The sequence below is a fragment of the Schistocerca nitens genome, chromosome 8 (genome assembly GCF_023898315.1).
Source record: "Schistocerca nitens isolate TAMUIC-IGC-003100 chromosome 8, iqSchNite1.1, whole genome shotgun sequence".
Classification (NCBI taxonomy): Eukaryota; Metazoa; Arthropoda; class Insecta; order Orthoptera; family Acrididae; genus Schistocerca; species Schistocerca nitens.
Window position 1 is genome coordinate 312360135 of NC_064621.1, and position 144179 is coordinate 312504313.

Here is a 144179-nt window from a genome sequence, read left to right on the forward strand (position 1 = left end):
TACAGGGTGGTCCCGAATTCATGGTACAAACTTTAATGGTAGGTACAGGACATTGTAACAAGGATTTATTGTATAGGAATGTATAGTCGCAGGTGACGCGGTGAGGCGTAAACAGGGGAAAGAGAAATGGAGTGATCGGTTGGTGTCACTGCCGGTAGAGGGCAGTAGATGAACATGATGTATCGCAGTAGGGACAAGCGCCATTCACAATTGTGCTGCCGTAGACGATGGGTGACTTTACGTATGCAGAAAAAGCAGACATGCATTACATGTACGGCCGTGCAAATGGTAACGCCAGAGCTGCGTTACGAATGTATCGCGCGGAGTATCCTAATCGACGAATGCCGGATCATAGAATTTTTCATCGGTTACATCGTCAACTTTGTGAAACAGGTACGTTCGACGTCAACAGACATGACGCTGGTCGATTAAGAGCTGTACGCACTCCAAGACTGGAAGAACGCATCTTGAACATAGTGGCTGATAGACCCGAGTCAAGCACAAGAACTGTTGCGCGTGACGTACATGTGAGTCATCAGACTGTATGCAGAGTGTTAAATGAAAATCGCTTACACCCCTTCCATTTTCAAAAAGTACAAGCATTGAATCCGGCAGATTATCCTCTTCGCGTGAACTTCTGCCAGTGGTTGTTGCAGCAATGTGCGTTGCAGCCGGATTTCGTAGGTCATGTGCTATTTACAGATGAAGCGACATTTTCACGCGAGGGTGTCTTTAATGCGCACAATTCCCATGTGTGGGCAACAGATAATCCACATGCAACGCGTCCACATGCGTATCAACAACGTTTCGGTATTAATGTGTGGGCTGGTATTGTGAACGACTTTTTGATTGGGCCATACTTACTACCCACGCGACTCTGTGGCGAAAGCTATCTTATTTTTCTGCAAGAAGTGTTACCAGAACTGCTGCAAGATGTTCCGCTCGCCATTCGTAACCGCATGTGGTTTCAGCACGATGGAGCGCCAGCACACTTCAGCACTGCTGTACGGAATTACCTGAATGCCACGTTTGGTGCTAGATGGATTGGGCGTGGTGGACCAGTCCCTTGGCCACCCCGATCTCCTGATTTCTCTTGCCTCGATTACTTTTTATGGGGACATCTTAAGAGCCTTGTTTATGAGGATCTCGTTGCTCGCATATCTGTAGCTGCTGCAGGTGTGCGTGAAATACCAGGCATCTTTGAACGTGTACGCCAATCGCTGCACCGACGCTGTCAAGCATGTATCGCTCATGGTGGACGCAATTTTGAACACTTACTGTAAACATGACACTTGTCAACAACGATTTCAATAAAATCTTTCGTTTTCCTTTCGGCCGTTATTTCCCCTGTTTACGCCTCACCGCGTCACCTGGGACTATACATTCCTATACAATATATCCTTGTTACAATGTCCTGCACCTACCATTAAAGTTTGTACCATGAATTCGGGACCACCCTGTATAGCTCATAGCCATCAGTCACACTTAGTTTTGACACAGTTGGTATTACAGCAACTGACACTTTCGTTTTATAAATTTCAGATGTGATGCAAGGCCGAGCACAATTTCGTAGCCTGCCATTATTTAATGCTTCATTTATGTTGTGTCATGCTTTCTACAATTTGACTAAATTCCAGGACATACGATATTTTTCGTGCATTGATAAGAGTAAGATATCGATTTAGGATGTGTATATACAGGGTGGTTCATTGATAGTGACCGGGCCAAATATCTCACGAAATAAGCATCAAATTAAAAAACTACAAAGAACGAAACTCGTCTAGCTTGAAGGGGGAAACAAGATGGCGCTATGGTTGGCCCGCTACATGGCGCTGCCATAGGTCAAACGGATATCACCTGGGTTTTTGAAAAAGGAACCCACATTTTTTATTGGTTCAAATGGCTCTGAGCACTATGGGACTTAACATCTATGGTCATCAGTCCCCTAGAACTTATAACTACTTAAACCTAACTAACCTAAGGACATCACACAACACCCAGTCATCACGAGGCAGAGAAAATCCCTGACCCCGCCGGGAATCGAACCCGGAAACCACCGAGCGAGGTGGCGCAGTGGTTAGACACTGGACTCGCATTCGGGAGGACGACGGTTCAATCCCGCGTCCGGCCATCCTGATTTAGGTTTTCCGTGATTTCCCTAAATCACTCCAGGCAAATGCCGGGATGGTTCCTATGAAAGGGCACGGCCGACTTCCTTCCCCGTCCTTACCTAATCCGACGAGACCGATGACCACGCTGTCTGGTCTCCTTCCCCAAACCAACCAACCAACCAACCCGGAAACCCGGGCGCGGGAAGCGAGAACGCTACCGCACGACCACGAGCTGCGGACCCATTTTTTGTTACATATTCCTGTAGTGCGTAAAGAAATGTGAATGTTTTAGTTGGACAATTTTTTTCGCTTTGTGATAGATGGCGCTGTAATAATCACAAACGTATAAGTGCGTGGTATCTTGTAACATTCCGCCAGTGCGGACGGTATTTGCTTCGTGATACGTTACCCGTGTTAAAATGGACCGTTTACCAATTGCGGAAAAGGTCGATACCGTGTTGATGTATGGCTATTGTGATCAAAATGCACAACGGGCCTGTGTTATGTATGCTGCTCAGTATTATGGACAACTTCATCCATGTGTCCGGACCGTTCGCCGGACAGTTAACATTATTTAAGGAAACAGGAAGTGTTCAGCCACATGTGAAACGTCAACCACGACCTGCAACAAATGATGATGCCCAAGTAAGTGTTTTAGCTGCTGTTGCAGCTAATCCGCACGTCAGTAGCAGACAAATTGTGCGAGAATCGGGAATCTCAAAAACGTCGGTGTTGAGAATGCTACATCAACATCGATTGCATCCGTACCATATTTCTATGCACCAGGAACTGCATGGCGACGACTTTGAACGTCGTGTACAGTTCTGCCACTGGACACAAGAGAAATTACGGGACGATGACAGATTTTTTGCACGCGTTCTATTTAGCGACGAAGCGTCATTCACCAACAGCAGAAACGTAAACCGGCATAATATGCACTACTGGGCAACGGAAAATCCACGATGGATGCGACAAGTGGAACATCAGCGACCTTGACGGGTTAATGTATGGTGCGGCATTATTGAAGGAAGGGTAATTGGCCCCCATTTTATCGATGGCAATCTAAATGGTGCACGGTATGCTTATTTCCTACGTAATTTTCTACCGATATTACTATAAGATGTTTCACTGCATGACAGAATGGCGATGTACTTCCAACATGATGGATGTCCGGCACATAGCTCGCGTGCGGTTGAAGCGGTGTTGAATAGCATATTTCATGACAGGTGGATTGGTCGTCAAAGCACCATAAAATGGCCCGCACATTCACCGGTCCTGACGTCCCCCGATTTCCTTCTGTGGGGAAAGTTAAAGGATATTTGCTATCGTGATCCACCGACAACGCCTGACAACTTGCGTCAGCGCATTACAGAAGGCGAACTACTCGCTAATGATAGGAATGTCGTTACACGTATTGTCAAGTGCATTGAGGTTGACGGACATCATTTTGAGCATTTATTGCATTAATGTGGTATTTAGGTTGACGGACATCATTTTGAGCATTTATTGCATTAATGTGGTATTTACAGGTGCTCACGCTGTAACAATATGCGTTCTCAGAAATGATAAGTTCACAAAGGTACATGTATCACATTGGAACAACCAAAATAAAATGTTCAAACGTACCTACGTTCTGTATTTTAATTTAAAAAACCTACCTGTTACCAGCTGTTCGTCTAAAATTGTGAGCCATATGTTTGTGACTATTACAGCGCCATCTACCACAAAGCGAAAAAAGTGGTCCAACTAAAACAATCATATTTCTTTACGTACTACACGAATATGTAATAAAAAATGGCGGTTCCTATTAAAAAAAAAGTAATTGATATCCGTTTGACTTATGGCAGCGCCATCTAGCGGGGCAACCATAGCGCCATCTGGCTCCCACTTTCAAGATAGACAAGTTTCGTTCTTTGTAGTTTTTTCGTTTGACGCTTATTTCGTGAGATATTTGGCTCGGTCACGGTCAATGGACCATTTATGTGTGTGTGTGTGTGTGTGTGTGTGTGTCTGTGTGTGTGGGGGTGAGTGTGGTGTATGTGTGCGTGAATGAGAAAGAGAGAGAGAGAGAGAGATAGAGAGAGAGAGAGAAAGAGAGGGGGGGGGGAGGGAGAGAGAGAGAGAGAGAGAGAGAGAGAAACAGAGAAGAATAACGCAGATAATGAAGGAACAGGAGAGAACTACTTCCTGTGTGCTTGCCTCTGCATATGCGTTCTGGCAAATGCAAGGCGTATATTTGTTCACATCATTCCTCATTAAATTCCATGTCCATTTGGGAGATTGCTGTGTTAGCCGACGCAAGTATTACCTTGAATTATTAATGCGGATGTGCAATATGAGTCCGACGAAAAAAAAAGTGAAAAGTGGTGAAAACAGCGATGGCTTCCTGTGAGAGCTAACACAAATCGATGTTTCATTATGTTGTTGTCGATAAGGAGGTAACTATTTTCCTTAACCATGTTCGGAAGTTCTCTGCACTGCGTCTTCTTAGGTTTCTCTGAAACGTTTGATATCACATGATTCATTTCCACGCTGAAAGATGTTACTGGTTTTTATTTTGGGAGACTATGAATCTGATGTTAGGCATCATTATTCTAATACTGATGGTTATTAAGATAACAGAAATGCTTCTTTTCCGGATTACTACACTATTATGAAGCACTGATTAGCCGTACACTCTGACTCTCATTTCCTCATTTCGTCACGGATATTTGTCTGTAGTGTTTCACTGTATGAGTTACTCGTCCATGATACTGTCCAGAAGAAGTATAAGTAAAATTGATAAACTCCCTGAATTTAATGGTATCCAGAAAATTCTGGACGGAGCCAAAGCAAAAAAGATGTCAGATATCACTACCGAAGAACAAAACAAGACAAAAATCCAGCCGTAGAGGCTAAGGCTGCAGAACATATAGGCGAAATAAGTTTTTTGTCCGTTCAAAGAAAATTTGCCTGTGCCGACAAGCGGCATCAAAAATATCAACTGATTGGTAGTCACGAGATGGACTTTTGTTGTTTTTAATCAAAAGGGCTGTTGCTAACAGCAGTCACACTGGTGAGAAGAACATTACTCCCTAACATAGATGATCACTAAAATATTAGGTACGTATAAGACGAGAACATACTGATCTTTAGTGCCAGCAGTGAAAAATTAATCTAACATCTAGAAAGGTGCAATTTATTGCAGTGCATTTGTAACTGATTAAGAATGCGTGTGAGCAGGCACCTGACTAATGAGTGGTTATAGAAGCACATTTAAGTGATACTGCCTACAAAATTACACCTTACTTTTATTACGGAAGCACATGTGACTAATGTTTAATATACAAATGCAACGGATTGATAATGAATATGGCTCTGACTATAATGAACAGCCCTTTGACTATAATGAATAGTTAAAAGCATGGGAATCAATTTAATGCTATGTAAACAAAAATCAACACGCAGATAACGTTTCTGACGGTATAAGACCACTCTACAATCTGCCCTATTGTATTGTATATAACAACGCTTTAAATATTCAATCAGCGCTGTTGTGTTAGTGCACAAGTAGCACGTAACTGTGATCTTGATCACAACGTGGTTCATAGCGGAACAGAAGGCTGAAAGAAAGCGATGGTGTACTATGACTTGGAACCAGCAATCGAGCAATGGACTAACTCGGTTCTGATCTCGTGGTTACAAGCGAAGCTGCGGACTTACGCAGCGAGTGATGAACTGGTATGAAACAGACCTACAAAGCAGATTAATAAAACAGAAAAGGATAATACTAGTGAATTATTTACACAGAGCAAAATATAATGTCGAAATACTTTAAACGAAAGGAACGTATGTTCATCACAACTTGCATATTATTCAAGCTAAGACAAAGAATATAACTAAGTATACTTTTATTTAGATTCTTTATCCAAAAATCCAATGTACCACAGAAATTATATCAAACGTAATGTACCCTTCAGTCACCGCCAAACGCTACAAATAATCGCCACGTAGGTTTCTGTTTCCTACAGTTAATAAAATGAAAACACCTGTAAATTGACTGAAACTTCCAATATCATATTGCATTCTTATCTCGAGCAAGGCGCACAGATTCTGGTGTCATTAATCACTACCTGAACAGACAAAAGAGTTTGGGCTCAGTAACCACCACTTGTCATGCAAAATCTTCAGTTTACCTCTCCAGGAAATTACTAGCACACACATATTCCGTCGTAGCAAATTCCCAAATAATTACAAAATATATGGGCGAGAAGGGATCACAATAACAGCAAGCGAACTGATACAAATGAACATGGCAAGAAAACTCCAAGGAACGTCTGGCATGTTAATTTGACGAAACATTACATGTATGGAAACACATAAAAACACCACGACAAAGTATTTATGAAATAAACGAGAAAGGTAACACTGGAAATGACTAGTGGCTAAGGGCCATGTGAGCTTTGAATAAACTTCACTCAGAAGGTTTTAATTGTCAACCCAGCGGAGATCTATCACGGACAGCATCTGCCTACGGTGTCGTCGGCTGCCGTACACTGAGCTTTTCGACCCGCGACGTCAGTGTGTTTCCGACCACAAATGTTCTAGCCGTCGGTTTTCCGAACGTCAAATGAAGCCGCAGCAGTGGAGGAGGCTCTACACACCATTTTCCAATAAGAACACCCGTTCATGTTTTACTCAGGCTGAGGACTTGCTAAGCGCAAAGCATTTTTCATTTTGTTTATTTTTGCCTTCCTATGTTTTATTTTTCCTTTCATCTTTTTACAGTATTACTACAGCAATTGATTGAAGTTTTTTCTTATTTTATGGAATTTAATTTCTCATTCAGTTTTTTGTAAGAATACTAGGGATTTTAAACATCGCCTTAAATCAGCCGAGTCTTCACGTGTTCTTATAATCCCGTTTAACATTTTGTCAAGATCTACGTAACTTTTTCTTCTTTTTCGAAGGGGCAGGTCAATGGAATCTTTTTTAATTTCAAATGTATCATTTATTGCTTCATTCTTCAGCTTATTCATCAGGAAGTGTATGCTCGGATGTATTTTTAGTATACTACGCCAAGCTTCGACAACATGCATCCTCCTGTACCGCTGGTTAAAAGCATTAAATATTTCAGCTAGCACACTACGATTTTCCATCCATTAATTGACTATATAGTGTGCGAATTTCATGACCTTTTCTCTAGTAGGCATTTCCTCCATTGTTACCACGCATGGCTCCTCAACACTATTTAGTGAAAGATACACCACTGCAGCACACACACGACAAAACCATTAGGCTTCTTCTTTATTCCTGTGCTCCTCGCTTAATCCCAGTTCTGGTATTTTCTTCCACAAACATTATTTGAAGTGAAACTTGCAACCGCAAAGGAATTTTCTGGGGAACAGGTTTCTCATAGTTTTAATTGCAGCCATTTCAAAGCTTGGTATTGCCCTTTTCGGTGACCACCCAGAAATCTTACATTTCAGTCCAAAGAAAAATGTCTTATGTATTTTGATTTTTGTCTGGGACCAAAGCAAATAAAACAAGAAATATCTTAGTCTTCTCTTCTTTGCTTCTGAAGTATAAGTCTCTTCTTCTTTGCTTCTGATACCAAAGTGTATGTTGTATAGCTGTTTGAACTGTTCTGAACAAGTGTAAAATGTCCTGTACATAAAAAGTGTTTCATTTTTGCACAGGATTTTGTCCACTTCTTCACAACTGAACAGCAGTGTTTTTTTTCTTTTTTTTTTGTCAAGAGCAGACAAATCGTCAATTTTCTAAAGACTTCTACCTTCCGTTAATTTCAAAATGTCTTCCCTCAGACGACTATCCGAATTAGTGCCAGGACTCTGGGTCGTCCCAGTAGCTTCCGTTTTCGTTTAGACAATGCAGTCTTGGAGTTCTAATAATTTGGCAAATTTGAGACGAAAATTTTTCAACTCTTGAAATTATCCTCGACAAATTCGCAAAACAGACACTGCCTTTTCTTCGTGGACTCTTCTCCTGCAGTTATGCATTCATTTCTTAATCCGCACATACACTCCTGGAAATTGAAATAAGAACACCGTGAATTCATTGTCCCAGGAAGGGGAAACTTTATTGACACATTCCTGGGGTCAGATACATCACATGATCACACTGACAGAACCACAGGCACATAGACACAGGCAACAGAGCATGCACAATGTCGGCACTAGTACAGTGTATATCCACCTTTCGCAGCAATGCAGGCTGCTATTCTCCCATGGAGACGATCGTAGAGATGCTGGATGTAGTCCTGTGGAACGGCTTGCCATGCCATTTCCACCTGGCGCCTCAGTTGGACCAGCGTTCGTGCTGGACGTGCAGACCGCGTGAGACGACGCTTCATCCAGTCCCAAACATGCTCAATGGGGGACAGATCCGGAAATCTTGCTGGCCAGGGTAGTTGACTTACACCTTCTAGAGCACGTTGGGTGGCACGGGATACATGCGGACGTGCATTGTCCTGTTGGAACAGCAAGTTCCTTGCCGGTCTAGGAATGGTAGAACGATGGGTTCGATGACGGTTTGGATGTACCGTGCACTATTCAGTGTCCCCTCGACGATCACCAGTGGTGTACGGCCAGTGTAGGAGATCGCTCCCCACACCATGATGCCGGGTGTTGGCCCTGTGTGCCTCGGTCGTATGCAGTCCTGATTGTGGCGCTCACCTGCACGGCGCCAAACACGCATACGACCATCATTGGCAACAAGGCAGAAGCGACTCTCATCGCTGAAGACGACACGTCTCCATTCGTCCCTCCATTCACGCCTGTCGCGACACCACTGGAGGCGGGCTGCACGATGTTGGGGCGTGAGCGGAAGACGGCCTAACGGTGTGCGGGACCGTAGCCCAGCTTCATGGAGACGGTTGCGAATGGTCCTCGCCGATACCCCAGGAGCAACAGTGTCCCTAATTTGCTGGGAAGTGGCGGTGCGGTCCCCTACGGCACTGCGTAGGATCCTACAGTCTTGGCGTGCATCCGTGCGTCGCTGCGGTCCGGTCCCAGGTCGACGGGCACGTGCACCTTCCGCCGACCACTGGCGACAACATCGATGTACTGTGGAGACCTCACGCCCCACGTGTTGAGCAATTCGGCGGTACGTCCACCCGGCCTCCCGCATGCCCACTATACGCCCTCGCTCAAAGTCCCTCAACTGCACATACGGTTCACGTCCACGCTGTCGCGGCATGCTACCAGTGTTAAAGACTGCGATGGAGCTCCGTATGCCACGGCAAACTGGCTGACACTGACGGCGGCGGTGCACAAATGCTGCGCAGCTAGCGCCATTCGACGGCCAACACCGCGGTTCCTGGTGTGTCCGCTGTGCCGTGCGTGTGATCATTGCTTGTACAGCCCTCTCGCAGTGTCCGGAGCAAGTATGGTGTTCTTTTTTCCATTTCCAGGAGTGTATTTTGCTTCAGGTGGGCAAGAATGTTACTGCTCAGCTGGGATTCTGCTATTTGCAGTCTTTAAAGGTATGGACACTTACTCAGTAGGGAATGTAGACACAACTAGTTTTTATACGTGTCTCAGTTTCTGTGCACTATTTAACAATGGCCAATCTTGAGAAGACGCAGCTAACATTTCGCTGTTATATTTATTTCCGTTACTCACAGTACATAGAACTAAGATAACTTAGGCCTACGAAACTATACAGAAATGAGAGCTGTCGGCGAAGGCGTTACGTGACTGATGGTGATAACGCATCCACTGCTGGCGGACGACAGGCGTAAATCAGATTTGGTCGGAAAACCCTTGCTGCAAAATATGCTGGTCGGAAGTCCCTGGTAACAGAGGAATTTGCAACACGGTCGGAAACACCAGTCGGAAAACCGGCGTAGTTTTATTTATTTGTTATTTAAACGTCAAGTTCTGTGGGACCAAATTTAGGAGCAAATCTCCAAGGTCATGGAACGTGTCAGTATATGAAATTACAACATAAAATTAATAACAGATAAAAATAAAGTGTTTACAAACCCGAAAAAAGTCAAGCCATAAGTTTAAGTAAACGCGATCAACTATACAACAAGAATGAGCTTAATTTTTCAAGGAACTCTTCGACAGAATGGAATGAGTGATCCATGAGGAAACTCCTTAGTTCCGATTTGAAAGCGCTTGGATTACTGCTAAAATTTGTGAGTTCTAGTGGTAGCTTATGAAAATGGATGCAGCAGTATACTGCACACCTTTCTGCACAAGAGTTAAGGAAGTCCGACCCAAATGCCGGTTTGATTTTTACCGAGTATTAACTGAGTGAAAGCTGCTTGTTCTTGGGAATAAGCTGATATTGTTAACAAGAAACGACAGTGAAGAATACGTATATTGAGAGACTAATGTCAAAATACTCAGACTAGTGAACAGGGGTCGACAAGAGGTTCGTGAACTTACACCACTTACTGCCCGAACCGCCCGTTTCTGAGCCGAAAATGTCCTTTTACAATGGGAAGAGTTACCCCAAAATATAATACCATACGACATAAGCGAATGAAAATAAGAAAAGTAGACTAATTTTCGTGTTGAACGGTCACTCAAAAATGGCTCTGAGCACTATGGGACTCAACTTCTAAGGTCATCAGTCCCCTAGAACTTAGAACTACTTAAACCTAACTAACCTAAGGACATCACACACATCCATGCCCGAGGCAGGATTCGAACCTGCGACCGTAGCGGCCGCGCGGTTCCAGACTGTAGCGCCTTTAACCGCTTGGCCACCACGGCCGGCTGAACGGTCACTCACTTCAGATAGCGTTCGAATAGTAAAAATGGCAGCATTAAGTCTTTGAACAAGATCCTGAACGTGAGCTTTACACGACAGTTTACTATCCATCTGAACACCTAGAAATTTGAACTGTTTAGCTTCACTAATCGTATGCCCATTCTGTGAAATTATACCGTCACGTTTTGTTGAATTGTGTGTTAGAAACTGTAAAAATTGAGTGTTACTGTGATTCAGCATTAGTTTATTTTCTACAAGTCATTAACTTATGTCATGAACTGCACTATTTGAACACAACATCATTTACTACCAAGCTAGTGTCATCAGCAGACAGAAGTATTTTAGAGTTACCCGTAATACTAGAGGGAATATGATTCGCCGGCCGCGGTGGTCTCGCGGTTCTAGGCGCGCAGTCCGGAACCGTGCGACTACCACGGTCGCAGGTTCAAATCCTGCCTCGGGCATGGATGTGTGTGATGTCCTTAGGTTAGTTAGGTTTAAGTAGTTCTAAGTTCTAGGGGACTGATAACCACAGCAGTTGAGTCCCATAGTGCTCAGAGCCATTTTTTGAGTATCATTCACATAAATAAGGAACAGGAGTGGCCCCAACACTGATCTCTGTGGCACCCCCCATTTAGCGGTACCCCACTTAGACCCCACATCACAGAAATTCTCAACACTGTGAATAATGACCTTTTGCTGACTGTTATTAAAGTAAAAGGTGAACCAATTGTGAACTACTCCCTGTATTCCATAATGGTCCAACTTCTGGAGCAATATTTTGTGACCAACACAATCAAACGCCTTAGTTAAATTAAAAAGTTTGTCTAACGTTCGAAAACCCTTTGTTTAACCCATCCAGTACCTCACAGATAAAATACAATATAGCATTTTCAGTTGTTAATCGACTTCTAAATTTTATAGCAAATCGTGTGATATAAACTGATCAATTATCTTTACATACACAGCCTTTTCAATACCTGTAGCAAACAATGATGGCATAGAGATAGTTCTAAAATTGTCTACATTATCCCTTTCTAAATGTTCTGCTAGGCACTCCATCATTCCATGAGAGTCCTTAGTCTTCTATGATTTAATTATTGACTCAATTTCGCCCTTGTCTGTATCACAGAGGAGTATTTCAGACACCAATCTCGGAAAGGCATTTGCCAAGAGAGTTATATGATTTCCTGTAGGAACTAATTTTTTTTTAATTCACCAGCAATGCTCAGAAAATGGTTGTTAAATACTGTACACACATCTGATTTATCAGTAACATAAATATTTTTACTGCGAACTGACTTTACATCGTCGACCTTGTGCTGCTGACTAGATACGTCTTTCGCAACTGACCATATTGTTCTTGTTGTGATCTTCAGTCCTGAGACTGGTTTGATGCAGCTCTCCATGCTACTCTATCCTGTGCAAGCTTCTTCATCTCTCAGTACTTACTGCAACCGGCATCCTTCTGAATCTGCTTAGTGTATTCTTCTGTTGGTCTCTCTCTATGATTTTTACCCTCCACACTGCCCTCCAATGCTAATTTTGTGATCCCTTGATGCCTCAGAACATGTCCAACCAACCGGTACCTTCTTCTTGTCAAGTTGTGCCACAAACTCCTCTTCTCCCCAAATCTGTTCAATACCTCCTCGTTAGTTATGTGATCTACCCATCTAATCTTCAGCAATCTTCTGTAGCACCACATTTCGAAAGCTTCTATTCTCTTCTTGTCAAAACTATTTATCGTCCACGTTTCACTTCCATACATGGCTAAACTCCATAAAAATACTTTCAGAAACGGCTTCCTGACACTTAAATCTATACTCGATGTTAACAAATTTCTCTTCTTCAGAAACACTTTCCTGGACATTGCCAGCCTACATTTTATATCCTCTCTACTCCTACCATCAGTTATGTTGCTCCCCAAATAGCAAAACTCATTTACTACTTTAAGTGTCTCATTTACTAATCTAATTCCCTCAGCATCACCCGATCTCATTCGATTATATTATATTCCATTATCCTCGTTTTCCTATGTCTATTCTATTCAACTGCTCTTCCAGGTCCTTTGCTGTCTCTGAGAGAATTACAATATCATCGACGAACCTCAAAGTTTTTATTTCTTCTCCATGGTTTTTAATTGCTACTCCGAATTTTTCTTTTGTTTCCTTTACTGCTTGCTCAATATACAGATTGAATAACATCGGGTGTAGGCTGTAACCCTGTCTCACTCCCTTCCCAACCACTGCTCCCCTTTCATGCCCCTCGACTCTTATAACTGCTATCTGGTTTCTGTACAAATTGTAAGTAGCCTTTCGCTCCCTGTATTTTATCCCTGCCACCTTGAGAATCTAAAACAGAGTATTCCAGTCAACATTGTCAAAATCTTTATCTAAGTCTACAGATGCTAGAAACGTAGGTTTTCCTTTCCTTAACCTATCTTCTGAGGTGAGTCGTAGCGTCAGTATTGCCTCACATGTTCCAACATTTCTACGGAATCCAAACTGATCTTCCCTGAGGTCGGCTTTTACCAGTTTTTCCATTCGTCCGTGACTTAGTAAACTGATAGTTCGGTAAATTTCACGTCTATAAACGCCTGCTTTCTTTGGGATTGGAATTACAGTGGGGAAAATGTTTGTCCCATGCAGTCTTGCCTTGCACAGATTTTACAAATCTCGTTACCTACTGTCTACGGCACAGTCTACATTTACATCTACGTTTATACTACGCAAGCCACCCAACGGTGTGTGGCAGAGGGCACTTTACGTGCCAATGTTATTACCTCCCTTTCCTGTTCCAGACGCGTAAGGTTCGCGGGAAGAAAGACTGCCGGAAAGCTTCCGTGCGCACTCGAATCTCTCTAATTTCATATTCGTGATCTCCACGGGCGGTATAAGTAGGGGGAAGCAATATATTCAATACCTCATCCAGAAACGCACCCTCTAGAAACCTGGACGGCAAGCTACACCGCGATGCAGAGCGCCTCTCTTGCAGAGTCTGCCACTTGAGTTTGCTAAACATCTCCGTAACGGTATCAAGCATACCAAATAACCCTCTGACGAAACACGCCGCTCTTCTTTGGATCTTCTCTATCTCCTCTGTCAACCCGACCTGGTACGGATCCCACACTGATGAGCAATACTCAAGTATAGGTCGAACGAGTGTTTTGTAAGCCACCTCCTTTGTTGATGGACTACACTTTCTAAGGACTCTCCCAATGAATCTCAATCTGGCACCCGCCTTACTAACAATTAATTTTATATGATCATTCCACTTCAAATCGTTCCGTACGCATACTCCCAGATATTTTACAGAAGTAACTGCTACCAGTGTTTGTTCCGCTATCATGTAATCATACAATGAAGGATCCTTCTTTCTATGTACTCTCAATACATTACATTTGTCTATGTTGAGGGTCAGTTGCCACTCCCTGCACCAAGTGCCTATCCGCTGCAGATCTTCCTGCATTTCGCTGCAATTTTCTAATGGTGTAACTTCTCTGTATACTACAGCATCATCCGCAAAAAGCCTCATGGAACTTCCGACACTATGTACTAGGCCATTTATATGTATTGTGAAAAGCAATGGTCCCATATCATTACCCTGTGGCACGCCAGAGGTTACTTTAACGTCTGTAGTCGTCTCTCCATTGAGAATAACATGCTGTGTTCTGTTTGCTAAAAACAATCCAGCTTCACAGCTGGTCTGATATTCCGTAGGCTTTTATTTTGTTTATCAGGCGGCAGTGCGGAACTGTATCGACCGCCGTCTGGAAGTCAAGGAAAATGGCATCTACCTGGGAGCCTGTATTTAATATTATCTGGGTCTCAGGAACAAATAAAGCGAGTTGGGTCTCACACGATAGCTGTTTCCGGAATCCATGTTGATTCCTACAGAGTAGATTCTGGGTTTCCAGATGTCAGAGATATAGGTCTACAGTTTTGCGCATCTGCTCGCCGACCCTTCTTTAAAACTGGAACTACCTGTGCTCTTTTCCAATCATTTGGAACCTTCCGTTCCTCTAGAGACTTGCGGTACACGGCTGTTAGCGGCTGTTAGAAGGAGGCAAGTTCTTTCGTGTACTCTGTGTAGAATCGAACTGGTATCCCGTCAGGTCCAGTGGACTTTCCTCTGTTCAGTGATTTCAGTTGCTTTTCTATTCCTCGGACACTTATTTCGATGTCAGCCATTTTTTTCGTTCGTGCGAGGATTTAGAGAAGGAACTGCAGTGCGGTCTTCCTCTGTGAAACAGCTTTGGATAACGGTGTTAAGTATTTCAGCTTTATCCATGTCATCCTCTGTTTCAGTGCCATTATCATCCCAGAGTGTCTGGATATGCTGTTTCGATCCCCTTACTGATTTAACGTAAGACTAGAACTTCCTAGGATTTTCTCTCAAGTCGGTACATAGAATTTTACTTTCGAATTCACTGAACGCTTCAGGCATAGCCCTCCTTCCGCAAACTTTGGCATCGTTTAGCTTCTGTTTGTCTGATAGGTTTTGTCTGCGTTTAAATTTGCTTTCGCAGTAGTTTCCTAACTTTGTTGTTGAACCAAGGTAGGTTTTTCCCGTCCCTCACAGTTTTACTCGGCACGTACCTGTCTAAAACGCATTTTACGATTGCCTTGAAAATTTTCCATAAACACTCAACATTGTCAGTGTCGGAACAGAAATTTTCGTTTTGATTTGTTAGGTAGTCTGAAATCTGCCTCCTATTACTCTTGCTAAACAGATTAACCTTCCTCCCTTTTTTTATATCCCTATATACTTCCATATTCAGGGATGCTGCAACGGCCTTATGATCACTAATTCCCTGTTCTGCGCTTACAGAGTCGAAACGTTCGGGTCTGTTTGTTATCAGTAGGTCCAAGATGTTATCTCCACGAGTCGGTTCTCTGTTTAATTGCTCGAGGTAATTTTCGGATAGTGCACTCAGTATGTCACTCGATGCTCTGTCCCCACCACCCGTCCTAAACATCTGAGTGTCCCAGTCTACATCTGGTAAATTGAAATCTCCATCTAAGACTATAACATGCTGAGGAAATTTGTGTGAAGTGTATTCCAGATTCTCTCTCAGTTGTTCTGCCACTAATGCTGCTGAGTCGGGAGGTCGGTAAAAGGAGCAAAGTATTAACTTAGATCGGTTGTTGAGTATAACCTCCGCCCGTAGTAATTCACAGGAACTATCCACTTCTATTTCATTACAGGATAAACTACTACTAACAGCGACAAACACGCCATCACCGGTTGCATGCAATTTATCCTTTCTAAACACCGTCTGTGCCTTTGTAAAAATTTCGGCAGAATTTATCTCTGGCTTCAGCCACCTTTCCGCACCTATAACGATTTCAGCTTCGGTGCTTTCTATCAGCGCTTGAAGTTCCGGTACTTCACCAACGCAGCTTCGACAGTTTACAATTACAATACCGACTGCTGCTTGGTCCCCACTTGTACTGACTTTGCCCCACACCCTTTGAGGCTGTTGCCCTTTCTGTACTTGCCTGAGGCCATCTAACCTAAAAAAACCGCCCGGTCCACGCCACACAACCCCTGCCACCCGTGTAGCCGCCTGCTGTGTGTAGTGGACTCCTGACCTATCCAGCAGAACCCGAAACCCCACCACCCTATGGTGCAAGTCGAGGAATCTGCAGCCGACACGGTCGCAGAACCGTCTCAGCCTCTGGTTCAGACCCTCCACTCTGCTCTGTACCAAAGGTCCGCAGTCAGTCCTGTCGACAATGCTGCAGATGGTGAGCTCTGCTTTCATCCCGCTACCGAGACTGGCAATCTTCACCAAATCAGATAGTCGCTGGAAGACAGAGAGGATTCCTCCGATCCATAGCGACACACGTCATTGGTGCCGATATGTGCGACCACCTACGGATGGGTGCACCCTGTACACTTCATGGCATCCGGAATGACCCTTTCCAAATCTGGAATGACTCCCCCTGGCTTGCACTCGGAGCGCACATTGGTTTTCTTCCCCTTCCTTGCAGCCATATCCCTAAGGGGCCCCATTACGCGCCTGACATTGTAGCTCCCAACTACCAGTAAACCCACCCTCTGCGACCACCCAGATCTTGCAGACTGAGGGGCAACTCTGGAACAGGACAAGCAGCCATGTGTGGCTGAAGATCAGTATCAGTCGGAGACAGAGCCTGAAACCGGTTCGTCAGACAAACTGGAGAGGCCTTCCGTTCAGCCCTCCGAAATGTATTTCGCCCCCTGCCACACATCGAGACGACCTCCCACTCTACCATGGCCGTGGGGTCAGCCTCAATGTGGGCAGTATCCCGGACAGCCACAGCCGTAGTCCGATCGGGGGAAGTATGGGACGAGCTGGCTGTCCCTGACAAACCCCCATCCGGACCCCCACAGTGATGCCCATTGGCAACAGCATCAAGCTGTGTGGCCGAAGCCAACACTGCCTGAAGCTGGAAGCGAAGGGATGCCGATTCAGCCTGCATCCGTACACAGCATTCGCAGTTAAGGTGCAGCTCCCTGGCGTCTGTTATAGCGACCTTGCGCTTGCAGGCAGCCATGGTGGTGGTCTTTTCTCTTGTGACATGGAGTAGTGCGGACCTCGCTAGCAGTATGGCCAACCTCTGGCAGTCGTAGTGATTAGGAATCAGCAGCGATCTCCGTTTACTCTTTTTAAACTCGCCAGAGAGTCTTGTGATGTCATCTCTGAATCCATCAACTCTGTGAGCACGTTGACTGGACTCGTAAGTCTCCGCCACTGCCCACTGTTGTCTGGTACAAGTTGACTGGAGTCACTCTGAAAGGAGAGTGAATACACGAGATCGCAAGTATAACCGCGGACTCGCAGCATTTCCGCAATGAATGCAACTGTTTGAAGAAAATTTTCGCCATTAATCTATAAATTACATTTAATTTATTTCACACAGTCATGATTTTGGCTTTGTAGCCAATCTCAGGTGCAATTTAAAATGTCACAAAATATCCAAATTGCCAAAATAAAAGAAGCAAGTTTTTTACCAATAAAACGACGCATCATTCAGCAATTAATATTGTTCTGTTCATACATATACTTAAGTAGATAAAACTTTTTCGAAGACTGTTATACATTTACTGAAATATTTAATACCTATTCTGAGAATGTCTAACAATTACGTTGACATACGTATTTTCGAGGCGTTACCATGTAATGACAGTACCAGGGCACATGATATGACGATGAAGTGCAGTCTATAAATGATATTTATTAAATTAAATTACAGAAATGAATGACTCGCTCCTAGTCCATAAACGCAAATTGCTATGACCAAACGAACACAGAAATATCGTACATTTTTGTATCAGGAATACAACAGTGACGTCGCTCTGTGCCTAGTTTTCGTTTGGCGCAGCACGTATTACGCTTCTCTTGGTGAAGATATAAACTAGAAAACACTCATTTTGTTTGCACTGGACGAAATTTTCATCTTTTTCGTCTGAAGTGTGGACTATATGGTGAAACTTTTTCCGGATATTACGTCTCTTCTAATGTAATACATTTGCAATTGTGTACTTTGCATCAATTAATTTTCACCTTACACCCTCCACAGTCTCACAGAACACAGACATTTTATCCCGACAGTCGGTAATTTCACCTTGCAGTGCTATTTTACAGCAGCGAGATCATACACTCATCTTCACGACTAGCCTTGCATTCCTGCATGCTTCAGTAAGAGAGAACGAATCGACGAGTATGAAGCGGCTGTAGCGCCACAGTTCCCAGACTCGTCATAAGACGTGGAACAGCAGCGGGAATAAAGGAAGCCCGTTAGCGCTGATGGAAGAACGGCGCCTTGAGTTTTAAGATATGCAACCAGAACGTTAAACTCGTACTCTCTCCTTTCCTGATCTCTGATGGTAACAGGTTTTCTTCGTCTTATCGGCGAAGTGTGAGGTCACGAGCCAACGGTCTCGTCGCAGTGATAACCCCGAAAGTGGCACGAGTCGAACTGGCGCTGTACGCTGATGATACAGCCCTTTTCACTCGCAGCATGAACGCCCAAAAGCTGAGAAACCGCCTCCAACGCGGGTGCGACGCCTTGGGCTCATGGGCAACAAAGTGGCGGCTGAAATTAAACGTCCCAAAGAGCCAGGCAGTCGTCTTCACCCGAAGACTTCTGCCGCCAGGGCTTACGTCTGTCGAAATCCTGGGAGAACCTATCCCATGGAGTGGGACGGCGAAATGCCTAGGGGTTACCCTAGACCGCAGGCTCACCTGGAAGCATCACATCCGTGATGTGAAAGGGAGAGCAATAGGACGCCTTCGCGCCCTGTATCCGCTGCTAAAGCCGCAGTCGTCATTGCCACCGCAACACGGCATCACGCTTTACCTAACATTGGTTCGACCACTGTTAGAGTATGCGACCGTGGTCTGGGGGAAAGTCGCAGATGCTCGCATTGTGACTCTGCAGCGGATACAGAACCACGCCCTGAAGACTGCTATGTATCTTCCGAGGCGCTTCTCGACGCGCCAACTCCACGAGGACACCGGGATCCTGCCTCGCCGAGATAGGTTTCGCGCCATTGCCAGGAAGTTCTACGAGAAGACGGGACGCTCCTGCAACCGGCTCATCCGTGGACTGGGCCAACAACCTCATCACAGGCCAACCACGCGTTGGCTTGACCTACTGAGGGATTAGGTTTTACTAATCCCTCAACAGAGTGTGTCTTTCTCTTTTCAGGTTACACCAGCTAGGACCAATCAACAAGAGTGGTAATATATCTTTCTCTCTTTTACAGGAACCTCAGAAATGCAAATTTTATCTAAACTGTACCACCTCGAGTCAAGGATAGGCTCGTCTTTTCAGCGTCAGCGTCAGTGCTAACCCCGCTTCCCGTCAGATCTCCGAAGTTAAGCATTGTTGGGAATCGGTAGCACTTGGATGAGTCACCGTCCAGGTCGGCCGAGTGCTATTGGTACGCGGGGTGAGCACAGCCCTTGTGAGCCCAATTGAGTTGCTGCCTGATTGGGAAGTAACGACGCCGGTCAGGAAAACTGACAATGCTGGGAGAGCAGTGTGCTGATCACTTACCCTCCGTAACCGCATCCGGTGACACATAAGGGCTGAGGTTGACACGGCTGCCGGCTGCCGGTCGGTACTGTTGAGCCCTCAAGGCTTGTTTGGACGGTGCTTGTTTTTTGTGAGGTCGTGAATTTAGATACTGATGTGACAGTTTTTCCATTGCACTGTCATGGGCAGTACAGAGGAGATAAGTACTATTTACATTCATGCTCATAAATTAAGGATAATTGCAGAATGTGGTGCCACACAACGTGGCACTACACAAAACTGGTGCTAATAGCATAGGCACTTAGGGAACACACACGACACAGTTCTGATAGTCCACGGTATTGGTGATAAGTTGAGAAATCCGTCTCAAAACGCATGTGCTACTGCGGACACTGATGGTTAGATATCGTCCTTCTTGTGGTGTTGTACACTATGGATGTTCCGTACTGTAGCGCCTGGTCACGTTTCCTGTCAGCTGGAATCGTTGCCATAATCTTATCACACTTTGTGTCATACGGAGGGCCCGTGGTACGACCTGCTGTGTTTGACCAGCCTCCAGTCGCCCTAGTATTCTACCCTTCATAACGTAGTCAATATGTGTTCTTTGAGTCATTTTTAACACACAGTCACCATTAGCACGTCTGGAAACGTCTGCATACTTACTCGCAGCACCATACTCTGACATGAACCAACACACCTCTGCGTATGTGGACTGCTGCCAGCGCCACCGTGCGACGACGCACGTCAAATGCACCGCATGGTCATACCCTGAGGTGATTTAAACCCACAAACCTCCCACCAGAGCGTTGTTTCACCATGTATCAGCATATCGTTACTTTATGATCATGAGTGTAGTGCCCGCATCTCGTGGTCGTGCGGTAGCGTTCTCGCTTCCCACGCCCGGGTTCCCGGGTTCGATTCCCGGCGGGGTCAGGGATTTTTCTCTGCCTCGTGATGACTGGGTGTTGTGTGCTGTCCTTAGGTTAGTTAGGTTTAAGTCGTTCTAAGTTCTAGGGGACTTATGACCACAGCAGTTGAGTCCCATAGTGCTCAGAGCCATGAGTGTAGTATTCTTCCGAGTAGCTGAAGTGCTTCAAGTACTTTGCCCAGGCGTTCCATCCTGATTACTTGTTTGTCGATTATTGGAAGCACCAGATATAATTCTTACTTTCTGCGAGCTGTAGTAGTTGCTGTTTCTTGTAGTGACCGGCGAGCTAACGTCTCCGTGGTTTCACGGTGAGTTTTGTGGGTGTTTGTATTCCTAAGAAACCGGCATCACCTGTTCTGAAAAACGTTGGCTCCATTGTGAGTGCTTTAGCAAACGACGTGTGGTTAGTGGATGGAAATACATGTTGTGTTTGATTGGTGTGCGAAATGCTTGCAGGAATAGTTATTAATATTAGTCGGTCTCATGTTTTGCACCTGTGAGCGTGTATGTTGTCGTCAGTCTTAGGCACCACGTCTAGAGAAATTATTTTGGATCGATTTACGTGGTTACCAGCGTGACGTGCCGTTCCTGATGGGTTATTTACGTTTGCCATGATTGTGAAACGTTTGGAAGTTTGGTCCTAGAAAGTTTGTTCCCGATGCTTGGTACTGTACACTGTATTTTGAGATCTGAGTTGGGCAGTCTGATTGAAATCCTGTATTTGATTTCTGAAACAGTCCCGTAGTAAGTTCATTCGATACCATGTTGTGTACCTCTGGAAGTTGAAGTGTTTTTGAATTACAGCAAGTAATGAACCACCATCGGACGTCAATGAAAATTTGTGCCAGGCCGGGGCTCGAACCCGTGTTTCCCGCTTCTCGTGATTTGTCACCTTAACCCCACGCCCAGACCCAAACTTACAATTTGCCGCCGTCCATGTATCACAACCTACATTCCTACGTTACGTATATTCCTGTCCAGGAAGGACTGTTTATAGTCTAGGGCCTCGTATCGGCAGATAAATACGAAACTGCAGTACCTGTGTTATTAAAAAGTAAGATGTAACGTTCTTTCGGACATGCATGCATGTGAATAACATTGCTTCGTCCTTATCAATAATACAGGCGCTGCAATTTTGTATTCATGTTTCTGAATTGTCTTCTCCGAAGTCACATGGCTTACTTACTTGAGTATGAAGTGAGGAAGTTTCAGTTGGCTTCGATCATGTGCTCTCAGCAGCAGGTTATGATTTGTTCCTGCGGCAAATATCGATAAGCTGCTGTCAGAGTGGGTTTGTAGTGAGTTTGCTAGGCGCATGTGTTCCTGGTCTATCATGTATCACGTATTTGGCAATTGATTTTTTCTCCATGATGTGTGGTTCCGCTATGACGTGTGATCGGTCATTAGGCACACATGTGTCGCATGTATTTTTGATACTCCAACTACGTGAAAGATAAGTTATATATAGTTTGTCTGTCTGCTGTTTTGAGATTTTTGTGGCATCTATTTGAAAACTGATTCCGCATCTCGCAGGTAGTGAGTTTATTGACGAGGAAGTAAGTTTCGCATGTCATTTGAGAGGAATGACTGGAAAGTCTCTAGTGTTTTCTGTGCCGAATCTTGAGGAACTAAATTAAAACTGGAGGCATCACTGTGCGTTAGATGGTCACACAGTGTTGTTCCAAGACATTTGGTTTTTCGAGAGCCGTGTCCTACAGAGTATTAAAATATCCTACAGAGTATTAAAATAAACTGCCTGGTTTCATTAATTTTATTTCTATTGAGCGCTCCCTTCGTCGTTTTGATGTTACTTGTCTGTTGATTAGCATGTGGGCCATGAATTGCTTTTGTGTGATTTGGCTGGTTCTATGGAGCGAGATCATTGTTGCTTGTTCGGGGGACATTGCGTATACTTGTCTGCGTTTTTTACTTTACGGACATGTCCATAACGATTAAGTTTAGCCTTTGTGTTTCGTAAGGAACAACGGACGTGCGTTCGTTGTGGAGGTGCTCTTCTTTCCTCAAGGGCGGTCTTAATCTTCCATCTGCTAAGCGCTACACCGAGGAGTTTTTCTTTAGTCATAGATTAGCTTATGGCACTGGTCACTGTTAGGATTAGCGATGTATACTGGGCTTTACTTTAAGTCAAGCTAGTGTCTGTCCAGTTATAAGGGGTTAGCTCCCGCTTTAGACAGAAAACCTAGTTTAAGCTACAACAAGTCCCGATTAGCTGAGTCGTAGTTTATAATAAGGGCATACTGACATGAGTAACGTCAAGGTCATTAAAGTTAACACATTGTGAATAGCTTAAGTAGCTTTGGTTGTAGCTTAGAGTGGCCGCTACTCGGTCTTCTAATATCTAGCAACCTTTATTTCTAATTGGGTACATGGAAAAATGTTATGTAACTGCTTCATTGTGAATCCGTGTTTCCTATCTATTGTATATGTTGATTTGACGTATAATATTTATAGAGGCCAGAAGTTTTATTCAGTCCATTTCTAATTAAGTAGTAGGGCAATGCTCAACTGAATGTCGTCAACTAGTGGAGGTGTTGTGCGAAAAATGAACAAGTTGCATTCTCAGATCTCTGTTTTAGAATAAGAGTCAAGGGGTGCGCGCCGACGCCGCATTAGTCCAAGTGGGAAAGGTACTGAGCCTGACACATGGTTCACTCTAAGGAAGTCAGGCGCTCCTGGTTGGCCTCGCATCTGCGGACTCATTGATGAATTTCGAGGAAAAAGAAAAAAGAATAGAAAAATTAAAAAAAGAAGTTTGTGAGCCCAACTGACCCTTAGCCGCAAAAACCCAACGCCCAACTCGCCTCACCCCCCCCCCTCCCTCACTCCCTAGCTCCTTGTCATTTTAGCGTTATTTGACCAACTTCTATTGACTATGAATTTTCTCGGATGAGTCTGAGACGGTAGAAGGGATATTCTTGGAACTGGAAGTTACAAACAGCTGGATATCATCAGCGTAGAAGAAGTTAACAGAGATTGTTAGTGCTCAACTGTTGCCCTGAATTCGATTTGCTGTAGTTGTAAAAAATCACTTGAAAAAAATTAGCAATGCTTTCTCTATGCCATTCTCTTTTCTCTAGCTGTCTGGAAAAGGTCATGTCCGATATCCTTTCCCTCCCCTTCCCAATCTCAGCTTGTGCTACGCCTCTAGTGACCTCGTGCATGACGTGTCGTTAAATCCCAGTCTTTCTGTCTTTCTTCGTTTCTTCACACGAATCTGTTGTTGGGTATATTCATTCGCTTCGAATGTGCTCTTCAGGTATCATCCTTTAAGTATTCCTTGTCTGGGACACAGTGTGGTCTAGTTTGTAAGGGAAAGGCAACTGTTTTGCAAACGATGTTGTCACCACCGATGACGCATCGAGTAAGGACTAGGATATTTGGAAACTGGAAATTTGTAGTAAGATCTTAGGGACCAAACTGCTGAGGTCATCGGTCCCCAAGCTTACACGCCATTTAATCTAACTGAAACTGACTTATGCTAAGGACAACACACACATCCATGCCCGAGGGAGGACTCGAAGCTCCGACGGGGAGGGGGGGGGGGGGGGAGCCGAGCGAACCGTGACAGGAGGCCAAGACCGCGCGGCTACCCCGCACGGCGAGTAGGATATGTTAGCGCTCTCTACCTAGTGGCGCGTGTCCTCAACGCATAACTCTTTCTCTCAGATTAAGATCTGAGGCTCCTACTCTCATGCGAAGTGATGTCACTGAGATGCGTGTAATGCATGCCGCTCTTGGCACTCTACTGTCAGTCTCCTAGTTCACTCCGAGGATGGTAGGAAGATAGGGCTCCGAAATATCAGTGGAAGAGATGTGATTCGACCAGTTTTATATTCTAAATTTAAAGGATTAATTATCTGTATATCTTTAGAAATTGTGAAACAACAAACGGAACAAATTGTTGGAAATATTTTAATGACTGCGTCGGAAACTGTGAGTGCACAGTGACAGATTGTGGTAGAAGACGTATCCTACACCAACGTCGCAAGGTTGTTTGCTGACTATGTCAAATGTGACCGGACACCTATCAGTGGACATTAATATGAGGTATCTCGAACTTGCACCTTTATGACGGCTTGAGTTCACTTCCATTCATGTGGCAGAATGACTTCGGATGTGTGGCAGCCCATCCTTCCACAAGAGCCAATACCACCGAAGGTAGTTAGGTAGTTCGATAAGCACAGGAGCAAAGTCAAAGACATAACTAACTCCAAAGATGTTCCATTGGGTTCATGTCGGACTCTAAGTATTTTGTTGTGTATAAGACGGTGCTTCATGACAGGGTGCACTGTCATGTTGATATAATCGTATTCGAATTGTCCTTCTACCGTATGCAGTACACAGTGCTGTAAAATGGATTCACATCCTTCTAAACTTAGTGTTTTCTTAAGCACTATCAGGGGACCACTCGCTTAACACGAAAAATGCCCGCCACATCGTGACACCACATCTCCGCATTTCACCGATCATAATACATATGCTGACAAGTGACGTTCTCCAGGTATTCTCAAATGCAAACCCTTTCATCGAAGTGCCACAGGGCACAGCGTTTCATCCATTGTGCAGTGGCGTCACTCTTTACAACACAAGTGTCACTTAGCATTACCTACAGAAATGTGTCGTTCGTGAGAAGCTGGTCGACCATGGTATGCCATTCGTTTTGACTCCCTACTCACAATCATTCTGCCGTTGAACTTCTGGTAACACTTGGAACTCACGAATGATTGCTTCCGCTCATTTAATGAGGTTTTATACAACCACCTTCTGCGATGCTAGACAGTCTCTGTCCGTCATTACAGGAAACATGTCTGTTCTTGGTCTGGTTGTAGGTGTTCCTTTGGGATTCCACTTCAAATGACGAACAATCGATTTAGCAGCTTTAGAAGGATCGGAATGCTCCTGAAGGATTTGACACTCACGTGACATGCAATAATAGGTCCACGTCAGAAATCACTGAATTCCACCCCATCGAACCATTGTGCTGCTACTTCGCGACTGGAAACACACTAATCCTCACAAATAAAGAATTAGTGCTGTCCGCGATTCTTAGCTCTATTTTATAACTCTATACATCTAGTAACCAACAAACGAATTCAAAAACGTCAATTAAGATGAAGAGCTTCTGAACACTGTAGTGTCCTTCTCACAACGGAAACTCCCCATCGCACCCCTCTCAGATTTAGTGGTAAAATGGTGCAATGGACAGCGTGTCAGAAACTGAACACAGATCAAGCATGAAAACAGGAAAAAGGTGTACCGAACTGCGACAAGATAAGCAAAATAGAAACAGTGAACCGTTGAAGCACAAGATGTGCGACGTCAAGCAAACTTGAACAACCATGGCGTTGTGGTCACGTGGTCACAGTGCTGGACTGCAAAGTGGGAGACCCGTGTTCAAATCTTCGTCGTGATATATTGCACAAAATTATGAACTTTCCGTACGGTTACTGACGTGTGCGTTCTTCGTCTATAGTCTTGGAAATTATCATGCTATACATTGTTTTAAGAGTATGAGTCAGGCGGTAAGAATGTATTACTGTGACAAGTGCATGTGATGCCGCATAGATCTCTCATAGGAATGAAAACAACAAATAAACGGGTGTGAACTATCTTACAATAAAGGATTTCATGAGGCTAAACTTAAAAAAACGGGATGCAAGAGTCATAACATGTGGTAGTTGTGTAGAACAAATATGACGTACGTCTGGAGGCTCAAATGGCTCTGAGCACTATGGGACTTAACATCTGAGGTCATCAGTCCCCTAGAACTTAGAACTACTTAAACCTAACTAACCTAAGGACAACACACACATCCATGCCCGAGGCAGGATTCGAACGTGCGACCGTAGGGGTCGCTGGGTTCCAGACTGAAGCGCCTAGAACCGCTCGGCCACACTGGCCGGCACGTCTGGAGGTCCCGTCCTTCCACCATGCTGTTGCAAATGGACTTTACACCAGGCACAGACAAAAGTTTGAATACAGCTAACAGACACTTCAATTACCGGACGGAAGGTTCACAATTAAAAAAAAAAAAAAGAATGGAACACGATGGAGATTTGAACACGGAGCTCCCCCTGTGCAGTTCAATACCGGGACCACATGATCAAGAAGCCATGGTTCTTCAAGCTCGCTGGATGTCGCACTTCTTAAGCTTGGACCGTTCACTGTTTCAGTGTTATTTCTTTTTTCACAGTAAAGTACACTTTCTTCCTGTTTTCGTGCTTGATCTGTGCTCAGTGTTTGAATGACTATCCATTTACCACTAAATCTGTGAGCGGTCACAAACTTACCGCTTGAGGGATCTGCCGCAGCAATATGCGACGTAGCGCTATTCCGACACTGGTATAAAAGCACCGACATGTAGGCAAGAGATTAGTGTTGCATTTGCACCTTTCCGAAGCACGTGCAGTAAATGTGGAAACGTGAACCACGGTGACGTGATTACCAAATGCGTACAAACATGACCAATGTGCTGTTATTCTTTCCTTGGCTGTCGAAGGACACTGGTAGACATCCATCGGAAAATGAAAAATGTGTAAGGGGCAGTACATCTATCGAAAATGATGTGAGGCCTTTGCGGCCGAGCGGTTCTAGGCGCTTCAGTCGGGAACCGTGCTGCTAGTTCGAATCCTGCCTCGGGCATGGAAGTGTGTGATGTCCTTAGGTTAGTTAGGTTTAAGTAGTTCCAAGTCTAGGTCACTGATGACCTCAGATGTTAAGTCCCATAGTGCTCAGAGCCATTTGAACCGTTTGGAATAGTGCGACAGGTGATGCTGGTGCTTCAGGATAAGGCAAGTTTACATAATCCAAAAGTCGTAACGAACGAACAGGTTACGGCAAATCAAGTGGAAGACACTGGACCACCAGCCTCACAGTCCTGATTTTTTCCCATGCGATTATCACGCCTTCGTCCGCCCCCGGTAGCTGAGTGGTCAGCGCGACAGACTGTCAATCCTAAGGGCCCAGGTTCGATTCCCGGCTGGGTCGGAGATTTTCCCCGCTCAGAGACTGGGTGTTGTGTTGTCCTAATCATCATCATTTCATACCCATCGACGCGCAAGTCACCGAAGTGGCGTCAAATCGAAAGACTTGCAACAGGCGAGTAGTCTACCTGACGGGAGGCCCTCGTCACACGACATTTCATTTCATCACGCCTTCGATCCCTTAAAAACAGAGTCTTAGAGGGTCGACGATTCCTGTCGGACTAGCAATTACAGATTTTTTTCAAGCAGCAGGACCAAACGGGTTTCTTCACTTGTTGCGTCGGTAGATGACTGTATCGGTGGTCACGGTAATTTTTTCTGATTGCCTCACCGTTTCTGGACTGTACGGGTTTCGAACCGAAACTTTTTCATCGCCCCTTGTACTTGCAGAGATAATAATGTTTTAAAGTATGCTTAATTCTAATTGACGTTGTTGAATTCGTTCGTGAGCTGAGTAAAGCTGACGGCTTACCACAGCGACAAAGATGTAAGTAGCGCAGCCGCTGTGGGATTAGAGGATGTGATAGGGGGAACATTTTACTGTTTGTCTTTTAGTACGGAAAATTGAAGGGTCTGCAGAACTAGTACCGATCAGTTGCTATGGTAGGTTTTGAAACGGTATAACGTGGATTAGTAACTGCGCATTATAGAGACGGTCATCTTGAAATGCGGTACATTTTTGTGGAAAGGAATATGAAATTAATTCAATGCTGCAATACAACAGAGTGAGTAGAATAAAAATAACATTCCAAACATTTGCGGGGTAGCCGCGCGCTCTTGGGCGCCTTGTAACGGTCCGTGCGGCTCCTCCCGTCGGAGGTTGGAGTCCTCCCTCGGGGATGAGTGTGTGTGTTGTCCGTAGCGTGAATTAGTTTAAGTTAGATTAAGTAGTGTGTAGGCTTAGGGACCGATGGCCTAAGTAGCTTGGTCCCATAAGACCTTCAAAAAATTCCATATCTGATCGTGCACCAACAGAAGTACAACTTCAAACAGCCAAGACCGCTATTGTCATGCCTTTCTTGTGACGACTGGTTTCAACAAGCTACGTTGCCATCATGAGATCTTCTGCACTACATTTCATTGTAACCAGACGAAATGCATCTTATATCGTATCACATCATGGCGACGTAGTTCAAATTCAAATGGCTCTGAGCACTATGGGACTTAATATCCGTGGTCATCAGTCCCCTAGAACTTAGAACTACTTAAACCTAACTAACCTAAGGACATCACACACATCCATGCCCGAGGCAGGATTCGAACCTGCGACCGTAGCAGTCGCGCGGTTCCGGACTGAGCGCCTAGAACCGCGAGACCACCGCGGCCGGCGGCGACGTCGTTTGCTGAAACCGGTCATCTCAATAAAGCATGTATATTAGCGATCGTGGCTGCTTGAAACTGTACTTCTCATTCTGCTTTAATCTAAATCGCCCCCCTAGCTTCACAGTGTCAACCATATGTTATATGATACGATATAAGATACATTTGGTCAAGATTCAGTGAAACGCAATGCAGAAGAACTGATGACGACAACCTAGTTTGCTGAAACTGGTCGTGACAATAAAGGATGTACAACAGCGTTCCTCGCTGTTTGAAGTTATGCTTCTGTTCCTGCGTTAATTTAAATTGCTCCCTATCTTGTCAGTGTCAGGCATATATGATACGCGATCGTGTTACATGTTGCGTAATGCATCTGAATATAAGTACAATTACTGTTATTAACCATTAATCATCCGCTGACATTCAACATTACAAAGAAAAATATTTCAATGGCGTTGAGCCACAGCCCTGCAATACTTTTTAAACGAGTAAATGGCCATCGATCTGAGTATTATTACATTTATCTTTTGTACTATCCAGATTTCGGCTTTTATGCCGTTATCAAGTATAATGCCAAAACTTGTTAGACCACTGTTAAGCCGAAATCTGTACAGTACAAATGATAAATGTAATAACACACAGTGAAATGGTGGTTTACTCACTTAAAGAGTGATAGTTGTTCAATAAAATTCAAATTAGTCGCGCGACTGCAAGTTTTAAACGCGTAATTTTGTCAGTTAAATGCTCGTTGGTTCAACTTTCCTGTAAATAATGAAAAAAGATGGCAGCACTCTCCTACAGAAAACACTCGCATGAGGTGTTCCTGCCGATTTTAACGATCAGTACTTGCGGCCGGCGGCCAACTCATCGTACCATTAACATAGCTAGTCTGTTGGGGGCGCATAACTTACTAATTGATGTAGGTTTCTAATTAATAATAAGCTCGGTACATACACTGAGAGTCAAAGAAACTGGTACACCTGCTTAATATCGTGTAGAACCGCCGATAGAACGCACATGGGCCGCAACACAGCGTGGCAAGGACTCGACTAATGTCTGAAATTGTGCTGGAGGGAACTGACACCACGAATCCCGCAGGACTGTCCATAAATCGGTAAGAATACGAGATGATGGAGATCATGTCCATTATAATTATCCGGGCTGTTATGCCGTGGTCGGTTGATGAATTCTGTGGTGATTCCCAACGTTTTGTCTCCGACTGCGGGAGACAAGGGGGTCCGTAGCTCGATGGAAGGTCCAACACACCCACTGGCTCGCGGCTGACTGCCGCTAAATTCCGTGTCCGCGCGCTCCCGCGCCGCAGCGTGACGTCACGTGTTTTGAAAACGTCAGTGCAATTGGCCGCTGTCCGTCGCCGTCGATCGCCGTTGCCATCACCCAGTAGTGGACGGGTGGTACACATCTTCATTAACACCGGCATCCATATACCGTTTAATTTCACGCCCTCCTCCTTTCGGTTGAAATTATTTGGGTTTTTAGCGATTTCGATTGCCTCCCTGTAGAGCCTTTCGTAAAATCCGCTTATGGCCGCTAGTACTTGCGTCTTCTCGAAACGAATATTGTGGTTCCCTGGCTGGAAAGCATGCTCCGCAACAGCTGATCGTTCTGTTTCTCCTCTTCCCTTGTGCTCTTCCAAACGTTTAGAAGCGGGATATTACCGTAATTTACAAGCCCACCAGGAAGATACAGGAATACCTGAAGCCTGCCAAGGACGCTCGCAAACCATTGGAAAAAGCTGGAGTGTATAGGGTCCCATTCAGCTGTGGAGATGTTTATGTGGGTACCACTAAAAGAACTGTTTCTAAACGTTTGCGATCGACGGCGACGGACAGCGGCCAATTGCACTGACGTTTCCAAAACACATGACGTCACGCCGCGGCGCGGGAGCGCACGGACACGGAATTTAGCGGCAGTCAGTAGCGATCCAGTGGGTGTGTTGGACCTTCCATCGAGCTACGGACCCCCTTGAAGATGTCTCCCGCAGTCGGAGACGAAACGTTGGGAATTGAAACAGAATTCATCAACCGACCACGGCATAACAGCCCGGATAATTATAATGGACATGATATTTCCGGCCGTGAAAGTCTACATTTTAGTATGATGGAGATCTCTTTTGAACAGCACGATGCAAAGCATCCCAGATGTGCTCAAGAATGTTCATGTCTAGGGAGTTTGGTGGCTAGCGAAAGTGTTTAAACTCAGAAGAGTGTTCCTGAAGCCACTCTGTAGCAATTCGGGACGTGTGGGGTGTTGCATTGTCCTGTTGGAATTGGATGTACTTGGGAATGGATAATGGAGACGAATGGATACCAGTGATGAGACAGGATACTCACGTACGTGTCACCTGTCAGAGTCGCATCTAGAGGTATGAGGGCTCCCATATTCCAACTTCACGCCCCCATTACAGACCCTCCACCAGCTTGAAAAGTACCCAGCTGACATGCAGGGTCCATGGATTCATGAGGTTGTCTCCATACTCGTACACGTCCATCCGGTAGATAGAATTAGAAACGAGACTCGTCCGACCAGGCAACAAGTTTCCAGTCATGAACAGCCCAATGTCGGTGTTGAAGGGCTTAGGCGAGGCGTAAAGCTTTGTGTCGTGCAGTCATCAAGGGTACACGAGTGGGACCTTTGCTTTGAAAGTCCGTATCGATGATGTTTCGTTGACTGGCTCGCACGCTGACACTTGTTGATGGCCCGATACTGAGATCTGCAGCAATTTGCTACAGGATTGCACCTCTGTCAAGTTGAAAGATTCTTTTGAACAGTCGTTGGTCCCTTTCTTGCAGATCTTTTTCCGGTCACAGCGATTGCGGAGATTTGGTTTTACCGTATTCCTTACATTCACGGTACATTCGTGAAATGGTAGTACGGGGAAATCGCCACTTCATTACTGCCTCAGAGATGCTGTGTCCTATCGCTCGTGCGCCGACTATAACACCGCATTCAGACTCAATTCAGTCTTGACAACCTGCCATTGTGTGTGGTCTGGCGTGAGGTCGGTCGCTTGACGGCGCGTTCGGCGCGGCCCTACCCGTTGCCGGCGCGCCGTAAGGCACGGAGGCTCGCACTGGGGCGTATCGCTTCCAGTCGGGCGTGCCGCGGCAGTCCTCACAGGGGGAGTGATGCGTCTCTTAAAGCCTCTCCTTCCCAAGTGGCTCTCTCCGCCTTCCCGTGGTGCCAGATTAAGCTCTGAATTCTGCCTTGCGACAAAAGGGAGAGCTGCGACCCAACCCGATGCGAAAGCGAAGGGTGCGTGGCACAGGGGGAGCTGTGTCGAGGGACCGAACATCAGTTCCTTTCTGTTCGCAGGGCACAGACCAGCAGGTGCTCTGCATGCCGGCGACCTCGTTTGTCGGCGTGGGACCTCGGCGCGAGTCGGCAAGGGTGCTTCGCCGCGCCCCTGGGTAACCGGGGCGTGTTCTGCCAAACCCAGGAGGTGGTGACATCGCCTGGGCTAGGTTAGATGGGCCCAGACCGCCGAACGACTGGGGGACCGACCCACCACCTGAGTAGGAGTGGGTCCTTGGCCTTCAGGTGGAAGCTCGGGCAAGTAGGCGGCGAAGGGCGAGGGGTGCATCCGCCTCTCCGAAGTGCGGGGTGTACTTGCCGAGGAGCGTCGTGTGAAATCGTCGACGACGAGGCCATCGATAGGGACCAGTGCGCTGGCGACGGCGCGCTGAACCCGGCAGCTCTGGAGTGCCCTTGACCTAGGGGCGAGGTCGGTCGGTGGGCGAGCTGCAGAAGTCCTCCCCCCCCCCCCCCCCCCCATGCCAGAGGAGCCGGTCCGGGGCAAGAGACGGGCTCCCATCCTTTTTCACTCGTCTACAAACATGGCTGACTTAGAGACGAGTGACTCTAGTGCGACCTCGAGGGCGTCGATAGCGACTGTTCCTCCCTCACAGGAGGAAGCGGATCAGAATGAGCAAAACACTCTTGAAAGACACACTAAAATAAATCAAATTTTGGACTCAAGTGTGAAAAATGGAAAAATCTGCCAGGCTGCAGTCCTGGCAATCAAAAACGAGCTCGCAGCCTGGGCTATTGCCAGTGCAAAGCTTGAGGGGCGACTCGAAGAATTAGAGAAAGAGAACAATAGCTTAAGGCAGCAACCAACCAAAACCTGGGCTGCAGTGGCTGCGCAAGCAGTCACAAAATCTCAAACCACAAATGAAACAATCGCAAAGGTCTCAAAAAGGCGGGACACGGCGGTCTTCTTGAGACCCCTGCCCAGACAGACAGTCAAAAAAGTGCAAGAAATATTCACCACTACCATTGACCCCGCTAAAGACAAAATAAAAATAAACAAAGTTAAGGCAACCAAAAACGTAGTAGTAGTTGATGTGGCAACTGAGGAGGACAGAGACAAGATTTTAAACAACACCAAACTTAACACAGCAGCCAAATGTGAACCACCAAAAAAGCGGAATCCGCTGGTGATCCTTTACGATGTACTGGCAGCACTAACTGAAGTAGACATATACGAAACCCTATACAATCAAAATTTTGAGGACGTGGAATGGGAAACATTCAAAACCGATTTTAAATTACGTTTCAGAACAGGGCCCCGGGAGCGTGACGTTGTATATCACGTTGCCGAGGTCTCTGGAAAGATGTGGCGCAAAATCACCACTATGGGGAGAGTCTACATAGGTTTCCATGCGATAAATATAAGAGATTACCTAGTGGTTCCCAGATGCCACAACTGTGGCGACTTAGATCACGTACACAAGCATTGTGAGAGGAAGCCGGCCTGCTCCAGGTGCGGGGCAGAGGATCATACGAGAAAGGACTGCAGCAAAGCTGGAATCTGCATACCCTGCATGAAGAGAGGCAAAAAGTCATGCAACACCACAGGCAGAAATTGCCCTACCTACAGGATGCTTGAGCAGGAACTCCGGAAAGTGGTGGAGGAGAAGAGTCTAGATGTACTCTGTATGCAGGAGCCATACTCCCTGGCTGGACGGATCCCGTTCACCGCAGTCAACTGGCAACAGATCTAAAGCGGAGCGGAACCAAGAGCCGCGGTCATAATCACAAACAAAGCACTGAGAGTCACAGTATTAGCACAATTTTCAGATGACCACTGCAACGCCGTGGAGCTTCATTCACCAACGGGAGTACTATATGTGGTTAACATGTACTTCCAGTACGGAAGACAAATAGACGAATTGCTGGACAAGCTCGTCCAAATAGCCACGGCGTTGTGGGGACGAAAAATTCTCGTGACAGCAGACATTAACGCAAAATCCCCCCTGTGGTTCAGTGGTACTCAGGACGACCGAGGAGAAAAAGCAGTCGACACAATCATGGCACTACAATTATTGGTCGCTAACAAACAGGGAAACCCTCCCACCTACACTGGTGGTGGAGGACAGGGCACAAACATTGACGTTACTCTGGTAACGCCAAACCTCGCAGCAAAAATATCGCACTGGACAGTATGGGACCAAATCACCACTAGTAACCATAACGTAATAACATTCACAATTGGAGACAGCGAGTGGCACTGGGACATGGAGTGGGAAACACAGCTCAACTACAATAAAACCGACTGGGACCGCCTGGCGAGGGAATGTGACATTCCTGCATTGCTGGAGGGTGATGTCAACGTAGAAGAGTATGCCAGAGATCTAACAAGTGCGATAACTAGGGCAGTGAAGGCAGCTGTACCAACCTGGAGGAGGGCCGTCGCGGCCTCCCCCTCACCATGGTCAGCCAAACTGGGGCAAATGCGCCAGGCAGTAAGGAGGGCGAGGAGGTATTACCAGCGGTGTGTCGTCTGGCATGAAAAAGCAGCGCTGGCTGCAGGTATACAGAGAAGCCAGAGAACAGTTCCAACAGGAACTCAAGGCTGTCAGGATGAGGAGCTGGGAGAAGTATGTACAAAGCCATTTGGCTACAGACCCCTGGGGACTACCATGCAAAATAGTACGGGAACAAATCAAATCACCTATGGTGCTATCTACGTCAGGGATGGGGACCGGATGACGGAGACCTGGCAGGAAACTGCGGGTGTCCTACTCCGTGCCCTGCTACCTGACGATAGAGAGGATGATGACTCTGATGAACAACAGAGAATAAGAAGAGAGAACCAACGGGTCTACGAAAACAACCGAGTGGTTTACCCCTTCTCTGAAGAAGAGGTAAGCTCCCAAATAAAAGCTCTTAAAAAAGGCAAAGCTCCTGGCCCAGACGGCATTACTGCGGAAGTGATACAATACCTCGCCCCCCAGCTGGTGGCACCTCTCACTCAGCTGTACAATGAGTGTTTACGGCTTCAGACGTTCCTCTCAATATGGAAGAAGGCGAATGTAGTTATAATCAACAAAGGCCCAGACAAAGACCCCAAAGAAGCCAAGTCTTACAGACCTGTATGTCTACTGGACTTGTTGGGCAAGCTTTTTGAGAGGTTGCTGGCAGACAGGCTGGCTGCACACCGAGTCCTGTGCGGCATGAGTGACAGACAATTCGGTTTTCGGACAGGACGATCGGCGTCTGACGCAATCGCCCTGGCTGCGGATGTCTGTGACTCTGCCCCGCACAGGTACATATTCGGCATCATGGTGGACATCAGTGGCGCCTTTGATCATCTGTGGTGGCCTTCGCTCTTCTCCTGCTTGCGGGAGAAAGAATGCCCAGGGCCACTGTATGGCTGTCTCAGGAGCTATTGTGAAGAAAGGGAGGTCTGGCTATCGGCCCCTAGCGGCAAAGTCAGCAAGAAAATCACCAAGGGGTGTCCTCAGGGACCCGTCCTGGGGCCACTCTTTTGGGACATAAACATGGAACCACTCTTAGAAGAACTAATGGGCAGTGAAGATGAGCTAGAGGTCATAGCCTACGCAGACGACCTCCTCCTGCTGGTCGGCAGTCGTAGCCGCGAAGATTTAGAACCGAAAGTAGAAAGAGCCATTACAATATTGACCACATGGTGTCACAAAACAAAAATGACCATCGCACCTAACAAGTCAACTTACCTGTTGCTCAAAGGTCAACTTATAAGAAACCCCACAGTCAGAATAAATGGCCTACCGGTCCTCAGGCGCCGAGAAGCCCGGTATCTTGGTGTCATCGTCGACGAGAGGTGGAACTATGCATCACACATTGACACGGTAACACAAAGATCACTAACAGTACTAAACAACTTAATCGGAATAGGACACAAAAGATTCCATCTCCCACCTGATCTAATCAAATTGTATCATAACAGGATCCTTACATCCATGGTAGGCTACGGGTCAGCGGTCTGGGCACACGAGGGTCATGACTGCCGTGGCCGTAAGAAGAGTGCAGCGAAATATGCTCCTACGTTCAGTAGGCACATATAGAACAAATCCAGGAGGGGCACTTTTAGTACTGATGGGGTTATGTCCACTGGACATAAAAATTAGGGAACAGGCCACATGGTATTAGATAAAGAAGAATAGAAGAGAAAAAATTGAAGAAATCATGGGGGTATATGTAGGGGATAAACAAAGTATTAAAAGAAGGGGAATTGAATTATGGCAGGAACTTTGGGATAATGATGAGACAGGTCGAAGAACACACGAGCTACTTCCAAACATACAGGAACGCCTAAAACTCACTTACATCAAACCCACTAGAGGCTTGCTGCACTTTCTTACTGGGCACGGACCCTACCCGACATATCTGTGTCGGTTTTGGAAAAGGGCAACATCAGCGTGTGACTGTGGAGCAGTGCAGGGCACTCCAGACCACGTGGTGTACGAGTGTCCCCTCTTCGACGATGTTGCACAACTTAGGGAACAACTGCCGAATAACGATATGCACCACTTGCTCAGACACGAAAACACTTTTAACGTCTTGAATCACCTAGCAGACGCAATCTCAGGCAAAGTCCTCAAAGAATATCTAAGAAATAAGCAATAAATAAATACCAGACTTGACACGTACACCCTTCCTGTTCCGCCGGGACTTGGACTTGGAAAGCCGCCTCACGGCTGGAACCCGCCAGGTCTTCGGAATAGGTTGGGGGGGGGGGGAGGGGGGCAGTACATCACCACCGGACTTGACAACGCACCAATTACGACATTAGATATAAGGCTAGTTATAGGTTCAAATTAGGATAATAGAAATAGTATAGAACTGCAGCGACCATGTCACCGGCCAGCCCAGTGCCAGGGGCACTCCCACTGGGATTAGCTCTGTGGGAAAGGCCAACAATTAGGTTTGTATCTTATTCTGGCATACCTGTAACGCTGTAGGTAGAGTAGTCATAGTAACCAATTACAAGTAGTATCCCAATTAACAGTAGCTAAAATCAAGGTAACACTAAAACAATAGCATAGTACATTATAGTAGAATAACCCCCATAGTGGTGAAGGATCACAGTAGAAACCTGTAGTGTTAAAAATAACAATAGCTGCAGATTGAATATTGCAATAGTTAAAAATAGGACCTACTAATGTATTTAGGTAGTAGGTTAAATTGTATCATAATAATGATCGAATAAAGATTAAAAAAAAAACCTGCCATTGTAGCAGCAGTAACCGATCTAACAGAGCCAGACACTCGTTGTCTTACGTAGGCGTTGCCGATCGCAGAGCCGTATTCTGCCTGTTTACATATCCCTGTATTTGAATATCCATGCCTATACCAATTTCTTTGGCTCTTGAGTGTATATGGCCCGAGGTGCCGTCCCACTATGTCCGTTTTGGTGTTTGAGCAAAAAAGTTTGCCCTCTGTTGGTGTAGACACAGAGGAAGTTACAGTTGATGGACCGACTGGATATTTGCTCGAGAGTTTGTAAATCCAATATATCAAGAAATTTGTACGGATTTTTATATCTGTAACTGGAACAAAGAAGACAATGATGCCCCCAGCAGTTTTATGGCTCACCAGTTTGCCATTTGATCGACGGCTTCTGCGACGGCCTTCGATTCGGCAGCGTTCGCCAAGGAGGGGGAAGTGGCTAGGAAAGCCCCTCTCGCCGACTTCTTCCGGGGCAGGGCAGGAGGAGAGCGCACTAAGCGGGCCGTTAAATATTGACTGTGCCCTCGAGGACCAGGAGAGTGGGCGGGCGCCCGCGGCGATTACTGCGCGGCCCGCGCCGCTCGCGCCACGGGCTCAGGCCCGCCCGGTCCGCGCCCGAACGGCACGAGACGGGAAGGACCTAATTAAAAACTTCGCCCGCCGCCCCCGGCCGGCTGGCGCCACTGCTGTCGAGTAGTCCTGCTTCGAGGACTGGCATCCCGTTTCTTTAAAAATGCAGGCTTACTGTCAGAGGACGTTTCTCTCACGACGTACAGAGAGTTATGGGAATACCAATGAGGGCGATTTGGAACTTTGCCACTGTCTGGACGCTGTTCAACAGGAACGTAATGCCCAAAGTTTTTCTCTTGACGAATTAGTCAGGTCTGAAGTGGGACAGCGGGACATGGGGTTTCTTTAAATGGAAACCACTGCGCTCATGAGATTTTGTTTCAAATACTTAACGATGCACTCTACTAGCAACAGACAACCGATTCTTTCACGAACAATTGGAACCATATTTAAAATAAGATAGAACTGGATGAAAACTTTACTGCTAACGAGTAAAAGAGACACAACAGTAACGCAGAAATTATAAAAACTGATTAAAAGTTGTTTCGGTCTTTTTTAATTATTTACAACAAAGTTGAACCAACGAGCATTCAACTGACAAAATTACGCGTTTAAAACTTGTAGTGTACGCCACTAACTTGAGTTGTATTGAATAACTATCACACTTTAATGCTGTAAGATTCTAGTAACAGCACTATGCTAAACTACCGGTGCACATCGTTACTCACACATTGTGAACAAATTTTCCAAAATAAATGTATACAACCAACGCTCACACCCATTCAACAAACAATAAAACTGTGACACAATCGATGTACATCATTAAACACACAGCGTGTATAAATTTTCCAAAATAAATACACTGAAGTGCCAAAGACTCTGGTATAGGTATGCCGTTCAAACAAAGAGATATGTAAACAGGCAGAATACGGCGCAGCGGTCGGCAACGCCTATATAAAACAAGAAGTGTCTTGTGCAGTTGTTAGATCGATTACTGCTGCTACAATGACAGGTCATCAAGATTTAAGTGAGTTTCAGTGTGGTGTTACAGTCGGTGCACTAGCAATGGAACACATCATCTCCGAGGTAGCGATAAAGTAGGAATTTTCCCGTACGACCATTTCACGAGTGTATTGTGAATATCAGAAATCCTGTAAATCATCAAATCTCCGACATGGCTGTGGCCGGAAAATGATCTGCAAGAAGCGGACTAGCGACGACTGAAGAGAATCGTCCAACGTGACAGAAGTGTAACCCTTCCTCAAATTGCTGCAGATTTCAATGCTGGGTGATCAATAAATGTCAGCGTGCGAATCGTTCAACGAAACATCATCCATACGGCCTTTCGCAGCCCTGTATCCTTGATGACTGCACGATAAAATGCCTTACGGCTGGCCTGGGCCCGTCAACACCGACATTAGACTGTTGTCAACTGGAAACTTGTGGCTCGTCGGACGAGTCTCGTTTCAAACTGTATAGAGCGAATGGAGGTGTACGCGTATGGAGACAACCTCATGAATTCATCGACCCTGCATGTCAGCAGGGGATTGTTCAAGCTGACGCACGCTCTGTAATGGTGTGGGACGTGTACAGTTGGAGTGATATGGAATCCCTGATACTAGTAGACACGACTCTGACAGGTGGCATGTACGTATGCATACTGTCTGATTACCAGTATCCATTCATGTCCATTGTGCATTCCGACGCACTTCGACAATTCCAGCAGACAATGTGACATCCCACACGTTCAGAATTCCTACAGTGTGGCTCCAGTAATACTCTTCTGAACTTAAACACTTCCGTTGCCCACTAAACTCCCCATAGAAGAATATTATTGAGCATATCTGAGACGCCTTGCAACGTGCTGTTCAGAAGAGATCTCCGCCCCTTCGTACTGTTACGGATTTATGGACAGCCCTGCAGCATTCATGGTGTCAGTTCCCTCCAGCACTACTCCAGACATTGCTCGAGTCCACGCCATGTCGTGCTGCGGCAGTTCTGCGTGCTCGCGGGGGCCCTACGCGATATTAGACAGGTTTATCAGTTTCTTTGGCTCTTCAATGTAGGTATACAACCAACGCCCATACCCTTTTAACTAACAAGAAAACAGTTTTTCAACAGAAACCTGTTGAAAGGTAACATGCAATTCCCAGCCGCGGTAGTGTTTCACCCCAGCAACCAGGATCACTGTCGCCCGTAACTGCCCACTTGCGGAGCCCTAGTCACATCGCTGTGCGTAACCAAACAGAACACACCAGGCGGCTGCTTAGAAGTATATCAGACTAAATCTACAGTGACAATAAACGAAATAAGCAGCAAAACTGGGCGAATCCACAAGACGGTAAAATACTGAAAAAGGCCCACTGAGATATGAAAGACACCTTTGTCTAAACTATTTAAATGAGATGTCAACCAGGAAGGCAAGAGATTTGCTTGGTTTGTACTATTATTAAGCTTTATCAGTAACGTTTGGTACAAGCTGATCAGTGTGACTAAATCTAACGTTTTGAGACTGGATAGTGATTTGGTTAAAGTCAATTCCCCAACGAAATTGTTCCAAGATAAGACTCAAATTCAAGCAGCTCACCACGGGGTACTGAAGTTCGTTCTTCGGCAATTAACTGTGCGGCAGCAATCAAGTGCAGGAAACGACTGGAGAGAGGACAACCCCGATGAAAATTTTGTACATAACTACTGCTCATATCGTCAAGACGGAACCCAGATCTGACACTCACCCTGCCGCACGCTTCCACCTTACTACATACGTCAGACTGCCGTAAACGCCCGTTTACTAGCCGTGACTCACTGGTCACGCCCAGCGGTACCAGAGAGATTTGTAGTAAGCGACATTCTCACCTCAGCAATTGTCCTCTTCGTATCCTTTCTCCTCTCACACGCATGTGCCCCGCCTTCTAAAACCCTACCATTCCAAAGACCTTCCCACCATCAGCACTCACCTGGTGTAGTAAGAATATTGAGACGGTAACAACCGCATCTAAATAGAAAACCACATACAAATGTTATTTAAACAAAGGAAACTAACAATCAAAGTAAAGAAATACAGGGTAGGCCACAAGACAGATGTCAAAAAATGTTTGATGCAATAATATTAAACAATTGAGAACACAAATTTATCTCGACACAGAAATACATACGGAGTCAGTGAACCTACGAAAGATGTTCAAAGATGTTATGATGTTCTGATCAAACATTGTATCTTTCAGTCCCTGATTTACGGATTTTGTTGCAAATCTTCTGGGACTGCGGCCTTTAAATACTGATTGGATTCGTCTCTAAAATCTCAGCACCACGAATTTTGACAGTAAAGACTTCATATTTTTATATATGCCAGATTGAAAACATCCATGGATGTGATACCTCAGATCCATGGTGGTCCATTCAATAGTAGCCCGTTTTTCAACCCATTCATCGAAGTTTTCAGTTAGGAAGTCTCTATAATAACTCCTTAACGCAGGGGTGGCCCAACTTGTTGCCGTCTGCAGATACTCAAAAAGTGGACTGATTTCCAGTTCTAACACCGCTTCTTCAAGCAAATATAGGTAATTTATAGAACTGACAGTACCATTAAAAAAATAAGGATCAATTAGCCCATCGCTGAAAATCCCTGCCTGTACACTCATGCCAGAAGAGTTTAACTCTGTCTCCATCGCCATATGGTGATTTTTAGAAGCCCAGTAGATAAAGATGTGTTTCTTAATTCTGTCATTCACCTTAAAAGCAATTTTATCACATCAAAGAATGCTTTCATATAACTATGCAGTCGGTTTCTGAGCGGATTGTGCACAACGCGTAAAATTCCATACTGTTGTCATCACCAACTTTGGTTAGGCCTTCAAATACAATGGTTCCATGAAGTCTCTGTTTCAGCTCTTTCCGAAACCTCCATAAGATTTCTATTGTAATTCCATATACCTTGGCCCATGACGGTACTAATGACGTGTTCAAATGGTTCAAATGGCTCTGAGCACTATGGGACTTAACATCTATGGTCATCAGTCCCCTAGAACTTAAAACTACTTAAACCTAACTAACCTAAGGACATCACACAACACCCAGTCATCACGAGGCAGAGAAAATCCCTGACCCCGCCGGGAATCGAACCCGGGAACCCGGGCGCGGGAAGCGAGAACGCTACGGCACGACCACGAGCTGCGGACTAATGACGTGTGTCGCTTTGGATCGGAGCAGGTTCTCTTTGGTTTCGGGCGGCTAGAGGAAATTGTAAAGACTGCCAGTCTTGCTTCCGAGATTAAGGCGGAGCTCACCATCTGCAGCATCGTCGACAGAACCGACTGTGGTCCTTTGGTGCAGAGCCGAGTGGAGGGCCTGAATCAGAAGCACAGGCGGTTCTGTGACCCTGTAGGTTGCAGATTCCTTGACTTGCGCCATCGGGTTGTAGGATCCCGTGTTCTGCTTTATAGGTCAGGAGTCCACTACACACAGGAAGCGGCTACATGGGTAGCGGGGCTGTGTGAAAGGGACTGGGCACCTTTTTTATATTAGCGGGTCTCAGGAAACCACAGAAAGGGCGTCCATCTAAAAGGGTACATGTAGAACACAGTAAGGTAGTTGTAGAAACGATCGGTATTGTAGTTGTAAATTGTCGTAGCTGTGCTGGGAAAGAACCAGAGCTCCAAGCCCTAATAGAAAACATTGAAGCTCAAATAGTTATAGGTACAGAAAGCTGGCAAAAGCCGGAAATAAGTTCAGATGAAACTTTTTTAAACAATCTAACAGTGTTCAGAAAGGATAGATTAAATACAGTTGGTATTGGATTATTTACTGCTGTCAGTAATAGTTAGCCTTTGCACTACACAAAGGAAGCGGCTACTCGGGTAGCAGAGTACTTGTGCACATGGTTTTTTTTTTTTAGGTTAGGCAGTAGTGCGAGGTGTCCCGATGAACACTCACTAGTCGACGTGCAGGCAGGGAAATCAGGACGCGCTCAGTGTAAAGACACTTCAGCTATCAAGATATTAGCAGTAAATTTTCAGAGTGTTCGGAATAAAGTTCCTGAATTTACTGCCTTCCAGGAAGCAGGTGGCGCGCAAATTATTCTCGCGACTGAGACCTGGCTGAACCTTGAGATAGGGAGTTCTGAAATATTTAGTGAGGGCTGGAACGTGTATCGGAAAGACAGATTAGACACCGTAGGAGGTGGTGTCTTCATAGCAGTTGACAAAAATATTGTGTCTACTGAGGTCGAGGTAGAGGGTGATTGTGAAATTATCTGGACACGTTTAACAGGGCTAGGGGAAATAAAGTTAATTGTTGGGTGTTATTACCGGCCACCAGGTTACCCTGACAGTTCTAGAATCAAAGGCAGTCTAAATTCTGTATCGCAGAAGTACCCGGATCATGCCATATTAGTCAGAGGCGACTTCAACCCCCCTAGTATAGAATGGGATGTCTATGGATTCATTACAGGTGGTACAGACAAGCCGTCGTGTGAATTACTTTTGAACACATTATACGAAAACTGTCTTGAGCAGCTAAATCGACAGCCAACGCGTAATGGAAATATTTTAGATCTGGTAGCCACGAACAGACCAGACCTAATCGACGGTGTCAGTGTTGAGGCAGGGATTAGTGATCATGACGTTGTCATTACGACTATGCTTACGAAAGTTAAAAAGTCGGTCAAGAAGGCTAGGAAAGTATTCTTACTAGAAAGAGCAGATAAGCAGTTGTTAGCATCCCACTTAGTAAATGAATCGACTTCATTTGCTTCCTGTACGATGGACGTGGAAGAATTATGGGCAAATTTTAAATACATTGTAAATAACGTATTGGACAAGTATGTGCCGAAAAAGTGGGTTACGGACGGAGAAGACCCACCGTGGTTTAACAGCGCAATTCGGAGAATACTCAGGAAGCAAAGGCAGTTGCACTCGCGGTACAAGAAAGATCGGGAGAATGAGGACAGGCAAAGGTAGTAGAGATTCGTGCTGCTGTAAAAAGAGGGATGCTCGAAGCATTCAACCACTACCACCGTCATACCTTAGCAAAAGATCTTGCTGAAAACCCAAGGAAATTCTGGTCTTAGGTAAAATCGGTAAGCGGGTCGAAGGCTTCCATCCAGTCACTCACTGATCAGTCTGGCCTGGCAACGGAAGACAGCAAAACGAAAGCTGAAATTTTAAATTTAGCATTTGAGAAATCTTTCACGCAGGAGGATCGTACAAACATACCGCCGTTTAAGACTGGTTCAGATTCCCGTATGGAGGACATAGTGATAGACACCCCTGGGGTTGTGAAGCAGCTGAATGGGTTGAACATAAATAAATCGCCAGGTCCTGATGGGATTTACTGAGAGTACTCTACTGCATTGGTTCCTTACTTAGCTTGCATTTATCGCGAATCTCTTGCCCAACGTAAAGTCCCGAGCGACTAGAAAAAAGCGCAGGTGACGCCTGTATACAAGAAGGGTAGAAGGACGGATCCTCAAAATTACAGACCAATATCCTTAACATCGGTTTGTTGCAGGATTCTCGAATATATTCTCAGTTCGAATTTCCTTGAGACAGAGAAGCTGCTGTCCATGCATCAGCACGGCTTTAGAAAGCATCGCTTCTCCGAAACGCAATTCGCCCTTTTTTCACATGATATCTTGCGAACCATGGATGAAGGGTATCAGACGGATGCCATATTCCTTGACTTCCGGAAAGCGTTTGACTCGGTGCCCCACTGCAGACTCTTAACTAAGGTACGAACATACGGGATTGCTTCCCAAGTATGAGAGTAACTCAAAGACTTCTTAAGTAATAGAACCCAGTACGTTGTCCTCGATGGTGAGTGTTCATCGGAGGTGAGGGTATCATCTGGAGTGCCCCAGGGAAGTCTGGTAGGTCCGCTGTTGTTTTCTATCTACACAAATGATCTTTTGGATAGGGTGGATAGCAATGTGCGACTGTTTGCTGATGATGCTGTGGTGTACGGGAAGGTATCATCGTTGAGTGACTGTAGGACGATACTAGATGACTTGGACAGGATTTCTGGTTGGCGTAAAGAATGGCAGCTAACTCTAAATATAGATAAATGTAAATTGATGCAGATGAATAGAAAAAAGAATACTCCATTAGTAGTGTAGCGCTTGACACAGTCACGTCGATTAAATATTTGGGCGTAACATTGCAGAGCGATATGAAGAGGGACAAGCATGTAATGACAGTTGTGGGGAAGGCGGATAGTCGTCTTCGGTTCGTGGTAGAATTTTGGGAAGATGTGGTTCATCTGTAAAGGAGACCGCCTATAAAACACTAATACGACCTATTCTTGAGTACTGCTCGAGCGTTTGGTATCCCTATCAGGTCGGATTGAGGGAGGACATAGAAGCAATTCAGAGGCGGGCTGCTACATTTGTTACTGGTAGGTTTGATCATCAAGCGAGTGTTACGGAAATGCTTCAGGAACTCGGGTGGGAGTCTCTAGAGGAAAGGAGGAGTTCTTTTCGTGAATCGCTATTGAGGAAATTTAGAGAACCAGCATTTGAGGCTGACTGCAGTACAATTTTACTGCCGCTAACTTACATTTCGCGGAAAGACCACAAAGATAAGATGAGAGAGATTAGGGCTCGTGCAGAGGCATATAGGCAGTTATTTTTCCATCGTTCTGTTTGGGAGTGGAAGATGCTAGTTGTGGTACGATGTACCCTCCGCCACGCACCGTATGGTGGATTGCGGAGTATGTATGTAGATGTAGACATTGAAGTAGAGAGTTCCTGCGACGTAGTATGGCGAGAGGTTATACTTGACAATCGGACTAAACCATTAATGGGATCGTTTTACCGACCCCCCGACTCAGAAGATACAGTTACTGAATAGTTCAAAGAAAACTTGGGTCTCATGACGACTTAAATCTACCCTTGATATGCTGGAAAAATTGTAGTTTAAAGCTGGCGGCAGGCATAAAGCGTCATCCAAAATTATACTGAATGCTTTCTCAGAAAATTATTTTGAACAATTAGTTCACGAGCCTACTCGAAGCGTAAATGGTTGCGAAAGCATTCTTGACCTCTAAGCAACAAATAATCCTGGACAAATCGGGAGTATCGTGACGAATACAGGGATTAGCGACCACAAGGCAGTTGCTGCTAGGCTAAATACCATAACACGCACAACCATCAAAAAGAAACGCAAAGTACATCTATTTAAAAAAGGCTGATAAAAAACTCTTAACGCATTTTTAAGAGACAGTCTCCACTCCTTCCGATGTGTTTTCTACTATCGCGAAATAGGGGAGATAGTGCCACATATGTGGAATGGGTTCAAAGAGATAGTATCGACGGCAATTGAGAGATATATACCACGTAAATTAATAAGTGATGGTACTGATCGCCCAGGGTACACAAAACGGGTCAGATCGCTGCTGCAGAAACAACGAAAAAAGCAAGCCAAATTTGAAAGAATGCAGAATCCCGAAGATTGGCAAAATTTTGCAGTAGTTCGAAGTATAGCACGCGCTTCAATGCTAGATGCGTTTCATAATTTCTACAGCGAAATTCTGTCTCGAAATCTGGCAGAAAACCCAAAGAGATTCTGGTCATATATAAAGCACACCAGTGGCAAGACGCAATCAGTACCTTCACTGCGCGATAAGAACGGTGAAGTCACAGATGACAGTGCCATCAAAGCAGAGTTATTTAACACGATATTCCATAACTCGTTCACCAAATAAGACGAAGCATCGTCACGTAAAACAAAAATATGGTATAAAAAAGGCCACATCGTCCACACAGTTGTTTTGCAACTGGCGTTACCTTACAAAACCTGCTGAAGTGCAGTAGTACCAGAAATCTGTTTGCCTATGTGTTTCACAAATGTCGCTACTGTGGGATTAGATGTATTCTTCAGTTACGTAATAGCCGTAATGTGATAAAACACATTAGGCAAAATACATGCAGCAGACTTTTAAATTTTGATAACTATTATAGAAACCAATTGTGATAAAATAAAAGACGAATGCAGTTAGCCATATAAAACTATAAAAGGAAATATATGAAGGTAATAGGTCTGACACTTTTATGGTGAATTTGCGGTCAGAAATAAAATATACGTAATACCCTGCCTGCAGAAACGTATAAATTTCATATGACAGATAAAATGTCTATATGACAAAATAAATGAAGGCAAGACAGATCAATGATCAGCGCCCGCTGTTGGCTCGGTCACCAGGATGTAACATAGACGCGCAGCGATCGTAAGAACTTAACCACTAGAGGGCTTTTCATACATCGTAATATGTCTCCCACAGAGAACATTTATACAACATACTAACAGTCAACAAATAAAATTATATAGTCTGGCAATACAATCCATGAACAGGTAGGATATAATCAGTTACAGGATTAGAGCGACGAATGTATGGAAATAAGGCAAATGCATACTGTTCTCGACACAAAATCAACAAGAAGGCTAGATATAAATATGCGTCGCATTACGTGGTTATCGTAGTATGTTATCAAACAAAGCAAAGTAGGCGTTGGACACAAAACCGCTTTGTCCATTGAATACCCTTGTGGGTTCATGCTTTTTAGCGTTGTAAATCTCCAACATCAACAACAAGTCGACAGCGCGACCCTTCTCCGCCCTGTGTGGAATATGCATACAACTCTCAATATTCGCTATAGTGCGGCCAGTTTCTGCTAAATGCATTCCTAATGCAGTTCTGTTATGTGCCTGCAAATGCTCCCTGAATTTTATTTTAAGAGAACGGCTGGTTTGACCGATATAAAATTTGTCACATGTGCTACAAACGCTCTTGTATACCCCAGAACCATCAAATTTACCAGAATTATTACTCAAATTGTGTTTTACACGGAATTTCAGATTGTTGTTAACTTGAAAACCACATCTAACCTTAGATTTACTAAAACACTTTCCTGTTTGTTGGGACATTTTTGCGTAAAATTTCATTGGAATAGTTTTCAGTTTTTTTTACTACTTCTTTTTTCAGGGTGATAGTGAATCTGCCTACTATTTACTTTCTGTTTTTTTATCCTATTGTATGGATGCATAACATCATTTGCAGAAAAACCGTTGGCTAGTGCAATTTGCTTTAATATATGAGGTGCTTGGCGTATTTCATTGTCTGTCAATGGTAATCGTGAGACGATGGATGATAGAGGTGAAAAAGGTCCTTTTATATCGTGGTGGATGGCATGAACTGGCACCTATAACAGTATCTGTACATGTAGGCTTTCTGAAAATTGGAAATTTATGTCTGTTATTAGCCTTCTTAATGGTAAGGTCTAAATAGTTAATGGAGCCCGCTTCTTACATTTCTGTAGTGAAAGCTATTTTTCCGTGCATTCTGCCTACGACCTGAGCAAATGCGGTAACCTCGTTCTCGTCACCCTCTAACAGTAGCAAGATGTCATCGACATAACCTTTATGATATATAATCTTATCTTTTAGTTGTGGAAACTTAGGAAAGAACTTAGATTCTAAGTTGGTCATAAAAATGTCTGCTAACGTATCAGCCAAACTGTTACCCATCAATAGACCATCTTTTTGTTGATAAATTTTGCCATTGAAGGTAAAAAAGTGATAAGTTAACACAAATTCTAAAGTTCTATTAATTATTTGTATTCTGCAGTGCCAATCTTGTTATGAGTCAGCAGATTACGTTTAATGATCTGAATAGTTTCCTTTATAGGGACACTACTGTAGAGGTTTCTAATATATAGAGAAGCTAGTGTTGCATTATTAGGAATATGCTTATCCTTAATCGCATTAGCAAGGTCAGAACTGTTTTTCACCCTAAAATTGGAAGTGAACATATAGACTGCTTTAAGTGTGTTGTTAAGAAACTTATTTATTTTACAACATGGCGATAACAAATTGTTAACAATTGGACGTACTGGATTTCTCTTCTTATGTATCTTAACCGCAGCTGTGGGAGCTTAGGATTCACCATTTTCAGCGATTGCTTTCCGTAATCGTTAAGCAGAAATTTTGAACTGTCTATCTTTTTCCGTAGATCTATCTAGAACTTCTGCGTTGGGTGTTTGTGAACTATTATCTCATTTTCAGAAAAGAATTTCTCGGTTTTATTAATGTAGTCATCTTCATGTATAAGGACCGCTGTATTACCGTTATCTGCGCGAATGACCTCCTCTTTTTCTAACTTTGTATTAAAATTTTTAAAGATACGATACTCGTGATTGACTGCAGTAGAGGAGTTACAATGAGTGGATAAAGAATTATTAGCTTAAGCGGCTGTGTTCGCAATTTCTAGTTTCGTCATCTTATCTGCTTTGCACGTAATTTTAGTATCAGCTATGAGTCTTGCAACGGTTCGATTATTAGGATTTGGAGTGACATTATGTTGTAAACCTTTATTCAGCAAAGTATTTTCATCCTTATTCTATTCGATGTATGGCAATTTAGCTACCCTATCATAAAAGCGATGTTGCCCAATTCCAACCCTACTTTTTACATTGACCCTCTGACGGTTACGCAGTATGCCTAACTTTTTGTTATGCCTCTTTTCTATTCTTTCAACATTAATCCTTACTCTGTTAGAAAAATCTTGCCAAACAAATTAAAACTTTTTTTAGTTTTCTATAGGCAATGTATTACGCATATTTTATTTTTGACCGTAAATCTACAATAAAAGTGTCAGACGTATTATCTTTATGTATTTCCTTTTAATAATTTTTTATGGTGAACTGTTCGTCTTTTATTTTATTACAATTGGTTTCTATAATACACTCCTGGAAATTGAAATAAGAACACCGTGAATTCATTGTCCCAGGAAGGGGAAACTTTATTGACACATTCCTGGGGTCAGATACATCACATGATCACACTGACAGAACCACAGGCACATAGACACAGGCAACAGAGCATGCACAATGTCGGCACTAGTACAGTGTATATCCACCTTTCGCAGCAATGCAGGCTGCTATTCTCCCATGGAGACGATCGTAGAGATGCTGGATGTAGTCCTGTGGAACGGCTTGCCATGCATTTCCACCTGGCGCCTCAGTTGGACCAGCGTTCGTGCTGGACGTGCAGACCGCGTGAGACGACGCTTCATCCAGTCCCAAACATGCTCAATGGGGGACAGATCCGGAGATCTTGCTGGCCAGGGTAGTTGACTTACACCTTCTAGAGCACGTTGGGTGGCACGGGATACATGCGGACGTGCATTGTCCTGTTGGAACAGCAAGTTCCCTTGCCGGTCTAGGAATGGTAGAACGATGGGTTCGATGACGGTTTGGATGTACCGTGCACTATTCAGTGTCCCCTCGACGATCACCAGTGGTGTACGGCCAGTGTAGGAGATCGCTCCCCACACCATGATGCCGGGTGTTGGCCCTGTGTGCCTCGGTCGTATGCAGTCCTGATTGTGGCGCTCACCTGCACGGCGCCAAACACGCATACGACCATCATTGGCACCAAGGCAGAAGCGACTCTCATCGCTGAAGACGACACGTCTCCATTCGTCCCTCCATTCACGCCTGTCGCGACACCACTGGAGGCGGGCTGCACGATGTTGGGGCGTGAGCGGAAGACGGCCTAACGGTGTGCGGGGCCGTAGCCCAGCTTCATGGAGACGGTTGCGAATGGTCCTCGCCGATACCCCAGGAGCAACAGTGTCCCTAATTTGCTGGGAAGTGGCGGTGCGGTCCCCTACGGCACTGCGTAGGATCCTACGGTCTTGGCGTGCATCCGTGCGTCGCTGCGGTCCGGTCCCAGGTCGACGGGCACGTGCACCTTCCGCCGACCACTGGCGACAACATCGATGTACTGTGGAGACCTCACGCCCCACGTGTTGAGCAATTCGGCGGTACGTCCACCCGGCCTCCCGCATGCCCACTATACGCCCTCGCTCAAAGTCCGTCAACTGCACATACGGTTCACGTCCACGCTGTCGCGGCATGCTACCAGTGTTAAAGACTGCGATGGAGCTCCGTATGCCACGGCAAACTGGCTGACACTGACGGCGGCGGTGCACAAATGCTGCGCAGCTAGCGCCATTCGACGGCCAACACCGCGGTTCCTGGTATGTCCGCTGTGCCGTGCGTGTGATCATTGCTTGTACAGCCCTCTCGCAGTGTCCGGAGCAAGTATGGTGGGTCTGACACACCGGTGTCAATGTGTTCTTTTTTCCATTTCCAGGAGTGTAGTTACCAAAATTTAAAAGTCTGCTACATGTGTTTTACCTAAAGTGTTGTATCAGATTATGGTTCTTACGTAAATGAAGAATACATTTAATCCCACAGTAGCGAAATATGAAGCATGTAGGCAAACAGATTTCTGGTAGCTATTGTACTTCAGTGAGTTTTGTACAATAACGCCAGTTGCAAAATGGCTGTGTGGACGATGTGGCCTATTTTACACCATATTTCAGTTCTACGTGACGATGCTCGGCTGAGTGTATTTATACATTTTGACGATGCCATTACGGCTTTACCACATTAGGACATGGTGTAGAACAGGTACGTTTTACCTTATTTTATCTGTACATTGCCCAGTTTGTATGAAAGTATATCGTGATATGAAATGCTGTATTGCTTTGAAAGATAGACTGCCCACTAGGTGTACATTTTTTATATTGTAGGTCTGAATATGGTCATTACTAACTGAAACCGGTCGTCGTCGAAGAAAGTATATTGTGATCAAAGACTGGAATAAAAAAAAAATTTGACCACAGTATTCATTTACCTCTATACCATTCATTGCTTTTTCAAAACGGCCAACATCACAAATCACAAAGAAACCTAAATACATACCATCCAATTCTCAACATTTACAGATTTCCTCTGTCTTCTCCATAACCACTAACTTCATAATACAGAAAAATGCATCAGATGTTAAATTTCTCTATCGCACTCATTAAAAAATGAAAATTCTTACTCCTGTCTGATCTTTCTCCAGGATTAGAGTATCATGTTGGCACACACTATAGCTTACCCAAATCCATTACAAGATATTGCAATGGAAGTGTTCCGAAGCACAATGCAAAGATCCTCCAGACGAGCATGTATGTCCAACTGCAGGAAATCTGGGTTCGAGTCCCAATTCGAGTCCCAATATGGCACAAATTTCCATTCTCATTATCCATTATAAACCTGACAATTGCCCATATTCATAAGTGTGAGTACATTTCATGTAAATCCATTACATTCCTATATTTCATTTTCATTCAATATTATTGCTGTCAAAATGCTGAAAAGATTGTAACAAGCAAACGTGTATGTGTACAGTTATTTTATAACATTGAAATTTAAACCATGCCATGTCAGAAAAATTAATTTTCAAGGAAAACAATCTAAGGTATTGCTTGTGTTACAAGAAAAAAGGTAACTAGCTGCTGTATTTTCATTGTTTTTGTTCCCTTATTTAAATCTCAAAAAATCATTTTTTATCACTTACTTCCACCAAGTAGGTTCAATTTTTCTGCATAGCGTTCCACAAAATAAATTTTTCATTGTAATTCTCTTTGTAGTTAAAGTCCCTTAAACATATAAAAATACATTTCAATATATAGCATGTACTCTCTACAAAACACCATGCTCTCTCTATTGCAATACAATGTGCGTGTACGTCTGAGAATAGATTTAGCAATGAACATTAAAAACATGTAATTGGATACAAATGTACAAATATACAAAATGAAAAGACGTTCACAAACTATTCAGCAAATCCTGATAATACTATGATGTACTGCAGTCCTTTACTTTTGTGTGTATATAAATTCTTTTGTGGGCTAGTACAATTCTTTACAGACAGATTTACAAAAATCATGTCTTATTTGGGGTCACCAGTTGTTAGCCTATTGAAATTTATTATTGCTGTGTATCTTTTCCACATTTTATTTTAACTGATCATTTGTCACTTTTTTATTATGCAGACCATTACAAAATGGTTCAAATGGCTCTGAGCACTATGGGACTTAACTTCTGAGGTCATCAGTCCCCTAGAACTTAGAACTACTTAAACCTAACTAACCTAAGGACATCACACACATCCATGCCCGAGGAGACCATTACAGTTTCTTACTTTCCACTCTGCTTATTATTCTGTAATAAATTTGCTGATCCTCCAAAACATAAAGCCACTGTACTTCCAATTTTTCCTTTACTGAATTCCAGCAGTTCATCTTGACTACATAATGGGAAGGTTTCTAATAACTTCTACTTATAATATTCTCTACTTTTCCTCACATTTTATCGTATTTTCGTCCATTTCACTTTATCTCGTAATCTTCACATCATCATTTCTCACCGTACTATATGCATTTCATCATTAACTATTATTCTCCATATTCCTTCTTCAGTTCACTAATTACTTAATACGTTGCCTATCAACATTCATGACTTCATCCCGCAACCAATTCTCACTCTCAAACACAAGCCTATCTTCAATCATTACTGATATACAGTAAAAAAATCCTCAGAATTCTTCGTTATTACTGTTCAAATTACGCAGCCCATAGCTAATGTAGATAATACATTGCCATACTGCAATAACATTCTTGTTTTTTAGGTTGTGCTAAGATAATATCAATGTCACTGAGTGATCCTCTAAATATTACTAAGATGTCTTCGATGTATCTACTATAATGTTTAACCTAAGTGAGGAATTTACTAAAGAACTGATTATAGATGGTTAACAAAAATGTCAGTGAGTGTATTTCCCCGGTTACTACCCTTGAAGTGCCCTCTAGTTGTGAAAAGTGCTGTCGTTCAACTTTACATAGTTATAGGAGAGTATCAGGTTTAATAAGTTTACAATGTCATTAATTTCTTGTACACTGGCATTGTTATGTTGGGAAAGATTCTCTTCAATGGTACACTATTTGATGAAAAGTATCCGGACACCTGGCTGAAAAGTTCGTGGCTCCCTCCATCGGTAATGTTGTAATTCAATATGGTGTTGGCCCACCCTTAGCCTTGATGACAGCTTCCACTCTCACAGCCATACGTTCAAGATGATGCTGAATAATTTCTTGGGGAATGGCACCCATTCTTCACGGAATGCTGTACTGAGGAGAGGTATCGATGTCCGTCGGTGAGGCCTGGCACGAAGTAGGCCTTCCAAAACATCCCAAATGTGTTCTATAGGATGCAGGTCAGGACTCTGTGGAGGCCAGTCAATTACAGGGATGATATTGTCTTGTAACCACTACGCCACGTGTCGTGAATTATGAACACGTGCTCGATCGTGTTGAAATATGCAATCGCCATCCCCGAATTGCTCTTCAACAGTGGGAAGCAAGACGGGGCTTAAAACATCAATGTTGGCCTGTGCTGTGATAGTGCCACGCAAAACAACACGGGGTGCAAGACCGCTCCATGAAAAACACGACCAGACCCTAATACCACCGCCTCCGAATTTCACCGTTGGCACTACAGAAGCTGGCAGATGATGTTCACCAGCCATTCGCCATACCCACCACCCTGTCATCGGATCGCCGCATTTTGTACCGTGATTCGTCACTCTACACAACGTTTTTCACTGTCAATCATCCAATATTTACGCTCCTTACACCAAGTAACACGTCGTTTGGCACTTACCGGCGTGGTATATGGCTTATGAGCTGCCGCTTGACCATGAAATCCAAGTTTTCTCACCTCCCACCTCACTGTCACAGTACTTTCAGTGGATCCTAATGCAGTTTGGAATTCATGTGTGTGGTCTGGATAGATGTCTGCCTACTACATATTACGACCAGATTCAACCGTCGGCGGTTTCTGTCAGTCAACAGGCGAGATCGTCCTGTACGCTTTTGTGCTATACGCGTCCCTTCACATGTCCACTTTACTATAAAATCGGAAACAGTGGACATAGGGATGCTTAGGATTGTGGAAATCTCGCGTAGAGATGTATGACACAAATGACACCCAATCACCTGATCACGTTCGAAGTCCGTGAGTACCGCTGAGGGCCAATTATGCTCTCTCACGATGTCTAATGACTACTGAGGTTGCTAATATGGAGTACCTGGCAGTAGGTGGCAGCAAATGCACCTAATATGCAAAATGTATGTTTTTGGGGTGTCCGGATACTTTTGATCACATAGTGCATAATAGTTTCTTGAATGGAAGTAGTAGTAAATAAATTAACTATGTCAAAAGATACAAATTTACCAACAGCAGGAATGGAGACGACATTAATTAGGCTGTCAGTTCAATGATAATTTTCTTCAAAAACGTAATATCGCTTAAGTATTGAATCAAATTATTTGCTGGCTTTATAGGCCGTTTGTTATATAATTAACAATGGGACGAATTTGAATACCACAGTTATGGATGTTACGCTTGCGTTATACGGTAGGTGTGCGTGGGTTCATAACCAAGATTTTTAATTTACATTTTTCCCACAAAATATGAAGTTACACTCATTTACTGCTTTTCTAGGTAAGGTGTTAAATTTGTTGGATGGATTGTTATTAAGCTTTACAATACAAGTGACAGAAAAGACATCGTGTACTTTGTTAAGGTAATCGTCTTGAGCGATAACGACGGAAGTAGTCCTATTATCTGTCTTTATGGCGTTCTTGTTAAATTCGTGAACTGTATGGCTTTCCTTGCCTGTTTTCCATTTGTTCTCTCTATGTCAGTTTGTGCCACTAGCGATAATCTTCGCTGTTTTAGCTGTCATTCTGTTATGTTACAAGAACTGTAACGGGGCCCTCTCTAAGGCAATTTTACCGTTAGCAGTTATATTCCTAACTATGCTACCATTCATAATGGGAGATACATTATATATTAGACCCTTATTTACAATTTACGTCTCACTATTGACGTAAAAAATTCTAGCGAAAATAGCAGATCTGTCAAAAAATTCAAAATTAGTTCTTAAAAAAATGGTTCACATGGCTCTGAGCATTATGGGACTTAACATCTGAGGTCATCAGTCTCCTAGAGCTTAGAACTACTTAAACCTAACTAAGGACATCACACACATCCATGCCCGAGTTAGGATTCGAACCTGCGACCGTAGCGGTTGCGCTGTTCCAGACTGAAACACCTAGAACCACTCGGCCACAGCGGCCGCCATTGGTTCATTATTCGTGTATTGTGATGGATTGTCTCATTGCCTCTTCAGTTTACTAAATTTCTTAGAACGTCTTATCCGTATTTCTTTGCTTATTGAGTGTACATAATCTTGGATGAACGTAAACACTGAGTCGAACTGGTAAGGAGTAGCTCTTCTTGCTAATGCCATATGGCTGAAGTGTAATCTCTTATTTAGCCCAAAGTTCTGTCCGAATTTCTGACATACTTCACATTTAATCCAAAGGCTCTTATTATACTTTTTGACAAGTCTAGCAACAAGTTATTTAGAGCCCATTTTAACATGAACATACTTGGGAATCACTTTTGATTTTAGACACTGTTTGTTGAAGCAGAAACTGTCTATAATTTTGGCCAATTTTTCTCATAAACACCCTTATGTCGACAGATTTGTCATTACCTCGCCGGGCAATGAATTCTGAATTTTGATGAGCAATGCTTGCACTTCATTCTTGAAATTTTTAAATAAAGTCATCCCACGTAAGCCTGTAAAAATATTGTTTATAGCGATCGCCATTTCGACACATGGTCATTGTCAAGCATTCTGAAAACAGCCAGTCACCAAATAAAGTACATGTAATTATAAAAATGACAAACGCTGAAACTGAAAATTTCAAACCTTCTTACATGAGATGTAACCCGCTCAGTAACATAATGCTGTGACATGCTGAGGCGTAGTTCCCACTATGGTAGAAGCAAATGCATGTGGTACTATAAATTTATCCGCTGTTCTATTAACTATGCGAGCACATATTCGAAAGCTAGTGAAATAACACTATCTATGATAAACACTTGAGTCAGAATCTCGCCTAGCAGGAGTGGTAGATGGTTCACAATGGCAGAAAAGATGCAAACGCTAGAAGAGCATGAGCTGTAGAGTGCAAAGGTGATAGTATGTAGAGTTAGTGAAATTTGGTTTGCAAAATGTATATGCAGTGAAGAGGAATATGACAGAAATATCTTAAATAAAAAAGGTGTGAACAAATGATACGAAGAATATAAATAAAAAGTAGGTAAAAAGGTGAAGTGACTATCGAGTCACAATGGAACAATACCCACAAAATACGAGTACAGAGGAGGGTATAAAATCTGAGGCCTAAACAAACCAAGTGCCCACATACACAAAGCGAACGCAAGAAATAGGTGTATGATAATTCAGGTAATACATAAACGGAGGGAAGAAAAAGGTGTTAGCTAGCAGGAAATGTAGCATGCTCTTGATCAGGGGTTCTCATACTTTTTCCTTAGCATCCCTCTTCTGCGACGTGAATTATTGCCCCTCCTCCTTTTTTCTGCGTCTTCAACACACCGCATACTTGAAACAAGAATGGATCTTGATATTTACTTATGTCTAGCTACTGCAGCTATCAGCTACAACAGTAATAATAATAATAATAATAATAATAGATATTCAGCAATCACAGGCCCTGCACACCACACGCTGCTTCCACAAACTGCCTCCATTCCTTCCTGTTTTGTGCCTCGTTCCACCAGGTGTCTTCAATTCCCAGGGCTGCTAGGTCCTTTGCCAGATCGTCCATCCAGCACAAGAATGGATCTTGATATTTACTTATGTCTAGCTACTGCAGCTATCAGCTACAACAGTAATAATAATAATAATAATAATAATAGATATTCAGCAATCACAGGCCCTGCACACCACACGCTGCTTCCACAAACTGCCTCCATTCCTTCCTGTTTTGTGCCTCGTTCCACCAGGTGTCTTCAATTCCCAGGGCTGCTAGGTCCTTTGCCAGATCGTCCATCCAGCACAAGAATGGATCTTGATATTTACTTATGTCTAGCTACTGCAGCTATCAGCTACAACAGTAATAATAATAATAATAATAATAGATATTCAGCAATCACAGGCCCTGCACACCACACGCTGCTTCCACAAACTGCCTCCATTCCTTCCTATTTTGTGCCTCGTTCCACCAGGTGTCTTCAATTCCCAGGGCTGCTAGGTCCTTTGCCAGATCGTCCATCCAGCGCCGCCTTGGTCGTCTAATGGAGCGTCTGGTTTTTGGTTTCCCCGCTAGTGCCATCTTCGCCTGTCTTCCATCTGGCATACGGACTACATGACCCACCCATTGTATTCTTTATCTTCTGTAGGATAGTTGGTTGTCGCATCAGAAAGTAGATTTCCTCGTTTTTCCTCCTCCTCCATTCTCCATTATCTAAAACTGGTCCCCATATTTTCCTCATTACTCGTCTTTCAAGTATTAATAGTTTTTCCCTTTCTCGCGTAGTCATGCTGCAAGTTTCTGAACCGTACATTACTGCTGGGCATATCACTGTGTTGTAGATTTTCATCTTCGTGTTCACTGAGATCAATTTAGAGCCAAGCGTCTCTCTGAGGGTATGCATGTATTTAGTTCCCACTGCTATTCTTTCCTTGATGTCCATTTTTATGTTGTTGTCCGTGGTAAACCACGATCCCAAGTATTTGAACTGGTCTACTCTCTTGAACCTCTTGCCATCTATCTCAATAAATTCTATCTGCTTTTGTTTTCTTCCTAATTGCATGAATTATGTTATGTCTCGATTCACTTTGAGTCGTACCTTCTGTGTATAATTGCCCATTTTCTGGTACATTTCTTTCAACTCGTGCTTTGATTCACTTAACAATACTATGTCATCTGCATATGCGACACAATTAAAGTTACCGTCCATCTCTACTCCAGCCCACTCCTGTTGCCTACACTCTTTTATTACTTTCTCTAAGATGACACTGAACAGAACACATGAGAGAGCATCCCCTTGTCTGAGGCCTGTCTCAACCTCGAATGTTTCTGATGTGGCTCCTCGGAAACGTACTGCTGCCTTTGACCCTTCCATACTAGCTTACACCGTTCTCACTAGCTTCTCAGGGATTTTAAGTCCCGCATTGCATTGTATACGCTATTCCTGTGGATGCTGTCACACGCACGTTGAAAGTCGACGAACATGCTGTAGATATCTTTATCATATTCCCAATGTTTTTCAAACAATTGTCGTAGTGTGAAAATGTGGTCTATTGTCGATCGGTTGGGTCGAAAGCCAGCTTCGTACTCCTGTATGTTGTTCCTTTTGAATGGTTGCAATTTTCTGAGGATAATGATGGACAGCACCTTAAACGTTACATTCAACAAACTGATTCCTCTGTAGTTACTGCATTCCATTTTGCTTCCCTTCTTGTATATTGAGCATATTATAGGCCATTTCCATTCTTCTGGCAGTGTCTCCTTCTCCCATATCAACTGGATCAGTTTGTATATCTCTAAGTGTAAGCTCTCACCTCCCTCCTTGATTAATTCTGATGTTATTTCGTCCTCCCCTGGGGCTTTGTTGTTTCTGAGTCCTTTGATTGCGATTCTCACGTCTTCTTCACTAAATTCCCATTCTTCTTCATCTTTACTTTCATCTCTAGTGTTTGCAGGTAATATCTCACCTTGGTTTGGGCGATTCAACAGTTCGAGAAGTATTCTTTCCACCTTTCTACAATTCTTTCCTTGTCATTTATCAAGTTGCCGTCCTTGTCTCTAATGAAAAAAGTTGGGCTCTGAAATTCACGTTTCCGATTTTTTTATGTATTGGAAGAATTGTCTTGAGTTCTTGTTTTGGCTCTCTGCCTCAACTTGTTCTAGCAAACTGGTTAGATGTATTCTCTTCTCTGCTCTTAGGATTCGCTTTGTCTCCTTTCTGATGTTGATAAAATGTTCCCTTTTCTGCTCATTCTCCTTGTTAGCTAGCCACTTCTCCCTCATCTTCCTTCTATTTTCTGTATCCTTCTGGCTTGTCCCGTTGAACCATTTCCTCATTATCTTCTTACTTCCCAATATATTATCCGCTACACTTAGTAGTGTGGACTGTACTTCTTTCCACCTTTCCTCCACGTTCTCTCTTGGTTCTAGGGTCTCTAGGACCTCAAAACGGTTTTTGATTTCTATAGCATGTTGTTCTTTAATGACACTTTCTCGTAGTTTCTCAACGTTCAAAGCAGGTTCTAGTGTCCCCTTCTTCTTATGCATGTAGGTGAACAGGAGCTTAAGCTTGCACACAATGAGGAAGTGGTCTGACGCACAGTCGGCTCCTCTATACGACCTGGCGTCCATTACTCTACGGCTATAGCGCTGGTCAACCAATATGTGCTCTATCTGATTGGTGGTTCTTCCATCCGATGAACATCATGTTCTCTTGTGCTCGAAGTAAGTCGAACTTACTCTCAGGTTCTTTGAGATAGTTAAGTTGATCATCCTCTGACTATTCTCATTGGTTTCATTATGCCAACTGTGCCTTCCTATAGTTGGTATGTGGAACTCTTCTTTTCCTGCTTTTCCATTAAAATCTCCCAGCACTATCCTGACATTTCTAATTGGCGTGCTCTCAATTGTTTGTTCTAGTTGGTCATAGAACTCTTCCTTCTTCTCATCTGTTTTGTCCTCAGTTGGGGCATGCACATTGATGAATGCTATGCCTGACACTTGGTTTCCAAGTACTATGTAGGATATTCTCTTGTTAACAGCTTTGAATTCCTTCAACGAATTTGCTGCTTTATCGTGTACTACAAAATCAGTGCCAAAGTCGTGTTTATCTACACATCCGCCCTAGAATAGTTTGTATCCATCCTCTTTGTGAGTTCCTTCTCCTAGCCATCTTGTCTCTTGGATAATAATAATAATACTTAAAGAGAGTTCTCCTAGCATATCACAGTTAATCATTTTTTAAAATTATAAATTTGGATTAGTCAAAGATAGCGAAAATTATCAGTTCCTATAAATTACAATGACTGCATGTGAAGTAACTGAAACTCAGCAGATGGGTCTATTTCACTAGATTATTTTTACAATTTCGTTCACAAATTGGCTATTTATTTAAAGTGTATTTGTTTCCATCTACATTGCCTTTAGTTCATTTAGAATGTTTTAAAGATAAAGAAGTTCAAATACGATAAAACAGTAGTCAACATTTAAATGCTCAGTTAGTGACTATTATATTCAAACTGATCCGACAAGGAAAGGAACAGGAGCGAAAATGAACATGGTTCAAAATTCGGAAATACCCCGACATTTGCACATTAGTGTGATGTGTGTGTGTACTTGAATACGTGAAGAAAGCAAATCCAGTCTTGGTTGGATCTTTGAAACAGCAACTCACAGATCCTCTTCCAGCTGCAGTCGAGACCGATGTTTTGTCTTTATTAATGCAATTACGGAAAATTTTGACTCGCACAAGAAAGTTGATGTGAAGAGTAATAGCACGTCCACTGCCCTGTGAACTCAAATATTTTGAAGATGGATTTAAATTCATTTCGATGTCTTCTACCACTTGATGGATGTATTACCTCCTCTTGTTCTACTGTTGACAGGAGGCTGATTAGTGGTCTGTTATGACAATATCTAAGGGGTTGTGAATACAGTTATATTCAGATACTAGAAATTTATCCACGAATTGTTGAGTAAGTGCTTCGAGAATTTCTACGCCAATTCTACTAATTTCAACCAGACCCATCTCATCTTCTTTCACGAAATCATTGAGACAAAAAAAAAAAAAAGGTGCTGCTGTTACTCTTCTCCATCAGGGTTTCCCCATGTCCAATTTGTCTCTCAAATGCAGGTAACGTCTCGCTTAGAAGGATGAAATTACTCTTTCAGCCTTGAAATGATATGTTAAGATCATTCAGTTTCTCGAAACGTCAGCCAAGCAGCACATATTACAAGGCATTTTTCATCCAGAAGCAAAGCCGCGAGTGTAGAATTGCTCTTCAGTTGGAAAATACGTGGTTCATCCTTCAGCTCCACAACGCAACGTACCACCGCGTGCAATAGAAACGAATCATTTGTAGAACCCATCTCCTCTTAAAGAATGAAAAATAGTCTACTATACATTGAAAGTCTCTTCGGGTTTGCTGCCGGTTCGTAAAATCAACTCTATTCGATATTTCGGCTATCCAGCTGCTCGCCATCTTTAGGAGAATGCTGCTTCTGCTGATGAGTCCCGCTGAGAACTGACGCCAGGCTGCAAATCGACGTCCTATATAGGCCGCCGTTCAGTGCACGACGCATGCGCCGCCCATCACTGTTGCTGTCCTCCAAGACTGGGCAGGTGGCGCTGCTCTTATTGGAACACTGGCGGCAACGATATATTGCACTCAGGGACGATATTCGAATACTCGGACTGGTCGCACCGAAGAACGTTCTGTTTTGATGCGGGATAGTACAAGATTCCACGTCCTGCTAAGAGGGAACCCATTGGAGGTGCATGAAGAGGAACAGAGATCGATGGCCTTTATCCCTTATGCTGGGGACGTATCGTTTAAGATAGGAATAATTTTAACGAAATTTTGACATTAATAGTGTGTCTCGTCCACCTTCTAAGATTAGGGCACTACTCGGCTCTGTGACAGATGATTTTGGACTTAGGAAACCCGATGTACACAAAATTCCGTGTCAATGTGGGAAGGCTTACATCGGCCATTCGATTCGCACAGTTCATGACAGGCGTGGGGAACATCGCCGTCATACGACGCTACAACAGCCGGAAAAATCGGCAGTACCAGACACTGCTTAAATAAAGTTCACGGTATGAAATTTGAGAAAACTGTGATAGTTGCCAACGCTTCAGGTTTTTGGAACAGTGTCTACAAAGAAGCAACTGAAATTAGTTTGACGGATAATTTAATTAACAGAGTCAGCGTCTATCTTCAGGAGTTCTGGGAACCGGGGTGATGAAACCTTTATTTGATGTGTGTATTTAAAGCTCAAGCTTTCATAAAATTTACAACGCTGACTGCGTCATTGAGCACTTTATTGATTTCCGGTTGTATTACTTTAGAAGACCATGCAACTCTGTGGGCCATGCAACATGTGAATTTTACAGAAGGAGGAACAGCATACATTCTTGCCATAAGCTTCTATTCAGTTCCGGTAAATTGTGCCGCCCCATCTGTACATGTACCAACACAATATATCCTTGACGATTATTGTCAACAAAAAAGAATTTCACAAGAAATAAAATATCTTCACCTGTAATCCTCCCGTCCAGAGGAAACAGTAGCGTACAAAAAAAAGGAGCTCGGAAAGATTTCCGATATCAGCAATGTCATCAAGCAGCAGGCGAATTTTGGGCTATCATAAAGACGTGGTAACAATTGATTTTTCGTATACGTAGCTATTGTATCAAAACGACGTGCCACGGTATCATCTGAGTGTGGTATCACTTTAGACTCTCGTCAAACCTTTCACCATGCAGTATTTCACACATTTTGATGGCTCCAGGAACAAATAATGTCAATCTCACCAATAAAGTGTGGTGATTTGGATTTAGCAATGAAGTAGGATATTTCGAGGTATGCTCTTCGGCCTTTTTGTGGAATCTGACATTTCCTATTAGTTGTCACTCATGACGGTTAAAAAATTCGTTGGTTAACTAACATAGTCTGGATGTTTTGTCTCCAGGTATCTATAATTTTATAGGCTTCAACCTATCGTTGCCTAAAATCGCCAAGCGAAGAAGAGATTCTGGTCGTACCTTGTTATTCAAGAGAAAGTTGGCAGAGCCTAATTTCAGATTTACGCACTTTGGTTTTGCCTTAAGAACTTACGTTGCTGATAGGAACAGAGGAAGATGTGAAAGAAGAACGTACTTTGGTTAAATTCGAATCATTTTATTTATTATAAATGCGAACTGTCGAAAGAGAAGGGACTCTCGTGAATCACTTCCATGAGATTCCTTCTTAGCACTGCGAACCAGCCACTTATACAGGGGATGACGGAACTTATATTACTTTATTTCCAACCCGGTTAATTACTTCCACTGAAAACTACTAGAATTTAACTTTTAGTGAACTCATTATCTGTGAACTGACTCCAGAAGCCTGGCTGAAATTGGGTTGACGGTAACAGTGGCTGTGTTTAACAATCTATTCCTGCAGTCAGTGTTGCAAAGAAATGGTGGTCAGTTGTCAGACGGCCCATTCGTATTAGTGATTTCATAATTAGCTAACGATGGGGTGATTGGTGAGAGGGACTGCGTGATGAAATATTACCCGCGTCGTTTCTGAACATGCCTGTTGACGGGATCTACGTGTCAATTTTTTTGAAATAAGACAGCAGATTAGCAATAGCGAAGTATCCCAGTTTGACTCATGGAAAGGACAATCTGGCGTTAGCAATATTTGTTCACCGGAAAACTTTTCCTTACATAGTATGAATATGAATATCTCTATTACTGTCTATGGCCTGCCTGCCCCCAGGGGACCCCCACTTTGAGGACGGTTGCTCTAGAATATTTGCAGAATTAACACTGCTAAAGCCAACCATATCAAAAATACCAGACTACAGGACGTTTCTGAAGCAGTCTAGGAATCTCCTATTTTTAAGGTCGTACTTTTAATTTAAATTGTATTCTGGCTGCTGTCTAAATGCCATACAAATTTCGGTTTGTTCTAAATAACCAAGCTGTCCTTTTCCGATGATACGGACGATTTCTAAAGAGTTTTCGATGTTATCTAACGTATGTTGTCGCATACACTTCACGAACCACATGTTGTAAGCTCTTTATACTAACATAACTGCTCTTTGTATGTTTACATCTTTGCGGCTATAGTGAACAGTTTAGTGCACCTGCTAGACGAGATTTTGACGTGTTTATCATAATAGCTGTTATTTCACCTGCTTTCTAACGTGTGCTTGTACAGTGTATGCAACAGCAGATAAATCTACACCACCAACACTTCTGCTTTTACACTGCTGGGAACTATGTCCCAGCACGTCACAGCTTTATGTTATTGAGTGGGTTACAACAATCGCCAGTTCTGTAATTACTTGTATTTTATTTGGTTACTGCTTTCAGAAAGCTTGACAATGACCATGTGCGGAAATTGCAGTCGCAATAAATAATATATTAACAGCCTAAGGCGGAAAGAGTTCATTAAAAATTTTCACGAATGCTGTGGTCCAGTCATCATCAAAACATACTGTTTACTTGTTCCTTGCTCATTATTAAATAACATGCACGCTCAGTAATTAAAATCACTATAATTTGAAATTAATTTTACAGAATGAATATTTCCCTCTGCAGCGAGGGTTTGATTTTTGGACGTGGACTGGTAGGTTATAACAGTGGGCTGAAGCAGAACTCGAACGTGGAATCCTGCCTACTTCGGTTCAAATGGCTCTGAGCACTATGGGACTTTACTTCCCTAGAACTTAGAACTACTTAAACCTAACTAACCTAAGGACATCACACACATCCATGCCCGAGGCAGGATTCGAACCTGCGACCGTAGCGGTCGCGCGGTTCCAGACTGTAGCGCCTAGAACCGCTCGGCCACTACGGCCGGCCTGCCTACTTCGGGCAAGGCTTCTTTGGGCAAGGCTTTTGCCGACTGACCTATCCAGGCATTATACACAACGTGTGCCCTCAGTTTCAAATAGATGATTTCGCGTTTGCACTCACGAACCGGAACACATTTTTAATAATGTGGAAAGAATTAAATTATTCTTATGTGTCAGCTTAACTCTTATTATGGTAACGATCCTGCAGCCGCATAGATCAAGCAGTAAAATGTAACTGCCGTGTAGCTAGGGCCTCCCGTCGCCTGGTGGTAGTCTTTCAAGATGACGCCACTTCGGCGACTTCCGTGTCGATGGGGACGAAATGATGGTGATAAGGACAACACAACACAGAGTCCCTGAGTGGAGAAAATTTCCGACCCAGCCGGGAATCGAAACCGGGCCGTTAGGTATGACATTCCGTCGCGCTGGCCACTCAGCTACCAGGGGCGGACAGCAGTAAAGGAAACCAACGAAAAATTTGGAGTAGGAACTAAGGTCCAGGAAGAAGAAAGAAAACGTTTAAGGTTTGCTGAGGGCTCTGTAATTCTGCCAGAGGCAGCAAAGGACACTGAAGAGCAGTTGAACGGAATGGGCACTGTCTTGAAAGGAGGATATAAGATGAGCATCTACAAAAGCAGAAGAAGCATATGAAATGTAGTCGAATCAAGTCAGGTGATGCTGAGGGAATTAGATATTAGCAAACGATACGAAGTAGTAGATGAATTTTGTTATTTGGGAAACAAATAAGAAATGTTGACCGAAGTACACTGACGGAAAGAATCTCAACCCCAAAAAGGAGTTGTGCGATAAGTTGGTGGGCATGTTTCTACATCTGAAAGATGACATCTATTCAGATTTCGCGCCAGTCGTCTAAGAGTCGCGCTCGTAGCACCACTATGACGATACACGCTGTAAAGATAGTGAGTGTTAGTTACCTTTCAAACTGGACGTGGTGAGTTGTTGCTAGTCAAGACTGCCTTTAAGGCGACAAAGATGCCATTATCAGCGCCTCAGCGAGTTTGAACAAGGTTGGTTCAAAATGGCTCTGAGCACTATGGGACTCAACTGCTGTGGTCATCAGTCCCCTAGAACTTAGAACTACTTAAACCTAACCAACCTAAGGACATCACACACATCCATGTCCGAGGCAGGATTCGAACCTGCGACCGTAGCAGTCGCACGGTTCCGGACTGCGTGCCTAGAACCGCGAGACCACCGCGGCCGGCGAACAAGGTTGAGTAATATGGTTGCGAGAAGCTGGACATTCCTTCTGCGGTGTTGCAGAAAGACTTGGGGGGAATGCAGCCACTGTCACGATTGTTGGCAGCGGTAGGCGCGGGAATGTGCGGTCGCAACAAGACCAGGGTCCGGACGGGGACGTGACACTACCACATTACCAAGAGGTAAGACCATCGTGTTGGGCATAGTACTCTGGCGCATTATACTGCATCTGAGGCAGCAATCTGAGCAGCTGTTGACACCACAGTGAAACAACGAACTGTTTCAAATCGCTTACTTCACGGACAGCTGCGAACCAGATGTTCTGTAGCGTGTATTCCACTGACGATAAACTACCACCATTTGCGACGTCAGTGGTGCCAAGCCAGGGCTCACTGGAGGACAGGTTGTGGGTCTGTTGTGTTTTCTGATGGAAGCTGGTTCTGACTCGGTGCCAATGATTGCCGTGTGTTGGTTGGAAGGAGACCAGTTGAATGCCTGCAACCAACCTGTTTGCTAGACACAATAGACCTACACCTGGAGTAATGGTACTCAGTGCTATTTAAAATAACGGTAGGAGCACTCTCGTGGTTATCTCAAGCGCCCTGACTGCAAATTTGTACGTCAGGCTGGTGATTTGACGAGTTGTGATGACATTCATGAATAGCATCCTAAAGGTTGTTTTCCAACAGCATAACGCTAGTCCGCATACCGCTGTTGTAACCCATTATGCTCTACAGAGTGTCGACATCTTGTAGTAACCTGCTCGATCACCAGATTCGTCTCCAATCGAGCACAAAAGGGACATCATCGGATAACTCCAGCATCATCCACAAACAGCATTAACCGTCCCCGTATTGACGAAAAAAGTGCAACAGGCATGGAACTCCAAACCACAAACTAACATCCAGCAACTGTATCACGCAATCCATGAACATCTGCATTCTTGAATTCAAAATCTTGGCGGTTACACCAATTATGACTGTACCAAAATTTCACATTTGCAATGGCTTATCTTGTTCTTCCATTAAATTGTGACCTTGCAATCTTATTCACTTAAATATGTTACCTAGACAAATGTGGTCCAGAAATTTCATTACTCTGCTTTAGTTATTTTTTGGTGTAGGTTGCAATCATTTTCCATCAGTATATATAGAATATAAAATGAAGACTGGCTACGACAAGAAAAGCGTTCCTGAAGAAAATAAGTTTGTTAATATCGAATGTAGATAAAAATGTTAATAAGTCTCTTCTGAAAGTATTTTTACGGAGTGTAGCCTTGTGTGGAAGTGAAACATGGAGATCATCAAATTAGTATTGGAGTAAGTGGTGGGGGTGGCTAAAATTGTAGAGGGAGAATAAATAAACAGTTTCCAAAGGATACAAGTTTCAATAGGTATTCGGTGATGAAGAGGCTCGCACAAGACAGAGAAGCGTGGAGAGCTGCATCAAACCAGTCTTCAGACTGAAGACCACAATAAAAACAACTGCAACCAATGTTTATATTTTGTTGCGTAAGCGATGTTCTTCTCGAATCAGTTTCGCTTCACAATGTGCAGTCGGTTCCACTAGCAGAGGAACTGTGATCTAATTCATAATTTGTTTTTAAACAAATATTATCCTTTGTTAGTTAGTCGGTCAAGTGTACCAACCAAGATTAAAAGTTAACTGCGGTAAAGTCAGCATTTAACGCTGTTCAACGCAAAATTCTGGTGCACCGACATCAATCGAAGTTAAACGACGGAACTGACCACAGTTAAATTTGACAGTGGTTCACACCCGGTTTTCTCGAGATGACCAGGGTTTTTTATGCACGCGTTATGATAATGGCGGCGCGTTTCGACGTACTGAGACAGATTCAAGGCTTCATATACCATGCCATATACTTAAGGCAAACCCCGAAAGTTTATTAGTTTGTGCATCAAACTAATCAGGAGTAGAATGAAATTGTTGCTTCATACGTGACCATACTGTCTGTTTTTTCTCTAACAAGGGAACCACACGGGTTTTTTAATTTTTTATTTGTGCTTTGTGAAGTTAAAAATTCAAATATGGGTATACCTCTTCCAAAGCGGTTCCACGCAAATCTAAAAAATTCACGAGAAAATCGGCTTCTGAGTTTTCCGACCGAGTGATCTTGCTAATGTAAGGGAGTCCAATTTTCGACAAGCAATGTGGCACTGTGGTAACGTGCTTACTCACTGCATGGGGGTGTTCTAGGTTCGATGCCAGGAGGATGCAAATTTTCAAACAAAGACACATCTTCCGCAGATGTACATGAAGCTTAAAATACAGAACGAGAGAAAAAATTAATTTGAAGGTTTTTAAATTACACAGTCTTGATTAACAATCTTTTATAAAATAAAGATAATTAAGAATTTTTGTTTACAATGAAAACTGGATTTTACTGTGACGTATGCAGTTATAAATAAAAAATATGCACAGTTTTCATAAAAATGACACATGTTAATTAGCGTATATTTGATGAATTTTATATTTAAATGACATACAGTAGGTATTCGAACTGAATGAAAAAACAGAAAAACAAAAATAATGACCGAAGCGAGACACTGTACTTTTCTTCTTTTATACTGCAGTCGTCAATTCTTTTGTTTTCAAGAACTGATGCATTCCCACCTATCAATTCGAGTACTACATCCACCTGGAATTTCGAAAAATTTGGTATTCTTTTGTTTTCCATTTGGCAAACATGAACGAACGGAGTAGTAGCTAGGCATAAACACAATTCTGCTTGTCGACGAAAACGGATTTCTGACTGGAAATGGAGGAGAAAAGGTCCTATGAACATGTGTCTGGAAATGCATCGTAACCACGATAGATGGTGCTGATGAGTGACAGTTCCTCTGAGCACGTGCCGTGTGTTTCTTGTGGGTAGCAGGCTGTGTCACTGACGTAGCGTGCTGTAAGCACGAGCGTTATCTGATATATATATCGGGAACACACCGATATGGTGTTCATGTAAGGCCAAGCAGATGGAAACTGTCGAGAGGCAAAACGGTTATACAAAACAAGTTCCCATATAGACACCAACCGCAACACACAACACTTCAGGGCCCTTTTTTGGCGTTTGTGTGATCATAAGTTCTTTCAGACGAACGTGCTGGGAGGCGGCGAATTGCGTGTACACCACATTTGGAGAACCAGTTTCTACAGGATATTGAGACGAACCCTAGCACAAACTCCAGGCAAGTGGTCCGTGAACATGGTATAAGCCAAAGTACGATTATGTGTATCCTGCATGCCAACCGCTATTATCGTTATCACCTGCAACGAATGTAAGAATTATCAACAGCTCATTTCCCTCTACCGAAATAATTTTCTCGATGGGTTTTCATCAAACCGTCACAATTATCGGATTTCTGTCATTAGTCCTCGTTCCGTACGCTACGTTAATCACACTGCCTGCAACACACAATGGGCGCGCGGCACATGGTCAGAGGAGATATCATTCGTCAGCACCGTCTACCGTGGCAACGATGCATTTTCGGACACATGTTTATAGGACCTATTTCCTCCACTTCGAATAAAGAAGCCATCGTTGCAGTTCGTTGGCTTTCTTAATATTCACCCTGTGTAGGTGGCGGTGCGCAAATTCACGTCTCTGTTAATATCTTTACATCTCTAGGTTCAAATGGTTCAAATGGCTCTGAGCACTATGGGACTCAACTGCTGTGGTCATTAGTCCCCTAGAACGTAGAACTACTTAAACCTAACTAACCTAAGGACATCACACACATCCATGCCCGAGGCAGGATTCGAACCTGCGACCGTAGCAGTCGCACGGTTCCGGACTGCGCGCCTAGAACCGCGAGACCACCGCGGCCGGCTACATCTCTAGGACGCCTTCCATTGCAACACACGGAGTTAACTGTAGTCAAATGCACAGGCGGCTGACGACGGCTTGCTCACCCGCGATTAACGTCGGTGCACTGCAGAGACATTTCAAACGTGGTTTTCTTCAACAGCGATTACAGGACCCTGTTTATCTTGCTTTTTGACCCAGAATGGTGAAATCTGCCATGTGTCTGTCGTGCTAATTATCATTACAGTCTACAGTTCAATGTGTCCTTTGTTACAGCGATAATCACAACTGCTTGTAGGGCTGCAAGTACTTCTATTATGCTTTCAGCAGAATTATGTTGCCGACAAACATAGCACTGTAGAGCAATGTACTGACTTCACCCACTAAGGTCGTACTTAACACATTAAGTTAAGGAAGGATACACCTTATTATTTCACGATGGCAAACAATTAATATATGTTACACTATAACATTATAAATATACATGTTCATCTGTTACCTGCCGTCTACTGTGTGGAACTTGGAAGATATTATGTAGCGTCGACATCACTTTTTATTCTTCTTATCCCCTTTGCGGAAGAAGGATACCAAGAATATATTTAATTATGTCAGCGTGTTCATAGCATGCAAAGCTCGTAAAGGAAATAATATATTTCTTTGCCTGTCAACGGACATCAGGAAATTTTTAAAGTAAGTCTTTCTCTGTCACACAGGAATAACTGGACGTCTTGTAGCGATTAGTTTTTTATGTCCTATGTTGTGCCTCAGTTATTGTAATGAGACATGTATTTGAAAAAGTTACGTGTATTGATTATAGTGTCACTCCACTTGTGTGTGACATTTTGCGTCCATGCACTCCCTATTAACTTAATCCCTATGTGGCATTTTATAGATAATGCACAGGTTGGCCTTACTGTAGATTGTTTGATATAACAACAATGAAAAATACGTGAGATGTACTTGGGAGCTTGAGGAAGAAGCAAGTGCTTTTGTTTTCTCTTTGAGACGGCCGCTGTTGTCGAGCGGTTTTAGGGGCTGCTACGGTCTCAGGTTCGAATCCTGCCTCGGGCATGGATGTGTGTGATGTCCTTAGGTTAGTTAGGTTTACGTTGTTAGAAGTCTAGGTGACTGATGACCTCAGATGTTAAGTCCCATCGTGCTTAGAGCCATGCGAACCATTTTCTCTTTGAGTACTCCAACATAAAATTGGCGAGAGTTAGAAATGAATCCTGCAGGGGTGTCGGGTACTGTGACTACTGAAGACGAGAGGGCGCAAATAAAGATCGAAACTTAACGCGGAGAAAACGTCACAGAAGTCCACAGTGCGTTGAGTGGAGTTTGTGTTCAGTTAACAGTGCGCCGTAGTACAGTTTCACGTTGGGTTAATCGATTTCGTGGTGGTCGTATGAGCATTCAAGACCCGCAAGTCCAGAAACGCCAACACATGAACGAAGTATGGAACTTGTGGCTGATGCTCTTGAAGAAGATCGCAGTGTGACTTGTGAGGAGCTCCCGGACGCCACGGGAATTCCCCCAACATCAATATCCCGTATTCCAAAAAATGATTTGAAGAAGAGAAAATTTGCTGCGATATGGGTCCTACACTGCTTGACTGCTGAAGAGAAGTAGAACGCCTGGACATTGCAACGTTGTCAAAATAACGATTTGATATCGAAGTCAAGTATTCTTGTGTAGAACTGTCGCTATTGCTTAAACGTGGGATAGAGACTTTGAAATTGAGTTGAAATCACAGTCCAATGAGTGGAGAGCTTCAGATTCTCCACACCCGAAAAACTTTCGACGTGCTCAATCAAAATTCAAGCAAATGATGATTCCGACACTGCTCAAGACTGGGCCACTCATGACCAAGCTCGCCCGCAACCGGCAATGTTGTAGTTAAAAAACTGCGCGAGTACGGATGGGAAGTGTTGCTGCACCTACCCTACAGCCCGGACGTGAGGCCACCAAACTTTTCCTTGTTCCCGAAGTTGCTGCACGAACCAGCTTACTGACGCAACACTGCCTGTAATTCCGCTACACCGTTTGTCCGGCAGTTCACGCTGTTTTCTGATGCATTCAATGACGGCCACTGGTAGTGCGTGGAGTCATTGTCTTTGCTTCAGTTTTTCCGATTTCGATCTCTTCCTGGAGTTTCGCGCATGCTTACAACCTCTTCCTCTATGTTCTGAACTTGGTTTCTGGCTAGCCGTTCACTTCGAAAACTCCTGCCATAATCGACCTCATCAACCACCTATTTGCGCACTGATCTCTGTGTCACAGACAGTTCCAGTGATCATAAACTGCACTTTAGCTACGTCTAGTAAAATAGAAAAAGACATGAACTATTGTGCTGTTTTGCTGCTTAGAGTATTCACACACCGTGTCGAAGTTTGGTTTGGTATTCGAAAGTTACACATTGAGTTCGTACATTTCAAACACATTCTAACACAATTTCGTTGTCTGGAACATTTTTCCACAGTATTGCGTGCCATGTGTTCGGCACTCTGCTTATTGTCACATTCGACACGTATATTTTTTTCCTCTTACATATTTGGGTCATTTATTTTCCTTTATCGAAGTGAATGTGTAGGTTACCTGAAAACGCATATCTCGCTTCCCACGCCCGGGTTCCCGGGTTCGATTCCCGGCGGGGTCCGGGATTTTCTCTGCCTCGTGATGGCTGGGTGTTGTGTGCTGTCCTTAGGTTAGTTAGGTTTAAGTAGTTCTAAGTTCTAGGGGACTGATGACCATAGATGTTTAGTCCCATAGTGCTCAGAGCCATTTGAACCATTTTTTTTTTTGAAAAGGCATACACTATTTGTGATGAAGATTTTTATTTCTTCATTTATTTACTATATTAGCTCTTGCTACCCAACATTCAAAAAACTAGCTGTGTTAATTCTTAAAAAAGTTATTACTATCAACAGCATTTTTTTCTATAGATTGGCAACCAGTTATACACTATACGTTATTATTTGTAACACAAAACTTCTTCCCATTGCAATAACTAAAACAACTATGAAAAAAAACTGACACCTACTACAAAGTTTAACTGTGTCTACAACTATTATAATAACGTCAGTTCTTGTCTACCACGTTCCACAGTCCATCGCCCCAGGTTCCACTGGTATACCCTGTCGGTTCCTTGAAAGTTGCGGAGGTTGCTGTGGTTGCATATGAATCTTCCAGTATCTTTTCGCTCTCTGTTTGCAGGGGCCACGCCCCATGTCCGAGGGAGGGCCGTTGCTGCTGCTGAGAAGTCAGTACGTATATTTCAGGATATCTTTCCTGATCTCCGCTTCTGAAAATTAACAATATGTGGTATCACTGGAAGAGTGAAGTCACAAGTCACAGTTAGCTCTGACAACGGCACCACAAGCTAAAGACAGTCGTTGCAAGACACAGCCACAAGTGAGAGTCGTCGGCGAAGACATTCCCTCAAAATATTCCGTACGTCACCGCTGCTGGCAGCTATCTACGTCAGAGTGCAGCGGACAGCAGCGTCAACGTAGCGCAGATCCGGCAGAGCGTGTGGAATCAGTCAGGACAGTGTACCAGAGTTGAAAGTAAAATGGACATTGATCTGTGACTCTACTTCAGTACTGTTCCACTATAAACAGCATTCTGGCGCTCTTTGACAGTAATAAATACATATTGTCATTCAAGTGGACCTGGAATGCATCCCATTTAAATATTGCAGATTACGGTGTTTTCCTCAACCTACTAATATTTTCTATTTCTTGTAGTATCCGCTCGACCTCCTCCTGAAGGAAATCAAGACTTTATACGATACAAAGAACAAACCATCCCGTCTGCACAATATGCTTCTCTACTTTTTTCCACAATCCTCAGTGTTCATCAAACTCTTCTTCTACAGGGTTGTCTGTAAAGGCTGTGTCCACCAGTAAATTGTACACTGTGCCGCTAGTTTTCTGTCATGCAACCGTCTGCTCGTTTTAGAGTTGATAACACTGTTGGAGTTTTAATCTTTTGACAGACGATTTTATACGGTGAACGCCATGGGTCAAGATGTAGTTTCTGTGCTAAGAATCGGCTCCACCTCTCTATTCTCACCAGTCGCAGGCTTTCTTTAAATTGCTGCGTAAGGTCTTTGTCCAGTCTGCGAACTCTGCCATCTACAGTGCAGCCTTTGCGATGGAATCTTCTTGCCTTCTCAATTCTTTCCTTATTGTCTGAAGATTATCGTTCCACGCTACTTGTGAACTCCAGTCCGTTAGTCTTACGATTGGCAGTGCAGTTTTCGTGGCCTCTTGTATGGCGGTGAACAGTTCTTGAACTTTTGTGTCCACTTTGTCTACTACTTCCAGCGGATTCGGATAGCAGAAAAGTTCCTCATATTGTCGCAATCGGCTTTCCTTATGTTGTATTTTGCTTTAACGTATTTGATGCATCACCATCTTTTAGACCATTTTTACAGGAGTGAAATGTAAATATTATAGCACTGTCGTCTCTCATGGTAAGACCTTTTTCAGATTTTTAGATTCTGATCTTCCTAGTCACATGTTCGTTAACTATTGTGACGTCTGCATTGGCTTCTGCACCAGCCCTCTCTTCGTATGTGGATGGATTTCCACTTCGGTTTGCCACTTCCATATTTAATTCCAATGTGGCTCAATGTAATGTAATGCTTCTTTCTTCCTGCACTGAACTAAAGCACAATGGTGACTTAGCGTTCGCTTCTTTAGTATACATTAACGGCTTCCTTTGTCAAGGTGACTGACGTCCGTAACTGATCTTCATATTCATCAAGGCGTCACGGAACTGGAAAAAATATAAATCTTCCTGTGGCTGTCAGAACCCCAACGCAAGTCACGTGGTTTTTACAGTACTGTGCTACTTCTGTATCTGAGATTTGCTTGTTAAAAATGACAACGACTGCCATCGGTATTTGACTGTGTGTGATGACCTGAGCTGCTACTGGAATTCCAGGGATTTTTGCACCTTTTGTGCATTGCTACTGTAAACATAGAATGTTCAACTTTATTTCCTAAGCAATTTTGCGAATTTCATGCATGACGTCCCGATTTCTCACACAATTTAGCTGGGTAATTATTAAACCCCTTGTATCCCATCTGTGGAGAGCATATGTCAAAGTAGCAGTACGGCCACCGTTTCTGAGGGTCAGATACTATTTTACCATGCGATGTAACGAACTGATTATACAGATCCTTAGTGTCGTATGCAATATTTCTTCTATGAAAAACTTTACGCAGTAAGATTTCCGGAAGCTGTGGGTCAGTAGGTAGGTTCCTAGATCTCAGTTGAACACAATTTACAGCATGACGCAGAAGAACAGTTACAGATTTTCCTTTGCGGCATATGGCTCTTATTGTATGTCTCAGTGTTCTAGCAGTTTGAAGGTTCTTCCACTCTAGCAAGGCGGAGTGCGTCTTCACATCTTCCATAGATTAGCCGCGGGCTTATGCCCGTTTTACTGTCAGTTCAAGTTGTACATCGCTGTCCAACCTGTCACAATGTTTGTGTTACGAACTTTTGATTTTGCCTGCTTGTCACTTCAAGGTGTGTAGGCATCTCTTCTGTCTGTATGGGGTTCTGTACCTTTACAAGTACTTGGTTGTGTTGAGATTGCGATATTTTTCGTCTGTACTAGTTGTGCTCGACACCTCACAGTACAGAGTTTTGCTGCGTTCTTTTGTTGGAGCGTTAATGTGCCTTTTCTCAAAGTGCACCCTTGGTAAATGTTCCACAGATTCCAGTAGTTTTTATGCCTTGGTTCTGAGTAGCTACATCTCTATTTGTTATTTCCTGGTAGGACTTCAGTACTGTCTCATCATCGCCGTGAGGGGTAGCAGTGCGGTCTGGGGCGCTTCGTCACGGTTCGTACGGCTGCCCCCGTCGTAGGTTCGAGTCCTCCCTCGGGCATGGGTGTGGGTGTTGTCCTTAGTGTACGTTAGCTTAAGTTAGATTAAGTAGTGTGTAAGTTTAACGACCGATGACCTCAGCAGTCTGGTCCCGTAAGATCTTACCCCAAAGTTGCAAAATTTTTTGTCTCATCATCTCGCATTCTCTTGGACGGATATTTCTGTCTCTTATGTTTTCGGCAAGGTACCTTATTAGCTCTTAGTGATCAGTTATCTGGTGCTATTAGTCTTTTACCAATAACAGATGTGTGGGATAAGTCTGTCTAGGAACATCTTAAATTCTCGATAATCATTTTGATTTGATTTACACAACCATCCTCTTCTCAGAAACGGTATACAAGTTGGTTCTGTTTGTGCTTTCCACAGTCTACTTTCTTATGCTCGTCTTGCCCATAGTGAGGACAAATGATTTCTACGCTGTTGCAGTTCTTTGCCTTATTATAATCCGGAAACTTATTGCAGCGGGGTACTGCTACCTGTTGATTCACAGGTATAGCTTCGAAGCCTGCATGCGTCTTCAGGGATGGTTCGCAATCTTTATTTATAAAAAGCTGTTTAAAATCACTTTCCAGATCCCTTTTCTTTATTTCTAAATGACCGGCTCCGGTTCACCTCTCATTTTCATATCTATTTAAATTACGACTGCGAATGGTTTAAGATTTATTTTCAGAAAGCTCCAAAATTCTAAAGAAATTATTTACAATACGGTAGTTGAGCAACATACTGCTATAGAGTAACCTGTCAAATATGGAACTGAAAGTTCACTGTCATAAGTAGCCATAAACTAGACTGCTAAGAAACCAGATTGGTGCAACACTTTCACCTCTGAAAACCGCCCTCTGTCTCTAGAAAGTGGACTGATTTTGAAGCTTTCTAAACATAAACGTTAAGTCATTTCTAATTTGAATTAAATGTTATTTAAAGTTTTTGTAATAGATGGGCAACTAGCCCGAAACCGTTCACGTCGAAATAAAGAAAAGCTACCTGGAGAGTGAATTTGTATCTCTGTTTGTTGAGAAGGGCTCTGCTCCGTTTTTGATGGATAATCTTTGTCAGCTGCAGAGTGGTTCTTCTTATACCGGTACTAATGTGATCCATGTCAAATAAGAGTTGCTACTGTGGTAATGCTTCATTCGTACCACAGGCACGCACCACATTATAGTTCCTAAGGCAACATTTAATCAGGTTGTCGATTCTATCTCGATGGTCGATCGCCAGGGGCTTAAGCACTTTTTCATCAATAACAGTTGAGGTTTAAGAATCGCATTATGACAGTCTTGTTTATTTCGTTGATATAGTAACTCATAGGTACCAGTTTATGGCGAAATCGGTGCCATAAATCATCTCTGGTCCATTCATATCCAGTTTCGAAACACTCTGTAATTAATCCACAGAGCATGAATTCAATGAATCTGTAGTATTAGTCTTAATGAATGCTTTAGCGTTGGTTTGTTATCAGTCAGAGTTCTTTCATGAACGTTATGACCTTCCCCATTAATAATGTATTTAGAGTAATTTATAGCATCCAGCGATGCTAGTATTGTCGCTAGTATAAGTTTCGCTTCAGTCACGAAGAATAGCTCTGATTATTGTGAACTGTCACTGCAAAACGTATTTCACAGTCAACTTTATATTTCTTCTTTCCAGAAGTATCGCTTCTGGAAAGAAGTCCGTTTGGCATAGGAAAGGTTTACAACAAACCACTTTCATTCAAACTGTCATTAAATAAAGTTCACAAAATCTCAGCAGCGTAATCTCAGCAATCCAGAGATCTTGTTGTCCCGTAACACTTTTTTACAATATCGGATAAATGACACGTAAACGCCAAGAAAACTTCACTTGCCTAAAATAGAACTTCCGTTCAGATCAATCATTGTTAAAATTTTGCTTAAAGGGAATTTAAAAAAATCTTCGAAACTCTTTACGTTCACTTTAGACAACTTTATTGGAGCAATATTATAGCCATCTGTAACAGAATCACGTCTCAAATATTAATAACACAATTAACAGATTCCAACCGATTTTGGTCAAATCTGAACATAACTGAATACATACATACATAACTGAATACATACAAGAGAGCAGACCAGTTCAAATACTTGGGATCTTGGTTTACCACGGACAACAACATAAAAATGGACATCAAGGAAAGAATAGCAGTGGGAACGAAATGCATGCATTCCCTCAGAGAGACGCTTGGCTCTAAATCGATCTCAGTGAACACTAAGTTGAAAATCTACAACACAGTGATACGCCCAGCAGTAATGTACGGTTCAGAAACATGGAGCATGACTAAGCGAGAAAGAGAAAAACTATTAATGTTTGAAAGAAGAGTAATGAGGAAGATATGGGGACCAGTTTTAGATAACGGATAATGGAGGAGGAGGGAAAACGAGGAATCTACCTTCTGATGCGTCAACCAACTATCCTACAGAAGATAAAGAGCAAACGAATACAATGGGTGGGCCGTGTAGCCCGTATGCCTGATGGAAGACAGGCGAAGATGGTTCAAATGGTTCAAATGGCTCTGAGCACTATGGGACTTAACTTCTCAGGTCATCAGTCCCCTAGAACTTAAGAACTACTTAAACCTAACTAACCTAAGGACATCACACACATCCATGCCCGAGGCAGGATTCGAACCTGCGACCGCAGCGGTGGCGCGGTTCCAGACTGACGCACCTAGAACCGCTCGGCCACTCCGGCCGGCGGCGAATATGGCACTAGCGGGGAAACCAAACACCAAAAGCCCCATTGAACGACCAAGGCAGCGCTGGATGGACGACCTGGCGAAGGACCTAGCAGCCCTGGGAATTGAAGACAACTGGAGGAACCGAGCACAAAACAGGAAGGAATGGAGGCAGTTTGTGAAAGCAGCGCGTGGTCTGCAGGGCCTGTGATCGCCGAATATCTATATGTCTATCTACAACTGAATACATATTTTACTAGCTAAAGTTCAAAATTAGAGATTTCATTTGTCTTCATTATTAATGAAGAGTCGGACGAGTTGCTGTGGGAGGTCTTCTTTGACAACGGCTGTCGCTTTTACGCCAATGTAGACTAACAAGGATGGCAGCGTGACGATGGAAGACTGGTGCTTCCGCTACTTCCACGGCCCACGCTCGTACCATGTGTCGTGTCGGCCGCTATTGGATCGGCCGCACTTTCAAATACGCGCACCGCCAGTTTCGACCCTGCTTTTCCTACAGCCGCCACCTCTACATGAGGGCGCTGCCACGAACGATTACGCCGCTGGCAGTGAGGTGGAAGCAACCCGTTTCTGGAGCTCCAGCGGCGGTTGTACTTATGGCCTGACATTCACTAAGCGCATTGTGTGTGTTTGGCAGTTGATTAACACTTATGGACTTTCATAGTAACCAGGGCTCGACATATTCCGAATAGACATTGTATTGAAGGGTGACAAAGTTATACATCTTTTATACCTGTATATATTTCTACATTCAGATCTGCTGTTAACAACTGACGCAGCATCTCCAACAACAGAACTATGTATTATTTTATTAGCTGAAATTGTATGTAGATTAAATTAATATCGAATTGTCTATTCATGAATAGCATCTGTTCCTTGCTCCTGTGTCCACTAAAGAACCGCATAACCTGCAAAGGAAGTCGAGACCCCATGAAACAGAAGAAAAAACGTACATTTCTTACAGTAAAAGGTGTATCAAAAAGAATCATTCTATATGGCACGTCCATGTTTCCGAAACTAATAAACATGTACAATGAATTTTGTTTTTTGGTGAATGGGACACTCAATAAGTTTTTTTTTTTTTTGACACGTTTTCATAAGTGTTCAATGTGTCCCCTTGAGATGCACGGCATACGTCAATGCGGTATTCAAATTGTTCCCACACTACAGCGGGCATGCCTTGAGTTACAGCTTCCACAGCTGCTGTTATGCAACGTCTCTGGTCATTCATTGTTTTTGGTAAGTAAGACACATAAACAGAGTCTTTTATAAACCCCCGCAAGAAATAATCACGTACAGTCGGGTCCGGAGACCTTGCAGGCCAGTTAGGCCGTTAGCTGAGTGGTCAGCGCGGCGGAATGCCACGCCAAATGGCCCGGATTCGATTCCAGGTTGGGGCAGGAGATTTTCTCCGCTCAGGGACAGGGTGTTGTGTTGTCCTTATAATCATTTCATCCACATCTCCTACACGCAATGTGGCGTCGAATGCAATAAGTCCTTGCCCTGGGCGGTCGAACTTACCCAAATGGGGAACTCCCGGCCCACAATGCCGTACCTTCATTTCCATTTTTTCATTTGGTCCATTGCGACCGATCAATCGTTCAGAAATCCTTTGATTTAAAAATCCCCACATTCCCAGATGCCAGTGGAGCGGTGCCCCAACCTGTTGGTAAATGAAGTCTTTCGAACCAGTCTCCAACTGTGGGGAAAGGAAGTTCTCAAGCATATCGAGATATGTGTTTCCTGTAACAGTGTTCTCGGCAAAGAAAAATGGACCGTACATCTTTTCCTGCGAAACTGCACAAAACACATCAAATTTTGGAGAGTCCCTCTCATGTTGTTCAACTTCATGTGGTTGTTCCGAGCACTGTGGTTGTTCCGAACACCATCTTCTCGCATTACGCCGGTTCACCTTTCCATTTAAATGGACTATTTATTGCCTTGTCACTGAACACTAAACGTGGAAGATAACTGTCATCCTCCATCTTGCCAATCACAAAATTACACAACTCCACACGTTGTTGTTTGTCACTTTCACGAAGAGCTTCAGTACCTGAATTCTGTACGGTTTCAAGTGCAAACGTAGCCGTAACAAACGCCAGACGGATATCGGTGGCATGCTGAGCTGTCGAGCTACACTGCTAACGGATGTCTGCGGACTCCTTGTGAAACTACGGCGAATGCGTTCGACGTCTGAGTGAGACTCCCGGGGCCGGCCTAGCGATTAGCCTTTACGCAAACAACCTGTTTCTGGGAATTGTTCATGCCATTGTCTAACGCTCTGTGCTCTAGGAGGATACCCACCATACCTTGTACGAAAGTCACGCTGAACAGTTCATGCTGACCAACACGGCGCAAAACGTTGACTGCAAAACGCTTTCTGTTGTCTCCACACCATTTTTAATAGAACCGAAGTGGTCGTGGACTGCAGTTACCTAGCGCGAACCGTGCAAAACTCAAGAGTTTGCTCTTTCCAACAGTGCCTTGTTCACGCACATATCCCAAATAACATAACAGTTATGATTTTTTTTTATTAAATCGGCTGATTCTTTTTGATACACCCTGTATAATACAGAGGGGTCCAAAAAAGTCCATAACTTACAAACTAATCGACGGAGTTGTCTCATTTTTGGTGAAAGTGTAGCTCAAAGTCCAACTTAAAGATATCACTATAGGTGGTCACTACTAACATCCACACACAAACGATGCCGCCGAACTGCAGCACGAAATACCGACTGCCATATGTTCAGTTGGATATTTGCACATAAATGTACGATGGATTCTCGAAGTTCGTCCAATGTTCGTGGCTTTTCTCGATAAACGACGTCCTTTAGTGTTCCCCCAAAGGTAAAAGTCCAGAGGAGGGAACGTGGTGGATACTCCACAGCACCTCTACCGCTTATCCATCTTCCTGGTAGATTTTCGTCGAGATACGCCGTAACACGATTTTGGTAGTGGGCTGGGGCACCATCTTGTTGAAAGTTAACTCTTCCATCTCCATACAAGTCTCGGATGACAGGTAAAATGGATGTCTGAAGGTTCTGAAGGTACACCTCACCGGAAACTGTGCCTGTGGAAATGGATAGGCCGTAAAGGTGCTGTGGAGTGTCCACCACGTTCCCCAGACCTAACTCCTCTGGACTTTTACCTGTGGGGAACACTAAAGGACGTCGTTTATCGACAAAAGCCACGAACATTGGATGAACTTCGAGAATACATCGTACATTCCTGTACATGTTGCAGTCAGTAGTTCGTGCTGCAGGTCGGCGCCATCGTTTGTGTGTGGATGTTAATGGTGACCATTTCGAACACCTACAGTGATATCTTTAAGTTGGACTAGCTACACTTTCACCAAACATGAGACAACTCCGTCAATTGGTTTCCCAGTTATGGACTTTTAAACAGTGGATACATTTGTTTGGACCCCTCTGTATCACAATAAAAAAATTCGAAGCTTTCCAGTTTTACAGTCCATGCTTCGAGAGGGGGAGAATGATTGACGGTACAGTCCACCGATCACTGTATCATCACACAGTGTCGCGTGTCGCTGCCAGTCTTCCGTCTAGTATTCGTCTCTCCGATTCCTCTGCAGTGTGCTCGTGGACGACAGACAGAGTGCTACTCGTGACAGCTGTCTATTGTTCAGCTGGCGAAGCGCAGCCCGGGAGGTCAGCGTCGGCGAGCGGACTGTGCCAAGTGAAGACGGCGCTCTCTCCTCGGCTGAGGCCGGGCCAAGTGCCGCGTGCGGTCTTATTGCTCGGATTCCAGCCCGGCTGCCGCCAGCCCTACCTTCGAATTCCAATATGTCTTCGCGCATAGCTTACGGAACACCCGCTTAGAATTCATTTCATGTGTATTACATTCCTCTGCAGTTCCACTTCAGACGACGGAACCGCTGGTGTGTGTGTGTGTGTGTGTGTGTGTATGTGTGTGCGCTGTTGAGGTGGTGTGGTGGTGGTGACGTTCTTCCTCCCACTCCACCCCAGAGTTACTCCTCTCTTTCGCCTGCAGCCGACAGCACCACTTTTCTCTTTCTCTTTTGTCTCCCGATACTGAAAGCCTTGGCACCCACACTTTGTTTACGACTCGGTGATTGGTCGGCGAGAACGCGGCAGCAGTATATTTGGATGCGCTGGATCGGAATCGGTTGTCAATCTGTCTAGTCGACGTTCGAACACATCGATCTTGAAAAGAGAACGAATGCTACGGCGGAGGAAAACTCGAATTTAGCGTTAAGCACATTTACGTGTTGTGGTTCAGTTTCATTTACTTCATTTGGCTCAAATCAGTAGCTGTGTTCGTAAAAAGTTTTCCTGTGCTTGCCTTACACAAAGCAACGCGACCGAGACTAATGGCCGAGTTAACCATTCTTGGTAAAAAGAAAAAGCAAGATAACCAAGGTACCGGGATCACAGTTATAAGTAAAACCTGTTTGAAATGCCTCTGCGGTGCACCAACGTTAGTAACCGGTTAGAAAAGCGTCATCAGCCAACCTTTCATTCCACCACGGTTAACTCCGTGCATTGCAATGGAAGGCGATCTAAAGATGCAAAGATGTTTATAGAGATATGAATTGCACGTGGCCGCCTACATAATAGGTCTTGTAGACAATCGCTGGCGAGTGACCTCATCGTCATATACTCTTACTTCCGTCAACAAAACCAAGTGTTTATACTTCGCTGCAAAAAGTTCATTAGTTTATGTCATGCGAAGTGGAAAACAAAAGGAGAAGACCGAATTTTGGGAAGTACGAGGGTGAATACTTGTGGCCGTGCGGTTAAAGGCGCTGCAGTCTGGAACCGCAAGACCGCTACGGTCGCAGGTTCGAATCCTGCCTCGGGCATGGATGATTGTGATGTCCTTAGGTTAGTTAGGTTTAACTAGTTCTAAGTTCTAGGGGACTAATGACCTCAGCAGTTGAGTCCCATAGTGCTCAGAGCCATTTTTGGTGTATACTTGGTCGAATTGGTCGGTGTACCAGTTCTTGAAAATTAAAGAATTCACGGCTGTATTATAAACTAAGAAAAGTAGAGACTCGTTTCGGCCATTGTTGTTTTCGGGTTTTTCGTTCACTTCGAATAACTACGTCATCGACATGTAAAATTCATCAAATATACACTAATTAACACTTATAACTTTAATTTTTATGAAAAAGACACGTCTGCTTATTTTTAACTATGTACTGAGTACAAACATTTGGTTTTAGTTGCAAACAAAAATTATTAGTTTCCTATCTATTTAAAACATTGTTGATCAAGATTGCATAGTTTAAGAAAAAACTACAATTATTATTTTCTATCTTGTTGTATTTCATGCTACAAGTATGGTGATTGTGCACCCGCACAGTCGCAACAGATGGCTGCTAGCCATCTTTACAAGGACTACAGTGGGTCTGCACCTGGGGTGGCCCACCAATACCATTATCTCCACAAGAAATACTACGGGCTTGCTCTGTGATGACCTAACTACCAATATTCTTCGAAACTTCGACTGACTCTGCTGTGGGTTTGGTCTGTTGTGGCCCGTTACCTGTCTGCATGTCAAGAGTCAGCACTGTCTTTCCGTTGGAAGAACAACAATACTTCTTCAGCACTGCATGGAAATCCACTACTTCCGTGTGCATTTTCTTTTACTGGTCAGACTTTGAGAAGAAAAAAAACCTGCAATTACTACTGTGATGAATGATCAGGACTGTCTTTATGGACTGTGAGAAAATTTTAGTTTTTGACTAACATTATATAAATAAGTGTGTGCATTTGAAATCTTTGTTATTGTAATTATGAAAAAAAATTTCAAATCGGTATTGGGCGCTGCCCAAAACAATTTGTAAAATTTTTTTGTGGGGAGCATGGGGGCTGTGTAAGTGGGCTGTTTAGGTTTTTATGTTGGTAACGCCGCGTAGCGCTCTGTATGAAAATCACTGACTGTAGTGTATGCAGTCTGTGGCTGGCTGGCATTGTTGGAATATTCGCTAGTGTAGCGTTGGGCAGTTGGAGGTGAGCGGCCGGCAGTGGTTGATGCGGAGAGAGAGAGAGATGCCAGATGCGGACGATCTGGACGTGTGTCCGCCAGAAAAAGGAAATTTGTAAGACTGTATGTCATGAACATATATATATTCCCCCAAGAACCATGGACCTTGCCGTTGGTGGGGAGGCTTGTGTGCCTCAGCGATACAGATAGCCGTATCGTAGGTGCAACCACAACAGAGGGGTATCTGTTGAGGGGCCAGACAAATGTGTGGTTCCTGAAGAGGGGCAGCAGCCTTTTCAGTAGTTGCAGCGGCAGCAGTCTGCATGATTGACTGATCTGGCCTTGTAACACTAACCAAAACGGCCTTGCTGTGATGGTACTGTGAACGGCTGAAAGCAAGGGGAAACTACGGCCGTATTTTATCCCGAGGGCATGCAGCTTTACTGTATGGTTAAATGACGATAGCGTCTTCTTGGGTAAAGTATTCCGGAGGTAAAATAGTCCCCCATTCGGATCTCCGGGCGGGGACTACTCAAGAGGACGTCATCAGGAGAAAGAAAACTGGCGTTCTACGGATCGGAGCGTGGAATGTTAGATCCCTTAATCGGGGAGGTAGGTTAGAAAATTTGCGAAAAAGGAAAATGGATATGTTAAAGTTAGATATAGTAGGAATTAGTGAAGTTCGCTGGCAGGAGGAACAAGACTTTCGGTCAAGTGAATACAGGGTTATAAATACAAAATCAAATAGGGGTAATGCAGGAGTAAGTTTAATAATGCATAAAAAATAGGAGTGTGGGTAAGTTAGTACAAACAGCATAGTGAACGCATTATTGTGGCCACGATAGACACGAAGCCCACGCCAACTACAGTAGTACAAGTTTATATGCCAACTAGCTATGCACATGACGAAGAAAGTGAAGAAATGTATGATGAAATAAAAGAAATTATTCAGATAGTGAAGGGAGACGAAAATTTAATAGTCATGGGTGACTGGAATTCGGTAGTAGGAAAAGGGAGAGAAGGAAACGTAGTAGGTGAATATGAACTGTGGCTAAGAAATGAAAGAGATAGCCGCCTGATAGAATTTTGCACAGCGCACAACTTGATCATAGTTAACAATTGGTTCAAGAATCATAAAAGAAGGTTGTATACATGGAAGAAGCCTGGAGATACTCACAGGTTTCAGATGGATTACATAATGGTAAGACAGAGATTTAGGAACCAGGTTTTAAATTGTAAGACATTTCCACGGGCAGATGTGAACTCTGACCACAATCTATTGGTTATGAACTGTAGATTGAAAGTGAAGAAACTGCAAAAAGTTGGGAATTTAAGGAGATGGGACCTGGATAAACTGACTAAACCAGAGGTCGTACAGAGTTTCAGGGAGAGCATAAGGGAACAATTGACAGGAATGGGGGAAAGAAACACAGTAGAAGAAGAATGAGAGGTTTGAGAGATGAAGTAGTGAAGGCAGCAGAGGACCTTGTAGGTAAAAAGACGAGGCCTAGTAGTAATCCTTGGCTAACAGAAGAAGTATTGAATTTAATTGATGAAAGGGGTAAAATACAGGGAGCGAAAGGCTATTTACAATTTGTACAGAAACCAGATGGCAGCTATAAGAGTCGAGGGGCATGAAAGAGAAGCAGTGGTTGGGAATGGAGTGAGACAGGGTTGTAGCCTATCCCCGACGTTATTCAATCTGTATATTGAGCAAGCAGTGAAGGAAACAAAAGAAAAATTGGGAGTAGGTGTTAAAATCCACGGAGAAGAAATAAAAACTTTGAGGTTCGCCGATGACATTGTAATTCTAATTCTGTCAGAGAAGGCAAAGGACTTGGAAGAGCAGTTGAACGGAATGGACAGTGTCTTGAAAGGAGGGTATAAGATGAACATCAACAAAAGCAAAACGAGGATAATGGAATGTAGTCGAATTAAGTCGGGTGATGCTGAGGGAATTAGATTAGGAAATGAGGCACTTAAAGTAGTAAAGGAGTTTTGTAATTGGGGAGCAAAATAACTGATGATGGTCGAAGTAGAGAGAATATCAAATGTAGACTGGCAATGGCAAGGAAAGCGTTTGTGAAGAAGAGAAATTTGTTAACATCGAGTATAGATTTAAGTGTCAGGAAGTCGTTTCTGAAAGTATTTGTATGGAGCGTAGCCATGTATGGAAGTGAAACATGGACGATAAATATTGTGGATAAGAAGAGAATAGAAGCTTTCGAAATGTGGTGCTACAGAAGAACGCTGAAGATTAGATGGGTAGATCACACAACTAATGAGGAGGTGTTCAATATGATTGGGGAGAAGAGTAGTTTGTGGCACAACTTGACTAGAAGAAGGGATCGATTGGTAGGACATATTCTGAGACATCAAGGTATCACCAATTTAGTATTTGAGGGCAGCGTGGAGGGTAAAAATCGTAGAGGGAGACCAAGAGATGAATACACTAAGCAGATTCAGAAGGATGTAGGTTGCAGTAGGTACTGGGAGATGAAGAAGCTTGCACAGGATAGAGTAGCATGGAGAGCTGCATCAAACCAGTCTCTGGACTGAAGACCACAACAACAATATATATATAATGACTTTTGAACACTATTAAGGTAAATACATTGTTTGTTCTTTATCAAAATCTTTCATTGGCTAAGTATGCCTATCAGTAGTTAGTGACTTCATTAGTTAGAGTCTTTTATTTAGCTGGCAGTAGTGGCGCTCGCTGTATTCCAGTAGCTGGAGTAACGAAGATTTTTGTCAGGTAAGTGATTCATGAAAGGTATAGTATTGTTAGTCAGGGCCATTCTTTTGTGGGGATTATTGAAAGTCAGATTGCGTTGCGCTAAAAATACTGTGTGTCAGCTTAGTGATGATCAGCATAAGTAAAGAGAGAAATGCCTGAGTGCGTTCAGTTTTGCTCGGCTGTTTGTATCAAATAACGCAGAAGTCTACCAGCACAGTAATTTGTAATTTTCCAAAGGGGACGTTTCAAAGTTAGTTAGGTTTAAGTAGTTCTACGTCTAGGGGATTGATGACCTCCGATGATAAATCCCATAGTGCTTAGAGCCATTTGAACCATTTTTTGAAAAATTACAAAATTACGATTGTAGTATGATTGTCTTGTTAGAGGAAAACAGGCAATGTGGTCACATGTGGAGACAAAATTTAATTCTGCTCCTTGTAAGTTTGTTTCACAAATTAATAAATTTTCTTGTTTCATCTCAAGTATAAGGTGAGGTAGATGATGTCTCGAGTCCGTCTCACAGTCAGTACATTGGGGAGCGCAACCATTTTGGTACCGTACTTTTACAAAAACCTGGTCATCTCAACAAAGCTAGGCGTGAGCTATGGTAAATTTATCGGCAGTCAACTCCCTCGCTTAACTCTGTTAGAGATCGGTGCTTCAGAATTTTGAATTGAACAGGGTTAAATGCCGGCTTTACCGTAGTTAAGTCTTAATCGAGACTGGTGCATTCGGACGTAATTCTTAGACGTAAACCGTGCACAAAGAACTGAATTAGGCATGCGATGCCCACCAATAATAATTCAATTCTTTAAATCCGTACAAATTTCAGTATATAATACTGCATCAGTCGCATATCGTGAGATGGCTTCTGATGCAGATCTACCGGAGTCGTTTCCCGAATAGAAATTGAGATTTTCCTGGGAGTTCCGCAGCATGCTGTATTTCATTGCGACTGACGTTCCTTCCGTATATGCTCGACCTACTCTACAATGACCCGAACTTTACGTGGGTGGCAAAATGTTACTGCTCATTGTTCGTATCATAGGCCTGCCTGTCTGCAAAGATATAGGTGTCCAGCCTCTTTACAGTAATATTGTAATAATAGATGTTACTAACCTGCGTCTTCATTCTTTACATCTCTCGCCCGCGGTTGGCGTAACTGAGCAAAAACCTCTTCCATCACTGCATCCAAATCACTGAAATCCATACTGCACTACAATACAATACTTGTCATTAGCTATGCACTAAAGGTTTGGGTGCATTTGTAGTTTGTGATCAGATATTCTGTTAAACACTGTACACACACAGAGGTGACGAAGTCATGGGATAACGATATGCTCATATACAGGTGGCGGTAGTATCACGTGCACAAAGTATAAAAGGGCAGTGCATTGGCGCAGCTGTCATTTGCATACAAGTGATTCGTATGAAAAGGTTTCTGATGAGATCATGGCCGCATGACGGGAATCAACAGACTTTGAACGACGAATAGTAGTTGGAGCTAAACGCATGGGAGATTCCATTTAGGGGATCATTAGAGAATTCAATGTTCCGCTATCCATAGTGTCAAGAGTGTGCCGAGGCTTTATCTCTCACCACGAGTGGCACGGTGGCTGACTGCCTTCACTTAACGACCAGGAGCTGTGGCGTTTTGTAGAGTTGTCAATGCTAATAGACCAACAACACCGCGTAAAATAATCGCAGAAATCAATGTGGTACCTACAGTGAACATACTCGTTAGAACAACGCAGCGAAATTTGACATTAATGAGCTATTACAGAAGACATCCGACGCGAGAGCCTTAGCTAACAGCCGTCATCGCCTGCAGCACCTCTCCTGGACTCTGGACTCGTGACCATATCGATTTGACCTTACATGAATGGGAAACTGTGGTCTGATCAGAAGAGCTTCGATTTCAGTTGATACGAACTGATGCTGGGGTACGTGTGTGGCGCAGACCCCACAAAGACATGGACCCAAATTGTGAACAAGGCACTAAGCAAGCTGGTGGTGTCTCCATGACGATGTGGGCCGTGTTTACGCAGAATGGACTGGTTCCCCTGGTCCATCCGCTACTTGCAGACCATTTGCAACCATTCATGGACTACATGTTCCCTAACAACGATGAAATTTTTATGGATGACAATGCAACATTTCAACTGGACACAATTGCTCGCAATTGGTTTGAAGAACTTTATGGAAAATTCGAGTGAATAATTTGGCGATTCAGATCGAATGACATGAATCCCATCAATTATTTATGGGACACAATCGAGAGCTCAGTTCATGCACAAAATCCTGCACCGGCAATACTTTCGCAGTTATGTACGCCTCTAGAGGCACGACGGCACATTGTTTATGCAGAGGAACTCTATGGGCTTGATGAGTCCATGCCACGTCGGGTTACTGAACCATGTCGGGAAGTCGGGAAAAAGGTGTGACACAATATTAGGAGGTATCCCATTACTTTCGTCACCTCGGTGTGAATAAAAACAACTCTTGAACAATTTTCATAGATCTTGTGTCTGTGTGTGCGTGTGTAACATTGTGTTGCACACATTCCCCGGCAAAACGGTGTTAACTGGTGAGCTAAGTTAATCTTTCCATTCCTACATTTTGCCACCAATTCGATATTTGCATTTTCTTAGAAGAAATTTGCTCATGCGAGACGAACCAATAAGTTCATTTAAATATAAATGGTTTCAGACAGTAGTCCCTGCTTTGAGACTGAACAAATAGGTGAAAAACAGGCCCAGCTGAAGTTGAGCGATATATTATTTGTTTATATCAACCTATAGCGTTAGGCTCGATATTTCAGTGAGCGTACGTACACCATACTTACAACAAAGTGAACTGTACACGCTTGTCTGCACGCTCAGTAGCCACCTCTGCAGTTACTGTAAATAAGGGGTTATGTGCGTTTGATACCATTTTCGTGAACGGCTTCCTCAGTTTCGTCCCAGACAGTTTGATCTCTACTTCATGATAAAGTGTCCCCATTAGGAGCTGCAGGTAATCGTTGAGGAGAGCCGTGAGATGGACGAAAAATTCCTGTCACGAAATATTACTCTTTCGATGTAGAAGTCTTTATGAAGCTGACTGTTTTTCCAATTTGACGCTCACTGGTTTGCGTACTAAAAATATATTGCTCCTTCACTGATCTCTTAGTTCATTACTTCTAGCGCCCATCATATTTTCTAGCCAGTTATAACATCGTTGTTGAAATTTGGTGCACTGTGAACACGGCACTTTTCATGCCCGAATGGCTGTCTCTTCGCCCCGAAGGGAATGTCTTTCCAGATTCTTATCACCCCTTGCATTTCGTCTTTGTGTTCTAGTTCTTTCTTTATACGCGCGACCTGCCCTACAAACACTCGAACCTTACAAGGGTGGGGAATTATTACTACCTCTTGCCTCTTATTGTTCGTATCATAGGCCTTCCTGTCTGCAGAGATAAATGTGGCCGATACCTCAACAATATATTGTGGTAATGGAAGTTATTAATGTGCTCCTTTATTCTGTGCTTCTGTAGCCTGCACTTGATGTAATTGGATAACATCCTCTTCCACCATTGCATCCAATTCACGAAAATCCATAGTCCATTACAGTGCAGGACCTGTAATTGGCCATTCGCTCCAGGGTTGGGTGCACTCGTAGTTTGTGGTCATAAAGTCTGTTAAATACCATACATATGTTCTATAAAGCAATGTACACTTCTCTTTTGTACTGTTCATAGTCTAAATCATCTCACATGGCTGAACCAGAAACAGAAAAGTTCTACAAATGTATTACAGATTTTCAGTGAAAAAATATGGCAACTTGCTAACCACTGAATTGACTTCAAGACGCTGTTTTTGTTTTATATGTAGAATGACTTATACCTAACTGTGGTCGCTCCCTCTCCCTCTCACTCTTTCCCTCTCTCTTCTCTCTCTGTCTCCTCTCTCACACACACTGTTAGAGAGTGGACTCCATAAACAGGCTGTCCCAGGAGCATCGGTCAATATTCAGCGATATTACACGAATGATCATTTGAAGCAAGAAACTTCATGTCCACGTATGCCCCGCTCCGAATGGTTTCCGAGATATAAAACATGTCATCTACATTATTATTTACTACCTGTATTATTCAGTACATTGTAAGGTTTACACATATACGTATGCACGAAAGTTTGTTTGCACTACAACATGCGTTTTACAAGATATCAGTTGAAAAAACGTACTTTTAACACATTCACCTCCAAGCATTGTCGTGCGTGACGTATAACAGCTATTGTACAGTTCACAACACGTGTTCGAATATTCCACCGTCAACTACAACGCATTTGTGCACTCTTGGAGGAAGTAAGTGTTACTTGTGTGAGTGCCTCTGCGCGTTGCCAAATGAAGGCAGCAGCGCCCGTGACGCGACAAAGCTGTTCATCTCGCGTGTTCACCGTTCGTTTGTACACCTCAAACTTCATCTAACCACACAAACAAAAATTTAATGGCGTAAGGTCTGGCGATGTTGGTGGCAAGTTAATTGAACTATCACGACCAACTCAACGTTTAGGGTAAGTGCGATTGAGATGTCCCCTCACAATTCTGATGAAGTGTGCAGGGGCTCCATCACTCTGGAAGTACATTGTAGTCCGTTGGCTAAAAGAATGTCCTCAAGGTGTCGGAAACAAATGAATTTTCCAAAAAATGCAAGTTATTCTGTCTCGTTATTCACCCTTCAAAATAGAATGCGTCTGTAACAACATACCAATCATGCTGCCCTAAACATTAATCATAAAACTAACTAGGAAATTGGTTTCCACTACAGCGTGTGGATTTTCCTGCGGCCATCGATGATGTTTTGTTGACTCCATTACGTTTAAACGTGGCTTCGCCAGTGAATATTATTAATGGAAGCAAATGACGACTGTCATTCAGCCAGTGAAAAAATTCAAGTCCCTTGGAATTTTCGCCAATGTGAGGACTATGGAGTCGCCATATGTGAAGTGGGTACGAGTATTCGGCATGCAATTTTCACTAAACTCGTGTTTGTGAGAGAGCGATACGCACAGAAAATTGACCTGCACGGGTAGCACGACTACGCTGCAGCGTTTCAACAAAATGCACAGATTGTTCAACTACACCTTCAGGAAAATGTGGAACGAGGAAGAATACCACCTGTTTCATACAAAGTGCCGAAAACTCTGGTAAATTTGACGTGTCGGATAGTACAGACAATATTCTTCTACGGCAGCAGGACCATTATCATCGCAGAAGCCCTAATTGAGAGTTACTGCTGTCGATCCCAGGGAAGTCTTGCTGCTACCTCCGGAATGGCCGAGGAGGCTCTCTCATCCTCGGCTAAATGAAGAGTGCACACCGTGATAGAGTGAGTAGTCAGCGGAGGCCCAACAAAGAAGCAACAGTGCGGAGAGAGAAGACAGGTAACTGTCTTGTCACAGACATACAGATGGGGATGACACGATGGTCGGTCGGTGGCGTTGGGTCTTCGGAGGCCTGTTCAGACGAAACTATACAGCAGCAGCTCCCCCCTCTCTGTCCATCGCTCTCTCTCTCTCACTCTCTCTCCAGCAGGGCTGTGTATGGAGGACGCCGCATTGGCGTGAGCTACGTCGGTCACTTTCAGAAATGCTGCGTTTGAAAGTGACCACTACTGGCTGGCTGAAGTGGCAGCAAGTTGAAAGGACTAGCCGCTAGTAGAGGCCGATGTGAACTTCTTGCGAGTTATCGGCTCTGCGGACACTAAATCTCGGTTAAGGCCACTTAAGATGGTTTCTTTTTACTTTGGTGGACAGAGGAGTGTGTTGACGGAATGTTTGCACGCCGGTGTTTGAACGACGTTGTCTTGCAGATATTTTGGACTGGTCATAACGTTGAGTTTGTCAGCTGCAGTTTCCACCCTTGTTCCTTACTGATACATACGTTAGTAGGTTGTGTCCTAGAATAGAATATTGTGTTCGTTCCTGTTTTGATCGTTGCATTTCTGCCGGCTGCTGTGGCCGAGCGGTTCTTGGCGCTTCAGTCGCAGGTTCGAATCATGCGTCGGGCATGGATGTGTGTGATGTCCTTAGGTTAGTCAGGTTTAAGTAGTTCCAAGTCTAGTGGACTGATGACCTCAGATGTTATGTCCCATAGTGCTTAGAGCCATTTGACCCATTGCATTTCTGTCTAGTACAACTTGAATGACGTTTTAACTGTGTAAGACTAACAGGATTTGTTCTGCTCTGGTTCTCGGCAACTGACCATTAGGACTTTTATTTAATTGGTTATGTATGTTGACCCTACCTCCATGAACCATGGACCTTGCCGTTGGTGGGGAGGCTTGCGTGCCTCAGCGATATAGATGGCCGTACCGTAGGTGCAACCACAATGGAGGGGTATCTGTTGAGAGGCCAGACAAATGTGTGGTTCCTGAAGAGGGGCAGCAGACTTTTCAGAAGTTGCAGGGGCAACAGTCTGGATGATTGACTGATCTGGCCTTGTAACATTAACGAAAACGGCCTTGCTGTGCTGGCACTGCGAACGGCTGAATGCAAGGGGAAACTACAGCCGTAATTTTTCCCGAGGGCATGCAGCTTTACTGTATGGTTAAATGATGATGGCGTCTTCTTGGGTAAAGTATTCCGGAGGCATTCGGATCTCCGGGCGGGGACTACTCAAGAGGACGTCGTTATCAGGAGAAAGAAAACTGGCGTTCTACGGATCGGAGCGTGGAATGTCAGATCCCTTAATCGGGCAGGTAGGTTAGAAAATTTAAAAAGGGAAATGGACAGGTTAAAGTTAGATATAGTGGGAATTAGTGAAGTTCGGTGGCAGGAGGAACAAGACTTTTGGTCAGGTGAATACAGGGTTATAAATACAAAATCAAATAGGGGTAATGCAGGAGTAGGTTTAATAATGAATAAAAAATAGGAGTGCGGGTAAGCTAATACAAACAGCATAGTGAACGCATTATTGTGGCCAAGATAGACACGAAGCCCAAGGGTATTACGGTAGTTCAAGTTTATATGCCAACTGGCTCTGCAGATGATGAAGAAATTGATGAAATGTATGATGAGATAAAAGAAATTATTCAGGTAGTGAAGGGAGACGAAAATTTAATAGTCATGGGTGACTGGAATACGAGAGTAGGAAAAGGGAGAGAAGGAAACATAGTGGGCGAATATGGATTGGGGGAGAGAAATGAAAGAGGAAACCGTCTGGCAGAATTTTGCAGAGAGCATAACTTGATCATAGCTAACACTTGGTTCAAGAATCATTAAAGAAGGTTGTATACATGGAAGAATCTTGGAGATACTAGATGGTATCAGATAGATTATATAATGGTAAGACAGAGATTTAGGAACCAGGTTTTAAATTGTAAGACATTTCCAGGGGCAGATGTGGACTCTGACCACAATCTATTGGTTATGATCTGTAGATTAAAACTGAAGAAACTGCAAAAAGGTGGGAATTTAAGGAGATGGGACATGGAAAAACTGAAAGAACCAGAGGTTGTACAGAGTTTCAGGGAGAGCATAAGGGAACAATTAAAGGGAATGGGGGAAAGAAATACAGTAGAAGAAGAATGGGTAGCTCTGAGGGTTGAAGTAGTGAAGGCAGCAGAGGATCAAGTAGGTAAAAAGACAAGGGCTATTAGAAATCCTTGGGTAACAGGAGAAATATTGAATTTAATTAAAAAAAATGGTTCAAATGGCTCTTAACACTATGGGACTCAACTGCTGTGGTCATCAGTCCCCTAGAACTTAGAACTACTTAAACCTAATGAACCTAAGGACATCACACACATCCATGCCCGAGGCAGGATTCGAACCTGCGACCGTAGCAGTCGCATGGTTCCGGACTGCGCGCCTAGAACCGCGAGACCACCGCGGCCGGCTGAATTTAACTGATGAAAGGAGAAACTAAAAAAATGCAGTAAATGAAGCAGTCAAAAAGGAATACAAACGTCTCAAAAATGAGATCGATAGGAAGTGCAAAATGGCTAAGCAGGGATGGATAGAGGACAAATGTAAGGATGCAGAGGCTTATCTCACTAGGGGTAAGATAGATACTGCCTACAGGAAAATTAAAGAGACCTTTGGAGAAAAGAGAACCACTTGTATGAATATCAAGAACTCAGATGGAAACCCAGTTCTAAGCAAAGAAGGGAAGGTAGAAAGGTGGAAGGAGTATATAGAGGGTTTATACAAGGGCGATGTGCTTGAGGACAATATTATGGAAATGGAAGAGGATATAGATGAAGACGAAATGGGAGATAAGATACTGCGTGAAGAGTTTGACAGAGCACTGAAAGACCTGAGTCGAAACAAGGCCCCGGGAGTAGACAACATTCCATTAGAACTACTGACGGCCTTGGGAGAGCCAGTCCTGACAAAACTCTACCATCTGATGAGCAAGATGTATGAGACAGGCGAAATACCCTCAGACTTCAAGAAGAATATAATAATTCCAATCCCAAAGAAAGCAGGTGTTGACAGATGTGAAAATTACCGAACAATCAGTTTAATAAGTCACAGCTGCAAAATACTAACGCGAATTCTTTACAGACGGATGGAAAAACTGGCAGAAGCCGACCTCGGGGAAGATCAGTTTGGATTCCGCAGAAATGTTGGAACACGTTAGGCAATACTGACCCTACGACTTATCTTAGAAAATAGATTAAGGAAAGCAAACCTACGTTTCTAGCATTTGTAGACTTAGAGAAAGCTTTCGACAATATTGACTTGAATACTCTCTTTCAAATTCTGAAGGTGGCAGGGGTAAAATACAAGGAGCGAAAGACTATTTACAATTTGTACGGAAACCAGATGGCAGTTATAAGAGTCGAGGGGCATGAAAGGGAAGCAGCAGTTGGGAAGGGAGTGAGACAGGGTTGTAGCCTGTCCGCGATGTTATTCAATCTGTATATTGAGCAAGCAGTGACGGAAACAAAAGAAAAATTCTGCTACGGTCGCAGGTTCGAATCCTGCCTCGGGCATGGATGTGTGTGATGTCCTTAGGTTAGTTAGGTTTAAGTAGTTCTAAGTTTGGGGGGACTGATGTCCACAGATGTTAAGTCCCATAGTGCTCAGAGCCATTTGAACCAAAGAAAAATTCGGAGTAGGTATTAAAATCCATGGAGAAGAAATAAAAACGTTGAGGTTCGCCGATGACCTTGTAATTCTGTCAGAGATAGCAAAGGACTTGGAAGAGCAGTTGAACGGAATGGACAGTGTCTTGAAAGGAGGGTATAACATGAACATCAACAAAAGCAAAACAAGTATAATGGAATGTAGTCGAATTAAGTTGGGTGATGCTGAGGGAATTAGATTAGGAAATGAGACACTTAAAGTAGTAAAGGAGTTTTGCTATTTGGGGAGCAAAATAACTGATGACGGTCGAAGTAGAGAGGATATAAAATGTAGACTGACAATGGCAAGGAAAGCGTTTCTGAAGAAGAGAAATTTGTTAACATCGAGTATAGATTTAAGTGTCAGGAAGTCGTTGCTGAAAGTATTTGTATGGAGTGTAGCCATGTATGGAAGTGAAACATGGACGATAAATAGTTTGGACAAGAAGAGAATAGAAGCTTTAGAAATGTGGTGCTACAGAAGAATGTTGAAGATTAGATGGCTAGATCACATAACTAATGAGGAGGTATTGAACAGAATTGGGGAGAAGTAGAGTTTGTGGCACAACTTGACAAGAAGAAGGGATCGGTTGGTGGGACATGTTCTGAGGCATCAAGGGATCACAAATTTAACATTGGAGGGCAGCGTGGAGGGTAAAAATCGTAGAGGGAGACCAAGAGATGAATACACTAAGCAGATTCAGAAGGATGTAGGTTGCAGTAAGTACTGGGAGATGAAGAAGCTTGCACAGGATAGAGTAGCATGGAGAGCTGCATCAAACCAGTCTCAGGACTGAAGACAACAACATGTATGTTGACGTTGTATATATTTTAGTGTACTATTTAATCTAGTACATAGTTTTATTAGAGATGGGTACATATAACGATTGTGTCAAAGCATTTAGAGAGCAGTTGGTGCCGCATGTTACGTGAACTGAAATATTGGTCTTTAAATCATTTTCAAACAAGTTTCCTTTATGTTAGGATGGTGTGTATATATTTATACAGGGGGTAACGGGAACAAGTTCAGATATTTTTATATGTGGTATCTTAATATGTACACACATTAGTTTGTTTGTTGTTTCTTCTCTGCATGGTTGCACTGTACCACTAAGTGGACTATGACTGCTGGTGTAGACTGCCTGTTTCCAATTATCCATACCTCAATATCTGACCTGCTGCCACGGAAAAATAAACATTAATGGCTGCATTTGCCACATGCACTTGGAGTTACTAACCAACGCAAAAACGTATAACTTGTAATGGCTATAGGTATTAGTCTGCAAATGACGCAAGTAAGTGACGTAATGTTGTTCAGTACACTGTCTTCAGTCTCCAATAGTAATACCTGCACTTATACCAATTACACCCTGTACATAAAAACTGATACGCAATCTGAGCTCAGCATTTGACTTGTCAACCAGTGTTGCAGGTTGGCGAGGTGAGTATGGCAGTTAATACCATTAGTGTCTCTGAGGTAGACTATGTTTTGGTCTTCTTAGAACTGCCACAACCGTCTAGAAGACAGACTATGCATGTGGAGGCATCGGTTATACATTATAGTTATCATGTTCAAGATATTATGACATGTAAGTTCTAACTGGATAAGTTTACCCTTAACACGTTACAGAATTTAAGTTATCAGAACGGATTTCGCATATATCTCAACACAAATTTAATAATGCTGGTCAACGTTTTTGGAACTGTTGATACGCTGCGCCTTGAAATACAAATAGCGCTATGTTTGGGGGAGTGCCGTCCTCGGGCTACAGCTCTTAAGGGCGTCCCAAAGGCTCTGGTGTTTCAACCTAAGTGTGTCCTGCCAACCTCCAAACAATTTTCACATTCCACTGCTTACATCAAAAGAGAATGAACATAGTTGCTAAAACTTCGCTATCGAATTCCTGCCTGTGTATGTCTCTATAATGCTTTGGTGTTTCCTTAATCGACGTGCAGTATTATTGTTTTGATCGTGTTTTAGAAAGTCGTTTTGTTCCTGCCACTGGCTGTTCTAGCCACCGTTGTAATAAGTTTGCAAATGCCTCGCCAGAGGGCTCTAGAGTACGGTAACAGAAATATTACCACCTATCGAGAGTTTCACGGATGACTGGAGGAGGAAATAGCGTGTGAAATATACCAAGTGCGCCAGATATGTCCCATTTCTTTATTCTCCTTGCTTGCTGACTGCATGTGGCGTGATTTATTAGCGTGTTTCCTTTTGTTAGTGTGTTATGCATGCATTTAGTGAGTTTTTCGTTCTTGCGAATAACAGCAGCATACCATGAGTTCGAAAACAACACAATATGAAAGCAGTGTGAAATTTATCAGACAAAATTGTGCAACATGGAGTTAGCATGAAAGTGAAGGAATTTGGTGTGCCCAGATCTGATGTAAGCATGAATCAAGAACAAAGACGCTCTAAATCCAGGCTCTGTTTTAACAGAGCAATGTACGTTGCAGCTGAGTCAGGCACGTATCCTGCACATTCTCCATCGAAATATGTTCCATCCGTATCACATCTCTCTCCATCAAGAGCAGCATGGGAACGATTATGAAAATCGTGTCCGTACGTGGACATTAAGGCAGGATATTCTAGATGTATCACGTATCTTCTTTAGTGATGAAGCAACATTTACCGATTATAGCCCGGTAAACAGCCTAAGCTTGCACCGTTGGTCAGTTGACAATCCCCGTTGGCTTCTTCAGGTGGAGTGTCACCGTCCATGGAGAGTAAACGTGTGCTGTGCGATGGTGAACCACCAGCTAATAGGCCCATTTTTCATAGACGGAATACTGAACGTGCAGAAGTATAACGGCCTCCTAACAGACCATCTTCCATGGAAGAATCCGCATAACTAGTGCATGCACTCGTTTTATCCTTCAGAATGTGTTACCACAGGTAGTGTACACGTTTCAACTGAGGGAACTTTCCAAAATACTATGTCTTGTAAGGAACTCGTATTAGAATCCTGCGACAAACACCACTGACATTCTAATTCACCCTACTTTTAGTTTCTTAATATCAGTTGTTGTGGTCTTCAGTCCAGAGACTGGTTTGATGCAGCTCTACGTGCTACTCTATCCTGTGCAAGCTTCATCTCACAGTACCAACTGCAACCTACACCCTTCTGAATCTGTTTAGTGTATTCATCTCTTGGTCTCCCTATGCGATTTTTACCCTCCACGCTGCCCTCAAATACTAAATTGGTGATCCCTTGATGCCTCAGAATATGCCCCACCAACCGATCCCTTCTTCTAGCCAAGTTGTGCCACAAATGTCTCATCTCTCCAATTCTATTCAATACCTCCTCATTAGTTATGTGATCTACCCTTCTAATCTTCAGCATTCTTCTGTAGCACTACATTTCGAAAGCTTCTATTCTTTTCTTGTCTAAACTATTTGTCGTCCATGTTTCACTTCCATACAAGGCTACACTCCATACAAATACTTTCAGCAACGACTTCCTGACACTTAAATCTATACTCGATGTTAACAAATTTCTCTTCTTCAGAAACGCTTTCCTTGCCATTGTCAGTCTACATTTGATATCCTCTCTACTTCGACCATCATCAGTTACTTTGCTCCCCAAATAGCAATACTCATTTACTACTTTAAACGTCTCATTTCCTAATCTAATTCCCTCAGAATCATCCGATTTAATTCGACTACATTCCATTATTCTCGTTTTGCTTTTGCTGATGTTCATCTTATATCCTTCTTTCAAGACCCTGTCCATTTCGTTCAGCTGCTCTGCCGGGTCCTTTGCTGTCTCTGACAGAATTACAATGTCATCGGCGATCCTCAACGTTTTTATTTCTCTCAATTTGAAAAAAGTGTATTTATCTAAAAGATAAATTTCCTAACTATTATTATAATCTCATGACTGGCTAAGAAATACGAGTCCCTGACAACCTTTCCATTCATTGGAAACCGAACGTCTGCGTCTCCGATTTTTTATGTGAAAAATCTTAATAAAAAAACATTATCCACATTCTATATTTGTGTTCTTCATGCCGACATACTTATTTCTCAACAAACTCACCCTGGCGACGAACACATTTCTCCTAGCGAGAGCTGTTCGCTGATACCGTCACTGTAGAACATCTGACTCTGTTGACGGAGTCTCAACCTCACCTCTGCTTTTACCGCTTGAACGCTACGAAAGTGAAGATCTGGAAACAAATGTATGGAGGATGATCGACGACAATGAACCCAAGGATTCTTACAGATGTCGCAGCAATCATATGTGGTACGACATTGCCATGCTACAGGAGAAGATGTTCCATGTGTGCTTCCAACTCGTCGAATTCGAAATTAGATTACAGTATTCTTTGTCACGCCCTCATAGTTATGTTACATAGAGCCACAATTCCGAGTTCTCTAGTGGCAGAAGTCTGCAAATATGTATAAATGTCGAATGATGACGATGATGATGATGACGATGTTTGGTTTGTGGGGCGCTCAACATCGCGGTCATCAGCGACCGTACAAAGTCCCAGTTGTTACACAGTCCAGTTTTTTTCACAATCCAATCGAGCCACTGTCACAGGTGATGATGTTGATGATTATGATGATGCAGACAACACAAACACCAGTCCCCAGGCAGAGAAAATCTCCAACCCGGCCGGGAATCGAAATGAGGAATAAAGATGTAAAACGTTAATAATGTTTGTTTTACTAAAAAAGTTTATGAGTTTTTACATAAGCAATTCGGAGGCATTAGCTTTCAGTACACCCTGATATACAGTGTTGTGGAGGACTACTTTTGTAATGGAGGTTTTTTGATTACTGCTCTGGGAGCTTTCCATGCAAACTTGGCTGACGTGCTTCTGTTCTCGATAGAAGAACTAGCTATGTTTGGGTGTCAGACTCAGTATCAGGTTCTGCAACGAGAAGAAAATCTGATTATCGATTTTTTGGATTGTAAAAATGCCGGAAAATATGACGTGTGAAAGTATCCTTCCAACAATCTTCAATGTGTTCAGCACTAGCACTTAAATATGCAACTACCCTTGGATTGCCTGAATGGAGTGTAGGAAAAATCCTGCTCATGGATCTTCAGATGCATCCATACAAATTGATGGTTACTCAAGAATTAAGCAAGAAAAAATTTTGAAATACGCAGAGCTGTGTGCGAGGAAGTTCTTCAGGACATTCCTCCTGGCGTTGTTTTGATTTCTTCTGATGAGGTCCCTTCCACTTTTCTGTAAATAAACAAACTTTCCGCTACTGGGCACCAGACAACACTCAGGAAGTTCGCCATTGTCCACTTCTAGCTATTGTGATGCAATTTGGTGAGCCATGCTGAATTTGGTGTGCAGGGTCCGTCGTTTTTGGAGAAAATTGGCGTAATGGTAATGATAAACTCAGGTCACTACTGTCACATGATAGAGACACCCCTCCAAGCTCCAAGTTAAGTTAAACCTGTTTATTAGGGGTCATGCAGAGGAACAAGTCTGGTTACAGCAGAATGGAGCCACATTTCTTGGCGTTCTCGAGAAATTTGGAGAGAGTTCGATTCCTGGACATCTTCTCTCTTTACGTAGAGACGTCACTGGGCCACCAAGGTTATCTTGATCTCCTTCTGATTATTTTATTTGGTGACACTTAGAAGCTCAAGTGTACAGATATCGCCCCACAAACCTGCAGGCACTTAATAAGGCAATCACCCAGGAAGTGGCTGCCATTCCACCAGAAATGACATGAAGAACTACGCACAACTTTCAGAAGAGGTTCAGTCAATGTGTCAACAATGGAGGGCGCCATACCAGGCATAATTAAAAAAAAAAACTAATTTAAAACGGCACAATATTTGCAGTTCACAAGTAAAAGAATTTTCTCCATATCTTTGCTTGTTTGTTTGTAACTACTTTTTGAAATAGGGGCACTCTTTTTTTTTCAGGTACTGAAGATCCAAAGAAAATGGTAAACCTGCGTAATATAGTGTAGGGGACCCCGCGTGAACGCAGAAGTGCCGCAACACGACGTGGCATGGACTCGACTAATGTCTGAAGTAGTGCTGGAGGGAACTGACATCATGAATCCTGCAGGGCTGTCCATAAATCCTCAAGAGTACGAGGGAGTGGAGATCTCTTCTGAACAGCACGTTGCAAGGCATCCCAGATATGCTCAATAATGTTCATGTCTGGGGAGTTTGGTGGATAGAGGAAGTGTTTAAACTCAGAAGAGTGTTCCTGGAGCCACTCTGTAGCTATTCTGGACGTGTGGGGTGTCGCATTGTCCTACTGGAGCTGCAAAAGTTCGTCGGAATGCACATTGGACATGAATGGATGCAGGTGGTCAGACAGGATGCTTACGTACATGTCACTTGTCAGAGTCGTTTCTAGAAGTATCAGGGTTCCCATATCACTCGAACTGCACATGACCCACACCGTTACAGGGCTTCCACCAGCTTGAACTGTCCCCTGCTGACACACAGGATCCATGGCTTCATGAGGTTACCTCCTTGCCCGTTCACGTCCATCCGCTCGATACAATTTGAAACGAGACTCGTCCGACCAGGCAAGATGTTTCCAGATTGTGGCCGGATGTGAGCAAATTCCATAGCAGGGTGCATGTGGAAGGCCATTGTTCGCTTGACTAGGGTGCAGAAGATGTACCAGAAATTGCAGTATATAAGGCAGTCTGAAATATGGCTACTTAAAACTATAAGAAATTTAGTATTAAATCACAGTTCTGTAATAAAGAAAATATGAATACATGGGCAATCTCAGGAAAGTGAGGCACATTCAGTGAAGCAGCAATAGTTTCAATATCAAAAAATACAAAGTTAATAATTTACAGTGACTAAATACTTCCACAATGAACTTTAGAATTACAAATTTTTAAACACTTACTGTAATTTCATCAAACGACGTCTCAGATGTTAGCATCGCATTTTAGCAATCATTCCGAAGAGCTACACTTCTGTATTTATTTTATTTGTCGATTTATTACGTTTTTATATCTTTTTCATTATGTTAGTGTTTGTTAGAATATCATATCCTCTACAGTAACGTAGGAAAACTGAATACAGCATGAATACCATACGTCTTGTCACACTAGCGTAGTTATTTAATGAAAATTATACTAATTTTGCCAGTAACTTTATTTAAATAATGATTACAGTCAGTATTAGAAAATCAATGTAGTTAAAGGTAGTGAGTCGCTTGTGTCAGCTGACATCTCCATCGAGAAGAGTGCCAAAAGACGCCGTCTATCATGCTGAGTTAAGTAGCAGTGTTGGCAAATCTAACATCACTTCTTGTCATTTAACATGGGCACACATCTCCAGGAATGCTGGCTCATAAGTGGTCTGAGAGTGACTGAATATTTATGACGTTCTTTTTATTAATTATTGTTATAATATATGAGTATTAGTTTCATACAGAAAGTGGTAAATTTGAGTCATATGAAATCTTTGGGATATAAGTAAAATGTACTTTTGGTGGGGATGGCCTTCAGCCAATGCGAATTAGATGGAGGCAGAACGATGCTGAGTCAAACGAAGACAGAGACATTTGACTGGTGTGCTCAAGTGACCGACTCAGGGTACTTTACGTCGAGTTACGGAAGAAGACAGACCTGCCTGAGCAAAAGTGTGATATTAAGTCGTACAAGTGGTAGATTCTGGGCAGTTAACTTTTGAAGGGACTTCAAATTTCGTGAGGTATGAATGTGCTCAGTCCTGAACTTTAATTTTTCCACATGAATTACATTTTTAAGAACAGACAGCGTAAAAGTTCATGCTCGTTATCACTCGTGTGCTGGTGTATAAATAGTCATGCTGAACTCTGAATTATTCTGAACTGACAAATATTTCGTGAAGTGTGATGATGAAATGGACTTTATTTTTGCACGTCTTGGATAACTATTTAGCTCGTCGATTCTGCTATCATTCTTGTTCTGCACTTAACCAAACTTCATTGCATTTTAATAAACAGTACAGATATAAGGTTATTTTTGTTTGTATCGTAATTGGTAGTCATAGGACCATCTTTCGTTTGTTCGAGATTATTTTCTTCAAAATACATAATTCAACAGAATTTTCTGGTGTCGCCTACACAATTTCAGACGTGAGAACTGAACACTTTTGTTAATAATTTGTTTATTTAATGTTTCTGATAATGTTATCAATTTTCAGTGCTAGAACAGAGGAGTTCTATTAATTATTCGCCCATCTTTTATTTAATATTTCTGATTATTTTATCAATTAACAACTCTAGCCAATAGATACACTATTTAACTGCAGGATTACAGGTACATATCACATTTGCAGAGAGTTTAGCAGCAGGACGTGAAAGCAGACATGTGCAGGTCGACTCTAGGACATCATCGAGTCATCCTTTTTAAAGAGTACCATGAAAATGCGAGTTATCTCAGGTTCAAGTAATCATAGCTCGCATCCTGAAGATAGATCATTTCTCCTGGGATACCCTATACTATACTTTCTAAACACTTCTGTATGACAAACACTTTTCGTTATTGAAGAGTTACCTAAAAATATGAAGCCATAAGACGTTATAAAACGAAAATATATACTTTCTAGACGCTTCTGTGTAACAAACACTTTTCCTTGGTGACGAGTTACCCCAAAATACGAAGCCGTAAGACGTTAGCAAGTGAAAATAGGAAATATCAATCAACTTATGACATTTTTATTTGGAAAATATATTATCTGTAACTCAAGTGTTGTATAACTTGAAAGTTTAAAAGCTCAAGTTGTGACTTGCAGATGCGATTCTTATCAACGAAAACACCTAAGAGTTTAGCATATTTTGTTTCATATATTGAATTATCCCTGTGAATTATTCTTAACGGTGTGGTCGGTCTACTGTATTACTAAATTGCTTTCAATTACAGTCGACTTGCACAGAAAAAGTAATTAATTTTCAAGCAAATCTTATTTACATTTTCATGTGATGAAGTGTCCCCATTAGGCTTGACTCCATTGTAAGTAAAAAAAAAATATTTCTCATTTTTACTTAAAGGATTTATACAATGAAAACAACATGACAACCAATATCGATAAATGTGGTACACCTTTGCTGAAGATGATGTTTCGTGGCGTTCACTCTCTGGCTTACTTAATGCAACACTTTTTATCCCTCTAGTTAGAATGACGACCGTTTACCAATAAGATCTCTGATACGACAACATTTTAACTTCTCGAGGAATGTACTATGAACAGCACAATCTAATGCTTTTCATAGTCTCAGAAAATGCCAATTGTGAATATTTTTATTTAAATATTTGATAAACTGATTCATCAAGTGTAATTTACATGTTCAGTGGAGTGGCCCTTTTGAAATCTGAATTGAGACTGGTTAAGTATTTTATTTTGGGAGAGCTGTGTTATGGTTCTTGCGCACATTGTCTTTTCTGAAACCTTCGGCAAGGTGGTAATTAGTTAGAATGGTTGCAGATTATTAATTTTCTGTGTGATCAGAAGCATCTAGACACCTATTAGAAGACCATTTGCCTGTACGACGGCTTGAACTCTCCTGGGGACTGTGTCAATGAGATTCCCGAATGCCTGTGGAGAAATGGGACGGCCAGTCTGCTTCAAGAACCACAGGGGAAGTTATTGATGTTATACGATTGAGTGTGCAGCGAAATCGACTTTATAGCTCATTCCAGGGATGCCCCATTGGGTTCACGTAGGGAGTCTGCGCAGGGGAATCCATTTCAGGAATGTAGTTCACAACCCATTTCGTCACAGGTCCTGCTTTATGACAGGTCGTATTGTCATGATGACAAAAACAACCATGTCTCAGAACCGTTCGTCTACTGTACGCAGTATACAATGCTGCAACATGTGTTTGTATCCTTCTGCATTTAACATTTCCTTAAGCATAATAACGTGATCTTACGGTACCCACGTAAAACAGCCCCATACTTTATCATCATCTTCTCCGTGCCTTACTGCTGACAGTAAACATTTTGGCATATTATGTACGCCAGTCATTCGCCGCAGCCAAACCTTACCATCGGATTACCAGTGCGTAAAGTGGTACATCACTCCAAATCAATCGTTTCCAGTGGCGTCACTGTCTACACCTCAAGCGTCTCTTACGATGCACTACAGAAGTGTGTGACTGATGAGGAGCTGTTCAACCATAGTGACTCACTATTTTTAACTACCTACGTACGGTCTTTGTGCTGGCCTGTATGCCAGTTGCACTTTGGAACTCACGAGTGATTTCTTTTGTTGATTTTATACCATTTTCTACAACCATCCTCAGCAACACTCGACGGATCCTCTCCATGAATACACGTGTGGTACCTGGTCTTAGTTTATCTGTGGTTGCTCCTTCGAGTTTCCACTTTACAGTGTGGGCTGTCCCCGCTCGTCCGAATATATTTTATACTAATTAAGATATAATAGCTGCTTTATTAAACGTGTGTGGCCATCAGACTCAAGTGCAGTAGATTCTTTGTTGTATGGTGGCTGATGACTCTCTTTTGTTTGTGAGATTTTGCACTCAACCGCACGAATTAGTTTAAGTGATAGTAAACAGATGTTAACAGCAAACGATCGTAGAGGAAACCCACTAATTTTAATACTAACTGCATCTGAAGTGACGATCGTACAGAATGTTAGTTCAACATGGAGCACTTAAATTCACAGAACTTCCAACATAAATGTGTCTATATTCCCACATATGTAATTATTTTAAATAGCACAGAATTTTCATCAAAAATAACTTAATAAACTTGTAAAGAGTAACCTGATAAGCACTGAAGATACTTGTCTACTGTGGTAGTAAGACATTTAACGCTAATATTACAGAAATATTTCAGATAAAGAATGAAAAAGTTTAAAACACTTAGCAGTATGTAATCAGAAAGACAAAGTGCGAAAAACTGTAAGTCACTTTGCAGTATGTAATCAGAAATCACGTAGGTCTCAGTTAGTACCTATAGCTGTCTTTAATTAACACAAGCTCAGATTTCGTCACAAGCCACTGACTTCTATTTGCAAAGTACATAAGGCACCACAGATTTCTGAAGGAAAGAAGCTTTACCTTGTGGTGCCTTCTTCTGAACTGTAACAGTGACACAGAGCATCTATTACAAAATCTGGCTGGTTTATAACTTACGTATGAAATCTCTGTGTAAGTCAGCGCACGGTTTTATATTCAAATAAAATATCAGCTTCTATAAGCGTCAAATCCTTGGTTTAAAACATTGAAACTATAACGATATCGATTTTTGAATACATAAATAAACACATGAGAGAAGAGTTTGCTTCATAAATAACGAGTATATGCTCAAGTTACAGTTACAGTTCTGTCATGGCTTTAGCACGTTTTGCTAATGTGACCTCCCAACTCGAAGTCCACTTTGCGTTGTAGCACAGACAAGACTGTCACATATTGTAACACAGACGAAATAAACCTGTTGCGTTTCTCGTGATGAAGAGCTATGTCCAAGCTTCTTCAACGAATGCTGCTGAAATGTGAAGTGGCAGCTTACTGTTTGTGCCTCTGAATGCTGCAGTATCTTCAATCGTACGTATAGCCAGCAATACGTCTCTTGAAGCTTGCAGAGCCCCATGACTGATAATACAACTGACCTTTTACTCCACAATAAGTCAGAGCAAACCTCGTCTTCTGTAACACACATTTTAGCTGCACTTTTTATAAAATAGTAGAATCATTGAGCAGTCAACCGACGCTAATTTTACCAATGCTCGATTTTCACCACACAAACAACATACACGTGCACAGTGCTCACACTACCACTGGCTACTTCCATTGTTCGAGAGGAATCTCTTCTCAAAAAGGGCGGGATACCGCCCCTCAGATTAATATGCAGAAATTACCTTAACAGTTATTACTTATTTCTCAAGTCATGACTGTTTATAATATACAATACATAATTTTACAGTCGTCTTAACATTCTAGGCTTTTTAACAAAACAAGCAGAACATAACATATTTAATTATTTCGTAACATAGTTTAGTAAATGTGTAACTTAGGTTGTTTGCCACTTTGCGACGAGGAGGCAGCACGTTACGGTGATTCATAACCACCCGTTTTTACAACCAGACTGCGTCATTGCAGCTGCTAGATGGAATGAGCATCTGCTTTAGGCGTGTCTCATACAGAGCCACTTTCAGTGCCAGCGGACCATTGCTTCAGAGGTGCGAACAGTTACTTTACAAAGTTACGTTGTATAAGGAAGACAAATTTAGCTGATCGACATTTAGTAATTCTATTAATAAAGGCAGTGTTTAGCGTTTTAATGATATCTGTGTCGTTAAAGTTACATCACCAACAGTTCACTTGGGCTGCTGTATGGTGGTTGAAATGTCCCTGATGTGTGAAATGCCCCTTAGGTCGTATCCATTGGCTAGCTCATGTTTGAAGCAAGTGAGTTTTCCTGACCAACATATTCTGCTCTAACTATTTCTCTGCTCACAACAAATAATTCAGGACGTAGGGCGCAAGTAGTACACAGCAGAGGAATTCAGGACAAGTCGCATCGAAACGAATGAAAAAATTAAAAAAAAAGACACTCTCAACACAGTCGACATAATAATCTTCAGAACTCCAGCAACTGTATTATTTAAGACAATTCTCATTTATTGCTCCGAATCAGTTGCACGGTTTTAATTAGGTTACATATTTCGATCACTCTGCGTCATCTTCAGATTTTAGTTGCATCAGCAACCCGTCTGATCTACTCAGAACCACAAATCAAAGTACTCTGGTATATGGTTCTCCGTAGACAAGACGGATTGCTGACACAATTACATAGTTATGAAGATGACCCAGAATGATCGAAACATGTAATTAAACATTTGAAAATGAGACGGAACAATAAATGAGAAATATCTCAGAAAGCTCACATTTCCCTCCCCTTTTTTGCACTTGCTGGGTCCGGCTCTTGTGACACCTAGAGGCTAATCTTACATTACACAAGGGGGCCGGATACTTCTGATCAGTGTACCTGTCTTACCATATGGCTTGTAAAGGGATCCGAACCGTTAATCTCAAATTTTAGTTATAAGCCATTCGTAATGATAGGTGTACGTTTTATGCCCACACGAGTTCACATGCAACAAGTGCCACTGTATAACCGCTATGCTGCCAATCACATTAAAAAGCACAGTGTCCGTTCTCTCATGACAGTAATACTAGTATATTGCTAGGCAGCGGTGTTACAGCGCATTTACAAACCAAAGAGTGAAGTTAAAATTATAATACGAATAGATCAACAGTTTTCCAAATTACTGACGTCTCCTCTGCTGTCGGCATGGCGTGCTACAGTTCAGGAACCTTATTTACGGTGTAGTTGGTATGTGAATTCCATGCGGCTTCGTCGATTGGAAGTCATGCTGAGTTCTGAGAAGGGGAAAGGTCACCACATTGTGAACAACATTAAGGGGTCCGGAACACTGTTAACTTCATGTCTCATGTAAATATTACCTACAGACTCAAATAATTTTCTTACCTGTGAAGTATACTATATAAACGATAGAAGAATGCAGGCTTTGAGTTTCCCTAATTTCAAATATCGACTTAAAATTGAGCATGAAGGTTCTTAAATGTGGAGTGTTGTTTTGAGACGATATGTGGCCTCGGGAAGTCTGGCAAAGAAGCTATGTTTCAGAAAGACGTTAAATTAAGTGGATCGGAAAAGTACGAGGCGAAGAGGTATGAAAAACACTAAGGAGAAAAGATGTATAAACAGTATTGTGAGAAGAGAGTGCAGCTCACCAGAACAAGTTGTAAGACTCTCAGGAACTGGGATTTAGCTTGGCAATGCTAACGGCAGGAAAGGGGTGAATTGCACAGGAAGACGAAGACCAGTACATGAAATAAGGATTATCGCATGTGAGTTGGTATGGAGAGGAAGTGATTGTGATAAACTAAGAAGACATGTAGGACACCATAAAACTCATCGGATGAAGAAGAAAAAAATATCTAATCCAGTCTCCATTTTTAAAAGCGGACAACCTTTTGTCACCGTTCCGAAATTGAATTTTGAAGCATCGATAAGTTACACAATAAATGAGTATTTGCAGAGTTATTACACACACAGCTTTAGGGTCCCTGAGTACATGAATTCCGATGCCATTTAACAGAGGTGCATGACATGTTCGCCATTTGACTCTTACAACACTTCACTGGTTACAAGTGCAAAGCTGCACACGGGCGAGCAACACCTCCTCCCATTAATTGTAAGATTTTACTGAAACAGGTCTTTACATCAAGACTAACCCTAAATAGTACCAAATTTACCTTTCATCTCTATGTATAATGAGCTACAATGTGGTGTAGTATAGAAGCAGAATTAATGAAATCCATCTCTTTGCACATTTTTCGGTTATATTGTTCTTTTCTGCATATTTCAAGATGACAATTGGGAGACACACTTCTACGGATAATTTGCAGCATAACTATCTAAGTCAGAAAACTCTACTCTTTCAGAGTCCACCAATGATCATGCTACAAGATCTCCATGTTAGTACTTTTCCATTAAATATCACTTGAAGAACTGTGTCATGGACTAATTACACCATCCAGAATCGGTTAGATGTCTGGTTAAGTTAGTTTAAGACCAATAAAATTTTTGAAAAAATACTGTAAGGATTGCTCTTTCCTTTTACTCCTGTAAAATTCAGGCAATAGTTTTGGAATTACGCAACTGGAATGGAAAATAACATGACGTTTTTCAAGAGAGTTTTTGATTTTTAGACTAACCACGACACTGAAGTTAAAGTACATCAGCACAGACTCAAGAGAGACTCTTTATAAATGAACTTTATTTGCATAATAGTAGTTTTCTGAGTTCTCGTGTATGATATTCACTGTACTTGTGTAGGTAGATTAGTGTTGAAACTCTCGTTACATGAAAGATTTATTACTGTCAGAGTGTAGGATTCTGGAGTTCAGTGACCATTCTTGCTTGAATGTGGTGAAATCCTGTTATTTCTTTACGAACTACATTTCCTCAGCTTTATGTACGAGGAGGGTCGAGCGCTGATGTTCAGTAAATTTCAAAGTTCTATGCCGGGAAGTTACGTAAAGGATCAGAAACGCCTAGTGCTATGTCACGAATGGGTAAGGCTTTTGGTGGCCAGTCCAGTAATTTCCACTTCACTTCGTTTTAAATCCGAAGTTTTTGTACATCGCCCACGGAAAAAAAAGATCGTCCGATTCCAGAAATAATGGCCCTGTCTGAATGCCGGGTATAGGAAGCGACCCGCTCGAATCCTGGCTCAATAATCCACAAAAAACTCTGGTTTATTGTCGCAGGAGTTTACCTACTCCACAAATCCGCCACCATAAAAACTTTTACGCTGATACTCAAGTTGGAAATGACCGCGCCGCGGCGTGGTATTGAATATGACCGCTGCTAGGAATTCGGGCCGGCCGTCATAAAACGGAGCGGCCAGTACACAGTTGCGATATTATCTGGAAATATTTACACACAATAAAAGGAGGTCCGCTGCGCGTGGGATGGGGGTGGGGACTTACGCAATGGCGGTGTGACCAGGTGGCGCACTTCTCAGACGGAAGGGACCGCGCTCCGCCGGGAAACAATCAGCCGTAAAGCTCGTTACGGCTGTCCCCTTTATGGCCGGGTTTCGGGATTCGGGTGGGCCTCGCGTATGAATGATAAAACGGTCTCCCAGCACGCTCGCGAAATCTCCGAGCTATGAGATCGGAGTGATACGACGCAACGCATATGCAGGTGGTGAGAGGATTATCTTCAATTTAACCAAACAGATTTAAATGTGCCGCTAGTACTTGCGACGGAGGCTGAACTGTAAAACAACTGACAGTGCAGAGTGAGAGACAGACAGAGAGAAAGAGAGGGAGGGACACAGATATCCGACAGTGCAGGATGGACGTATTTCAGCTCAAGTACAAACGCCATAAAATAGTCCTTGAGACTTTGTCAGGTTATATTTTGCCAAGATAGATTAGCTTCATCGCTGGATATTATGCACCACACACACACACACACACACACACACACACACACAAACACACACTTACACACACACACACACACACACACACACACACACACACAAATTACGTCACCTACTTTGCAGAACTAATTTACGATTTCAGACACCGTGAAATGGCAAGTGTTCGTTACGTTGCCGGTGTAAATAGAGTTAAAAAATATATATTCTTAGTGTACAGCGTGTTTTTTCCATCTTGAGAGAACGAAATGTATCATAGACAACACATGGCTTAAAAAAACGGAAAATACGCGTTCAATTTTTTAAAAAATGCTATCGAACCATACCAACGTGAAACCCCCGCCCCAGCCCTAGAGTCTGGCATGGGGGGCAACTTCGAAATCTTAAATAGGAACATCCCATTTTTATTGTGGAATCGAATCTATGGGAAAAAATCCGTAACTTTTGTGTAGTTACGCGATAGATGGCGCTGCAATAGACCTATAACATAATTAAGTTCCAAGACAATATCATGTCCAAAAAAATGCGTTGGATCAAGAAAAAAGAAATCCAAATGAGTTCAGTAATTGTGAAAAGCGCTTGTTTGAGATGTCCCTCATATGTCTCACCAGCGGGATTCTCGTTTGAGGTGTGTTCTCTCACCTCTCACCAGCAGCATGCTTGGAATTAGTTACTCACTGATCACTTTGATGCACGTATTTATCTGCACATGGAATGATTTGACACACAAGAGGAATTAGGGCCCATGAAGAGGCATATAGGCTGTCGTTTTTCAATCGCTCTATCTGGGAATGGACCAGGAAAGGATACTACTAGTAGTAGTAGTAGTAGTCCAGGGTACCCTCCATCAAGCACCGCTCCTTGGCTTGCGGTGTATGTCTGTAGATACAGACGTAGATGCAGAACTGAGAACTGTTTCCGATGTAACGTGTTGACATGCATTGGTGATGACGATAGCGGAACGTCACTCTAAAATGTTTGGCTCAATATGAAAAAAAAAAAGAAAAAGAATCTGTGACTCCTGCTGATACTATACTTTTTTCTAAAACATATTTCTTTAAAAAAAGGACAAAAATGAGTTCAGTTTAAATATGAAGAAAGTCAAAATTTGCCGTTTACATTGCACTTCTCTGAAAGACGGTAAGGGACTTAGTTGATAACTAAACTGAACAGATTGTGTCTTGGAAGGAGATTGTAAGATAAATGTCAAGAAAATAAAGGTGGAAAAGTCTAATTGTATCAGGCGACGCCGAGGGAGTCGGATTAGCAGATGAGACACTTAAAGTAGCTGACGAGTTTTTCTATTTGAGTAGTAAAACACTGACAATGCAAAAGTAGTGCAGATATAAAATGCACATAGTCAAAGTCAAGAATTGACAAGTATGTTAAGATCGAAAATAAATTTTAGCGTTGTGAAGTCTTCTGTGAAAGTATTTGCCTGGAGTGTAGTGAAACATTGACATTAAACAACACTGACGACAACAGCAGTTTCCAAATGTGGTGTTACAGAGAGTGATGAATATTAATTGGATAACTAATGAAGATGAACTGAATAGAGCTGAACAGAAAATATCTTTGAGGCACGACTTACCGTATTGTGTATTCACTGTGTGCTGATCGGCGACCTGCCCTTTGTTCTGGGGCCATATTTACAGTATATGTGCGTGATCTTACTCTACGCTGCTATGAATGATGACCCGAATCATACGAGATAAGCTGGTGATGACCTACGCAGGCGAAGTACGTAGTTTTTGAGCCGATAGAGAGAATTGTGCTGCCTAGGTCTGTCTTTTAATATTCAGCATGTAACTGTACAAATCACATGTTGACTAAAATACTATGCCAAGCAGGCAACCAGGATGGTTGTCACAAACAAATAGGACACCTAAGTTACTGTTCTATTACTGCAAGGCAATGGATGAATGCAATTAATAAGTAATTTACACTTGATGACTAAAATATGGCTGTGGACTATTAAATTAATTGCTACGATACTTTTTCCATATCTAAATGGTCTGCAGTATTTAGCGAAATACGTGAAGACATCGTCATTTCATCCTTAAGGTTTGGTGGCTCTTCTGTACAGCGAGAATTTCTGTGTCGGCAAAATTTACTATGTGGTCGGTTTCACACACTGTGTGCTCTGCTCTCAAGTGAGGATTTATTCTAATTTTAGGAGGCTTAGGCAGAAGTGATATCATGATGAGACTTACTAACATCAGCGAATGTGCATTGATTCAAACTCCAACCAGGCAATATATTACCAATTTAAAATAAATGCATGTGTTTCATTAAGGCAGTTTCCATGTCAGGTGACCATTATTGCTTACCAAAATAGTATCTCAGCTGACTGTTATTGTCCCACAATATTATCCGGGATAATGGTAGTTACCACATAAACTTACAATCATTGTCCCAATAGTATAGTGGGTAATGGCATTTGCCATATGTCATCTGATGATAATTGCCCCATACTAGTAATCCACCATACATTCAGGGCAATGGAATCACTGTGCCAACTGACCATCACTGACCCAGTTGTATCAGCTACATGTTCATGATGTGTTGGGTAGTTTGTTAGAGTTCTGTGTAACAATGGTAATGTATAGAGCTAGACTGCTACAATCTTACTGTAACATAGTGACATATCAGCGAATTGGCTATAAATTTTCTGAACAGTTCTATGTGTGGGGCAGTATGTTGTAATTTTGCTGCTACATAGCTAGGTACGGAGCATTTTACTACATTTTGTAGTAACAGGTCAGTGTATAGAGTAATCTGCTTTAGTTCTTTTATAATGTGCCGATGGATGTGGTAATTTGTTATGCTTATGTCGACACCTGGAGAAATGTTTTTAAGATGGGTCATTTAGACTCCACTGTTCAACATGAGATAACATTATCAACAGTAGGTGACAAAGGTTTTGTCCTGCAAGATAAAGTTAAGACCCTATCATGGAGTCACAATAAGGTTTGCATAACTCGGAAAAGTAGTTGAAAACCTAGCAGTGCATTACTATTCTCCTTGCTATTTGATTAAAGTATCATGCAATTACACTGCAGCTAGCATAAGCCCAAGATTATAGTGAAGCAGTGCAATAGAGCAGAGCTGCACGTTTACCAGTTACTGCAGTGCTGCTTCATGTCCAGGTATTTATTTTTTATTTTTAAATTTTTACCATTTTTGCGAATTTGCTTTCAAAGGATACTGCAAGAAACAATTTTTCACTTAATATGACTTTTTTCTAAATTTTTGTTGCATAGTTACAGTAGCGTCAAAGAATGTAATGTACTGTATAAACATCACAACACACATGAAATAGTGTCAAAAATACTGAAACTTTGTCTCACCTGTATTTGCATTCAGCCAGGGGTTTAAATTTTTTCTCCTAGATTTCAGTCAATATATTTTGAACATAAATGGGAATGTTAATTTTGTGCTGCTTTCCAGTTACGACTTCTGCACTCAAGAGATGGGTCACTAATCGGAGATAAATTTACACTGAATCTGGGCATTCTCTCGAACATGTTTTCATATGTTATCATTATGGCAGGAGCGAAGATATTTATCGTAAGTTGTCTGTGTTTTTGCATGGTATAAACTGATTGGTCAAACATTTAATGCTGCCTAAGCTGTTTCTTACATATAAATGATGACGTCCTTGTTTGTCTGAGACTTTGATATGTATTTCATTACCAGATGTAATTTGAAGTTTTTTCTAAATTTCACAACGAAATTTGCTCTTGGGTGTTTCCATTTCATTCATACAGCTTTTCCTTACATAAACTAATTATTACTGTTGAAGACTATGACTAAAACATTTATATAATTACCAATATTCAGTATTATCACTTTTAGGTTCCTAGCAACTGGAAGAAGTTTTCGGGAAATTGCTCTGGTATTGAGATTAGGGTTGATAACTGTTTTAAAAATTTTGGAGTCAACTACCTATGCATTATGGGGCTCCTCCACCCATACCACATGAGAGTGTCCGTTGAAGGTGAATTTCTGAAGACTGAAATGATTTCTATAATGTATGGAACTTACCAAATTAAAACGGTGCTGATGATGGAAAACATATTTATCTGAAATCCCCAGAAAATTCTAATGCAATGTTTCAAAATTACAAACATTTTTATTCAATCATACTTCAGGCATTTACACGTCCTCACTAGAAACTCATTATAATCGGTGTTGGATCATATGGGAAGTGAAGTCATGTTGGTACATTTCGTTCTTTCACTCTCAACAAAACCAAGAATTAGAGTGTAAAATACTGCTAGAGTCTCCACTGTCAAACACATCAAATGTACTGCCTTCTTGTACTGAATGGAGATGAGGTGGATCCATTGTTGTGGAATTTTATGAAACCTTTAGGACCAAAAAAAAAAAAGTATTTCAATGAACGTTTTCCAGAGTATGACTAATACTTGAATGTGCTTTTGGAATAATGAGTGTTGGATGTCTACAGAAACTTCACCATACTTTGCTGAAGATACTGTGAAATTTAGGTGTGTTTCGTACATCACTGACATTAATGTAGAAGGATTGCTGAGTATCTATCATGTATATACTTCAAAAATTAAGCTTTGTATATAAGGCAATTTTTAAACAAAATGAAACTTTAACAAAGCTTCAAATAAAACTGTTCAGATGTGATTCGTTTTGCAAACCATGTTTCACACAATAAAAACTGATTTTCATATACTTGTCAGCATTGTTACTTTCACTTTTACTATCACCTCTCGTTTTAAGACAATGAAAGAAACAAGAGATGAAGGACATGTATTCTACACTTGCAGTCTGTAATTCTGCTGCCACTTCCAGACACAACTTGCCCAAAGGTATCAGTTTTGGTGACTGTTTCCTCACGGCTTCCATGAAGGACGATAATTAAAAAAAGCTGCTGTCAAGGCATGCGCTGATGCCATTTTTTCGACAGTATAACAAAAGAAACACAAGCCAAAGCAACAGCTGAATACTTCCAGCATGGCCCGAATGCAGTCAATCATTCCAACGCTGTGGTCGCCGCTCTGATAACCAGACACGCTTGACTCCTTTACCACCGCTCTGTACTGCTCTCCTCTTTGCTGCCCAGCTTGCAGTGCCTCTATAATCATGTGCATTGAATAGCACTGGTTTGTTTCATCAGCACTGCTCAGCTCAGAGCGTAGTGATGCTATTTTTCTTCAGCATTGCTCCACTATAACTGCAGCCATAGTCAGTCTTCAACAAGTGCACTTTAATCTATTAGTCAGAAAGGAGGTGCTACTATTGATAAATAATACTGAAAATTTTTGGTTTTTGTAAGGGGTGGTGAGAAAGATCAGTATTTTCGTCGACAATCTCAGCATTAGGACAGTGATGTTTTGTTAATGCTATAGAACATACGATTTTATATTTTGACAATACTGCAAACAACTTATGGTTTCTTTAAAGTGTGATAGAAAAATAATCAAAGCCCTTCATTAGGTGCTGCCTAACCTGTAAGTTAGATAGGTAGTGCTATTATGGGAGCGATGTGTATTTCTCTAATGTTGCTGTACAGGACAACTGGGTTTTGAAAGCAGTGTCACACACATGTGCTTTGCATTCAAAACCTTTACGTGTTTTGATAAATAACACGGTCAGCCTTATTTTGATACAAAGAAACAAATTCTCGTTCACAGTCAAAGATCTGTAATTATACTTGCATATTACTATATATGTGTTTTATTCAAAGTCTTTATAAACATGATAAATAATTTTATTTCAGTGCAAAGATCTACTGAACACCTCCCTTTGTTGAGACGTGCAAACACAGTCAGAATTACAATGGTGGCCACAGTTCCACACTAAGGGAATTGTTCAATAGATCTATAGTGAAATATCAGTGGCAGCAGAAAGGGAATAAATTGACTAGTATACGTTATGAATAGGAAGGGGAGGCAGACAGTGTGTTACTTTGAACAGTTCAGTGACAGGGTTGTTCCAATGAGAATCGAGAACAAACGAACAAGAGCAATAGTTCGTGTATACACATTGGCATTTCAAGTAAAAGATGAAGAGGTAGAGAAAGTATATGAGGACACTGAGTGGACAATTCAGTATGTGAAGGGAAATTAAAATCTAATATCATGAGGGATTTGAATGCAATAGTACGAGAAGGAATACAGAGAAAGTGTAATGGGAGGATATGGTAGTAGGAATGAGAGAGGCGAAAGACTAGTTGAGTTCTGTAATAAATTTTAACTGGTAATGACGAATAAACAGTTAAAAAATTACGAAAGGAGGAGGCATACTCGGAAAAGACCGAGAAACCTGGGAAGATTACAGATGATTCCTGCTGAATTACATCATGGTCACTTAGGTTCCAAAATCAGATACTGGGGCAGATATAAACTCAGTTCACAATTTCATCAATATGCCGGAGATAGTTCTATGAACTTTTGGGGATATTTGTCACGCCATGTGACAGTGTTACCATGGACATGAATCAGAAATTATATTGCAACATTCTGGATGATCATGTGTTGTCACTTCTTGTACATCTTCATAATGAGTATTCTTCGAACACTTTCGTCTTCTACTGTGGCAATATGGGTGTATACATATTTTGCTGGTTTGATGAACACTCGTGTACGCTACCGCACTACGACAGACCCGCTAAATCACCAGTTACCATCCACAGAAAATATCTGCGATTATTTGGAACAACAGATGAAACTTAAAAATCAAAATCCCCGGAATTAGCCGGGAAGTGCCAAACTTATTGCATTATCAAACCTAGAGGCAGTATTATACGACATGACAATATCGAAAGTTGTGGGGGTATTAGTATCAATAGCAGTACGACGTAGTGGTCGCCCCGCTTATAGATCGTTGGTTCTCGGAAACTTTCGTAGCTGAGCGTGCCTTTTCGGCAGGAGGCGTGGTAATGCTGTTTCGTTCAACAACGCTTAAGCTCTACCATTAGCGCGCCTTTAAGGAAGACTAGTTTTCCCTTGGAACGGTATTATGCAGTCGAGTCGCATCAAAAACGTGGGCAGTGTGAACATGTTAATAAAATTTGAGTGTGGAGTTTTCTGTCGAGTGGTAGGACAACAATGAGTGATTAATTACTTTATTTTCGTAGGTTGCGTGTAATAACACGCGAAATCCGTGGATAAATCAGTATCGACGTTGTTTGGCAGTAGCTTTTTTCGGCGGGCTATGTTATTACTGGAACAAGCGATTGTAAGCTTTTATCAGTTGCATTTGGGAAAGCAATACAGCAGTGGCAAACTTCAGCATGAAACTGGAAGAGGTTTAACTCTACATTATGGATAGTTACAATGTCAGTGTTTATACAGTGTCCATAATTTCACATTAAAGTTTCCTTCAGACAAGCAAGCACGTCTGGGTATTACAGCTGTGATAGGTATTACCTAATGGATTCGCATCAGCTGTTTGCTGGACCCAGACTCGAACCCAAATATCCCGCTTGTCACTAGCAGTAGCCTTAACCACTTAGGTCATCCGAGCATGCTCCCAGGACCGATCAGTATGCCCATATGTCACAGAGTTCACAACCATTATGCTCGCACTTTTCGTGATTCCTGCACAAGGATAGAGAAATATTTTATCGTCCTTTTAGCCAGTTGTAATTTTTACCATAGTTGTAATCATCAGAACAGTGTCTGTTTCTTCAGACATGCATGCGTGCGTATCTGAAGGACAATGTAACGTGAAAATAAAGACACTTTGTAGACACAGACATCTTAAACCCGCATGACGTAACCATGCCTCGACAGGCTACGATAAAATAATTGTCTCTTTCTGTGCAGGAATTATGCAATGTGCTTGCGTAAGTGTCGTGGACTCTGTGACATATGGGTGTTTGGATCAGTGCTGCGGACATTATCGGATAGCGGAAGGTTAAGGCGACCGCTCGTCATAAACGGGAAATCCGGCCCGGCATACACTTTTCACATTTCGCCAACAACTGACGTCAAGCAGGATTTGTGAAATTTAAATCCGTTGCGTACTGATTTATTTAATTATTTAACCTGATGTAATTAGGGACATCAGGTCATCTCTTACATCAGACCAGGGTTTCACACATACATTTGTACACCATAGTTAGCTAAGAATTAATAATTTTAATTTTACACAGGCATTAAGGGGACCACACCGTAGTTCAGATCGAAAAAATCGATATTCAGTTTTCGTCATATTTCGATAGATTACGGTTTTATTGAAGTACTATGAAAAGGATTTAACTGGAAAAAAATCTGTTTTTGAGCATTTAAAGAGCATTTTCCTACTGCGTGTGTTTATGTGCCACGCCCACTTTTCTGTCACCCACTGTCAACCCACCCACTGTCAACTCTATGCCATATGGAGATGCCTTTATTAGCAAAATAGACTGTGTAGGCAATGTTGAAAAATGTTTTGGAACAAGGCTGAGAAAACTGTTTATATGAGAGGAAAAACATTAGAATATGGAAAATTGTTGACTGGACATGGTCAGTTAACTAAAACTGAAATAGAAAACTTTGAAGTGTACTATGGGCAGGCAATTAGGAGAAATAAAGAAAATCTGGAGGCAATAAAGAGATATGTTTGGACCATATTCTTCCATGAGTCCTCTATGGATGATAAGCCATGTCATGGATTGTGTCCATCAGGAGAAAATTCCAAGTGCAAATACAATAGGGCTCAGGCAACTGGAAAATCTTATTCTCACCAGCATTCTCTTCCTGCTGCTGTTATAGCAATTAAACCTATTTTCAAAGACTTGGCTCATCCTGACCTTCTAACGAAATGTCTGCATGGGCAGACACAGAACTCAAATGAATGTTTCAACAGCATAATTTGGAATCGCCTTCCTAATAGTGTATTTGGAGGCATGTATACAATGATTCTGTTATTACATTCAATTGTGGTAATATTGAAAAGTCATGGGTACCGAAAAAGCTGGGAATTAATCCTGGTGAAAATATGATCACTAGGCTGCAACATTGCGATAAAATTAGGGTAGCCGATGCAGATAGGTCTGCATCTAATACGGCTGGGAAAGCAAGGCAAACATCCAGGAAGGTGAAAAAGAAGCTGGAAGACCTGATAGAGGCCAAAGAAGGGCCATCATATGCAGCTGGAAAGTTTTAATTAACTGTAAGTAACAAATTTCCAACGTTTTTTCTTTAAAGTCAATTTCCCACAAACTAAAATTTTCAGTACATATGCCCCATTATATCAGAAACTATCATAGAAAAACGAATGAAATTTTCAGAGACTCTGCATAACATAAAAAGCCACCTCTGGTACTCCATTAATTAATATTCCCCCGTTAGGAAGTTCACAAAAAATATTTTCTGCAGAAAAGACATAGTATATTTTGTTAATGGATTTAAAAAAAAGTATTTCTTAAAAACTATAAAATGGATAGAGTATATTTTAGTACAGTTGACTCTACTAGCATCATGTAACATACAGTAAAAATATTAAGGTCCTGCATCAAATAGTTTTTTCAGAAATGTGGGTTAGATAGGCAGGGCGTGGTCCCCTTAAAATGATTTGATTCTCTGTAGTGACAGTGTGAATAAGTAAGTAGTGACTACGAACTAACAAAATGAGCACCGGGAGTACTCACACTAACACTGCAATACGACAGCAGGGCACCAGCAGCCGCTAGCGACGTGTAGGGTTTTCACGCAGACCCTGCTGCATCTTGAGTCGAGTGTGGCCTGCGGCTGCGTGCTCGGCTGTCGTTGGGCGACCGGGACTTCACCGCGCTGGGCGCCAGCGGCCGCGTCAGTGCTGCCAGCAGTGGCGCCGTAATTTCCGCACGTCGCTGCGGGCAGTCCTCTCCCTGCATCTCTGCCTTCTGGCGCTGCTCAACTTCCGGCGCCAGTGCACCGTGGTGGGTCGCACCCCTACACTCCCAACTCTTTGCACACCCTGCGGCGACGCCGTCACTCGCGTCTCCACCGCTAGCCGGGAACGTGTCTGCAGCGACTTTGCTCCTCTATTTTGTGGCTGGTTTTGGTTCACTCTGATACTCTGATATCTCAGGCTCTGCCTGTACTGCACGCTAACATTCCATCATCCAACAAGAGAACTGGCACAAACGTTTCGATGTTGCATCATTTGGCCTTTGGTCCTAAAAGTCTTCATGACGTCAAAGGAACTATATTTTCACTTATATTTCTCTACTGATAACTTTTCAGAGCAGGCCATACGAATGAAGGGGGACTCTGATTTTGAAGGCTTCCTGGAAAACTAAATTTGTGTGCTGGACTGGGACTCGAACCCAGAACAGCACACACTGCCCCACAATGTGAAACATTCCCTAGGTTGTGGTAAACCAGTCCTCCACGTAATTCTTTCTTCCACGAGTGCTAGTACCGTAGTCTATGCAGAACTTCTGCGAATGTGGGAGAGAGGTATTGTAGAGATAAAGCTGTGGGGGCAGTGTGTGGGCTTCGTCTGGATAGCTCAGGCGGTAAGAGTGCCGTCCTCTAGTGACAAGATTCTGTGTTCGAGCTGCAGGCAAGCACATAGTTTTAATGTACCAGGAAGTTACAAATCTGTGCACACTTCACTGAAAAGTGAAAGGCTGTTGCTGACAAAATTAGTCAATAAGTAATACCTTGATCTGTGAGACAGCGAGATTAGCGATGAGGCGATTCACTTATTCTAGTATACTGGCTAGCCCACGTATGATTTCTTATTTGGATGCCCTTAATTACTGTAACAAGATGCTTCGTTCTATGATGTAATCCAATCCTCTACACATTACTATTGAGCATAAATGTGATACAAAGAAATGTGACAAATATTTACATGTAAAACAAAGATCAGTAATATGATTTTTAAAACATGTTTTACAAAGTGGTTATCGCAGTAAAATTCTATATCTTATAAAACTAATAATTTGTAGAATTAAAATAACTTTGTGGCACTAATTTAATCACTCTACTATATTTCAGTTAGTTAGCAAACAATGAGCACTGTGTCATTATACTGAAACTACAATTAATTATGTGATTGTTACCCTTATGGGGTTCCTCACTATAAATATGCCACATGCAAAGGCTAATCGATCACAGTCCAATGAGCATGAATAGCTATCTGACTGATAAACGAAGCAATGCCACAGGAATGAATTTACGAAACAAAATATCATAAATCTAATACATCACACAAAAACAAACATTGATCAATAAAACAGCTCTGAAAGTACAATAGTTAAAGTCTAAAAAAAACACCAATAAATAAAACACCTGCAAAATACAAGAGTCAAAGTCTAAAAAAAAAACAATAACTAGAACACCTGCAAAATACAAGAGTCAGTCTAATAAACACCAATAAATCGAACCCCAGCAAAAAGTTTCTCTGACAGAAACACACGTATATGCATTGAACTAAGAACCGTAGAATCACTGTTCACTGACTCACTCAGTAGTTCCACTGTTCCGAGGCACAATATAAGGGGAGGAGGGGGGGTTTCGTCGCCGCAGCTGTCAGTAGGGATTTTCGTCCATCTGTTGCGTGCAATCCCGCCGTCTCTGCCCTCTCATGAAAATTCTCTTGGTGGCCCGTGTCTCGCACATCTCGATTTGCTTCCATGTTTGTGTTGTTAAATTCATACGATATCCTCGTTTGACACGCCAGGTTGATATTCCTGGGCAAGGATGACACTTAATGGCTCTTCTTTGTGCCACCCTTAGCTACCAGAGGTCATCGAACTACACTCCTGGAAATGGAAAAAAGAACACATTGACACCGGTGTGTCAGACCCACCATACTTGCTCCGGACACTGCGAGAGGGCTGTACAAGCAATGATCACACGCACGGCACAGCGGACACACCACGAACCGCGGTGTTGGCCGTCGAATGGCGCTAGCTGCGCAGCATTTGTGCACCGCCGCCGTCAGTGTCAGCCAGTTTGCCGTGGCATACGGAGCTCCATCGCAGTCTTTAACACTGGTAGCATGCCGCGACAGCGTGGACGTGAACCGTATGTGCAGTTGACGGACTTTGAGCGAGGGCGTATAGTGGGCATGCGGGAGGCCGGGTGGACGTACCGCCGAATTGCTCAACACGTGGGGCGTGAGGTCTCCACAGTACATCGATGTTGTCGCCAGTGGTCGGCGGAAGGTGCACGTGCCTGTCGACCTGGGACCGGACCGCAGCGACGCACGGATGCACGCCAAGAACATAGGATCCTACGCAGTGCCGCAGGGGACCGCACCGCCACTTCCCAGCAAATTAGGGACACTGTTGCTCCTGGGGTATCGGCGAGGACCATTCGCAACTGTCTCCATGAAGCTGGGCTACGGTCCCGCACACCGTTAGGCCGTCTTCCGCTCACGCCCCAACATCGTGCAGCCCGCCTCCAGTGGTGTCGCGACAGGCGTGAATGGAGGGACGAATGGAGACGTGTCGTCTTCAGCGATGAGAGGCGCTTCTGCCTTGGTGCCAATGATGGTCGTATGCGTGTTTGGCGCCGTGCAGGTGAGCGCCACAATCAGGACTGCATACGACCGAGGCACACAGGGCCAACACCCGGCATCATGGTGTGGGGAGCGATCTCCTACACTGGCCGTACACCACTGGTGATCGTCGAGGGGACACTGAATAGTGCACGGTACATCCAAACCGTCATCGAACCCATCGTTCTATCATTCCTAGACTGGCAAGGGAACGTGCTGTTCCAACAGGACAATGCACGTCCGCATGTATCCTGGGCCACCCAACGTGCTCTAGAAGGTGTAAGTCAACTACCCTGGCCAGCAAGATCTCCGGATCTGTCCCCCATTGAGCATGTTTGGGACTGGATGAAGCGTCGTCTCACGCGGTCTGCACGTCCAGCACGAACGCTGGTCCAACTGAGGCGCCAGGTGGAAATGGCATGGCAAGCCGTTCCACAGGACTACATCCAGCATCTCTACGATCGTCTCCATTGGAGAATAGTAGCCTGCATTGCTGCGAAAGGTGGATATACACTGTACTAGTGCCGACATTGTGCATGCTCTGTTGCCTGTGTCTATGTGCCTGTGGTTCTGTCAGTGTGATCATGTGATGTATCTGACCCCAGGAATGTGTCAATAAAGTTTCCCCTTCCTGGGACAATGAATTAACGGTGTTCTTATTTCAATTTCCAGGAGTGTATGATTTACTGTCGGTTGACAGTGGACATCTGCCAGGAAATGTTGATAGGCGTCGTTGAAGTCTGCCAGTTTCTCTGGACAGTATGTGTCAAAAGGCTCCACGCCCCTTGTGTTCTTACATTCTTGAGTTATCCTCAATTGGCTCGCCGATTTGATATTCCTGGGCAAGGATGACACTTAATGGCTCTTCTTTGTGCCACCCTTATCGACCAGAGAACATCGAACCATGATTTACTGTCGCTTGACAGTGGGCATCCGTCAGGAAATGTTGATAGGCGTCATTGAAGTCCGCCATTTTCTCTGGACAGTACGTGTCAAACGGCTCCACACCCCTTTATCCCCTGTCTTCTGTCGTTTCACCGCAGCCGTCATCACGGTCGCGTGTGTTTGGTGCGTTTCCAGCAGATAGATTTCCGCGCGGTGGACCGCTCGTCCATCCCAGGTCATCGAATCCACGAAGGGTCGCACTGGTGCGGCCGGGCATTAGCTCCGGGTGCAAGGGAAAGTGTTTGCCGCGTACCCTTCTTTTGTGGTCGACCGCGCTCCCAAAGTGGCCCAGTTGACAGTGTGCCCTGCTGGGAAACCCGCCAGTTTACAACTAGCCCTCCTCCTGGACGCTCCCGCTGTTACGTAAGAGTTTAGCCGCTTCGCTTTCATGTTCTCAACTGCATTCACAGAAATTGTTCATCATAGTTATGTAATTACAAAATGTCATACATAATACCACTTAGTATTGTCTTTCACAATTTTTAAGAACAAAAGTGAGACTTAATTTTTTTTAAATAAAAAAAGTTAGATGAATCGACAATATAAAAATAAAATTTAAATGACTTGACAATATAAAAAAATAAAAGTGAAATGACTTGACAGTATAAAAATAAAAATTAAATGAACTGACAATATAATATCTAAATCCACATCACTAATGTGGTTCACTTCCGTTTTAATAAATCAAATGCTACTTATTTATTCACTAAAATGAATAGGATTACGCCTTGTGCAAGTATAGGTTAGGGCAGCATAGGGTTCACATGTTATTTACACACACACACACACACACAAATGCACACCTGTTGTCTATACTACAAACTAACTACCCATAAACATGTATTACTCAAAATTCTACTTCTATCCACTACTAGTTAATCCAACAAGCTACTTCAATGCTACTTCAACAAAATGTTTACACCACTACAACATTGTTCTAATTCGTCCTCTTCCTGACGCTCGCCGCATATGTCTTGTCACATGATAAATATGGAGAAACTTTCCTTAAACATACACAGTAAAAAGAACCATGGTTATTTACACGCCAAAACATTTATACCAGTTGACACACCTGATAAGAGACTCACAATTATACATTTATCATACTCATATATTCACACATAAAACAGTAAGAAAATTTCATCTAAAATTACGTTATCACAAGAATTAATCACACAGATGACTCTGAGAAGGGTAAAAATATTTTCATTATACAGGTTACACTACATTTTCTTACCCATTTCGTTCCTTCTTTAAGTTACCTTTCGCTTCCAAATCAGTTATTTCGCCTATGGTGGTTATTCTGGATTCATTTCTCACGAATGGCAAAATTGTGGTCTCCTCTATTCTGTAAAACAGTTTCATCTTAACATATTGAACTTACAACAGACAAAAAATGGCTCTGAGCACTATGGGACTTAACATCTGTGGTCATCAGTCCCCTAGGACTTAGAACTACTTAACCCTAACTAACCTAAGGACATCAGACACATCCATGCCCGAGGCAAGATTCGAACCTGCGACCGTAGCGGTCACGCGGTTCCAGACTGAAGCGCCTAGAACCGCCAACAGACACAAAAGAGCCGAATCCTCCTGTAGTTTAAATGACAAATGTTTTGCTCCATCCTTATTACATTAAACCAAGCTTTCCTTCGGTCCCATAATCAAAATTATTTAATCTTCCTCTACCTTCAAGAGGGAAATTTCCTCAGTACAAATAATATAGGCTGCAGTGCATCCCGCACCAGCGAAAACAGTAAACTGTAATGCTCACAGCACCAGCAAAACACATAAACGTCGCTTTTCTAGGACAAGTATTAACGCAGAATAATTTTTTAGGCTTTGGCTCAACATCAATCAAGACTACAGAAAGGATCCATATTTCTGTTCCATTCTCCATTTGCTGAAAAACTGCTCGTATTTGACTACCACAATAATATTTCAGGGCCACGTAAATTACACAAACCACAATTCTTCTTTCACCTTGAAGGGAATCAATATACTGACGAAATCCACAGACAGCACTTTACATACACAGCTATAAAGAACAAAAAAGACATATATCATCAATATTAACATATCATCGCATATTGGGAAGCCAATGGTTAAACAATCGTATTATCGCATCCTGTTTTCAAGATTCTAAACTTCCTCATTCCTTTCTCAGAGTTCTCCCATCTTAAAATACTCTAAGTACACAACGAATACGCTGTAGCATGTTATTAAAATAGCATGTCTCTTCCAGTTTTTCACAACATTTCTGTGCTCCGAAGTGACCATAACTCAAATGTATGTACCATATAATTTTGTTTACGAGTTCCTCCGGAATCACCAACACCCATCTGGAGTCGTCCGGGGCTCGTTTCTTGAATAGTATTCTATTGCGCACTAAGTAGTACTGGCGTATTCCTACATTCTCCTTGTCCTCCCACTTCTTCTTTATATCTTTCAGTACTGCGTTCTTATCCTGTTCGTCCGCTATACTCCCTAAAGAGGTGGTAACAAAGTTCTCGAACGCTACATTCTGTAAGTATAGGATGCTAAAATTATTTTCACCGAGTTCCCCTTCTTCTGTGTGAACCAGTCCTATAGGAATGCGCGATAAAGCGTCAGAAATTACTTTTTTCTGTCCAGGAATGTATTCTACAGTGAAATTATATTCCTGTAGGTATAGTGCCCAGCGTCCTACTCTCCCATGCGTGATTTTTGTGCTGATAAGAAATTGGAGTGCACGATGGTCAGTGTACACCCTGGTGGTCCTCCCAAATAAGAAATACCTAAATTTTGAGAATGCCCAAACTATCGCGAGTGCTTCGAGTTCTGTCACGGAATGATTTTTTTCACATCGAGAGAGCACCCTGCTCCAAAACGAGATTGTTTTCCAAGTTGTAATATCATCCTTTCCTTCCGTTTGAAACAGTACCGCACCTAATCCTGACAAGGAACTGTCCGTCATTAAACAGAATTCTTGTGTCAGGTCGGGATGCACGAGGATAGGAGCCTCTACCAATGCCTTTTTCATTTTATAAAATTCATCCTGTGCCTCTTGATCCCGACCCACAAAGCGTTCTTCCCTGTTAGTCAACATAGACGGGGTGTACCAAGTACACTAAAATTTATAAATCGCTTATAAAAATTACGCAGGCCTTAGAAAGCTCGCAACTGTTTTTTATTTGTCGGCATTGTACACTCCGCTATCGCCACAATTTTCTCCGGGACAGGTTGTATTCCATTTGCTGAGACAATATGGCCTAAGAATTTTATGTTCTCTCGTCCGAACTGTGACTTATCTAAGTTGACTGTTACACCTGCCTTCTCAAAAACATCCAGTAGTCTGTTCAGAACGTCATTATGATCCTCCCACGACTTTTCCGCAATTAATATATCATCCACGTAAATTGTCACTCGCTGTTTCAAATCATCAGGCAAAATGGTATTTAATCCCCTTATAAAAGCAGCTGATGAGACGTTTAGTCCGAACGGGAGACGCTGGAATTGGAAACAATTTCCATAACACAGGAACGCAGTATATAATCTGCAAGATGGATGTAGCACGATTTGCCAAAAACTCGAACGGAGGTCGACAGTACCTTTACCCCATGGAAACGTTGTAAGAGTTCCTCAAGGCTGTCAGGCCTGTCCGTTTCCGACATAATAATTGTGTTTATCTGTCTCGAGTCTAGTACCAAACGAACCGAGTTGTCGCGCTTTGGTACGACAAGCAAGGGTGAGTTGTACGAGCTTACTGCCCTCTCAATTATTCCTTGTTCTAACATCTTGTTTATTTCCTTCTCCACCTGGGCTTTATATGCCACGGGAATAGGGTATGGTCTAACAGAAAACTTCTGATGGTCACGTACTCTGAATTGGTAAGTAAAACCCTTAATCGCCCCCGGAGTCTCAGAAAATACCCGTTCATGATTCCTAAGTAGGCAGTACAATTTCTCCTTTTCCCTGTCCGTGGTTCTGACACCCGCGATGCTCTTTCTCAGTGCCTCAGCAAAATCAACATCTTTCCCCTGCTCACCAGACGTAGAGCACGACTCACTTACATAGTTCACGAGTAGCTCCAGTCTGGGTTGCGACTCGGTTTGAGCTTGAAATTTTAGGCAACTAATTTCTGACTCGGCACGTAATATGCATTCATCAAATACTAAATTAATTGGCTGATCCCCAACTTGAACCGTCATTACTCCTCCACCCATGTCAATTACTGTATGGTGGGCATTCATGAAGTCATTTCCTAAAATCATTGCCACATTCAGCATTGGGAGCACAAAGAAGTTGTACTCAAACTCTCTTCCCTGGCATGTAAAATTAAGCCGAGTCTGCCTTCGGATTTCTAGGCTCTTACCGTAGATTGCGCCCTTCACCTTTATTCCTCGCACTTGAAAAACGGGACAAGTCCCAGTCCCTTCGCATTTTTGAAATGCTGCCTCGCTCACTATCGAGAAAGGGCTTCCAGTGTCAATGACACACTTAAAACATACGACTGGATTTATCCCCGAAATTTTAGCACTCGTAGTTTCTTGCAACCAATCCTCTCTAATATCTTCCCTCTCTATATACCCTATGCACTCATTTGCCATGTCGCTCATTTGTTCCGATTGGGCGCCTTCTGCGCTGATCGTTTGTCATTGCCGGTTTTGTTCATTTCCATTTGCTGGATTATGTCTAGGGTTAGCTGGCCGAATTTCAACATCATGAGGTGTTCCGCCTACAGTCCGATTCCCACCGTGTTCACCGTAGTATCGATTCTGGTTATCGTAACTGTTGCGTTCACTATCCTGTCCACGTCCTCGATCATTTCCGCTGTTCCACCTGTGTTCGCGACTGTTACCCCAGTTTCTATACGGCCGGTCCCGATTATTGTTCCGTTCGCGTCGCGACGACCAGTCACGCCGTTGATTAGTACTACAGCCACGACTGCGATCGCGCTGCTATGCCCCGTAATAACTTTGTGCCTGATTAGGCGGGCATTCTGCTGTATTATATTCCAACTCTTGGAGAAGTGTCTTAAACGTTCCCACGTCCTCTTTGCATCGTCCCGCAAGAATGACGTGGCGCAAGTGCATCGGCAATTTGGTGATGCATATCCTAATTAGTTCCGCAGGCCCGTATGGGTCGTATAAAAATTGATTTGCCTGCAGCATGTGGTCGAATAGGCGTTCTTGGCTGCCGAAACCAGACTGGTTCAAATTTGGCAGCATAATTATGCCATACTTGACCCTATCTTGTGCCTCTTCCGACCAATAGGCGGACAGAAAGGCTTGTCGAAACTCCCGAGTGGAGTTGCAGTGAGGCGCTGCCGACCTCATGCGAATCGCCGGTTCGCCTTCCAAATAGCCACACATATATTCTATCTTATGTGATCTTGCCCAGTCGGGGGGAAGACAGAATTCAAATAGCTCGAGCCATGCGCGTGGATGTATTCCTTTTTTCGAATTTCGAAATATCTCAAACTTTCTCACCGTAAGGAAAAGTTTGAAATCAAATCCTCGCATTTCCTCCCGGCGAGGCCCTTGAATGTTTCTATTTTTCTCATGTCTGCCCCTCAAAATACATTCTTACCTGTCGTCAAAATCTCCCTCGTGGCCGGAGTACCTCTCTGCACTGTTCGTACGGCTATTTTTAGTGCTATTGGCGAGTTCGAAATCACACCCAATGCGGCTTTCCAGGTGCGCCACGCGTTCTTGTAATTCGCCTGTTACAGCTTTGTGCCGCCTGTTCACTTCGAACTGTCGCTTCTGAAATCTACGAAGCGAACGCACTTCTTCGGTCTCTGCGACCGCTACCTGTATAGTATTGTTATCGCTCTCCATCACCTTCATCGTGCCTATGATGTCCGCTAATGCCGCAATCTTATCATGTATTTGTCTGTTGTCCTCCGCCCCAGTCTGCTTCAATTGTTCCACTTGCTGTTCGAGTGCGTGAATCGCTTGACTGTTGTCCGCTACTGTGTTGCTAACGGACATGGGAAAATGCGTTTCCGCCTCCTGGACCCTCGAGAGTACCTGCTGGCGTTCCCTTTGGCATTCTTCTCTCAGCGCTTGGAAATTCCTAAGTAGCTGTTCCTTTCTCTCTTTCGATTCCGCATCGCGACTCCGCTTGCCCTGCTCTAAGGCTTGCAGACGGTCATCGATTTGTTCAAATGTACGGACTAATTCTTTCATAATATCAATTTTTATTTCACTTGCCAGATTGTTTATTGATTGTGAGATATCATCGGACACTCTCTGCATCGACTTGTCGACTTTATTTGTCTGCTGGATTAGTTTTTCGTCTATTTGTTCACCTAGCTCGTGGATCGATTTATCAGATGATTCTTTTTGTTCTCAGAACGATTTTTCTGATTTCTCTGCGTTTTCTTTATTTTGTTGCAATAAGGCTTTTATGAGTTCTGCCAAATCCATTTGGGTAGTAGGAGGCAAATTAATTTCATGCTCTGCTGTGAGCCCGTTCGTCCTGTTTTGCATTTCGTCTGAAGTATTCCCCATTGCATTTTCGCAACCGTCCGACGCGTTAATATTCGAAATCAAATTATCCCCTTGGACCATGTTGCTTAAGTTGTTGGACCGCCTACTTTTAGCTTGGTTACGTGTCTGCATTAGTTCAATTTATACCCGGTACGCAACACACTAATCACAATAAATGTATCCCCCAAAAATTACGACAGTTACACGAAAGGTACCCAACCTAGTACGCACTTTTTCGCACGCAAAACAAATTTTTATCTTTGGTCGAAACAGTGCAATTTACAAGCGAGAAAAAAAACCACACATATAAAACACACAAATATAGAAAACAAAACAACAAGACAGACAACACAACGCCGCTCAACAACGCCATGAATCATTTGAAAGTCTGCTCATAAACAACGCAAAAGTTGTTTCAGTGCTGCAGGGGGAAAAAAATTAAGATTATACAACGCTCGCAATCTAACGTTTCAGAGATTTCAGAGTCTACACGGAATCACAGAACAGGGTCGCCATGTGTAATGTTGTGCTTTAATTTCTTCTGAAAGCGGTGCTGATATTCAAGACCATAAAAGTGGGTTAAAAGCTGTGAGCTGTCTGGGAAAGTTAACCTTGCATTACTGCGCAACTGTTTCACCAGGTATCCAGTCTAACTTACCAAATTCCCAACCAGACTAACATTAATTATAATCTTTTAATAGTCATACGATAACTGGTGATATATATATATATATATATATATATATATATATATATATATATATATATATATATATATATATATGCAAGAGGAAATTAACCACAACCAACCAATTCAATTTTCACCGAATGAAGTTACGTTCGTAGCACAATCCTGTCCGTCATGTAATTACCACACACTGGTATACTAAATTCATACTAACTCTCTGTGAAATCTTCCCGAAAAGAATAGCTGAGGGCTACTTTGATGATTACAGCACATGCTTCACGTGGTCAACTTGGTTTACACAAAGAGTGTAACTCCACAATAATTTTGATAATTGAAATAAATTAGATCGAAAAGCAATTTACAAAAGAAAAACCTCGAACTGGTTACTATAGTCTTACTATTAACCTGATAGGTCAAACAATTGTATAAGCACGTGGTACTGTTCTCACAAAGTACACCCCACGTGGGTTGAACATAAAGAAAAGTTGCTATATTGAAAAATATTGTCAAGACGAGACGTTATAATCTTACGCACATTCGCATTTAAGATTGATGATCTTAGTTAGAGTTACTGATCAACACGTGGTTCCACTTTACTCACAAAGTAGTGACAAAGCAACTTCTGGAATATTCTGAACTGTACACTCGAATCACACTGCGTTGCAATTTAAGATAACATTAGATATTTTATAGCTAAACCTGAAATAAAGGTGATTAAATTTTCAGTTAGGCTGAACTTAAGAAATCCATTGTTCTACGGACTTAGCAGATACGCGCTTAGCCGGAGATCTTACCACTTCAGACGCTCGCCGCGGACAGACTGACCTGGGCTCCTACCAAGGGTGCTTCCGTACACAAAACGGAAGTGACCAGAGAGGCAGCTTCCTATACCAACATGACAAGGGACGGACAGGACCATACTAAGGATAGAAACCACTTTGCTTTTAGAAAGCATAGCTACCTGTTCCGACGTTGGTCCTACTGTTCTCTAGCAGACAGGCTTGTCTGCTACCATCCAGCATGCAACTAGAAATACATTTGCTCATTCATTCTTTCACACAGAAGGGAAGGGGGATGACAATATCTTATGATATACAGTATATAAAAGAAAGCGGATGTAGGTTCCATGAGACTGTGTGACACGAATTACATATAAACTGTATTTTAAAGTGTAGTAGTGTGACAGATCGTTCTTGTTTATGTGTAAAAGTAACACGTTTCACTGCTCAGTCTCCTCCCAGACAGTCAGAAACACCACAGTAAATTTAGAAGTGGAATTTATGCCGTAAATGACAACAGATTTAAGAAATTAACATGAAAGGAATCCAACAAAGACCTTTCATGCTGTTGACGTTATTCTGAAGTCACCTCACTAAAAATCCTTTTCTTCTTTCAATTTCACTCCACTGTCCCTGGAAATCCGCGTGCTTTTTTCATAATTCAGAATGCTTGCAATGTTCTCTCACTACTAGAAAGCATGCAAATCCGAATCAAGAGTAAGAGAAAAGTAATGCTGCATAGTCAGATACTGACAATCACTATTACTACTGTTCCTCATTGAGGATTAAATATACCATTCAAATAGGTCTTTGATTATGAATTTTTATAGGTTAGGGGATTGTTTTCGGAAAAACGGTCGTGTAATAGTAACAGTAATGTTTAGTAGTTTCCATGGAAAAACCTGAGATTCTTGGTAATCAATTTACTGCTTGCATGCAGTTTAGTAGACTATATTGGTGAAAATGTGCACCAAGAAGTAATATCTACATTTGTCAGACTATAACATTGTTAACATTTGTCTTATAAACGAATTCACAAATGAACTAAATGACACAGATAGTGTTTCACGTCATTCCTGTGCGCTGAAGTGCATGTTGATGCATCTTATAGATGACGAAATGAAAACGTTGTCAGTTTACCCGTCTAAATGTTGTTGACATGCCTGCTCGCGCGAGTACTACTTGATAATAGCCTCAAATTTTTAAGAGGATGTTGATAAATTTCTAATTTTGACAAAATAGTTTACAGTTACGTTAGTATCTTGTCATGGTCTTTGGATTTAACCAGTTTCGCGAACAGGTTCGATATTACAGAGCTACGGAAGAGCACAGATAGAAGTCCCTGTCTCGTAGCATCCCAAATTTAATGTGTGTCAGGGAAGACATAGAGTGTTCTACAATAGTGCAATGACAGGTTTCGACCAAATACAAGTTGTTTCAAAATGAATATGCGGATTTCAAGGCTTTGTAGTGTTTACTACATTCAACTTACAATTACAAATAATACAGTAAGTAACACAGCAACTCAAACAGTTTTGTTTGTATACCTGTGCGCAAAAGGAAGAGTATGGAGCGACCAAGAGTGACTGAAGAACGTGTTGAACGGGAAGAGTCTTTCATCCGTAGCCCCAAGGAATCAGTTCGTCTGGCTGTTTGTGGTTTAGCAGTTCCAGTGATGTCTGTGTGGAGACTTTTAAGGAGACGCTTACCTTTACGTCCTTAGCTCTAAAGTCTATAGGCTACAGTTTAAGTACTAACTTCGCGAACGAAATGTTTCTGCATGGCGATGAAGCTTTTCCGGATCGTGTCGTCTTCCTTTCACCCATGGGGAAATGTAAACACATATAATGTGCACATCTGGGGGGCAGCAAATCTGGACCAGCCTTTACGGTTCCAACGAGACTCACTTACATTGAATTTTGTGCCACATCCTGACGGAAAGTTTATGGGCCTTTCTTTTACGGTGAAGAAATTGTAACTGGTGTTTGTTATCCTGATGGGCTAGAACTATGGGTCTTTCCTCAAATGGAAGAAGTTGAACCACAGAACATTATGTGACAGCAAGATAGTGCCCCACCTCACAGCCATAACTCAGTACGCTGTACCCCACCAGTTGATTGGCCGCATGTGGGCGGATGACAGAGCTTTCGTATGACCTCCACGTTCAGATACGATCTGAGGTCATGCGATTTTTATATTTGGGTGTTCACAGAGGATCATGTCTACGCGCCTCCGCAAGCCGATGACCTACCCAACTTCGGAACAGCATTATTGCAAATTACTCCAGACACACTGATGAAGGTTTGGGAAGAACTCGCCTATCGAGTTGATGTGTGACGAATGTTGTTCAAATTGAACACTTCTAAGAAAAAATGAGTTGCTCTTTTATTTTATATATTATTTGCAATTATGTATAATTTGAATGAAAACTTGCTACAAAGCCCTGAAATCTGTATATTCAATTTTCTCGCTGCAGGTAAGTTATATTTCAATGCACAGAATAAAAATCCGTTTCTGAGAAACTGTAAGTGCCTCAGATGACAGGGTGACGTATTTCTGAGTTGAGTAACTTCTAAGCGATTTACAAATTGCTACCCGTTAATTTTCTGTATTTCATTCTCGTACTCTAGGTTCCGCTACACACTGTACAAAAGCTTCTCAGTTACGATGTTTTTTAAGGTACGGAAAGGATAGATACAGCCCATGCTCAAAACAAACTTCTACGATCCAAATGTATTCACACTACGCTTATCCCTTGAAATACGTGGAGTAAGATTGCCCTAGAATGCTATACGATCGTTTCGGGAAATGTTCGACGTGGTTTCGTGAAGAGAATATAAATGACAATTCCGTATTGAGAAAGGGTGTTTGGAGCATCTTTTCTCACAAAGCCAGTAAAATAAATTGCATGCTGTACGCAGAGGATAATGTAAGAAGGGGGCGGATCAGTGAGACATAAATTCAGGACGGTATTTTCGTCGCTGCTTTAACCGTTGCGCTGGTGAGCGAACGATATCTGCACGTGCCGTGATAGCAACATTTGTATTGTACAAAAGGATCTCATAGTTTAGTTACATAACAGTCTATTACAGGAAGCAGTTTTTAGTAGGTACAGTATTTAAGGGCCTATTTATTATGCTGTAGTACTCTTATAATCAGTGTTTTTATGCTCAGCCTTAAACTACGATACGTCCTTAACAGTAAGATTCACGAATATTTTTTAGGTAATGGCCGTAAAGAGCAATGTTTCTGATGCTCGCTTGTATGCAATCAGCGCGGTAAGATGGACCGATCAAGGTGGCAGAGTGGTTCAAACCCGCGTCCGACCATCCTGATTCAGGTTTTCTGTGATTTTCCTAAATCGTTTCAGGTAAATGCCGGGATGATTGCTTTGTAGGGGCACGGTCGACTTCCTTTCCTAATCCGATGGGACCGATGACCTCGTTGTTTGCCGAACGGAGTGGCCGCGCGGTTTGAGGCGTCATGTCACGGACTACACGGCCCCTCCCGCCGGAGATTGGATTACTCCCTAGTGCATGGGTGTGTGTGTTGTTCTTAGCAAAGTTAGTTTAAGTAGTGTGTAGGTCTAGGGACCGATGACCTAAGGAGTTTGGTCCCTTAGGAATTCACACACATTTGAACATTCGAACCTCGCTGTTTGGTCCCCTCCCCAGAAGCAAGCAACCAAGAAATGACAAATTATCTTTGTACCCACTATGCGTATCGGAGGATTGAACATGCGTCATCAGGTGGATATATGTCGAATAACAAGGCATGTATGTTATATATATACGATTATGGCACTATCTGGCAGCAGAAAAGAAGAACAAAGCATTTAGTACAAGTCTCAAAATTATGTAGAGCCTGCCTGCGTAAACAGCAATATATTTGTAGACACCATTCTGTGGTCAAAGTCTCCACTTCCAGTCACGTCTACATCACATACAAAATCCTATACACTTTATGTGCTCTGACTAAGCAAAACCTGCGACTGATAAATACAGTCTAGATCAAAAATTTAATTTACTTTCGATGACCTGTTCAGTAAGTACAGGCCTTCTTCAGCCTACAAATTATAAAAAAATTAAAATCAGGTAAACGGAAAACACAAGATATACACCAGTCAACAAAGTAAATGCAATAAGATATCAGTGAAGGTATTTTCTTACCTGAAAATTCGTTGCAGCAGGTCTTGTGCGTCTTCATTTGAACTATTAGTAGTAACTGAAAAAGTGAATCAGAAGCTATATCTGCATTGAAATGTACTTTTTTGTCCCAGATACTCGTATTACAATATGGAAAATAAATATGATTCAAAATATTGGAAGGTTGTATATAATTACAACTAGTTAAAATTCTTGCACTTAAGGTGGAGCATAGACTACGACATCAAAATTATTAAAAGCTTAATTGCACGAAAGTTTAAAAAAGACAGTTAATAAAATAAACGGAGAAGAGAATAGAAGACAAACAATACAGAAATTAAAAATGTAGCACATTACGCAGAAAATAATGAGATCATTATTGTTGAAATAGTTTTTGTACGTTCGATAACTTCCTACAGGACAGTGGAGGAGCGCCGGAAAAAACCCGATAAATCCACTTTTGCTGTATTCGCTTGTTTGAGCTGCAGGGGGGAGATACGGGAGTAATATATGCTGCCACAAAATAATTTTCAGCGCAACGCGACATCAAGTGTTTATATTGTCATCTGAAAAACGCAACTGAATCAAAATCCGGTAACTCAAGGGAAGCACTTATTTGGCGCTCGGAAAACAACGCTTAACTCTGCGGTTGCACAATTATTTCTTGTAGTATAATACCAAAGTACAGGAGCAGAAAGTACGATGTAGAACATTACAGCCGATCAATAAACGTTTATGCAACACGCAGGGCCTTCAGTGAACACATGGAGATGTCTGGTTTTGATCCAACCGCTCGGAATTATCGGACTTTGATCCGACCGTCCTGGAGTATTCCCGCAAGGAATACGTTATTGCGACCATAAGGCAGGTATTATTAGCAACAAACACGTTTTATAATTACATAATGCAATATACTTATTATATTATCAATGACAGTTCATCTTCCAAGCAATCACGCTGCTCATCTGTGTGTACTGTTTCTTCATGTGCATCTTCTTCGTGGATTTCACTGTCATTAAGCAGGTTCTTGTACGACAGGAAACGAGCATTCCTTGTCCAGTTCCTTCCAAATTGCTTGACCAGCAAACCTCGTACATCATGATTCTTGGCCGCTGTCGGAGTATGCCGCACATGTACAGTCTCCAATGTCTGTGAATGGTTTCTACGGCCCTTTAAAATACAGAACCCCATCCTCTCCGCAACAATTTGACGCTTGTAGCTCATGTAGCATTTTAATTTCAATAACGTTTTTGCCTGTCTGTTCTATCCTTTTCCTTGAATGTCGATGTATTTCTTGAAGCTGCATCGTTTTATGTCCCTTAATCCAGGGACCATTTTGTAGGATTCTCCAAGGTATTTAATTTTTTGTAAGACATAGTCCTGTCATAAGGTTGGTACAGTGCCATGCTCCTTGTATATTGTTTGAGATTCTTCAGTTTGTGTAATAACCGACGTTGTCCTAAGGTCAGCCTCTGAAACCTACTGGACAGGAACTCTGGTAACAGGAAGAAAAAAAAATCAGCACTAACGCCTAACGATCAGCATCCGTTTAATCATAACACTTGTTTCAACATCTGCAAAGATATTATTACTAAATACGGCAGTTATGGCTGCATTCAGGCACTTATTAAATATGTACATTTATCAAATGTAGTTTGCTGTGATGTTGGTGTGTACCACTTGCCGTATTATGTATGTGGATGACATGGACGGATGTTGATGTGTCCACGTTGCCGAAAGAACCAAAACTGTGCAAGTCTCTGCTATTATCCAACAATAGAATTAGAATAGAGTAGGGTAGATCTCTTGGAAGTTGTAGTGACCTATTTCTGACAATCGATCCCTACAAGTGTACAGTGCTTCATAAACATTCCGTGAAGTGTTAATTTGCGTGCAGTGATATAGTTATTCCTTGACTTAGCTTTAGTTAGTTATTCCGTGCTGCTCATCGCTACACAATTCATTCATGTGTGTAGTGTTCAGTTATTGCTAAATGTATGTGAGAGTAAAGGAATTGTTTTCTCCAACACCCACAAAGTCATATAACGTACAAACACACAACTGATACAACGATAATTTTGTCATTACTTTCTGCAATGTTTCATTATTTTTCTTTTGTTTTATCAAATGACTTTGGGGCTTTAGGTCAGCTAAGTTAATTATAATTTTAATAAATTTTAGATCCTAATCTACGCTACATATCGTCTCAAGTCTCATAACTTGCTTTTACTTATATGTCTGGGACAAAGATATACATTTGAATATAGACAGAGTTTAGAATACTACACGTTCTCCGCGATTCGGGTACAGCACTGTGGCATTATCTCACTCAGATAATCATTCAGGTACTACAAACAGTTGAGCTGCTGACGCGCAGTTGATGCTGTGACAGGATTTAGATAACCAAATTAAATAATTTTCGGTCTATTTCACTTATTTTGCTGACCAAAATATTTGTTGTATGTAGCATACAGCTAATTTTATATTTTTTAGTTTTCTGATCTCATAAGGCCTTTACTGGCTGAAGCCAATCATGAAAAATAAGTAATTTCTGATATAAACAATTTTATTCAGATAAATTGAATATACTGATCAATGTGATGTCTCGACGACAGCATAATGCCCTTTTTAGTAAAAAAAGAAGCATTAGGAGCTTAAATCTGTGTAGAACTTATAAAAAATAATAATATTGCCAACAGTGGCAAATTTACATTGAAGGACAGTGAAACCACGAGCAGATGACGAGGTATTTGATGTTCACATCTCATTACAGCATGTGGAGATCGGAGGCCTGCCCACTCTGTAAGGTAGCTAGGTGGCGGTCTTATGACAACGTAATGCTGGTGCACGTGGAAACCAGCCGTGCGTTTGCTACCATGGGACCCTTAATTGACATTCAAGTCATGGGGCAGAATTATGATATAACGCAAATCACACCCTAGTGGCTTGTATTGACTCTGCACACGGTGTGTAATGCAATCTTATAATGGCCCTGATATATATCCTACTTGGGGTGGCTAGCTTCTCATACAATTTACTCGTTAAATTAATTCATCCAAGTTCCCCTCCAAAACTGATGACGGGGAAGGATTGTGGTGTGACAGTTTAACAGATAAATGCCGTCCCATAAACTTACGATTACATATGTTTTCTTTAATTGGTACACAGAATTGATCATGAATTTTTACAAGGAACAACCATGTACATTAACGTAAGCCAAACATGGAAACAGTCAACACTTGATAGAGGTGACGGCTAGAACCTAGTGGAGAACAGCTTGCAAGGAACCTAGTGTGCTTCTATATTACAAGAAGCGGGAGCAATGGGAACAATTGGAATGTATAAATTCGATAAACAAGTGGGTAATCGGCTGCAGTAGCATGATACCACCTAAGGAGGCAAAGTGGTTCTACGAATGGCACCGCTGAGAGACCTGAAATCGAATTTCGATCAGCTGAAAAATCAAACGAATCCCTACAGGCCGGAGCTGCATATATTACCGAAATTGTGGTGTATGATAATTGGGGCGTTATGTGTGGCGCCATTCTGTTAGGTATCCCATGGATCTTGGCGACTATCTCCCCAAAACATCCCAAACAATAGCACAGCAAAGGTGCCGAGCTGGTGCGTTCATGTCCAAAACATGAGTCTTCACGAGAACTCAGCCATTGTAAAAGTAGAGAGCGTCCATCTCTGTGGCCCCTGAGATACGACATCTAAAGAGAAAGCCACCAGCCATGGGCGGGTCGGGGCTTAGTTGGCGATTTCTTTGACCGGACTTTCCAGCCCCGCCTCCTGGCCGTTGGCTGCCATTGTGAGTGGCTGGCCTGGCCAAGGCGTTGCAGCTCATCTCCAGTGCGAAAGGAACAGAATTGTGATATGTACTCATCTAACTCCTGTTCATGTACGTGCTGGTTCACAGCATCCGATTACCTACTTTGCATAACAGTGTAATATGGAAACGAAATAATATTAATTGTCATGTATGCATGAGGTTTGAAGGTCACTGTTCAACACACGTTACTGAACTCACAGTAGGTTGCCCCTATATCTTCCAATGTTAACCAAACGATATAGTTAATTACGACTACAGGGGGCAGGGGATAATCGAGATTGTTCTTGTACCAATGGTAACATGTCAATTCGTCGGACGAATCACGTTTTTTGTTGAACCAGTTTAATGCTAGTGTCCGGATGTGCTGTCGTCCAGGTGGCTACTCGAAACATATATCGCAGCACAGACGCAGGCTGGTGAGTGTAGTATTAACTGTGGGGATCAGTAACCTGGGGTTCCACGCGATCTGCGGGAATAACTGAAGCCTCTATGACAGCTGTGGACTACGTGGATATTATTGCAAGACGCCTGTATCCATTGATGCTTGACGTCTCCCACGAAGTTGTATATGTTTTCCACCAGGACAACTGTCCTTATCACAAGACGAAAATTGTGCTACAGTGCTATTAGGATCATGCCAATGAACTAAGGTTAATATCTTGCACACCAAATTCGCCTGATCTAAACGCAATGAAACGCATCTGGGACTCTGCTGGGCACCATCTCAGCGTTCACAAGCAACCGGCCTGTATGGGGAGCAAGTTAACTGTGCGGAGGTTTTGATGCCACTATCGTTTGAAAATCGGCCAAGGACTTCACGAATCCATGCCACTTCTGACTTCCTCTACAAATTTTGCCCTCTACATCTCCTCTAATACCATGGAAGTTATTCCATAATGTATTAACAAATGTCATATTATCCCACCCCCTTCTTGTCAGTGTTTGGGAGAACCTCCTCTTTATTTACCTTACCAGTTAAGCTACAATTTTCAACATTTATCTGTAGCACCACGTCTCTTCGGTTCAAGTTTTTACCAGTTCATGTTTCACTATAATGCAGTACTGTGCTCCCACTGTACATTCTCAGAAATCTCTTCCTCATGCTGAGGCACATGTTTGGAACTGGTAGATTTCTGTTGGCCAGGAACGCCCATTTTTCCAGTGCTAGTCTGCTTTTCATGTCCTCCTTGCGCGGTCCATCCTGTGTTATTTTGTTGTCTAGCTAGTAGAATTTAACTTCGCCTAATTAGTGATTCCCAGATCTGATGTTAAGTTTCTCGCTGTTCTAATATCTTATTCTTCTCATTACTTTCGTCTTTCTTCGATTTATTTTAAATCCATATTCTGTACTCATTAGACTGTTCATTCCATTCAACAAATCCTGCAGTTCTTCTTCACTGTCACTGAGGATAGCAGTTTCATCAGCAAATCGTATCACTGATAACCTTTCACCCTCAATTTTAATACCACTCTTGAACGTTTTTCTTGTTTCTGTCACTGTTTCATCGATGTATACATAGAACTGTAGGAGCGAACGACTAGATACTTATGTTACACACTTTTTAATCCAAGTTCTTGATGTTTCACTCCTGTTGTTCCTTCTTGGTTTTTGTACATATTGTTTATTACCCGTAGTTTCCTATAGCTTATGCCTATTTTTCTCAGAATTTCGAACATCATGCACCATTTCTCAATATCGAAAGATTTTTCAAGTCGACTAATCCTATGAATGTGTCAGTTTTTCATCAGTCTTGCTTGCACTATCAACCGCAACGTCAGAACTGCCTCTCTGGTGCCCTTATCTTTCCCGAAGCCAAATTGATCGTAATCTAACAGATCCTCCATTTT